The following is a 129,955-nucleotide window of genomic DNA, read 5'->3' on the forward strand; positions in this document are numbered from 1 at the left end:
ACGTCCTCCGCCCCATGCCCTCGATTAATTTTCAACACAACATCTATCTGCTCGACTTGTGGCGAACCTAACTTGGCATATGTCCGACTAACATCCTCAGCTGAATATTCTCAGGACGTTGCTTTCCAGTGGTGTTCATTTGGGAGCCTCATGCTTGTCCGAACGAAATTGAGCACATGTAACCTCGCAAACGAAATGGCACACCGCAATAAAACGAAAAAAAAAACATGTTAATTTGTAGACTATCTTGTTTTAAACTTATTATTATTATTATTATTATTATTATTATTATTATTATTATTATTATTATTATTATTATTATTATTATTATTATTATTATTATTATTATTATTATTATTATTATTATTATTATTATTATTATTATATTCAGCAACCTCCCACAGCAGTGGCTGATGCTTTCAACAGGCACTTTGTAAAAGCATCCCTAAGCGCTGTTTCTTATCCACAAACACTCGGTCGTTAACGCATTCCATATCTGAGTCAGCTTTCTTCCGAAATTTTCGAAGTGTGATCTGGAAGAAATTATTTTCAGTTTCCGTCCTAACAAGCCCACTGGATATGATGGAGTATCATTACACATCATCCGAAGGAATTTCAATGTTCTGGCAGATATTATTCTTCATATTCTGAATGGGTTTTTGGAAGGTGATGAAATTCCGGCGTGCCTAAAAACGGCAGTTGTTTTACCGCTACATAAGTCATGGAAGAAAGATAAGATTGAAAACTATCGGCCAATTTCTATCTTACCGGTTATTGCTCAGGTCTTAGAAAAATTTCTTTTCCACACTATGTCTTCTTTTCTTAACAAATTTTCTATCCTGACCGATCGCCAGTTTGGTTTTGTTTCTGGGCGCGGTACTGTTGCACTGCTTGAAGAATTTGCAGACGACCTGTTCTCGGCATTCGATCAGAATCTTTTCGCGTGTGCTCTCTTCTTAGACGTAGCGAAAGCGTTTGACACCCTGAACCACCAAATCTTGTTAAGTAAACTGTAATTTTTGGGATTTCGTGGACCCTTTTACAACATTCTCAAAAATTACTTGAGCAACCGATTTCAAGTGGTCGCTACTGATGATAAGGGCGTTTTCAGTGCTAAGTTGTCGCTGAATGCGGGTGTACCGCAGGGGTCAATTTTATCGCCATTGTTGTTTAACATCTTCGTTAATGACTTTCCTTTGGCGATTTCCAAATGTTCTGTGTTCCAGTATGCTGACGACACTGTGTTACTAGCAAAACATCTATCTTACAAAATGTCAACTGAAATGTTGCAAAATGACGTGTGCAATGCGATGCTTTGGTTCAGTAACAATGGAATGGCTGTCAATGGCCCAAAAACACAACTGGTATGTTTTTCGCTCTCCACTCAAGACTACTGTGATTAACTTGCCTCTCTACTTACATAAGTCTAACTGTGTTCCTTGTAAGTGTACTCCTATTCCATACGTAGATTGTGTTAAATATCTTGGAATATTTTTCGATAGCAACTTATCATGGCAACATCACTTATCACTCATTTGTTCAAAACTGAGGTCAGTCGCTTGGCTGATGTTTAATATGAAAAGTATTGCGCCTCTCTCTGTAAAAAAATTGATTGTGCATGCATTGGGTTATAGTGTATTGAGATATGGTATTACGGTCTTCGGATTCTGTTCGGATCGTTGGAGATGCAGGGTAGACAGGATTATAAAAAATATCCTTATAAATGTTGCCTACAATTCCCAAACAGTAACAGCTGCAAATATCTTCCGTGAACTTGGTATGCCTAATTTTCATTCTTTGCTCGTTGAAACAGTTGTCATAAAACACTTCTGGACTTCCGATTTCAAACAAAAAATACCTCCACAAGGGAACTTCGTAAACACGTCCGCTATATGGTTCCTCGTTCATCCACAAAGTATGGTGCGGCCAGACGCTGTGCATATGGGCCTGACATGTTTAACAAGTTACCGAATGAAATTTTTAACGCTACTTCAAAAAGCATGCTGAAAGAATTATTGAAGGAGTCATGGTGAAACTAACTTCCACAACACTTTGGCATCATAATTTTCACTGCTTCAACGTCTGTTTCACGTAGAATAACCAAATGTTATCTTATTTTTTTCTGGTCATTTTTTTTCTTTGTCTTTCTGTCTCATCAACATCTTTTTATTTACCGTTTGTATTATGTTCATGGCACGGTCCTACAAGCCAATTGAGGCTTAGACCGGCCTGTTTGTGTTGCTCTGTATTTTTTTTGGTGAAAAAAACATTATTATTATTATTATTATTATTATTATTATTATTATTATTATTATTATTATTATTATTATTATTATTATATTATTATTATTATTATTATTATTATTATATACATTTATATTTCAAAACTCTTTGACTACTTTCACTTTCCCTCACATGTGGAAAACTACTCATGTTTTTCCTGTGTCTAAGTCTGGCTGTAAATGCGATGTCTCTAATTATCGCTTAATTTCTCTTCTCTGTGCCACGTCTAAAAATTTTTAAAGTTGCTCTTCACAACATATCGTAATGTACTGTGAAGAACTCACTCATTCCCAATCAGCATGGATTTCTCAGCTACCGCTCCACTATCACAAATCTCGTTAGTTTCATGACACGGATCTCCACGCCGGTACTTCAAAGGGGGCAAGTTGACACCATTTGACCTCAGCCAGGCTTTTGATGTAGTCAGCCACTCACTGCTTTTGATAGAGCTTACACGCTTTCATGTTGACTCGTCAGTTGTCAATCTCTTGCACAGTTATCTTCTTGATAGATGTGGCCAAACGTCTCCTTTTTACATGGCAACTAGCGGCGTCCCTCATGGGTCAGTATTAGGACCACTCGTTCTTTTAATTTGTATTAATGACGTCCTTTGTGCTATTCGGAACTATTCTTTACTTCTATATGCCGATGACTGTCGCACCCTGCAGTCTGACATCGAACAAAGACACCCGCCATCGTTACCACGCTTTACAAAGTACAGTTCCTGGAAGCTCGTGCCCTATAACTGCCAATCTCGTCATCCGCCGAAATTCGCGACCGTATAGAGTTTGCGCAGTATTCATTTCGTTGAGGAAGAATAGTAATTACTGGGAGACCTGGTATACCTGTTCATTGTTGCAAAGGCCCAGCGCTAAACAGGCGCGTACGGGACGAACCCCGTCGTATATTGTCTCTTTCTTTAGTCTCGTGTCAGTTTAGCGCCATACCCCTACAACCGTGAATTCCTTTCGTGTTCATTGATGTACTGGCAGCATTGCCGCCAACTCGCTCAGACGTCACGCTCTGCAGACGCCTTCAGAGAGAAATATCGGTGGACTCACCACTAGTATTCTAGTTCACTATACTCACCACGCTCTGAGCTGGACTGTGGCAATCATTGTGCAGGTAACACAGAAATAAGTAAAAACACGTTGGCGGGCTAGTTGGTTAGAATTCCATGATAGAATGCGTAGGCGCGACTGAACGAGGACGTAGAAAGAAACAAACACGCAGAGATAGCGCTATAGATACTTTCAACATTAGATTTTATTCCCGCACACACTGAGAAATATATACCGAACGAGCGGAAAGAAACAACACAAAGAGGACATTCTCCTTTCCGGAGTTTTACGTGCCAAAACCAGTTCTGATTATGAGGCACACCGTAGTGGAGGGCTCCGGATTAATTTTGACCACCTGGGACTCTTTAACGTGCACTACAACGCAAGCACACGGGCGTTTTTGCATTTCGCCTCCATCGATATGCGGCCGCCGCGGCCGGGATTCGAACCCGCGATTTCGTGCTCGACAGCCTTAGCTGACTGAGCCACTGCGGCGTGTACAAAAAAAAAAGAAAGAAAGGAACATTCAATGGTGCATATCGATGAACCGTACACATGTCTAAGGCATGATCAAAACATACAATGCAATAGTTACACCGATAAACCGACGAATCGTATCGCTTTTCCGGATAGCGACACTGAAGGCTTCCTCACGCACGTTTCTCCTAATTTTGCAATTTCATAGACCTCCACAATCTCCCTTGTCATCCTGCTATGAGCCCTATACAAAATAGAAGCGTCTTCAAACATTGCCGTGGGTTTGCATCCACTGCAGTCTCGGCAATGAATGCCCAAAAGGTTCGAGGTTACTCTGGTGACGTTATATTGATGCCCTTTTAGTCTCTCATTGATCCACCTGCCAGTTTGACCAACATACGTTCTTTTGCGTGAAAGCGGAATGGCATAGACAACGTTATGAGTGCAGAATACAAATTATTGGCGATGTTGAGTAGTACATGCGTTCGTCTGGTTATTCTCTGAATTAACCTGCTTGCGTAGCTTATGTGGACGATCAGGGGCCGAAAAAACCACGTGCACCCCTGATTTTCCCACTATTCTTCTGAGATTATGCGAGGTACGATGAATGTAAGGTACCACAGCGACTTTCTTTACTCTAGCAGTGTTAGTGATTCCCTTTGATGCGTTTTTACACTTCCCGCTCGAGCCCTCCGATACCGAGGTGAGCATATACGCAACGGGTAACCAGAATCTGCCATTCGCTTAGCCTGATCCTCGAAGCTGGTTTCCACTTTGTGGTCACACGACTTCATGAGTCAATTATTGTATTGAAAAAAGATGTTACTATTGCGCGTTTTACGAGTTTTGAATGAGCGGAAGGAAATGGTAGGACTGGCTCCGCGCAACAGTCGCCTTTTCTTTGTGGGCGAGTTGAGGTAAAAAAAAAAAGGAAGAAAGAAAGAAGGAAAGAAGCTGCCGTGAACAGCCCCTTATCTACCTGTTCCAAAATTGCCAGTACCAGCCGTCCATTGCAGAGAACGGGCGTTTTCTGACAGAAAATGTGAAGGCCTGGAAATTTGAATTATTATGTTTTTTTTTTTATACCGTGACGAATATCGAAACACAGTTATAGAAGAATGAGTGAAAGAGAAAATAAAAAAGAAAAAAAAAACGTAAAAAAAAATTCCGCAGTCGGCAGGATTCGAACCTGCGCGGGGAGACCCCAATGGATTTCTAGTCCATCGCCTTAACCACTCGGCCACGACTGCGCAGCTGCGGGATGGTTCGTGAGGTGTCGAGTTATCGACGAAGTGCTTCGACAAACATTGTTGACATCTCGAGAAGGACGCTGCGGCAACGCTTGTGTTTTTCATTGCTTGCACATTTTTTTAAAAATCTAGCGGCCGTGGCACTACAATACATTTCTAGCTTCTTTTATTCTCGCCCCCCCCCCCCCCCCCCTGATATTAGCTGAGACGCGCTTAAATGCGCAGAACGAGTCACATGCGCACACGATGGGCGTGGCTTATAAATTACGCCGAACGAAGGCGATAAAATGTGGTATTTCATTACTGCAACTTATAAAATCTAGCGCTCGATAGAAATCAGCTATTCAAACCTCATTACAGACAGAAAGGACTTGTAATCTAATAGCTTTCTAATCTTGCATCATGTCGACACGACATTGTGCCGATAAACTCAAGCGGGAACAAAGACACAATAGGTTGATGTAAATAATAAGAGCAGCTTCACAACTGCTACCTCTAGGACCAGTTACGGATTACATTTATCGCCGGTACACAATTTTGGCTCTTTCGAGCTGTCGGCACCACAAATAGGTCGCTACCTTCTCTGTGCGCGGTAGCTGAAATGGAGCGTCCTTGAACGGTTCATTGCAATAATAGGGAATCGAATGCAGCGCCATTCACAAAATCTTCCACTGCACAAGAGCGACATTAACAAAGAAAAAACAAGGATTTTATTTCGAGGAAGTTCCATTAACGAGTGCATTCTACTGGCGAAGAAACCGAGTTTCTTTTTTTTTTTTTCGCGATTGAAGCATTTACTTGAAATCTTTACTGTGTAAACTGGTAAACTGGTGTGCACTGCAGGATGTGTGTGCATTCATTCATTCATTCATTCATTCATTCATTCATTCATTCATTCATTCACAGTAGTTAGTCTCGTTACCGCACGTGCACCAAACTGACGCTGCTGCCTCCAGCAGCGAACGAAGAGACACTCCGCACTCCACAGGGACGCCAGCTGGAAGCCGGGGGGCTCGTGGACGCAACCAGCCACGCGCAAGACAGGCCACTTGCAAACACACCTGCTCAGGGAGAGGTGCTGTGGCCGCGTCCTTGCCCCTGTTCACTAAGAAAAGAAAGAAAGCGCAAAACAGAGAGAGAGAGAGAGAGCATAGATGCCGGGATGGGGCGAGGGGGGCTACAGCGTCAAAGCAGCTGCCAGCTCTGATAACGCCCCGAAGAGTTGCGTGCTCTTCGAAACGCGACCCGACCTTCCCCGCCGCGCCACACCAGCTGGCAGACCAGTTTCTGTATTCGCTTTTTTGTACGCTGCGGCGCGTAGCATGCGGTCTTGCGGCCCTGGTACGCTCGACGGCGAGACAAATGAGAGAGGAGGAGGGCATCGCGTAACCTCTCCACTTCCAAGTGAGAGGAGAGACACGAGTTTCTCTCCAACTTCTCAATCCCGGCGACAAATCATCGCTCATTCTGAAGCCGAAACATCCTGTACGATACCCTTTCGTATGCTTTTGTATAGCGAAGCACTGCCGCTTATAGTGGTACCCATTTTGGTGGTCCCGTCCCTCCCTAGATTTGCCAAGTACTCTCGTAAGAACAAATCACGGCAAATAAAGTCACAGCTTCGTTGACACGCAGATAAAGGCGTGTGCGCCCGACACAACCTACAGATCAGCTCCGAACTTTTTTATCCACACGCTTTGGCATCACAGTGAAGAAGAAATACAATATGTTGGACATCTGTGAATGTAAACAGCTCATGACACTGGTTGCTTTATCTGTTCGTGCGCCGTCTTAGTCTCTGTGATTTCATTTCCGTATATAAGGGTCCCGTAAAAAAACGTCGAGATAGACATCTGCCATGCTAACTTTTCGCCGGCATTCTTCGGCCGCCATTTTGGTGGAAGACTCACACTGCTACACCGCACTCTCCCATACGGCGGTGTTGACAGCAGTGAAACCACGTCGTCAACAGCAGCAGCAGCCGTGCAGGAAAACGGGGCACTCTTGCTCGCCGGCTGCCGATTCAGGCAATTCCGTGCCCGCCGCATCGACCATCTGCCTCTCCTCCTCTCCATCGCGCCACTATCTTGATTGTGTTTATTTAACCGGCCGGGGTTGCCCTTTCACTCACATTCTGCAGGCCGAAGGCTCGCTTTCAATGGCGGGAGAGGGCTGCCGCCGAGCCCCGCCTATTTCCGGACGTGGAGAGAGGGACCCGACGCCGCCCGGAGATTGTCGCAGGGGTACTGTGAGGCTAACGGAGCGGCCGTACACCGGATTAAGCCTAAAACGAAAACAGACTACATAGCGCCCTCTCAAACATGCTGCAATCGCTTTCACGCCTGCTAATTCAATTCTCAACATGAAGTGCGCGCTGAAGATCACCTGTATAAATGATATTGAACGGAGAAAATATCTATTCTGGCGTTCTTTGTTGTGAGGACGGCAATGTTTACGTCTTGTTACGTCTTTTATGCTACACGTGTCTGTTTACGACAGCACAGACACGTGTAGCATGAGTCATTCGAATTCGTCGTTGCGTCCGTAAATGTAGACAGTTGCGATGAAACGGAAACGGGTACGTGTTCTCGGATAACTGCTAATCGTGCACAATAAAAATCGCCCGCAAGAAAGGCGAGTGTTGTGCGGAACAAAATTGTAAACATAGTGTTGCCTTAGGCGTAGCCGGGTGTAAAAAGCTTGGTGCAGCTCCGTTTGGTCACGTCACCGCAGTCGCTGAGGGGTGACGTCACCATCCGCGAAGCGTCCCCTTTCTCGAATCCTCGCCCACATACAGCGCCATACCGTGCGTTGAATGGTCCCTAAATTCTTTAAAAAAACGGGTTTTCAAAGTGCATTACAACGTCAAGAAATATGACGAAGTATACTTCTAAATTGAATTCATGATTGCCTAAATTACGAGTGCTTGCTGAAATGACCGTTTCAAATACGACCAAGGGTCGCGCCAACTTGGAGGTTTGTGGCAACCTGGCGACATCTATCGCGAGGACTCACAACCACTTTCACGTGACAGTGCGGCGGCACTTTGTCGTGTGTCTTGAACCCGTGTGGAATCGGGTGAAATTTCTTGGCACATTACTGCGTCCTCATCATCTATTCCTGCGCTTTCACGCCGGAAGCAGGTTCTCACAGAAATCTGTTATCAAGAGCGAGCGGTCCGAATCCCGTACTTATTGCCAGAGCCAGCGCGTTCGCCTCTGCTTCCGCGGTGCGCCATTCACATGTTGCCACGTCTCCTCCTACGTTCATTCACCTCCGCTGTGATAGGATGCTGTCCGATGTTATTTTGCCATATTGGCGGCATGTACATTATGAATCAGGTGCCGCAGAGATAGAAAACATGAACGGAGAATGCTGAATGTGTAATAACTCAATAAATTCATAATTACATCGTATTTTCCGTCCAATACTCCGCCCCAGGTGTATAGACCTTTTACAGAAACGATGCGTGGGCACTGCCATCCTTAAATACGTGACCGCGCTGCCATTGAATGCCTTCTGGCTTACCCTTCCCGATAGCGGAAGAGTTGCTGCGTTAAGTTAACTTTACATATATATACTTTTACATATATAACTTTTAAATACATACATCGTTTATCCCTCGCGCAGTGGTGGGGGGCTGACCGGGCTTCACCTCCCCCCCCCCCCCCCCCCCCCGCCCCCCGCTGAAAGTTTTCCGGCCGGCGCCCTGCTCCCTTTTGTGCACGCACAACACAAGGTACCGGTGCGTGTATCACGTGCGAGGATTTGCTATTCGCGGAATTGTGGTTTTTGTCTAGTTTACAACTACACCTGGCATTACAAACCATAGCAATCAACGCCAAAATCATAAGAGAGACCTGAACGGTTCTTGGAGACCATCGAGTGGGCGTATGCAACCATAGCTCCCCCCGAAAAAAATCCTGGCTACGCGCCTGCCCTCTCACGAAAAAACTCCCGCTGGGGCTTTGAGGCTTTCTGCAATAAATAAATAAATAAATAAATAAATAAATAAATAAATAAATAAATAAATAAATAAATAAATAAATCTTTGCCCCAGTCTCGAACTTTATTTCTCTCTCCCTCTCCCTGACCTATTGAGCATGCCGTACTGTATTGTTTCGCGGTGTCTTAAGGGCAGTACCCAATGATTCGATCAGACATGCAAACCACATGGCAGCAGCCATGTCTCTACCTATACCAGAAGAGGTTTTGCTAACCCTACTTTGTCTAAAGCTCTTTGCCGATTGAACTTACGCTTAGGTAACTGATGGAGGAACCGTGCCAAGATGACCTCTCTTACAATTGCGAAAATGAGATCGCGTAAGCTACGCAAGATGCTTTGGGTACATTTGACCCGTTGCCTTATTGGGACCGGCGACCGTGTGTGTTCGCGTCCTTCTAGTCCTGCGTCTTGGTTTTCGCTGGTTCAATTTTCTCGCTTAAAACATGAACCAACTAGCCCAGTAATTCACGCTTCTAACCTTATTGGGAGCTCGACGAGTTATTACAAAGATTTCGTCCCATCCGCCGGGGAGCAAACTCCCCTGTTTTGTAAGGTCGTCGAGAGGCGGATGTATAAGCTGAAGATTTCTCAGCAAGGGTTGTCAGGCCCAGCATAACACACTCTACCACACTTATCATATTTCTAGAACACATACAATTGTCACGAGATGACTCAATGAATTTTGTATTTTCTGTGCAAGAGCTGGACGCTTCGGTGGCAGCGTGACAGAGCTTTTGAACGCATGAACCTAATGAAGTCAAGTATATGCGCTTGGAAACCTTGGCACAAAGGTCCGAAATTATCTTCTCGGCATGAAAACATCAAGGATTAGTCAGTCGTGAAGGAAATATCAAGCCGCCTTGTTTGACTTCTCAAGCCTAGCGAGCCTCCATTAGACCCAACAGCGTAATGCCCAGTCGCATTGACCGGATGCGTTGTAAAGGAGATAAAGATGTGAAATGATACTCATGGACTAGCAGAGTACGATATCTAGAGAGCTACAACGGCGATCCAGAAGCTATGGCTAGCTTTTGACACCGTCGGATCCATTGACAATGTACTAACCGATCTTTCGACGTACGTGCAAAACCGAAAGTGTTGACAAAACACCTAAAGTGTTACCTGACACCAGGGCACTCTTTCCTCTCCTCAAGCGAGTAAACTTGGCATCGATGCTAAACAGGCCACATTGGACACACTGGGAGGTGCAGCCATTAGCGGCTGCACGTTTCTGATGATACACAGGTACTGGAAGTTAGAAACTTTATTTAGAATAAGCTAGTTGTACATGATTGCAAAGTAAACACTTTTGGGAGCCAATAAATCTGGTAAAGAGTTCCTACCGATTGGTATCGAGAAAAACAAAAACACTTTATGGCATCTAGCTGCTATTACTGAAGCGTAATTACCAAAAACAATATCAGGTAAACTAAGTAAAACGACAAGATACAGTAGCAGATAACATTTTACACACAAGGTAATACCTGTCTAATAATTTTCTTATAACACTGTCAACACAATCATCAGAGTAATAAAAAGTGAGGTTGTGCAAATGCATGTGGCAGTGTTATGCAGTCTGAATGAGTTATACTACTGTAATTTTTTTAGGAATGTGTGCAATTTGTGAAAGATTCGCTTTGTCATGAATGAAGATGAGCCAGCGTCGCCTCATCAAACTTCTCGTTGTGTTTCGCACGGTGGGGGGCTACAGGTCCATCCTTTAAACTTCGCGGTCATCGCTCTCTCCGTGTCGCTGGCACTCAACGTATACAGCTGCCAACATATACTGACGACATCTACATATGTACATCATCCACAACACGTCTACATGTATGGGCGAAGGTTAAAAAAGTTGGCTGTGGCTTAACTCGATCAGTTATGCCTGGGTGTGCGTAGCGAGATGTACGGTTAATGTTATGGCTTGGTGTTTCATTCCATCGTTGATCCGCGGCCCTGGCACGAGATGCCGAACTAGACGACGAACCATCCTCATCTGAATGCTCTCGCCTGGCCGCTTCGTACTTACGACGCTTGTCGAGGCGTGCGGCTCGTTCTTCCTCCGTCTCCTCGGCTCGCTGCCTCCTCTTGGATTCGTTCCGACGACGAAGCCTGGCTTCTTTCAGTCCCTCCGACTCACTTTCCATATCTGCAGACGAATCCCTACGAGCCCCACATACGATGCAACGCCGGCGCTTGCTAGGCAACGGCTTAGCTCGCGGTTTCACCGGCTCCTCCTCTGACGTCATGCCAGGTGGCGCGGCGAGCGGCGCTGCCAGCTGCGGCGGTTGCTAGGCAACGGCTCAGCTCGCGGTGAGGCCACCGACCACAGCGAAAGTGGATGTCCAGCGAAGCTGTTGAAAGCCACCACTATATACAGCTGCTGAGGGGGATATGTAATGCTTTATGGCATTTGAGTAATTGTAGTAATGGTAATTTAGAGTAATGGCAGTAATGGTAATTTTGACAGCAAGCCGCCGCTGGTCGTATTGCCGTTTCTTTTTCCTTTTGCCGCTCCTCGTATTCAAGCTGCTCCTCGCGAGTCCTAATTATGGATTGCCTACCCATAGCGGTGCTGCAACAATGAAATCAGTTCATATAGGCTGGCGCTTTTATATAAGAAAGGCTAGTGACGTCATTCCCCACGTCGCAAGTTGCCCTCGCCGCGGCAGCTTGCGCGACAGTAATTTTTACCGGGAGACGTAAGCGGGGAGCGCGTATACGCGCTTCGAATTGTTATCAGGAGTGCCTTATCGTCAATTATGTTGTTAGGATGCTTCTTTTGTGCTTGTTATTAATTGAAACGAATGCTTTTCTGTATGTTGTACCGTGTACGCGTGATTCCAAAGAATGCATGCACTTTTCGCTTCACTTCGCTGAGTGCTTCACGCCTGCTTCACCTCCACCGTGGGTCGGCCCGGTATCGCGCAAACTCCGGGATCGGCCATATTTTTCCCCCCGGAAGAGGACACGAAAAATGCCGACCAGTGAGAGGCTAACAGCTTCGCTGTAAAAGTAGCGGCGGCAGTATCGATATATCTACGCAAACGACGCCTGCAATTTTAATCGGAAAAGTGCTCTTTGGTAGCGTCACGTAAGGGATCCCTCACCAGGCCACATAGTAAACTTTGGTTATACGCTGGAAGTAGTTACGTGCCCTCTAAGGAGTGTTATACCGCAAGAATTTTTCAAATTAGTTCAATGATAGCAGAGATATAAATATTTGAAATGCCGCGCACACGTGATCCAGGAAACGAGCTTCGCCGCCAACATAGACACACTCTCTCCACTTGGCCCTGTCTTGCCGGCCAAAAGCGAAATCCCTTGCCTGCTTTCTCCCATGCCAGAGCTGGAGGATCGCATGACGCATACGTCATGGGCACGGTCTTCTTTCTTTTCTCTCTCTCTCTCTCTCTCTCTCGCGTTCTTGCAGAGAGGCGCACTTCCGGTGACGGTCTCGCGCGCGAGCTGAGCTGATGAACGAGTAAAGTCTCGTTTCGCGCAGCGGACGATATTGCGCGCTCTGCACAAGAACACCTGATTAGCGATATGAGTAAGTGCCACAATCCCGAGCACTGAGGCAGGCGCGAGATAATGAAAGAGCATAATCGCGGCGCTGGAACACGGTAGAAAATGACATAGTTTCGCTCTCAGCGCGCTCGACTGCACGACGTGGGAACAAGCAGACGGAACGGAAGTACATCTCTCTTGCTACGATATATACGAAGTGTCACAAAAACACGCAGATATTCCGTTTGTGAGTTTCATTATTTCTCAAAACATTAATTCGTCTATCGAAGCAACAGATTAAACAAATAACTGATGTTGTCTCGAATAATTATCGAGTTCACGTGTCACTGTGGGTGACGTCACAGCAGTGCGATATACGTAGGCGAACTTGCGCGCCTGACGTCGATTCTCCGGCTGGGGACGCGGCGCCCACGCACGAGGAGAAAGGCGCACGGCCGTTAGGTTTGATATTTAAGCTCTTTTTCGCGGCGCGTAGGGATGTAATACTTTGCAGGCGCGATCGTTGGCGTGCATTGTGCGCTTGTCAGCTCAAGACGCCCATACCTGGTGAAGGGCCCTTGAAAGGCCTGTTCCTGAGCACGCTTCCCTTGGCACTGCAGAATTTAGAGCACTGCACGGGCCGATTTTTTCAGCCCGGGCCCAGCCCGGGCCCATTTTTACCTTGGGCTGCCCGCCCGAGCCCGACCAAAAGTTTTATGGCGAGACCCGTGCCCGGCCCGGGCCCGGAAGTAATCTACGTTACCCGCCCGGCCCGCCAGCCCTCTATCTAAAAGGCCCGAGCCCCGCCCGAGCCCGGCTCGAAACCGGCCCGAACCCGGCCGGAGACCGAAAAAAAAAAAAAACATGTTTTTCAGAGTCGAGACGCGCGAGGATAACTCGCTGCACGTTGCATGCACACCACCAGAAAGTCCGAGCCCGGCTCGGGCCCACTTAAAAAAACCCGAGCCCGTCCCGGGCCCGGGTTGAAAAGCACATGCCGTGCCCGAGCCCGGCCCGAGCCCGTGAAAAAACTGCTCTACCCGGCCCGGCCCGGGCTTTCGGGTAAGCCCGAGCCCGTGCAGTGCTCTACTGCAGATTGTGTGCAGCAAGAAAGTTTCAAGTTTTATCTACCGGACCGCGTTGCCATGGATACTACCTATAACTGCTTAATTTTTATACACACACATCTGTTTTGGGTCCTTCCGCTCAATGTTATCACTGCAGTGAAAATGAAACTACGGACATTTTTCTTCTTTTTTTTAGAATGCAATCGGTTTAGAATTCAAAGAAAGCTATCTGAAGGCCCATTTCGCCACCTTGGGCTGAGCGTCTTTCCTTGCTACTCTCTCTGCCGGGGCGTCGGCACTAGGTGGCTGCGACAGGAACGTATGAGACGCCATATTTAATTTTATAAGTGAAACAAACAGACGGTCAAGCTAATTTTCTCAATTCATTTCGTCATAAGTGACTATATAGAAAATTATTATTACAATTCCCATGAACTAAAATAAGAGAATTAAGCTCGTTTACTATGATTGTTCAATAATGTATACTATCAATATTTCGATGTCAATATCACTCAATATCAATTTAACATCCAATTAATAGAATTTTAAAAATGTTTTTTTACTATTCTGGGATTTGTAGTTTATTGCCCGTAGTGGGCTGAGCCATATCACATATGATCCACCAAACCACGAATCGACCAACCAACCAGAAGAAGAAGTGAAAGAAAGCGACCATCTTCAGACGCAAGGTACGTACGGGGTTCTCACGTAGAAGCGTTTTATCCGGCGCGTCTGATTGCGTTTTACTGGTTTCTCCGCAGTTCGAACTACACCGGAACGCCGTCGCGACGAGACGATGAAGACTCTACTGTGTCAAGTCTGCATCTTGACGGCGCTCCTGGCTTTCCCGGGCGCAGGTAAAGCAGCGCAGTGTGGATCCCGTAACACAGCACGCTCAAAAACACAATAACGACAAATGAAAACCCCACCGAAAGGACTCAAACTCCCGTAACACATAAATGCGATCATCCCATATGATTTATTGGGAGAGATACAGGGTGTTTCACGTAACTTGAGCCAAACTTTAAAAAAAATATGCAAATGCCAAAGAGCTGGACAGAAGCAAGGTAATGTTGTTTGCTGTCGCTTGGAGGTACTCAGATTATCTTTTGCATTCCGCCTAATTTTATAATTAGTCTTACTTAATCTACTGCTCAAATATTATAATTACATGAAAGGTGCCGATGAAGGAATTGTAGAGAAACATGAAATACTCCCGATATAGATATCTGTTGCTCAATACGTGCTACACAAAAGTGTTTTTTTCCGAGTGTGAAAGAAGCCCGCGAATACACGCATAATTAAGTGCCGCGTGACTCGATGAACTTTGTTCCATATAGGAAGTTATATGTGACAGGAGTTACGCGAGACGAATTTTTTTTTTTTATAGGGAAGCTATCATCGGCTATGCGGACTATATTTCTCGATCTGAGGCGTTTAAACGCCACGGAGACACGATTGGGGGAAAATGTTTTTAATGTGTGAGCTCAACAAGTATGCTAACCAAATCAGTTAAGAAGATAACTTCATCTAATTAAGTGACGCAGCTCCTGGATATTAATTTTTGACTACCTCTGAAACAAGCTGAATATGCGACAACGACCGCAAATGGTGGCCGAGTACAACCTATATAGCTCTATCTAGCCGTTGACTACTGTGTTCGCAGCACTGTCACAACCTGTCGCCAACTGTCACCAACCGTTTAACTATTTCAGATCTGTTTGTGAGCATAGTATAGACCCCACGAAAGAGCTAGTCTTCTTTCAAGTTCGTGGCTTCTTTTAGTGCTCGGCTGCCTGCATGTCTGCCGTTGCAGTGTGGTGAATATGTATCTTTAGGATGATTAGGAGTTTCACGTAAGATCTCACCCCGTCCAGAGAGCGCATACATAGCTGCACTGCTGGCGCCGTGATGCCGGTTGTTCTCGTCGCATTTTCAATATACTTCATCCTTCTCATCATCATCATCATCATCATCATCATCATCATCATCATCATCATCATTACCACCGTAATTTCTATCATCATCATGATCATCATATTCCCGGGTGTTCAAGTTTTAATTTTTACGGAATTTTTAGAAATCGCCTGTGGCAGGTAGCATAATTCTTATCATCGAGCTGGGTTATTCGATGAGGCGGACAATAATAGCACGAGAAATCGAAACACACATTCAACTAATTAACAAAAATTCACTAATTAACTTCTTAGTTAATAGTTAATTAATGTGTAGCAAACTAATTAACTGAGAAGTTCATTAGTAAACGTTTGTTAATTAGCCGAATATGTGATTCGATTTCTCGTGCTACTCATGTCCGCCTCTTCGAATAAACCATCTCAACGATTAGAATTATGCAACCTGCCACCAGGCGATTTTTAAAAAAATTCCGTAAAACTTAAAGATGAACACTCTGTATATCGACATCCACTGCAGAACAAAGGCCTCTCTCAGCGATCTACAATTAACCCTGTCTTGCTTTAGCTGATTCCCAACTTGAGCCTGGAAATTTCATAATTTCATCACCCCACATAATTTTCTGCCGTCCTCGACTGCGCTTCCTTTCTTTTGGCACCCAGTCTGTAACGCTGATGGACCACCGGTCATCTTCCCTACGCATTACACAACCTGCCCAGTTCCATATTTTACTCTTAATGTCAACTAGAGTAACGGCGAACCCGTTTGCTCTTTCATGCACACCGATCTTTTTCTGCTTCTTAATGTTACACCCTGCGTCTTATCGCACTTGGTACTTCCTCACGGTTAAAAAAAATAAAACTTTATGTAACATGCACGGTTGCTACGACTCCTCTGAGGATTACGCTGCCGGCATCCTTGGCGGCAACGGTGACCTAGAGAGGTATTCTGTAAGAGTCCACCTAGTGGACATGTCTATTTCGTCTGCTGCTGAAGCGCTGATTGGCTGTGGCGCGTGGCTGATGTTGAAGCGCACCCAAGCCCAGCCAATCAGCACTGCAGGAGCAGAGGAAATGGACATGTCCACTAGGTGGACTCTTACAGAATACCTCCCCTAGTGAAACTTACCTTGAGATCGGTTAGGTTTATGCGAGCTGGGTTCATGCGGTCGGGTAAGTTCTTAGTAACGACTGTTCGTTTGTGAGTAAAACAGATGTAGTTCTGTGGTGTGGGCGGTGTGCTCTGTCACACAGTAATGATTGACACGTTCAATTCGTTCGCTGATTTCTGTCCTCGCAGGATTTCCTTGTAACGGCGAAAGTTATCCAGGGCTGAGGAGGCAGTGCTTGAAACGCCTGCAACAAAAGGTCAAAGCAGTGCTGGGCGACCTTACGGAAAACTGCAAGTAAGCGATAACTCAGTGAAACTAGAACTGCAAAAATATGTTCTGTATGTTTTACTCCCATCTGTAACCTTACGAGTTAAACGTAAACGACGTTGGCGACAAGTGAATTTCCAGCCTCTGACCAAAATGTCTTGACGACCTACGCGCTCGAACGTAACTCGAACACCGAGAAACAATACATTTAAATGGTAGTGCAGTGGCAATGCTTAGCTCGATCAGGTGTTTCAGACGGAGGGGGGGGGGGGGGGGGGGGGTAACAGACAGGTGTGGCTTGCGAATCGGGTGCCTGTATGGTAGGAGGGGGCAGCGTCTCGAGCCCGAAAGTGACAGAGAACTGACAGAGAGCCGCGGCGAGCGACCGGTCGCGGGGGAGGGAGCTGGCCCGCCGGAAACGATGTCATTGATCATCCTGCCCCTCATGCCCGGGAGAAGTCCCTTGCGTGGATAATCCTTTAAAGGAACGCCAAAGTATGCACCGCACCCGACGAGCCGACGGAGGTATCGAATACCGGCAACTATGTGCAGGCCTTCCTCGCCGATCGAATGCTCTATAGCTAGAGAATAGGTAGGAGGGGGCAGCGTCTCGAGCCCGAAAGTGACAGAGAACTAAAAAGACCAGGCACGAACGCTCCCAGCTGGTTTGAGGTCGACGGAGAAACACGCCCGCTCCCCTTTCGTTGCAAGGGTACAGTGTACTATATACTATAGTTATATTATATTCTATAACTATTATATTCTATAATAGTACACTCTACTATAGCTGTGTGCTCGCGAGACACGCGATCAGTTCGCCGCGACCCGTGACCTCTGGCAGGCAAGCGTGTTGAGCCCTTTTGTTGTTCAACCTCGTCCTTCCTCGCGCGCTTCCCAGAGTGCCTTCCGAGAGGGGGGCCTCTTCACTGCGTGCGTCGTGATCTACGCGGACGACGTTACGCTGTAGTACGTGCGACGCCCCACACGGCGAATCAGTGAGGTTCGGTGCCGCGTGCAAGCTGCCCTCGATGCCGTCTCCGATTTCCCACTTGGCATCGGATTGATGATATTACCTACGAAAACGAGGAGCTGGTGATCACCTCCCCTCCCCCCGACGACTTTCAAGTATGATTCGGACTTTCTTTCATGTCCTTAAACATTGGCGCATTGGACTGCATTGCTAATTCACCTTTGAACTCTGCTAATGCATGCCTAGTTTGTGGTTTGTACTTCTAATTTCCGTGTGTCCTTATTTCCATAAGCGGAGTATTAAAACTTGTTTTGTTTGTGCTACGGATGTGCGTCAGTCTGGCGCACATCCCCTTACGTTCACTGCGCGGACGTAAGGGGACCATTGCTACATTTAAATGACGGTAATTAGGGTCATGCCACCCCAGTTTGCTCTTGTTTATTAACATTTAATGCGCAATAAGCTGCGCAGTTTGCTCTTGCTTATGAACATCAGTTCCTGACGTCCCTACCGAGACCTATATGCGCCATGCTCAACCCTTTTCTCACAGAGACTTCGCCGATTTCGCGACCTGCCTGAGAGAGAGCTGGGAGACCTCGCGCTGCGGTAACGTGGTGGGGGCAGCTCGGCACAACGATACCCTGCTGAAAAGAATTGAGGAGACGTACTTCCCTGACTGCCTCAGTGAGTGGCGACTTTTTTTTTTAGCGATAGCTCTACTGCTCCAGTTAAAAACCCAGAAAACGCCTCGATCCGTAAATCTGACCTTCAAGCTCAGCCAAGGTCAAACTGGGACCTATAGCGTGCCTAATGCATTTTGGACACGCGCGCCTCTGGCCAACAGCAAACACTTAGAAAAAAAAGTCCTAGGGCCTTCATAATTTGGTGTAAGACGGCTTATATTGCCCCTGAAAAAATGTCTTCCTAGCAATGCATTTGTGTTCAGAAGTGAAGCCGACGTTAAGGGGATCGGTGTAAGCTTGGTCTTTGTAAGCTAGCTTTCCAAAATTGTGAGTTGCAGTGAAGCCTACTCATAAAGAAAAATGCGATGCGAACAGGGCCCGTTAACGCTATCGCGTTCCACTCTTAGAGGAGAAGCGTAAGCGTCCTCATTTTCCTTCTTTTTTAAGCGAACCGTTCTTTACCAGTCCTCCCGGATTTTTCCTGACCGTGGCTGCCGGATGCCTGCTGATTTCTTTCCGAATACTTTACACGCAGCAGAGTACTACCATATTTACTACCTTTCAAGGTGTCATGGCTGCTGGCCTTGTTTTCTACGGAATCCATCAGTGATAAAACAAATGATACCTTAATATCCTCATTGCAACAAATATACGTTATTAGGAGAAAATACTTTATTAAATCGAACATTTATATGCCTATCTTTCTAGGGTTTGGTGCACCTGCTTGGTCGGCCTTTCACCGAGTAAAGTGCAGTTTACCATAGCCTCCGAGACTTGCGCGCACCGGCTCAGCCGGCGCACGCGAAGCTCGGAGGCCATGAGTTTACAATTGCACTATTTCGAGGATCGGCCTTCTTAAGACGGCTCGCCGACCCTGAATACAGTGTCAGATTCAGCATTATCGGACGCCTTTCCTTCGCATTGTAGTTCTCTTTCTTTTTAAAATTTTCTCAGTTGCTACGTGGGAATTAAAATTATTTTTACAGTGAAGCTGTATTATATATGACTCGGATCCCGGGACTTCTACGTCTCCGTCGGCAGAAAAGTGGACAGAAAACCACTCTACGAACTGAAGCGAAAAGTGCCTATCTTCATTGGAATTACGCATGCAAGACACACTTCACTGTTCGTTTCAGTAAAGAAAAGCACGAAACGGGTGTCAAAACCAGCGTTGGTCAAAACCACATGATAGATTATAAGTCGCGTTCGCACAATGCAAATCACGTATATATATATATATATATATATATATATATATATATATATATATATATCGTTCGCCGCGTGCGTTTCCCGGTAAAGATTACGGTTGCATAAGCTGCAGTTGCCGGGAAGCGGTAACTGTAGCATACGAAGCAGGGAGTGACGTCGCTACAATTTCATGTGATAATGTATCACCTCGGATTCTATTCGAGTCCGCATTTTACGTAGGTTTTTACGGTATATATTGATGTCTTAATGTGTCATCTGATGTTGCCCGCACTGGTACAGTCGTCTCGTCAAGCTGTTTGCTAGAGCAGTTTACAACAGCTGTCTCATTATTCGTGCGTCAAAAAAAAAAAAAAAAAAGAAATATAAACCTTGGCGCCGAGTGGAAGATCATGGTGATTATGGCAGTCCGGCGGCATCTCACCGAATGACGGAATGAGTAGAACGTGAAATCTATCACCTCAGAACGTAGCTCAAGGCGATATAGTTACGATGGTACGACAAATGGGCGAAATGTAACAGTCTATTGATATACAAAAGCTATTCACATAGTATACGGAAGTCACCCACCGTGGTTGTTCAATGGCTATGGTGTTCAGGCAAGGAGACACAATCTCTCCAATGCTATTCACTGCATGCTTAGAAAAAATATTCAAGCTCTTACACTGGGAAGGCTTAGAAGTGAGGATCAACGGCGAATGTCTCAGCAACCTTCGGTGTGCAGATGAAATTGTCCTATTCATCAACAATGGGGACGGATTACAGCAAATGATTGAGGACCTTAACAGAGAAAGTGTAAGAGTGAGGTAGAAGATTAATATGCTAAAGACTTGGGATAATGTTCTGTAGCCTGGCAAGGGAACAAGAATTCAGGATCACCAGTCAGCCTCTAGAGTCTGTAAATGAGTACGTTTATCTTGGTGAATTACTGACAGAGGACTCTGATCATAAGAAGAAAATTTACAGAATAATAAAATTGGGTTGGAGTGCATACAGCAGGCATTGCCAAATTCTGACTGGGAGCTTACCAGTGTCGCTGAAAAGAAAAGTGTACAATCATTGCATTCAACCGGTGATAACATATGGGGCAGAAACTTGGAGGTTAACAGAGAAGCTCGAGAACAAGTTAAGGACCGCACAAAGAGCGATGGAACCAAAAATGTTAAGTTTAACGTTAAGAGACAGGAAGAGAGTGGGGTGGATCAGAGAACAAACGGGGTTAGCCGATATTCTAGTTCACATTAAGAGGGGAAAATGGAGCTGGGCAGGCCATGTAATGCGTAGGATGGATAACCGGTGGACTACTAGAGTTACCGAATGTGTACCAAGAAAAGGGAAGTGCAGTCGCGGACGGCAGAAAACTAGGTGGGGTGAAGTTAGGAAATTTGCAGGCGCAAGTTGGAATCGGCTAGCGCAAGCCAGGGGTAATTGGAGATCGCGGGAAGAGGCATTCGTCCTGCAGTGGACATAAATACAGGCTGCTGCTGATGATGATCATGATGATCGCTCCGATGCGCGGCTTTCTCTCTCCTTTCGTCTCCAATAACTCGCTGGAAGCTACACAGGGCAAGGGGGCAAGGCCCCGCCCAAGAGTTGAGCGTCTCACCGGTGAGATAAGGCCGCGGTATCCAGGCTGGTATACGGTATCCACATCGCTGGTATACACCACGCCTCCAAGATAGCAGGCCCGTGCAGTCTGATTTATGACGTCGTGATACTTGGACCAAAAGTTCTATTGCCAAGCCCGGCGTGACGAAAGCGGTGACGTCTTAATCGCTCTGGCTTTCTCGGGAGCGTCCCCATTAGATTCTGTGGAAGTTGGGCAAGGCTGGATGACGTCACGGATCGAAGGCGTTACGACCACGCGCAGCAGACGCACGCCGCTATGCGCAACTGTCGTGTGTAGAACGGCAGTTCAAAGTTGAGATGCTTTTCCTGTCTTTTTGAGATCGCTGACATACATATTTTTTTCATTTATTTAACTCAAAATTAGCAATAATAGCATTACTGGGAATGTTCTCGCGATCACGAAATCAGCCAATAACTCTAGGTGGGCTTGGCTGCTTGCGACGTAGCTGCAAGACTCCACTGCGACACAGGCTGTAAATTCCCGGCTGCATGCAGTGCAATAACATTGGGCTCACATGTTCACAGGAGCCTCGTTTACAGATCGGCAATGTTTTCTTATGAGAACGCAGTTCTTAGGCGCCCGTTCGTGCTCCGAGCGTCGGCGTAACCGAGCGAACAAGCGCAGCGGGGGATGAAAGACGCGAGGAGGAAAGCGGAGGCGGAGGGTATGGCGAAAGCGTGAGAAAAAAAGCGTAGTGCGGCGGCGATGGCTACGAGATGGCGTTAGAGTAGCGCGCGTAGTCTGGGAGGTCTGTCTGCGGCCGGGCTGCTGTGAATCGCACCCACACGTCACCCACGCGCTGACTCTCGCGATCTCCAGATTAGTGAGCCAGTCGCGCCACATATCGCTCCGTTTGCAACGCGCCGTACGAAACGGATTGTCCACGCCAGCCAATATGGCGTAATGAAAGTACGCCTAGAGCTGCGCTCAAATTTCGCATTAGGGAGTATCGTAATCGTCGGTGAATTTTTTTTGTTCGAAAAGTGCTTCAGGGACACTTTTAGTGAACTAGTACAACTAATAAAGTATACCCTGGTTATAACACATAATAATGATGGAATCCTAATTCAACACTGTCGTAACTTCAATGTTATATGGCACGTGCGTAGAAACAAATTCGACAACCAGAAGGCGCACGAGCATAATTTCCAATCTCGGAGGACATGTTGTGATCCGGAATCTAGGCCTTACGGGGGCCCTCATTTCGTGAACCTTCACTGCAGACGGTTCTGGCGGGGCGGAAAAAGACTGTCACCCAGGCAAAGCCCTCCAGAAATTCATGAGCTGCGGAAACCGGTTCTACGACAGCGCTGTGCGTGTCTTCCAGAACCACGCCACAGTGTCCCTCACCTCCATTTGCCCGTAAGTTGAAACACCACTGTGTCTCTGTACAATCGCTGTACTACCGTGTGTCAATTCTCACTTGCAAGGATTCTGTTAGAACAGCATTCAAGACCGCCTATAGAATTGTTAAGCATTGCGGTAAAATGGTTAGAGCCCGCTGCGAGATAATGATTTTGAAAAAATTACACAGGCCTGCGCGATGCACGCAGCACACTCACAGCGTAAGCTGGTGGAGTGGCTCAAGAGTAGCTCCAATTTCGGCACCACGCACAACAGGGTCATCGCGGCAAAGTCTCTTCGCCACGTGTTTACGAGAACGATCTGAACGGTCTGCCCGGCGTCGACGGTGAGCTGCGGCTTGTAATGCTCTCGGCACCACAGTGTGCTGAGCCCGATCAAGCCTTACAACTGCAACTTACATGTCGGGCACGCTGCGTTTGCAGGCGCCTTACCTAGATGGCGCCACCATACTGGCGGAGGCTCGGGTCATCTGCGCCAGCGCGCTTGCCTAGGGAGTGTTTATAGGGCATTTTTTCCGCTGCCCAAAAGCAAGCGCTTGCGTGGCTCAGTAGTAGAGTATCTGGCTCCCACGGAGCGGGCGCGGGTACGATCCCGGCGGGAACCGGGTACTTTTTCGCATTTCCGGCGATAGCTGTTACGCGGCGGCGGACACCACCGCGAGCCGAATTGGAATGAGCCCATAACAGCTTACGCTGCAAAAAAAAAATATGGGATATTTACAGTCACGATGAAACCTTAATGATGTTACAGCGCTACATTTTTTTAATCAGATCGGAAAACGTTGGAAACACAAAAAGGAAGGAGACAGGACCAGCAGCCGTACAAGTGAAGCCTTTCTTCGGTAGAACTAAGACAATCTTAAAGCACTGTGACAAGAAAGCTCGTAAACTTGCAGAAGCCTTTCACATACAAAAGATGCGCCGTGATTGCATATCAGAGCCGTCTATCTCTTTGTTAAATTGCGAGACATAAATGCTTGGTGATTTATTCCGCGTGAACTAATGACATGCGCACGGATATGGTGTGTTCCTTCTTTGCGTTTTCTTTCTTAATAAGCTTCAGTTGTTAGACAGCACTCGTTCCGTGTCCTTGCTTTCTTTTGCTGCCGCTGTTTTCCGCGCTGATCCAAAGAATGCATAAATTTCAACTCTCCCAGCTTTCCACGTTACTGCATGAATACCTAAGCTACTACAAAAGATTATGTGATGGTACCAAATTTCAATTGTGTATGATATCTGCTGGCGTCGATGGCAAATTAAGTACTTATATATTCAATAATGTTTACATAATCCGTTACTTTATGCAACAGAACGTACCAAAAAGAGCTCTCTGACGCCGTATTTTATCCTAACGTGTACGCGTTATAGAACAACAGGCGCACCACAACTACAACGTCTTCTTCATTCTTCCGCTCCAATGTTATAATCACTGTACGACGGCCTCACTCAGCGACCTTACAATTATCACTGCGTGGCGTCAGCCGTCCCTATCCACTGTCGGCAAATTGCTATTGTACGCATCGCTTAATCATTTGCGAGCGCTTACCACGTTTTCCATCTCTTCAGACGAGTAGGGGTTATCTGCTTATGCATGCGTGTCCTGGACAAAATTTCCTTATTTATAAACACGTTTAGAAAATCAGCTATACCTGTGTTTTCTTTCCAATCCACGTACTGTCGACTCCATACCGATTAACGGTGCCTATAGCGCCTATTATCACGGCTTGGTAACGCTGAATAGATATACTACCAGAATGATTGATGAGATGATCGAACATTTTTATTGAGCGAATTTTGCCCGAATAGCACAAGCAACGTGAAGGTAGATTAGTGTCCGCTGACCAATAAGTCCAGAGAGTATTTTCGTTTTTATTATAACATATCTATTTGGAGGTCATTTGGAGGTCATACAGAAGTTCAAGCTCGTTGCTAGGCTCAGCTGCGAGGAGCGGACCCTTCGGATAACGCAGTGTAATAAAGATCTTCTCGTTATACGCAAGTCATTGAACGAACTTGCGAGAGTTCAACGACCTGTCTCGCACTCTGTGTGACCTGCCGCGGTGGCGTAGTGGCCAAGGCGTCGGCGCCGCTAAGCCCGAGGTCGCGGGATCGAATCCCGGCCCCGGCGGCCGCATTTCGATCGCGGTGAAATGCAATAAAATAGAAAGAAAGAAAGAAAGAAAGAAAGAAAGAAAGAAAGAAAAAGAAAGAAAGAAAAAACAAAGAAGCCAGTGTGCCGTGCATTGGGTAAAGAACCCCAGGAGGTCGAAATTAATCCGGAGTGACCCACTAGGCCGCGCCCCTCATAATCATATCGTGGTATTGGCACGTAGTTTAAAGCCCCCATAAATTAATTTAAAACCTAATTTAAAATTTAATTTACTCTGCAACAGCGAGGTCGACGCGTACGACCAATGCGCCCACGACACCCAGCTGGAAGCGCGCTGTTCGTCGGGCTACGAGATGGCGCCCCACATCAAGTTCATCGCGGACGGAGTCACGCAGAGGTACCACCTCCTGTGCACCGCCCTGAAAAAAGCGGGTGAGCTCCACGGCATGCTGTATGTGGCAGCGTGCGTTTTCACGCGCGTGTAAACGCCTGCGGAACGTGGCAATTCGTTAACGAGCGCTGGCGCAGACCAGGCCTTCGATAGGTTTGATTAGAGAGCTTTCGTCCGCAAACTTATTACTTACACTACCTGTCACAGTTTGCGGAATGCTTGATTACAGGAGAGACGTGAGCGGGGCTTAAAGCGCAGGGACGAACCAGACAAACGCAGAACTATTATTGCAGTAACCATATTCTACTTCGCTGCTGGTGTAGGTTCTCGACAGTGGTATAATCACGAACACGTCGACATTTACATTATTTTTTAACACGAAAGTGTTTTATGCCGGGGTCCACCAAGACTTCACTGACGTATTTCCGTCACGGAAATACGTCATAGAACATAATACAAAGAAAGAAACCAGAAGAAAAAGTTCCACAAACATGCAAAATTTAGAAATCGAACCCACGACCTCTCGGTCCGCGACGATAGATCGCCGAGCGTTTAACCCATTGCGCCACAAACGCATTTGCAGAGAGCTACACAGACGCGCCTTATATATCTAACACTCCTCCGTGTACCCGCGCTCTTGCTCGGGGCAGTGCCGCCGCCTACGAGCAGAAAAGAGAAGTACTGCATTATGACACTAACGCGCACCGACAGTGAACGCTTCGGTGGTCTCAGCACTACGACGCCTCGATGCCAGCATTCGAAGGGACGCTGGCATCAAGAAGCACTACCAACGCCACCTAGGTGGCGTTCACCGTACTCAGCACAGCGGAGCGTGGCCTCCGCAATTAGCTCTGAAAATGTTTCTGAAGTTGATCGCGGAGGCTGCAATTACGACGCGCTGTACGCGCTGATTTGACTCGGTGACGATTCAGTTACGTGCTTTGTCTTGCGCGTTGTATTAGTGTGTCAGTTACGTGCTTCGTCTTTCGCGTTGTGCTAGCGTGTGCAGCGTAGTGCAGCTTCCATATGCACGACGGTTGCTCATGGTCATCGACGTTGGTAGTAGTGATGGAGGAGACGTGCCACCAGGCGTCAGCGTGGGTGCATCAACGCCTAAGGGCGCTTTAGCCACAAAACACCAATAGACATTATATATCAATGTGCAATAAACATTACACTACTTCTGTGAAGACACGTTTCACTTTCGTGTTCTATACCGATTCCTATATAAGAGGGATCAACCACATGTTTTTTTTTTTGTTGACAGCAACAATCATGTACCGCGGGAACGTGTATATAAGGTACTGTGGTCAGAAGAGGCGTCCCAAACTAAATCTCTCTGAATTAAACAGTTTTGACTTGATCACAAACGTCTGCATTCTGGGTCTGCTTCCTGTCAATAAGGAGAGCGAACTGAGCAAGTTTGTATTGATTCACACCGCAAGTTCAGCACTAATATATATATATATATATATATATATATATATATATATATATATATATATTAACATTATTAACATTATTAACAGCAAGCAGACCCAGAATGCAGACGTTTGCGGTCAAGCAAAAACTGTTTAATTCAGAGAGATTTAGTTTGAGACGCCTGTTCTAACCACAGTACCTTATATACATGTTCTCGTGGATATATATATATATATATATATATATCTCAGTTCGAGGAAGGCCGTAAATCTGCGATTAGAACCGTCAAACTAGGTCAAACACACACACGCGCACACTCACTCACTCACTCACTCACTCACTCACTCACTCACTCACTCACTCACTCACTCACTCACTCACTCACTCACTCACTCACTCACTCACTCACTCACTCTGGTATTCAGGAATATTTTCCTACGAAAATTTACTAGTGGTAACTCACACGCTGCGATTATTAATGGGTCCCGTGGCGCAGACAGTCCGGTGTCGGCAACCGGTGTGCGATGTCGGCGGTTGACGGAGTAAATAATTTTAGGTATATGCATATGCCACGCGTTCATATATGACGTGCGGTATATGCGGGTTATATTGCCACACCATTTTATCACTAATGTTGCTCATACCTTGTCACATTCTTGGCAAAGCTATTCCTAGGAATTTTGAGAATGACAATCCACAAACAAATGTCATGAAACAAAACACCCACAGCGCATGCCATTTATGTTAAATCTTCTCAGACTGAAATATTAAAAGTGCGAAACAAATACGGAAACCTGAAGATGATGTAATTTCTTTGCCGCGGCTGTTCACTATCTCCGGGATCGGCCCACGCAAGAGACCGCGTTTCCACTAGAAAGCTCGCCTATGTGCATAGCGTTCGCCGCCAGTATTTGCCAGCAACCATTACAGTTGCATAAGCTGCAGTCGTCGGGAACCGTGAGTTGCAGTCAGGGATCTTTGAATGTTATCGTGTTCCACTCTTAAAAGCCAAGCTTAAGCGCCCTCCAATTTTTCAGGTCACCATGGGAATGATAAGGAGTAAATGGACCGGTCTAATCTTCGCGCTTGTGGCTTCAGACGTTCTTGTCGCGTTGTTACGCTTCATCGTATTCAATTTCCGAGCGATTTTACATTTCTAAACTCGTGAAAGCTAACGTACTCGTAAGTTAACGTGCGTATAGTCCCTGGGAATTGTTGCATTTATAACGAAATATTTTGGCGAACATTATCAATTTGCATTTGCAAAGTCACGAAGCCGACGGAAGCGAGGCAAAGTCTAGGCAAATCCATATAATCCCCCGTCATTCCTATATGCTGGCTGAACAGCCATACCTTTAATTGCAGCTCCAGTGGGCAGTAGTGCCAGTAGTTCACTCTAGTAAATTTTATTGGAAACTCTAATGGCTTGAACATATTCGCCATGGCAGCGAAGGAAATTTTCGCACGAATATGGTACCGCGAGTGTTTCACATCTCTGCAGCGTGAAAAAAGAAAGCACTTGACAGTCACTCGAGGAGCCTTACGTGATTTGTATGCGATTGCATTGACTTCCCTAATTAATTGGTTACGTCCATGATACGTGACGTCAACATTGTCACGCGTCTTTCACAACTCTACTTTAATCCACCTTAATCACTTTTATTCACCTTCATTTACTTCACTTCACCTTAATTCAGTTTACTCCACCTTAAGTCACCTTACTCTAACTTGTTCTAACTTTAATTCGGTGTTACTAGTGATGTCATACAAAAGGCTGATGACGTCATTGATGATGATGATCTTTGGTACCACTCGTTGCCTTCAACGCCCGATTTTCTGCATCATGGGACATAGTATAATGCTTTCGCATTAAGAAAGAACACTCTGCTAGAGGCGCTTATTGGAACTTGAATGCTTGTTAAACACGCGAAGGAAGACTAAACATGATGTGCACAAGAGAGGCGCTCTTAGCATGTTTCAGAATGCCAGTAACCGATTCGATAAGTTTTCCGCAGACAGAAACCGGACAGCACTTTCCTTTCGCCAATTCGCTTCTTAGGCCGTACAATCGCTCGTTAATTTGTTAAGGCTTGGTCCTGTTCGTACCGTTTGCTATAATAGTTTGATGTGTATTATTGCCTTCGTGAGCTGTTTATCTTGTTTTCAGCTCGCCTGGAATGTCTGTTTAAATATGTATGTGCATTCCGCTAGCCAGAAAGAGATCATGAGCTGTCAGTGGAATAATATAGTGTTTTTGCATGTTTGTTGTCTGTGTACTCAAGGTATTGATTTGTCTTTGGACAGATGCATGCATAGTTCAGAGGTGAAGACCATGCCTTTAATATTCGTGAGCCGTATGTTTAAACGAATTATTCGGCCGCGGCTCGTTTTCGGCTTCAAGTATAGGTGCGCCGAACCACCATTAGGGGCTTGTACTGCAATGGCTATCAGCTCGGTCGCCCGACTTAATCTGGCTGCTCTGAAATGAGCTATAGTTTCCGCACGGGTTCTAAAGTGCCTGCGTAGTACCGCGCGTGTCCCAATATTGCCAAAACAGCGGCTTTGTGCTTCACACGAGACTAAAGACTGAATAAGAGAAATAACGCCTCTTCAGCTTTCCAGAAGGGCACGACTGCCTGCAACCGTCAGAGGTTCATCAACGACATGTTCCTGTGTGGATTCCACTTCGCCAACATCATGGACATCTACCGAAAGGACTCCAGCATCAACCCATGCGCGTAGGTTCCCCATGCTATAGATTGCTCACTACAAACAATTCAATTTCGAATTTAACAATTTAACTTCGAACCAAGTGCACTGTTGTCTTAGAGGCGTCGACATCTACTCCACATGCATGGCGCGAACAATTCCCCGATTAGTGATTATTACTGCGACGCTGTCAGACTCGGCACCCTAAACTTGCATCTATACGGACGATGCTAACTGGTTCACGGGCGCAACTGCAGTTGCATGCCGACTGGAGCGGTGTATTCATAGTTAGGTGCACGTTAATATAATCAACGCCTGGTGACCTAAGCTCATCCTGAACCTTTGACCACTGCGTTCGTCATCGTCTAGCGGAGTGTAAACGATTGGCGCGTTAAAATAAATAAATAAATAAATAAATAAATATATAAATAAATAAATAAATAAATAAATAAATAAATAAATAAATAAATAAATAAATAAATAAATAAATAAATAAATAAATAAATAAATAAATCGTAGGCAGTCACGAAGAAACCAGAGCAGTCCAACACGACACTTCTGTTACTATTGTAACAACTTATTTTCCTTGGTTATACTGTTTTCTTACTACCGGTTTCGCCGACTGGTTGATAACGTTAAGAGTTGATAACGGCGGCGTTGCAGGGTGCGAGCCAATGACGATGGGGCTAGAAGAATGGATTCAGAAAGTGAGCGTTACAAAATTGGGCTTCGGATAACCCTAAATATAGTTTACTCTGTGCTATGAAAAAGTACAAAACGCGGTACGCTAAGGCCGACCAATCATCTCGCATGTGGGCCACAACGTCGCACACTCCTCGGCGCTCACCTATCGCTAGCACCCTCGGCTTCCGGTATCGAATGAAACTTCCGGTAATGCTTATATAGGGCAGCCCATGGTACAACGCACGCACGTGAAGGGTGGGGTCCACATTGCAGAAGCCAAGCTCGCACGTGGTTTGAGCGAGTTCAGAGATTTTCGTGATAGTTCAATAATTGATGAGCGTTGAAGGTTCGCCCTTGTTGGTGAGACACATGCACTTTGACGATGTCTAAGGGCGCAGTGAAAGCCGGGGACAACGGGACGCACAGCAGCGTGTGTGTGTGTCCACTTGCTGGTGCCCGCCTTTCATTGCGCTGAAACATTCCTGCTCAGTACGGCCAAGAATTGTTGTTATATGCACAGTAACCATTTGGCGTGCGCTGAAAATTACCCGCGGTTCATACTGTTTGGGAATTTACGCAGCACGACTGCGACGAATGTGGGAGAGACCAAATACGCGGGACTCTAGCGTTGACTTAGAAGTTCTTGAACGTCAACCCCCCTCCCTCTCCCAATGGGAAAATAAAAAAGACGCTGAAAGTGTTTAACTAGTTGTAGTTGACAGAAATACCTGCTATAATCATAACCAGTGGATTGTACTCGCGGCTCAGCGCAGGGAAGGCTGGAGGTGCAATCTCTCCCTTTCCGAGACATGCCACGACTTTTTTTGGCACATGGCTTTGTTTTGGTATGCCGGGTGTTTCAGCGAACACTTTAAAAGATTTTAAAGGTTGCCTGTGGCAGATAGCACAATTCTAGCTCATGAGCTGGTCTACTCGAAGAGGCGGACATTACTTGCACAAAACATTGAAATGCGTCATCAACTGATTAAGGAAAATCATTAATCAAGTTTTTAACTAATCACCTGATGACCCTTATTCCAATTTACAAATTGTAACCGTGGAGTTCGCAAGGCGGATCAACATGGAACAACATCTCAGGATGACACCAGTTTCGAGATATTTAATCCCGAACTTTGCGGAGAAATGCATTGGCGTTCCAGTTTTGTGCTTCAATGCATACAACGACGTTTTGTTAAGAAAGTAAAAAAAAATCGATAGTGTTCGCTGAAACAACCGGTATATGTAGCGCAGAAAATTCATGCCCTCTCACAACTGAGCGTGCGTCAATCGCACTGTATGACACTTCCCTCTCCCTTTATACTACCCCAGATCCGACCTCGGTGGTGTGGTGCGCATTTTACGCGTATTTGTCATCCTTCTCTTCTCCGAAGAACATGATACGACGGCATTCGCAAAAGAAATAACGCTGTGCTGCGTGCGTGCGTGCGTGCGTGTGTGCGTGTGTGTGTGTGGATTGGGGGGATGGGGGGACATGCAGATTCAGAGCAATATTTCTTTGAGACCGGGAGGGAGAGAGCAACCATTCGCAAAGCGGTGAACCATGCTGTAGCCGCAGCCACCGTTTGGATCCAATCCAATCCACCAGACGTGCCATGCGAAGCCGGTCTCGTAGCGAGCGGATGACCGCTCGAACTTAACTTCGCTACTAGTCGCGTTCTGCTTCTAGCAGACGACGCGCTCGTAATCAAAACATTTGACAGATTTGCGTTTGTCCGGGAAGATCACCGCTTGCCAATTGGCTGCTAGCTCCCTCGCTGCCGTTGGTCACATATTTTGCATACTGCCACTTTGTGACGTTGCAGCAACTGAACAGAACACGGACAACGATCTCCGATGGCGCCCCAGTACACTGGTATCAGCACCGCAATGAGACGGGCTAAGTATAGAGCATGTCCTTTATAGCGTCACTTTTCGAGAGCCGGTCGTATACCGTTGGCTTGGCGCTACAGTGACGCAGCATTACAGATTGCGCCACGGCGCGTGCGATTGTAGCAACTGTCAACGGTTACAGCCGTTGCGGATTTCCGCAGAACTGATTTTTGCCGCGCCGACACAGGTACATCGAGCGGTACAAGAAGTGCCACAACACGTCCCTGGAGACGTACGGATGCGCTCCACCCGACCAGCTTTACAAGGACGCCGAGAGGTTCTTCGAGTTCCTCACGCAGAAGTTCACGGAAAAGTGCAGGGCAGAGTCCAAGACTGGTAACGTCGCCATGGTGTCACGCCTCACCGACAAGGACGGTGAACTTGCGCACACAAGTACGTATATACTCTCTATAAACGCCAACGAGTGAAACGTTCGCAAGACGTGAGTTTTGAGCTGGTCGAATAAGGAACGTCGCTGTAGTACATATAGCCGACAATTCGACGCCGCGGGGCGCTTGTCTTGGCTCTGACAATCTCCCCTTGTCAAGACGTTGGCTGTAGCGACATTCTTTGTTCGAACACTGTTAATCACTGCATAGTCTATAAACACGGTAACCTTTAGTAAAACTGCCCATTCGAACTATTCATCGCGATGGCAATTATACGGACATTCTACAGGCGAATTTTCGTCGACGACCGTATAAAGTCAAAGTGCAATAAGATAGCGCGCCGTGTGCTGCGGATGTGAGGGAAAGCGAGGGGGGTCCCGAGAAGAATGGCCGCTAGATTTACACTGTGGCCTGATGCGCGCCATTTTCCCGTGCGCCCAATGTGGGAAGTCACGTGATCAAGAGCGCTAGAGGGAAGCGCGCGTCTCTACCACGGTCGTGGCTGCGCACGGCAGTCTGCGCGGATGAGTGCATGGCGCGCCGTATTTTGGAGGTAATCTGCGGCGGATGCACATGCTAATAGGGCGAGCCGAGATGGCTGGTGACTTATAAGTTTTTGAAACGCAGGGAAGTAATAGTACTATGAAGTGAAGTTCAGACATTACCCGACCGTGTGACATGTGACAACGCGTAGTTACAAAGCGAGGTACACCAAGGAAGAAGAGGCATGTGCTTGCTGCGGTAAATCTAGGAACACGATGGGACATGCTTTATTAGAATGTGAACATATCTACCCAGCTGTCGGTTCAGGCTCCGCTGTCCTCCTTGAAGCCCTTGGGCTCAGGGAAAGCAGGGGAAAGTAAACGTGTCCGCAGTAGAGATTAGTAAAAGGCGATTACAGGCTTGGTGACAGAAAAGTAGGGAGACCACAAACAAGTGAAGCGTACAAAAAGAAAGTTCCCAATAGTGGTTCATAAAGTTTGATGCTGGGAATTGATTGTTTGTTAAAAAAAAACGAAAGACAGGTAAGCTATTAGGCTAAAAATAAAGGAAGAGCTTAGTGGCGCAACCCACCGCTCCGCTTCAAAGGGGACGCTCACAGAATCCATCCATCCATCTACGGGAAGTTGAGGTATGGCAGTTCAACCAGCACGGGGCTAGATGGGCCGTGCATTCATGCATTTGCCTAAACTTCGTCCTTCTGGCTTAAAACGGCTTTGTGACTTTGCGAGTCGATCACATGCGACAAAGTATACTGCGTTGTGAATGCGACAATTCGCATGAATTACACATACGTGCGCAGATATTATTTTCCTATCTGCGTTTCGAAAGCTATGATTGCTCGGAAATTTAGAAAGTAAAAGCGTAATAAATGACGTCACAAGGACGTTTGAGGTCACAAGCACCAAATCCATGCGCTAAACCGAGCGCCAGAGTACCGCTCTTGTAATTTTAGCAGGAAATATCTACGCTGCAACTTATAAAAGGGTCAGTGACCGCCGTTGCGTCGAGGCGCTCTCGTTTTCGGCTTATTGTGGTCGTGCTCGAAAGTGACAGGCATGGCTGCTTTCTTGTTAAGTATAGCACATGGTACTTTTGTGTATCTTGTTCCAGGTCTTTCGGATGCTGAGAACAGTTGCGACGGGTACAGGTTTATCGGACACTTCTTCCGTTGCTCCAAAGCTTTCATGAATGCGACGAGCGGCAGCCGCCAGGACACCGCGCACATTTGCAGGTACTGGTCAACATGGAAAAAAAAAATAAGTCGTGGTATGAACGCGGGTAAACCACGTTTGTCGAGCATTATAACGTGGTTTTGTTTGCTTTGGGAAAGGACACAGACGCTGTTTGGCGTCGTCAGTAACTACCGCATCTACAATTGCACCACAATATAACACACAGACGCTGCTCGGCGCGGCTGCAGCAGCGAGCGAAGTGACATTCATGCTGCGCCTCTCTTCAACGCGAACTAAGCGTCGAAAGCACAGCGCATGCGAAGCTACCAGCACTCGGCGCACTTTGCACACATCGCAGATCGCTTTCAAGATACGGGCGCCCGCGCGGCGTACGCAGCAGCAGCCGGTAGTGGCAGGCTAAGTCCCAGTTTGACCTTGGCTGAGCTTGAAGGTCGATAGGAATCCGCTTGAAAGGTCGATAGGAATCCGATTCCGCCGATAGGAATCCGCTGCTGTCACTGGGCCGATAGACGCACGCCATTGCAACTTTATCTGGTCGATCATGGCTCGTAAGCAAGCCCAGAAGTGTCCCCACCTAAAGAGTATGCAGGGTGTCCCATCTAAAAGTAGCCAATGTTATAAAAACGACAGAGTGTGCTAGGAGGCTCAAACCAACTCAGTCGGGTTGAGGATCGCGTGTTCTAGTCTGCGGTATCTTTTTTCGTTTTGCAAACTCAATTAATTAGCATAATCTAATTGCCTAACTTTTTAAATATTGGCTTCACCACCATCACATTTAGAAATGGCTGACTGAAGTGTTTGCAATTAGGTACCATTGATGGAACGTCTTGTAATTGCCTTTAAAGAAAGCCCGCGGAATACAAAAACAACCGCATGATGATGATGATGATGATGATTTATTGGCATCCCCTTTGAAACGGGGTGGCGACAAGTAGTCACCTAGCCTGCTTGATTTAATCAGGTATACTACACATGTTCTTTATCTAGCATTTTTGTATACCTTTTTCAAAAATTTAGCTTGTACCGCTGCCTACGATTTTAAGAGATCAGGTTGTATCCATCTTTTCCCTGCTTTTTTTCCGCCAGTACTCTAATCGTCTCTTGCTGATATCTACGGCTGATCTGTTTAGGTTTCCTTCCACTTTAAACCCAAGCGCTTCAGGGAGTTGCACGTTACCTATGGTTCTCGCTGGGTGGATCCCGTCGCATTCCATTAGGATGTGCTGAGTGGTCTCTGGATCTTTACTGCAGCATACACATGTCTCATCTAGTTCCGGATATTTGTTCCGATATGTTTTCGTCCTTAGGCAACCGGCTCGAGCCTCAAATAGCAAGGCACTGCCCTTTGTGTTATCGTACAGATTTTCCCTTCAGCACCACTACTTCAGCGCCCCCAAACGACCGATCAAGAAACAAAATGCGTATCTGTATAGCCGTTTCGGGACGGGCTTGGCGTTTCCGGTGGCCGCAAGGCACGCGCCAGCAACTGTCGCTAGTAAGATATGATAGCCAACGAATAGAAGAACATGACAACAGTATCTTCTTTCAAACAGTTCCGCGGTCAACATTTACTGCAGCCCGAGCTTCTTTTTTTTTTCTTCTTGCCTTGTGCGTTCGGGCTTCATTCCACAAGTGGAGCGAATTATATGTTTATGCCACGTCACGTCGAAGCGCGACACACCTTCATCACCGCCGCTCGCTCTGTGCGCCCGATTGCGACAAGGCACGCGAGTGAATCTCGGAAAAAAAAGGCATGCAAACAATGTCCTTTACTGATCGGTCGTTTGGGGGCGCTGAAATACTGGTGCTATTAAGATCCCTGTAATTTCCAAAGGTAGCGCAAACTCCTCTTCTCCGCGCCGTTTCCTCCTCGCCCCCTCCCTCTCGGCCGCCATTAATGAGCGAAGTGCGCGGCCGCTACCACCCGCTTCATTTCGTATCGCATGCGGCGCGTTGAAGCGCTTACTTGAAACGCGACTGTTCTGGGCGCATTTTCACAAGGCTGTTCGTACGTAACGCACGTCTACATAAGATATGTAGTACCTTCAATTATCAGTAGAATCTGCATCGCTCAGACGAGGAAAACGAAAGGTAGAAGAAGTTAAACGCAATCCTAAACAGTCTTTACTACTGCTGATTGTTTCTCGTAATCGAATGGTGTTCTGTTTACCTGACGCATTTACGAAAACAAAGAGCTACATCAAACTATGCACACACAACACGGCGCAGACATTTATGTGCTAAATACCCTCAACGTGATTTTTTTTTTATTTTCAAAATGCATCCGGCGCGCTTTTCTTTCCCCCTCAGCTATATGTATTCGTTCCCGTGTGTGCGCGCGCTTTCTGCGTTTTGCTCTTTAATGGGCGACTCTTCCATTATGCTCATTTTATGAGAAGTCATGCTAGTATTCATATTGCCGAAATGAGCCCTTTTGTTCGCCGCAGAGCATAAACCGGGATTATTTTTTTGTTTTTTGTTTTTTTTTACGCAGTCGTTGGCTGATGGGGAACTCGCGAACGCACCCACCTTCCCGCGTTCATCACTAACTGGGTGAGAACAGCGATCAGAACCTTACTCAGTAATGACCTCCCTCGGTGGCAGTCAAATTTCTTTCTTCCGATACGGTGGAGCCATATCGATCGCCGTTTGAGGTTTGGTTTGCCACGAGGAACCGCAAAAAGCTTGCCCCCCTTGGCAATGCTATTCGAACATCCAACAGCACAGCAAGTCGGCATCGTGCTGCAGCCGAGCGCTTCTTCAAAAATGTTAAAATCTTATGCTCACGCACGGCGCACATGTGTCCCGGTGTTCCTACGCTCCCTAACGACGCCGTTTTCTCGCGATAACGAAAGCCGCGCGGGTTATTCGTCACGTGTCAAGCCTCGTCCAATGAGAGAGCGGAAAACGACGAAGTAGTCAGGAAAGTGGTAGAGGGCGGCCCGGAAATTCTCCTTTCCTATTTGAACAATGGTTAGCGCTAACTTTGGAGCATACAGGGACGTTGTTTCAATTTCTGATCATTCTCTTTTTTCCCGTTCTTTATCTGCGCACCTACAATGTGATAGCACTGCTTAATCATCTCATGCATCTCTCCTCCCCACTTCTTTCTTTGTCTTTTTTTTTTACATGTGTCGTGATGCCTGCAATTTAGTTTGCTTCATGTTTTCTTTTCTCCCTTTCCCAAATTTCTCTTACGTTCAAATTTTGCTAATAGTATTGTATAACATGATGTGTTTATTTCTGTTCTGTTTCAGTTGAGTTATATTTGTTTTAGTTGTATTTCATTTCACGTTTACAATTTGTCGCTAATACTGTATAATGCTGCATGTTTCATTCTGTTCTTTTCTTTATTTGTTACCCACTCCCCTCTGCAAAGCTTCGGCGATTGAGGGTATCGAAAATAAATAAATAAATAAATAAATAAATCAGGCGGTTGTTTTTGTATTTCGCGGGCTTTCTTTAAAGGCAATTACAACACGCTCCATCAATGGTACTTAATTGCAAACACTTTGGTCAGCGATTTTTAAATGGGATCTACAACTTTCGTGTTGGCACTATCCTTGGTGAAGCCAATATTTAAAAAGTTAGGTAATAAGTTTATGCTAATTAATTGAATTTGCAAAACAAAAAGAATACCGCAGACTGGACACGCGATCGTCAACCCCACTGAGTTGGTTTGAGCCTCCAAGCACACTCCGTCGTTTTAACGCGATAGCGTTTAGGGCCCCGTGTCGCAGAAAATCCGGCGTCGGCATCGGCATTGGCGCACGCGGACGAGAAAATCGTGCCAAGCCACGTTTAGGTATGCCACGCCATTCTATCATTAGTGTTGCTCATACCTTGTATTGCATTCTTGGCAAAGATATTCCTCGGACTTTTGAGAATGACAATCCACAAACAAATGTCATGAAACAAAACACCCACAGCGCATGCCTTTTATGTTAAATCTTCTCAGACTGAAATATTACAAGTGTGAAACAAATACGGAAACCTGTAAATGATGCCATTTCTTTGGCGCGGTTGCGCCCAATCTCCGGGATCGGCCCACGCAAGAGGCCGCGTTTCCACCAGAAAGCTCGCCTACGTGCACATCGTTCGCCGCCAGTGTTTGCCAGTAACCATTACGGTTGCATAATCTGCAGTCGTCGGGAACCATGAGTAGCAGTCAGGGATCTTGAATGCTATCGCGTTCCACTCTTAAAAGCGAAGCTTAAGCGTCCTCCCAATTTTTAAAAACATTGGCTACTTTTAGCTGGGACAGCCTGTATATCTTACACCACGATAAATACCCGAAGCCTTATATTTATTTACGAGTAAATAAGAATTGTTTGTTTGATTGATTGATTAATCGATTGATTTTACCCCCCCCCTCCATCCCCGCGAGGGATTTATCAAGCCTTGAGCTTTCATTTTTTCACAACTACACAGTTTCTCGAAAAAAACTCACCAGCCCTTCCCCTGCCGATAAAAATGGGGTAAGCGAAGCTTGTCGTGTGTGTATCTGACCTTCGTCAGGGTAACTTAAAGTTCACGACATGTCACGGTAATGAAACATAAACCTTTATTAAATGTATGCATCGTGGGAAGGAAACGTACAACGTAACGGAAGGAAAAGTTGCACCAAAGGGAAACAAAAGTAGAAAGGGCACGAAAAGTACCACGAAATGGAACGAAAAGTAGCAGGAAAGGATACGAAAAGTAGTAGGAAAGGCAAGTAGTAGGTCAAGTACACACACGACAACCTTTGCTTAACCCCCTCCCCCCCTTCTTTTTTTTTCTCGACAGTTGAAGGGCTGGTGATTTTCTTTCTTTCTCTCTTCCTCTCTCTCTCCTTGCTTCTCTCTTTCTTTCTCTCTCGCTTTCTTTCCTCTTCTGCCTCTTTCTCTTTCTTTTTTGTCCGTGGTAGTGCCCTTTTGCTTGGACCCTTTCTTCACTATCGCCAGGATCGGCCCACTTTTCAGCGTGACACCACCACCACCGCTGAAACTTGTGAGCCTATAAAGCTTCGCTTAAAAAGTAATTTGCCTGCAATCGCTGGGATCGCGTCATCATCGAGTGTAGTTGTTGGAAGGACACGAAAATTCAGCGCTTCACTGGCCTGGCACGGCCTCCAATATAGGGTGGCGTGCGCGGGCTAGAAACGTGACAAGGTAGGCAGGCAGGAACGTATACCTGCGAAATTGAATATCGAGGCCCAAACAATGATTCATATTAAAAAATTCAGAGCTCTTCCACTACTGTGAAGATGAAGCCAGCGAAGCTGTGACTATGCTGGGTCTGCTGTAGCGAATATTGCCCCCACGATGAGAATGGGCGTATATTGCCGTTGGGCATTGCCCGACCGAACATGTCTATCATGAACGTTCCGGGTGAGAAACTCACCTTGAAACCTGGCCGTCGCACCGGGGATGTTAGCGCTAGCGCTACCGAGGTGTGCACCACCGTTTTCGGGATGGAGGGAAAGACGACGTTGACGTTTGGCCTCAACATCATGCTACCGCAACTCGGGGTCGGCGGCTCTTCGCTGACGTTTCACCTGCCCTTCGGAAACCCTCACGCTAGAATCGGCACGTCGGCGACGAGCCCTTTCCCGAGCGCATTCGCGGCGGCGTTGCTCAAATGCGTTAGGACACGTCGTCAGTTGCTCATGAATGGCTACCCCCTTAAGCAATGGCTCATGCCTCCGTAAACGCGGCTTCCCCATTACGACGACAGAAGAGAAGTGAAATTCTACGCTGGAATGATTAGCGGCAACGCAGCCAGCTGTGGAAGCAGACGACGACGAATGCGGGAGCCACTAGTGGCACGAATGCGTGCCGAGCACGAGCCAACGAGTCGACTCGGCTACGGAAGACGACGAAGACGCTCGAGCTAATGCTGATGATGGTAGTTTTTTCTACACGTGGACATGATCCTGTGGGAAATAGCCCTTAACAGCATCGCTGTAAGAGATTCTACAGAAGATGATGCAAGGAGTGCGCGAGTGCGGAGCGAAGCTGAACATTTTTTAACTGTCAATTCTTCATTCTGCGAAATTGTGCAGGCTGCGTAACGCTGATTTGCACGCGGCTCGTGCTAGCTAAAGTCCCTAGATTTCCTGGTCTTTTTTTAAGTAGCGACATGTACTCCGTCGGCCGCCATTATCTTCCTAGATAGCATGCGACCGTGAACGGCCGCTGCTATCTACGCTGCTCGCAGCAGCGTGCAAATGATTGCGGGGGAACAGCGTTAGGAAGAACATGGCTGCCGGAATGAGCGCCGCCCAATGAGATTGGTCGGCGGTGCTTCAAAGCGTGTCGCTACTTAAAGAAAGCAAAACATATTGTCCCGTAGTAGTGACGCTGAAGTAAACAGTCGTAAAACTGTGTATGGCGAAACTGGTTGTTTATTGGGCGAACATGTGCCCACAAAATCAAGCTACACTCAAAGCACAACGATAGCGGCGAACACAGTCGGCGATCGTCGAAAATCTGATCAGCAGCGAAACGCCTCGGCTTTTATACATGAGTCATCGAATGTTCCAGACTATTCCCTGGTGCCCGCGTGTCTTCCAGAAAGTTCTAGACAGTTCGCGTCGGTCATGCAATCAGATAACTTAAGCGTCGGTGAAAAAAAAGGCCACGGAAAGAAGCATCGATAACGTTCTAGAAACTTCCGATACAGGCGCGTCCTGCGCCGAGCGATAACGTTTAACATTTGTTATCCGATGGAAAGCGGCCACCGGTGAAAGATAAACACGTATACGTGTCAATATCTAGTAACTAAAATCCCTATATAAGAAAAGTACTGCCATCTACTTTTTCCTCCGCCGCCTCCTCTCCTAAAGCGCTTGCTTTTTCTTTACTTTTTGCTTGCGAAAGCCAAGTCGACGGTGGCGCACCTAGAAAGTCCACGTTGAAGCTTTCAGGCCGGGCGCGCGCCGCCGCCGCCGCCGCCAGCGACTGCGGCTGCGCAGAGGACTTTCAACACGGCTCTGAGGCGGAAAAAAAGAAAATATAAAGAAGTGAAAAGCGCGCGCTATCATCGCCCAATCGGAGATACAGGATAACACAGGAGAGAGCGAAGCGGCATTTGTCAAAGGATGGCAGTACTTTTCTTATATAGGGACTTTAGTGCTAGCTAGTGCGTAGCGATGACCAAAATACTGCGGCTGAAATTTGAGACGTCTGTCGTAAGTGGTGCCCACATTAGGGTGCCTCGATGGCAGCGCCGCCAGAAGCGCTGTACCATGTACCCCAGTCAGTGGCGCACCGACGGGGGGGGATTCGGGGGTTGTAACCCCCCCCCCCCCCTGAGGCCGACTTAACCCCCCCCCCCCCTTTGTTTAATGCTTTTCTTTCCTTACGCATTTGAGTACTGCAACTATAGATGTAAGACGCGCAATCGTCTGCACACTCGCAAAAAGCGCATTTTTTGACAATTTCCCGTGAAGAAATCGAAATTAGTGGTGTTTAGATGGTATTGGAAAACTGCCAACCCCCCCTGGCAGAAATCCTGGATGCGCTACTGACCCCAGTCCACAACGCACCCCTCCTTCCCCGGCGCCTGCTTCCTCAGAACAATGGAAATGCTTCCTCAAATAACAGTGCGCCGCGCTATGGCTGACTCGACGTCTAAAGCAGTTAAAATAATTCAAGTCATATTTTCAAACTTCAAGACACTGCTACGCAGCTCTGAGCGACAGTGGCGTAGCCAAGGGGGGGGTTGGGGGGGTTCAAACCCCCCCCCCCCCGAAATTTTTTGCACCCCCCCCCCCCCCCCCCACTAACCCACCCTTTTCTCTCGTCGCTTCGCGCTGACATATTTCAAGAAACCGGTGCTACTTTCACACTTTCATTCCTGGGCGCTTCCGTTTGGGTTGGTAATTTACAGCGAATCATGTCTGCATATGGAAAAAAACTGTCACGGTGTTTGTCAAGGCCTTGACACTCTGTGAGGTTTTGGGCGCGAATGTGGCGTCCGAATTCTGAAACAACAAATGCGCAACAAATGAAGCAACAAATGCGGCAGCCGCATTTTAGATGAAGGCGAAAATGCTCGAGGCCCGTTTGCTTAGATTTAGGTGCACGTTAAAGTCCCCAGGTGGTCGAAATTTCCGGTATACATTTCCGCCGCTTCCCTTCAGGTGCCGGTTAGGCCGCGTTCGCGTAGGAACTTGGTCTCGAAGCTGTCGGAAGCGGCAAAATCTTGCAAAAATCCGCCCGCCTAGGCGGCAAAACAGGCAGAAAAACAGGCGGCGAGCTAAATTGGTCTCGGACAGATTTTTTCGCCATGGCGAAGCGGAAACGCGGCGGAAAGTCGTTCTGCTCGACCGGAAGCTACACTAGCATGTAAACTTCCGGTCGTAACATTGAACATGGCACCAAAAGTGTAGGCTGTAATGCTGATCGACGCGATCAAGAACCACCCCTTGCTCTACGACAAGAGTGGCACTAAAACGTACTGTCAGCAATACTCGCGATAGTATTCAACGTCGCGCGACAGGAGGTGCGGCAACGAAGCCTTGGCGTGACCCAACTTCTTACACTTTTGCAAAGCCAGGCGAACCCACCACTGCCGTTTCCGAGGTTTTCTTGTCTTCCGTTTATTCATTGTCGATTTCTAGAAAACAAGTAGGTAGAAGTATAAAAGCCATTTCTTCTTCCACTTCCATGGAAGACAATAGTTAGGCAGATTCCTCGTTGGCGCTCCATAATTCTCCTCGCACGTGCACGGTATGTTGCAGAAGTCGCAGGGTGCTTTTCTCGTCGCGACGATAGATTGGGAGCGTAGGTCTCACGTAGGACGCGCAGGCTTCGGCGAGCCTCAACACAAGGGCCAGCCCGGGTTTTAGCTTTGGTGTTCCCGTTGCCGCTTTCGTGTCCTGGAGGCGCCGAAAATAATACGAAATGATGAAATGTTATTACAACTTGTAAATAAAAGCTATTAAAGAAATATAATCACGCCTATAGGCAGCAACCTGTGACACAGCGCTACCGCGCCCGTGTGAGGAGAATTACAGAACGCCAACGAGGAACTTACCGAAGGTCGCAGATGACACGCGAAATTGCGCAAGATGATCACTTTTGATGACGGGTGGGTCAGTGAATGAACATACCGCTCGAAATAATGCGATAATGAGCGCCACCACGCCGACAAACGTACGCAGACTAGATGGATGTGGGCGAAAGCGGCAGCGCGGCCGCGGTGGTAGCAAAACAAATGTGAACTTGGACATGGGCGGAAAAGATTTTCCGGCCGCTTTGGCCTCTCCACCCGCTTGCCGCTTCCCAAATGTGAACGTAGCCATAGTCTGCAGCGCAAAACGTCTCTCGTTTGCGATTGCGCCCCTACGGAAGGCTGGTAGTTACTGTTGTGTTGCTGAATCCCAAACCAGCAATTACGAAAGGCTGGTAGTTGCTGTTGTGTTGTGGAATCCCAAACCAGCAATGTACACACGAAAGGGTTGATGCCAGCAGTGAAATTCCACCGACTCGCAACAGAATGCACGAAACAGACAGCCGACAAGCATGCATTACTGCTGTGCGCAGTACAGCGTAAGTAAACTCTTGTTGCAGGCGCTGACAGTTCTCGACGGAGTTCACGCGTCCTGAGAAATTGATTATGTGCACTATGCACTGAACAAGACCGGAGTTCATTCCTGCATCACTAGTACACAAATCAGTCGAGATTCTGTGAGGTACAAGGCCACTTCCTGTTTGCACCGGCCTAATAGAAGCAGAAATGACTCGCACGCACTACTTAACATGCGTACACATGCCATAACTATGCAGTGCGGTGAAATATTCCGTACAATTCTGAATCTGTTGACGTAAAGGCAAATGACGGCTGCACGCTCGCACACAGCGGAAGACACAGCGGCCCATGCACTTGCCGCAGGAAATGCAAGGCGACGAAAGCTTCGTAAAAAAAGCATTACTCGTTTTTGCGCGTATTTAAGTTTTCTAGCGCAAAGATGCAGCGAACAAGCTATTGCTATGGGAGTAGGTATAGCCTGGTAACACGGGCATTTTCACATGTATAGCCGTCCTTGACCTGTGAAACGCACTTCGCCCCGACGAGGACGACGCCATCTACGCTTAACGGAGATTAACAATTAATGATGTCTTCTCCGATCGGGCGGGTCGTCTCAATGATGCGGTTTAGAAGACTGGTCCATTCAGTGGCGTAATGAGAAAGCGTTGCTCCAAACGCCCACTGTACCTGTCGTACTTACTGTACTTTACTGAGCTTACTTTACTTTTTACTTAATTTTTTCACAAGCACACGCACACGCAAGGGGGGGTCTATGTCTTTGATATACATGTATAGAGTCTGCTTAAACGACCGATACTTATTATCGATCACGTCACGTAGTGGAAAGCAGACGCTTGCCCCCCCCCCCCCCCCCCCCCCCGGTCGGGCCGATGAACCCCCCCCGAAAAAAATTTCTGGCTACGCCCCTGCTGAGCGAGCACGAGCGAGCACAATTTGAACCATGAGCCGCACACGATTGGTCAATTTGAACCGCGACGATCAAATTGACCAATCGTGTGCGGCTCGATGGAACGGACCGCCTCCGTTCCATTTTGGAACGAGTACAAGATCGCGCCCCAGAGCGTGCTAATGCATTCTAGACAGGAAAGTCGCGAGTGTAGCGTTTTCAAGAAAGGAAACCCAAGCAAGGCAGATGACCATTATCGCTGTGAAACAAGCTCCAAAGAATGCAAATATTTTTCATGAGTGCATCAAGTAACACGAAAAAAAAAAAAAATAGACAAATAAAACGACAGAACAGCGCAGATAAATTAATGAACCAACTAGCCCAAAACAGTTTTTTATTATTTACAGGCGTCTGGCAACAGCGCTAAAACAGCAAAGCGTCTCGTCATTATTGCCTCCTCTATTTTTTTCGATAGAGGAGGCGCTGGTCTCGTTAGCCGCCGTAGTCTCGTGCCTCTGTTGTTTTGTTTTGTATTGTTTCTTTTTTTTTTCGATGTTCGGGGTGGCGTCTCGCCGGTCAAGACAATCGCACAATTTGTAAGTTTGTTCCTATCTCTGTGACAGTGCTGCAAATTGCCAAAGTTCTCCCATCATATTCCTCGTGAAAGATCTCAAGGGGAACGATTTGCTTCATGGTTTCGCAAGTAGAAACGCTGCGCGTCGGCAAGGCCGACGCGTCAGCGCGCGATAACCTGGTGGGAACGCGCGTCGCGTACGACCAAAGTGCAGAGAAACTAGAACGTCGTTCCGGCGTTCTCGGCACGGGCTGCGAAGACATTCGAAGCGACGAACACGCCGACTGGAAAGAATGGGTCCGCAGTGTGACTTTTCGATACTGTACGGAACCTTTTTATAGAGGTACCCGGCGCCCTCTTAATGAACATCCGATCGACGTTAACATGCGGAGGAAGCACGACGAGAGCGGCCAGCGTCGCATCACCCGCTCGCTCAGCGGGTGTGCGCACCGGCGATCGACCCGGGCGACGACCCAGCAGCCGAACCCCGGGTGCGAGCTGCCTGCAGTGTCGCGTCGTAGTGCGGTTGGGTCCCAGCACTGGTTTGCCGCCCTGAAAGAGCTACTGAACGCGAACGTTTGCGTTCCCAAACGGCGAACCAGAGCGAGCCTCGCCCACGATGTCGTCGAGACGCCCAGCCTCACGCGGGCAATGCAGCTCGAGGTGGAGGCAGCCTTGGTGCCGACGCCGGCCGAAGAAGTGCTTGTATCGGCGTTCCGAATCGGCATCCGCAGAGCCGACATGCACACGCTCTCCGACGGCAAGTGGTTGAACGATGAGGTGATCAACTTCTACATGAATCTCCTCGTGGAGCGCTCCCAGAAAGAAGGCCTGCCCCGTGTCTACGCGTTCAACACGTTCTTTTTCCCCAAGCTGATCTCCAGCAGCTACGACGGCGTCAAGCGATGGACGCGCGCCGTCGATCTCTTCTCCTTCGACATCGCGCTGGTGCCCCTGCACTTCGGCAACACGCACTGGTGCCTCGCTGCCATAGACTTCCGCACGCGCCACATCGCCTTCTACAACAGCCTTCGCCCGTCGCTCGAGGATCAGTCGTGCTTGAAAGTGCTGCTGGACTACCTGGATTGCGAGAGTCGGCAGAGGCGCAACCACGCGCTCGACCGGGACAGCTGGAGCCTCAAAGTGTTGAAGGTGCCGCAGCAAGAGAACGGCAACGATTGCGGCGTGTTCGTCTGCCAGTACGCCGAGTGCGTGTCGAGGGACGCGCCCATCTCGTTCGGGCAGCGCCACATGCCGTATTTCCGAAGGCGCGTTGCCTACGAGATCCTGCACAAGACCATGCTCTCGGCGTGAGACAGGTGTGGAAGGCATAACATAACCTTTGCTTACTTCTTTTCTGTTTGCGATTCTCCAACTTTGCGTTCGAGTAACTTGCGCGCTCCCAAGATGACATAAACCATTTTTCATCGTGGATGTAGTCATTTTTACTGTGATCGTGTCACAACTTAGGACAGATTGGCCGGGCCATTGTGGACAATACTGAAAACGTTTTTGAGAAGTGTCAAAGATAGCACTAGAATCACAGTTCCTATATCACTGGTACATTAAATGTTGTTTAAAGGGTTACATTATTTTTTAGGCCTCATATAAAGAACAGTGCAAACAGCAGCTAGACAAACAGTGATGGAATTGCATAATTGCGACAGTTGTATGAATTCTTGAATTTGCAGTCTCTGCATAACATGGCGAAATTCGTTCTTATTCTTACAAAGATGTTTGCAAGCGTGCACTTTGTCCAAGTAACCGAGTTACTTTGAAAGCAGTGACATTTGTCAGTTGTACTAAGTTCTTAGTTAAGTAGTTTATTTTTTTTTTGTTGCTATTTCTTTCAAATGGCAAAGTTATAGTAATGGAAAGCACAAACACAATTCCTAAATGCGCATTAGTTTGTATATACATGCATGACGTGTTCAGGCTTTCTGCATTTACCCAACTAATTTATACAGGGTGGTTCACTTAATTTGGGCCAAACGTTAATATATGCAAATGCTAAGTGGCTAGACAGAACCAAGATAATGTTGTTGCCGTCGCTTTGAGATACTCAGATTAATTTTTGTATTCTGCCTAATTAGATAATTAGTCTTTATTAATGAATCAACTCAAATATTATAATTAGATGAAAAGTGTTAACGAGAAAATTGTAGAGCAATATGAAAAACTTCCGATACAGCTTTCTGTTGCTCAATATGTGCTACATAAAAGTGTTTTTCTGAGCGTGAAAGCTGTCCATGAATACACGTAAGGTGCCTCGAGCGGCTAGTCGTGTGGCAATTTTGCTTGTATTTTGAGATATATATATATATATGATCTTCTTGAAGGTCTTGTGCTATTTTTGAATTGAATACCATAAAACTGAGACCCGTGTTTGCAGTATCAAATATTCACACACTCCTAGTTTTAACCTTTGCTTCACGTAAGCTTCAAGTGCGATAACACGGTCTGCAAACGCCATGTCCCATTTTTTTGCTGTGGCTGCGTGTTAGGGAAACTAAAGGGGTTGAAATTAATCTGGAGTTTGCCACTAAGGTGTTCAAGAAATTAAAATTAAATTATGGAGATTTACGTGCCAAAACCACCATCTGATTATGAGGCACACCATAGTGGGGACTCCGGATTAATTTGGACCACCTGGGGTTCTTTAACGTGCACCTTAGTCTAAGTACACTGGTGTTTTCTGCATTTCGCCCCCATTGAAATGAGGCCATTGTGGCCGGGATTCGATCCCGCGACCTCATGCTCAGCAGCCCAACAACATAACCACTGAGCAACCACGGCGGGTCTCACTAAGGTGTTTCTCACACCCTGTGTGTTCCTTAAAGATTATGGTAAAACCCATAATTTGATTTTAATTTATTTCTTTATGTGCAAAGCAGCTAAACTGTTATGAGCGAAAAGGCTGATAACGAATGGGGCTGGGTCAGAAGAAATATTGCAAAAAAACTGGCCTGTTACAAAAATAGGTCACACAATAGGTTGCCAAAGCTCATTTCATGATGTCATGAATGCTGTGCCAAGTTTTACAGAAAATAACCTGTGTTCCAGAAAAAGTTATATAGAGCCACATGCCCTTGGTGCGGTGGCATACATACATTAATACATGTAACCTGGGAGTGTACTAAGCACCCTCATAGGCCATCTAATAATATCACAATGGAGCAGTGAGAGGCACAGCTCGCCCGTTCCGACTTGGCAGGACAAAAGTCCTTAATTAGCCAGGTCAGGCAGGCGGCAGAGGCCAGTGGGGCCCTGGACTGAGGGGCTCCTACCACCGCTCCTTAAAATATTTACCAGCCAAATAAAGTTTATATATATATATATATATATATATATATATATATAGAGGTATCGAAAGGTGCCAGGGCGACTCAAGATTGCAAAGAGTGCATGCAAAGCACTTTTGTTGGACGTATTGAATCAACCAAGATGCCACATACTGTGGCCACGAGTAGCAAAAACTCAAGGTGGGGATGGATTTTGAGGCTCCATGGTATCGCCGCAGGTTCACTGGCAATCTTGGTAATTCCTTACATTTTATTAATTAATTATGGGGTTTTATGTGCCAAAACCACCATCTGATTATGAGCATGTTGTAGTGGGGGACTCCGGATGGAAACCACCATGGACAGGAAAAGTGGTTATGAATTAGTTTGTACAAGAATAAGTAATTGCAATATTTTTGCCTAATTTTTGGCGTGTAATAATACAGTGCAATAATACAGCTCAAGTAACGTTTTAAAGGGTAGCATAAATTTGCCTATATGCTTGATATTTTCTCTGTGTCGTGTTTACACCGAGATGATAACTGTGATAACTGTAGTGTGCATTGCTTGTGCTACCTTTGCATATGCATTCTCCAGAAGCATTAATTCAAGTGACCTCTGTAGCTGGCATCCTTTTTTTCTGATGTGGTTTGTGTTTATTTTAGATGTAATGAAGCGGATGGGCATGTGTTCTTGGTGGCACGTTGAAGAACATGACGAGCCATTTCCTCTTATCGCCATTGCGAATAAACCTTCTTACAAAGTGTAAGCTTATCGTCACACTCACCTGTAGAGAGATGGTCTGAGCACTGTAATGAGCTTTGTGGCTCCAGAGGTAGCTTACGAAGCTCTTTGTGACTCTGGGGGTACCTGGAAAGGAAATTTTATGTTGATCATATTGTGTTCTATTATACTAACTTTACACACAAATAAAAATTGGCAGTGCATTCACCCTTTGGAGATTATTGGCAATGTTAAGGCAATTAGAAATCGTTCCTATGATGGGTGTGTAATTGGTGGGGGATTATTTTGAGACATGGTGGAATCTATATCTTTGAAGTTATTCACTGATTGCATAATTTTTACACCTGTCAGTGCTAACAGTGACCAAATTGCTCTGTATGCCACTTTCAGTAACCTGGCTGATTGGTGCGATAAATGGGAAATGGTAATTAACTACACAAAAAAATGTCACAGTTTCGCCCTAAGGGCGAAGCAATGAATGCGATAGCAACACAGCAATATCATACGAAGTAAGGTGAGCGGCTTTGGTAGCAATATGAATTGTAGTAAACATGAGCTGCTTAAGTAAGCAGGTGTGCTGCGGCGTAAGTAGACCGACATGAAGAGAGACTCGATGAGCACGAGAAGGCGCGTGTGAAACGGTGGTGTTGATGAGAAGCGCTTACCGTGGGCAGCGCGTGCGAAGGGACACACCTGTAGTGCTGCACTGCCGATCTGGGCAGCATTGCATGTGTAGCGTGCGTTGGAAAATGTGGCCCGACTATTACTAACTGAATGAACAAGCGTGGTGTGAGCGCGCACAAACAAACATGAATAGATCACACTGAATGACTGCAGCCAACGACTGTCAGAACGCTGGCAGCGGGCGAAGGTACGTGCGGTCTATCACTTCAACGGAAACTGAGCGGCGAAATAAAGGTCAGAGCCGTGTGGAGATAAGAGACGGTGCGGTAGAACGAACGACGAGCGCGGTTGTTGGCAGCGTAGAAGTGCGCCCCCCTCCCCCCCCCTCCCGCTCCCTCCGGCGCTGGCTTTCCGCTTGCTTGCTTACGCGTGGGAGATTGAGTGCGTTCGCTCTCCGTGATAGCGCGCGTCCCCACACGCTTCCGCTGGGGCATACGGCGCGCGGCAAAGATTTTATCTATACGGAACCTCACGGCGACGGCGACGGCGACGGCGACGACGACGCCGACGGCAGAAATCCGGTTGAAGTGTCCATATAATTGCTATCGCAATAAAACTGTGCAATATGCATTACCAATAAAATTAACAAACTTCGTTTTGCCTACCATATAAATAACAACCCTATTGAAGAGGTACCGATATGCAAATATCTAGGGCTGACATTAATATCCAATCTGAACTGGATGACCCATATAGACACCACATGCTCTACAGCCCGAAAGAAATTAGGCATGTTAAAGCTTAAGTTAGATGACACTCCCCTTCACTAAGGTTGATGACCTTTAAAACAGTATCGGACCATCTTTGGAATACGACAGTGCTGTTTGGGACCTTTTTACTCAGCGAAATGCAGAAAAACTTGAAATAGTACCAAGGTTAGCTGTCCGTTACGTCTACTAACGGTTGAAACGACTTGGCTCACCCTCAGCCATGTTACAGTTGGCTGATCTAGAACCACTTGCTCAAAGAAGGAAATCTGCATGTCTAACTTGTTAGCTTCTCTCTACTTTGGAAACCTAGGACTACAACCACGCGATTACTTAAAGAAACATACCGGTCAAGCCTCACGTGACCAACACGGTCACCACATCAAGCCTGTATTCATGATAACTAACCTATATAGGTAGTCATTCTTCCCGCGAACAATTGTCAAGGGGAACTCGTTACCACCCACTTCATCCTTGGTACATGCATGATTTGTTACTATGTCTTTCTTAATATACCCTAGTACACCACCCTCTCCTGCTTGGACCCTTTGTCCGCAGTATTGTATGAGATAAAACAAAAATAAAGTAAAAATAAATGATGATGGAGGTAACAAGATAGAGACAGAGTCGTGATGTGTGCAAGTGCAGAGCATTTATTAAAGACCTTGACACGCTACTGTAATTGTTCTATATATACATACGTACATACTTTGTGGCACATACCCAGCTACCCATGTTTGCTGCTTGGCAAGACAGCTGCCATCAAAACAGCAGCCACATACTTAGCGTCCCACGCTAGCGGACAACTTGGGTCACTGGATATGTGAAAGAGGTTAGATGTAGACAGACTAACGTATCCGCAAAATTGGTAATGTTTCCACAAGAATGCTAATCACATTGAAACGATGCAGATTTAATGCCACATGGGAAGCTAAGCTTTCATGAAGCAGGTAATTAAATCTTGTTAAACTTAACCTGTGTGCATTCAATTTCTTTTTGTCATTCATTGCAATATGCAGTCTGATTCACTGTATATGTCTGTGCTGTACATGTCACAACTTCAACATTATGCAGTGCTCTTGTTTATCGACTACACCGTTCACAACCTATGCCAAAATTCAATCATCTGTTCATGCGAATGCAAGCTGTAAGGTGTCGAAACAATGATATCGAGAGGGCAAAGGTGACTTGTAATGTTTGTTGAGGAAAACGGAGAAGAGAGGTGCATGCAGGGAGAAGTGCGACGTGAAATGCAGTGGTGAGGTTGACTATTATTTGCCGGCTTCATTCCCGTGTCCACAGCCCTTGTGCTGAGAGAACGAGGTTCAATGCTACCAATAGGCACGTAATTCTTTTTATGTGTGAACTGTTCAGGAAGATGGCAGCTGCAGCCATGGTGAGCAAATTCCGACAGGGTTCGCGAAGAAAGTTTGGCCTTTGAGATTTTTAGAACTATTTACAATCATTTTCCCGAGTTTGTGCTTTATCTCTAACAAAATCAATAAGCTTCGGAAAAATCAGTGCACAGCAAGAAATCTGCCTGAATTTATAATTTTGGTAAGAGTCAAATGCAGTGGAGGTCACTCACCATTACTTGACTGCCAGAGAAAGCGCTTCTCACTGAAAAGTGGCTTTTAGATATTTTGTTGCTACAGTAATTACTGCAATTATGACATTAATATGTAGCAGAAGATGTGCATTGTAATGGTTCTCAAGGATTTTCAACCACATAACTCGTTGGATTACATGCTCAACATGTACTACGACACTTGCAGTCGATTAGTTTCATAATGTTTGTGTTTGCTTAGCTGCTTTTTATTATTGAAAGGGTGAACTGATTATGCTAATGTCCTTTTCTTTGCACAGTTCCTGTATGAGGAACCCCTTACCATCCGTCATTACACGAACTTGTGAAATGCAGAAGTCAGGCAAGCCAGTATTCATGGTTATATAGGTGTCTGAAGCTTTTGCCCAATCTCCTGAACTGATGTAGCGTATCATTCTTCTATGTGTTCACTTACGAGCAATTGTTTTTTTGATGTAGCTGTAAGCTAGAAGCATAGACTTGAGGCTCTTTGACGTCTGACAGCAGATTTCTGTGCTATTAGGAACTGCTCTGTATTAATGTGGTCCTTGAAGTAACCTGTTATACAAGCAAAGGCTACTTTATTTGTCCAGAATGTTGTGTTTTAGAATGCTGACAAGAATTACAATGGACTTTTTGAAGACTGATGCAGTTTTCATGTGGATTCCAAAATAAATGTTGTTGTAGAGAGGCGTGCATCCATAAATAATTCAGCTCTGTTATAACAAAAACAAAGGAATACAGTCCTTTAAGTACAGTTAAAGTACTTCCAACCCCCATTTAAGCTGTGAGTACTATTTGATTTTTCACAAACACCATCTGGTTGTGTTGACATTGACACTTGCTTTGCTAGCTCAGTCATGACAGGTTGTGCAGCCAGAACCTGCCAGGTGAATATGAAAAATGTTAACATTGAAATGAAACATTGCCATGTTTTTCTTGAGGACCTTGTCGAGTCACCTGACTTCCTCTCTGGCTTGCTGCCTGCCATGCAGTGTTGGCTGAAGACATTCAGCCAGTAACTTCGTACTTCAGTACTGGAACTCGGCAAGAAAAAACAAATTTTCTGGTGTGCTGCCTGTAGGCAACACTTGTCCAAACAGGGTTAAATCTGCAACGCTGTTATGTGTGCTAATAAAAAAATAGCAGCACATGTTTACATTCTTTCGCTTCTCCCTGTAAGTAATGGGGCTGTTGAAGACGGAGCGGTACCAAGTTGCCCAATTTGCTATCCTAATAAATGAAAGGGGCACTAAGTGCACAAATTATTACTGGAAAAAGGGGTCTAGTCGAGTTAAAAATGGCACGTGGTTATCCTCAGCCAATAGTTGTTAGGGTTCAAACTACCACGTTGCGATATATGTCTGATAAAATGTCATTCAGTTGGTGATTGAGTGGCGATCTCTAGGCTTAAGTGTTTAGTGATCACAAATCCCTTTTCTGAGTTTGCAACCAGTGACATTTTGTTTCGTCATGTCATCATGGATTTCTATGAAAGTGTCTTTAAATTAGAGATGATGTAATCAGTATTGCTAATAACGTTAAGGCATTAGTAATCATTAGTGACTATGCTCAGTTCAATGTGCTTGTAAATTAGGGTCATGATATCAAATTACTGTGTCCAGCAATGAGTGATTCAATGAATAACACCATGAAATGAGAGACTGGAGTCATTAGTGATCACAAATCACTCTTTCACTGTGTCATTGATAGTCTTCATCCCACCAAGTAGCCATGGATATGAATGAGTCTCATGAAATGAATGAATAAATGAGCATATCATTACTCTATAGGGCTAAGTCACTAACGATTGTTACTGAATGACTCAGTTCACCAAGATTAGGGTGCCCTGTCTTCATGAATATAAAATGAATCACCATTCATTCTTATTCAGTGATTCTAGAAAATAAAGTGCATTAGTCACTGGGGATCATGAATCACTATCAAGGACATGCCACCTGCAGACTTCATTCGATTGTTCGCTTCATTCGCTGTCATGGGCCTTAGTAAATATTTGATTAAGGGAATGATTAGCTGACCACTGTTATTAAATGATAGAGCCACATCATTAATAGTAACCAGTGACTGTGCCATAGTGCTTGAAATTTAGCACACCATACCATCATGAATATCAAATTAAACTGTAATTGAATGGGCGATTCAATGGGTCGCACTAGGAAGCTATTGGCTTGGGTAAATAGTGATCGTGATTCGAGAGCCACTTTTATGCTATGTAATTTGTTGCCTGTACTTCAGCCGTGTCACAGTGTCGGTGAGTGTCTTTAATGTGGGATTAGCTGATAAGAATACCTGCGGCTGTTTCCGGTGACTGCTGTCTTATAATATAACTGCTTTTGATCTCCGTTTCCTTAGAGCTGTTGCTTGGGCTGCGCCTAACAGCATGCAAACTGGGAACCGTATTTTTTTGGCGATTGATTTCATTTTAAATTCTTTTTGCCCTTTGTCATTGACTCGGTGGTTTTAGCGCTGACATTATCACCAGGATCTGCCCCTTGGTGCGACACATACCGGGTGTTCAAAATGAAGCTTTATGGAATTTTTAAAAATAGCCTGTGGCAGGTAGCATAATTCTTATCGTTGAGCTGGGTTGTTTGAAGAGGCAGAGATTAGTAGCATGAGAAATCGAAACACATATTCAACTAATTAACAGAAATTGACTAATGAACTTAGTTAATTACCTTGCGACATATATTGCAATTTATGAATTGTAGCCGGTGAGCTTGTCAGGTGTATCCACTTGAAATTAATTTCCAGGATGACACCAGTTTCGAGATATTATTTCCCAAAGTTTGGGAGGAAATACATGGGCCTTCCAGTTACTTTTGTGCTTCATTGTATAAAACAGCATTTTGGTAAAAAACTAAGTGGAACAACAGTGCATTTTTACGGTGAGTTGGGTGGCGCATATCTCCGAGAGAGAGAGAGAAAAACAATGTCTTGCGTTATGTTTGGAGCGTGTTATCGAATATAACTCGAATTATTTTCTCAAACGTGACAGTTCCAAAAATGAAAACATCCTCGTCACACTCTTGCAAACACGACAAATGAAAGTTATGTGGTTTCAAATTTGCAGGGCGGTGAGCAAGTACCAGCGATGCATGGACAGAGCCCGACAGACCACCCACTGCCAGGATACGGTGGATCTGAACGGCCACTTGGACTCCATGGAGCAGCTGGTGCTGGCGAGCCACGAGTCCCTGTGCTCCACCAGGGGGAGCCAGGCGTCCAGGGGGAGCGAATTCGCAACGGTGAACCACTAGGCTGCCACCCTCTCGGCCACTGCTGCGATCTCTCCATGGTTTCCCCACCAAGGAAGCAGAAAGTACCCTGTTCATCCTGTTTACTGTTGGCCAGACACAAATTCCTTGCTGCATTAAAACAACGTCGCCAATGTTTTAAGGGACAAGCGGTTGTGCGATAGGTTGGGAAATTCCGGTGATAGTATGCCCTAATTTACATGCCTTGGGCGACGAAGACAATGAAAATAGAAATAGTTCATAACAAACAAGGTCTATCCTCCTACTACCTTGGGCTCGAACTTTACATGCCACTGACCGCGGTGAAAGTGACGCACGAGTATTTCTGGGCTTAGCTCGAGGCAGCAGCAACACATCATGCAAAGCGACGGGAAGATGCCTGAACTTGATGTAACGTTTGATAGGAAATGAGGTGCGGTAAAGGAGAATGGATATCGAGTTAGAGGGTGCTGCACTCGTAAAAAAAAAAGCAATGGAGGGTGGTTAGAGAAAGCTACCTTTAGAAGATGTACTACCGAGGTGTACTGATGTTGTACATGTAGCGTAAGATAGCTTGAACGCAGTTGAATGTTTATTTAAACTGAGCTGTACAAATGTTTGTGCGGCATAAGGAGCTCCATGCAGCAACCTATAGCTTTGTTCCTCACTTTCCGGATCTGGCACAGTTCTACATAAGGTGCAGTACGCTGGTCATGGCAGGCAGTTGACCTCCAAATGTCCCTCAGCGACAGAATGAGTGTTGCCCGTCGTTATATGATTTAATTGTTCTACCTGATGAATCAAGTTCGTGGCGCGTCTGTTTTGATCTGAGAACAAGAAATAGTTTGGCAGCATTAACAAAGAAAGACAGACGACTCGCTGTAGCATCTAAAGTTAGCACCAGGCAGAAAACGGACCCCCATAAATAGATTTCACAAGTGCTGATTCGTAGCCCGGCAACCGACTCTGCGGTTGAGCGTATCTTTCAGGTTTAGGAAACAGCTCGAAATGAGCGACTGAGGCACGTGCTTTGCCGTCAGAGCAAGTAGGTGAACTAGCGTATTGAGTTATTATTAAAAGCATGTTCTAGAGAGAGAGAAGAGAGAGGGGGAAGCCTTTATTAAATAATGTAGTTGTTTTTGTGTGGCACGAACTCTCAACGTGGTGGTGTCAGTGCTTGTATTTTATAGACCACGAGGCCATACTGTGACATACAAGGAAGAATAATAAAGCTTTATTGTTTAACAACTCAAGTCCCAGTTGTCTTTGTTGTTTGTGGAGGTGGCGTTCCATTGTAATGAGTTGAGCACGGATGCCATCGTCCCCTGGATGTGACGTGTGAGGTGCACCCGAGTGTGGTGCAGGTCTGCAGGTGCTGCAGCCCAGATGGACCAGGGGACATTGGAGTTCCTTGCGATGCCCATGATTTATCTCGTCCTCATCCTTCTATGCCAGGGCTTTGCACAACTCAGAACCAGCTGGGGCTGAAACCAGCTTCTCTGAAAGGCACACAGGTCACATTTTATTCAGAAAAGTTCCCTTTTTTTTTCTTGTGCAAAGGCACTGTTTTTGGCTTCCTTCGTTCCTTCTGAGAGCTCCCTGTAATATCACGCCGGTGTTTGAAGACCGAAGGCTGATCTTTTTCAGAATCGTCAAAGAAAAGTGTGCCCATGCATGTCTACGTAGGCGCTTCCGAAAAGAGACTTCCAGTTTCGAGGCCATTATTATATATACAGTAGACTCCCTTTAAGATGGAACTCGAAAGGACCATGAAAATTTGTTCGTCTTATCAGAAGTTAGTCTGAACAGACGAATTTCATCCTACTTGAAACGGTAAGTGAAGTAGACTTGCAATGCAGGGGAAATTACATAAAAAGAATTTATTTAGCTGAAATAAATAGAAAACTGTCAAGTGGTAGTCTTGCTTGGTTTCATCCAGTCCGTGATCGATGTCTGTCGCTGCTGTGCAAATCTGCAAGCAGCCACAAACGACATCGTCTCACCTAATGACCTTAAAAATCATCCTGTGCCTTCGTGCTACTGGAAAAAGTTATCTAGGGAGTTCAAACAGGCATCTGCTGCCTCACAGGTCATCGGTGCAGGCTCTGGCACCCTGCCCTCCAGGATTGGTAGCAGTGGCGGTCACTCATAATGTACGTTTTAACCAAAGTGTACGTCTGAGGCAGTTCGTCTTAAGAGGATTTTTTTTTGCATTGAGTCTATGGAAAACCGAACAAACGTTCCCATGCTGTTCCTTATATGTGAGAGTTCGGCTGAACTGAGTTAGTCTTAACGAGAGTTCACTATGTTTCCGTCGTCTTACCTATGTTCCTATGAAAACGCCCCAACCATTAGTGATGTCTCTCATCATCAGCAATTTCAATGACATAGTAAAAGCAGCAGAAGAATTCTATGCTGACCTGTGCAGTTCCCAGAGCAGCCAAGCTACTTTCATTCAAAGTAGTGGTGAACAGGATATAGAGGCTCCTTCTATGACTAGCAAAGAAGTTAGAAGGGCTTTGCAAGACATGACCAGGGGAAAATCTGCTGGAGAATATGGAATAACAGTCCATTTAATCAAAGATAGAGGAGATATGCTTGAAAAGCTTGCGGCCCTTTATACTCAATGCTTCACGACTTCAAGTGTACCAGAGAGCTGGAAGAACGCCAACATTATACTAATCCATAAGAAGGGAGACGTTAAAGAACTGAAGAATTATAGACCAATTAGCTTGCTTTCAGTATTGTATAAAATATTCACCAAGATAATTTCCAATAGAATCAGGGCAACACTTGACTTCAGCCAACCAAGAGAACAGGCTGGCTTCAGGAAGGGATATTCTACGATGGATCATATCCATGTCATAAATCAGGTAATCGAGAAATCTGCGGAGTATAATCAACCTCTCTGCATGGCTTTCATAGATTATGAAAAGGCATTTGATTCAGTAGAGATACCAGCAGTCATAGAGGCATTGCGTAATCAAGGAGTACAGGAGGCATACGTGAATATCTTAGCAAACATCTACAAGGATTCCACAGCTACCTTGGTTCTCCACAAGAAAAGTAGAAAGTTACCTATCAAGAAAGGGGTCAGGCAAGGAGACAATATCCCCAATGCTATTCACGGCATGGTTAGAAGAAGTATTCAGGCCTTTAGACTGGGAAGGGTTATGAGTGAGGATCAACGGCGAATATCTCGGCAACATTCGGTTTGCTGATGACATTGTCCTATTCAGCAACAATGAGGAGGAATTACAACAAATGGTTGAGGACCTTAACCGAGAAAGTTTAAGAGTGGGGTTGAAGATTAATATGCAGAAGAGAAAGGTAATGTTCAGTAACCTGCCAAGGGAACAAGAATTCAGGATCGCCAGTCAGCCTATAGAGTCGGTAAAGGAGTGCGTTTATCTAGTTTAATTACTCGCACGGGACCCTGATCACGAGAAAAAAATTTACAGAAGAATAAAATTGGGTTTGAGTGCATACGGCAGGCATTAACAAATCTTGACTGGGAGCTTACCGCTGTCGTTAAAAAGAAAAGCATACAATCATTGCGTTCTACCAGTGCTAACAAATGAGGCAGAAACTTGGAGGTTAACAAAGAAGCTCGAGAACAAGTTAAGGACTGCACAAAAAGCAATGGAATAAAAAATGTTAGCCCTAACATTGAGACAGGAAGAGAGCTGTGTGGATCAGAGAGCAAACACGGATAGTCAACATTCTAGTTCACATTAAGAGGAAATAATGGAGCTGGGCAGGCCATGTAATGCGTAGGATGGATAACCGGTGGACCATTAGAGTTACAGAATGGATACCAAGAGAAGGGAAGCGCAGTCGAGGACCGCAGGAAACTAGGTGAGGTGATGAAGTTGGAAATTTGCAAGCGCAAGTTGGAATCAGCTAGCGCAAGACAGGTGTAATTGGATATTGCAGGGAGAGGCTTTCGTCCTGCAGTGTTTGTGTGTGTGTGACCGAAAGAGTGGCTGATCCCTTTACACCCTGTTGAGCTAGGGGGTGGACACTGCAGGTCGATGCAGCCCTAGCTGCACTGTGTCATCGCACTCTTCCGGGGTCGCAGGGAAACGGTCGCAAAACAGGCGGTTACTCTGTGATTCCTATCTTTGAATGACGTGAAACACTATTAAGAAATATATTAAAAGGTTTTCGGCATGCTCTGAATAGTTCATCACGCTCATGATCATTTGACTTCTAATTTATGAACCGCTGATGCTAGAAATTATTGAAAAAGTTGTCATTGCCATTTCATTTGTTAATTATGATGAATGGCGGATCGAAAACTGTGGCTTTCAACGTTACCATGGAAGAGGAGTGGCTGTGTCTGCATCGTAATATTCGGTATGAGTCGGTATAGCATCGTGTCAGGAATTGGGCCTGCCAAGCCTTGGTCACTTTATTGCTAGGCCGATAAAAATGTGTCGACAAAGAGTAGCATGTCAGCTGTGTCGGCCAGTAGAAAATTTCGAACGACGTTGTATGCTTCAATGTTACTATAGATCCAAATAACCTCGACTGACGCTTACTCTCGATGAGCAGTTGTCGATGAGCAAATACGAGCAGTTGTCAAGGTTCCCTTTCAGATGATATGTGCACACTTGTGTATGTCAAGATAGTGCATCAACGGCAACAGTATTGGTGAAAGCAATGATACTTAACATGTGTGGCATACATCTTGAAACACTTGCGACTGTAAATGTGCTGCAAGTTTGAATAACGTGTGGAAACCATTTTAGTAAATGAGTGGGAAGGTACATGGTGTGTGTTTTTGCTCGGTGTGAGTATGTCGTGTACAGCGGGTTCACTTCTTTCATTGTTTTTCACTATATGTTGCACCATGCATAATTTTAAAGCAGCTGGATGGGTGCTTTTCAAATCTGCTAGACATGGAATAGGTGATGTTCTCATGCCGCTGTAGTTAGGTTTCGCATGGAGTTCACATTACAGTGATGGAAGTGCTGCTCCAATTGCTCCAAAGAGAAATGCTACTGTGTGCTGCTCCAAACTGTCATTTTTGTTAGTAACTGCTCCGAACCTGCTCTGAAACGGCACTGGGAAATTCATTCTCATACTGATTACCAACTGCTGCTGTGGCAACCGTGATATGTGACTGAATACTTTTACATTGTGGTGGTCAGCTTTATCAGCTTTGATATAATTCTCCCACAAGAACTGGCAATTTAAATGTATAGCTCATTTAGCTGTATTTTTTAACTTGACATGCAGACTATTTTGGTGAAATGTGAAAGTGATTGAGATTACTTTGATCTCATACTGATTATCAACTGCTGCTTTGGCAATGGTTATATGTGATTGTGGTTACTTTTACAATGTGGTGCTCAGCTTTGCCAGCTTGATCACATTTCTGCCATAAGTACTGGTATTTTAAATATGTATCTCATTTTACTGCGTGTTCGATAACCATCCATTTTCTTAATTGTTTGTTTCTTGCAATTTGCTTTGACAGTTGTATGTGCAATAATAAATATTTGTATTTATGAGACGCTTCTGTGATGCTTTTAACTTCAGGATTTGTATGGTATATTTTGCCACCTGCTCTGAAAACACCGATAGGTGCTCCAACCAAGCATTTTTTCTGCTCTAAGAACACTTGTAGCTGCTTCGAAGTTGCATTTCTTCTCCGAAATCTGCTCCAAAAGTAAAATGTTGCTTCCATCACTCACATTTCATAAATTTGACAAAACTCCATGAAGAATTTGCAATTTATCTACTCTGCAGCTGTACGTTTTTCGTGATTCTGAAGATGCAAAAAATGTAATGGAAGTAAGTTTTCATTCAATATAATAATTTGTGCCTGAAAGCGTTAGGACGAACGCCCTAAACAAAAGCACCTGGTCGGAGGTGCTACTGTCTACGAACGTTCAGTAGAAGCATATTGGTAAAACGCATGTTCAGAACGCTGCGCCATCAATGCGGTTTCTGCGTTGGTAACTTGACGAATATGTTCGGTGGTCCTGTACCTTTCTTATCTGCTCCCAACAAGCTAACCGATGCTACATTACATGCTGTTTATTACATGTTACATTATGGCTGTTCGATGATGAAATTGCCTTTCTTCTATCATACGGCCATACTCCGATTGCAGTGACAGCACACCGTAGACATCTAGATTCATGTTACCAGTGCGATAAAAAATAAAAAAACGGAACACAGGGACAAGACGCAGACGCCACAATTAACGCTGGACTACAACTGCTAGTTGGTTACGAGATTCTTGCTTTATGTTAACATATCTGGTGTTGCAGCAAACATGTTCAAAAAAATTTTAAAGGTTGCGTGTGGCAGATAGCACAATTCTAGTTCTTGAGCTGGTCTACTCAAAGAGCCAGACATTACTTGCACAAAAAATTAAATGCATAATCGATCAATTAACAAAAATTCACAAATTAATTTTTAACTAATTACCTTATGGCCCATATTGCAATTTACAAATTGTAGCCGTGGAGTTCGCAAGGCGGATCCACTTGGAACGAATTCTCAGGATGACACTAGTTTCGAGATATTAATTCCTGAACTTTGCGGAGAAATACACTACTGCCGACGCCCGTGAGTGCTCTATAGGTATTTTCTATAGACCCTTTTCACGGTGATCTCATGGACGCCGCCATGTTTGATCACGTGGTGACGCGTCCATTGCCTGTCTCAGCTGCCTCCGTATTTACAATGGATGTGTATGACGCCCGGTGCGGCTCAGCAAACTTATGTTTAGGCGGGTATCGTAGACGGTGACTGGGTGGACTGGCTTTTCTCGGTTTCCTCCCTTTAAAAGTCACATGCTACTACTGGGTGGACGGCACGAAGCTTTGGCCACAGCTTCAGAGGACATGTAAACGCTTTCGGACTTCATTACGCCTTCTCCTCATAGAGCGAGCAGCGTGTACGGTGCTTGTACTATCGACGAGGCAACCTAGAGTTTGCCCGCGCGGCACCAGCGCCGAATACTCCCCTGGCGGAAGGATGGAAGTGTTGAAGGTCGCCGCTGGGCCAGCGCGTGCCCGTGTTCTCTACGGCGCGAGCGATCGTGCGCGTCTTTTCGCAACGGCGAGCGCGACATCAACCAGGAAAGGTGGCACGCAATACTGCTGTGTTGTTGATGGCCACAAGAGCCTCGAAAGGTCGAAAACCGCCCGTGAAGTCCCGCAGAATTCCAGAGAGGGGGGTACGAGAAGGACAGACGACAAGCGTGGATAACTGCGGTGCACCGAGTCAAGTAAGTGACGTACTTTCGCATTTGCGTGCAATATCGCGGCCGCTCTATAAAAACGCAATAGTAATGTGCCTGTATTTAGCGCATGACCGTTTGTTTAGACGTGTCGCGTAGTTTAATCGTACAGTGAAATCCGCCGTGTTAGCTTGGCGGTAAATGCATACGTGTAGCGCCGCTAAGCTCGACGACGCGAGCTCAATTCCCGGCCACGGCGGCCGCATTTCGATGGAAGCGAAATGCGAGAATACACTTGTTACCGTGCACTTTGATTTTTGTGCACGTTAAAGAACCCCCGGTGGTCAAATTTATTCCCGAGACCCTCCATTACAGCGTGCCTCATAATGATATCGCGCTTTTGGCATGTAAAACCCACAAATTTAATTGATTGTACTGTTCGTTCACTCGCGATCGGCAAAGACGAGCTCAAGGTAATTATATCCTTTTTGCAAACGCTGCAACTTAAATTCCTAGTTGTGCAGGCAACAAAGGGGGCCGCACGTTACTTGTCTTTTGTGTGGTGGAATCTGTATTTAATGCAAGCTGCGGTCATCGCGTGCGTCGGTAAGCGGCAGATCGCAAAGCAGCTGCCCGAGACGCGCGCGTTATGTTTGTAACGTGCCGTAGGTGGGGTAATAAGACTGATTACGACCGATTGTGTCGGGAACACACAGGGGTTTATTTGTGCTACATCGCAGCCATCTTGGAAGCTCCCCTGCTCTCTACCAGGGTTGCCTTCCTACATTACAAAAGGTGCTATGCATGGACACTACATCATCCCCTCAGGGAAGGAAAATTCAGTTTTGTTCAAACACATAGTAGAAAAATAAAAATGCACTTTTGTTCACACATAGTCTTGCAGGCGCTCAGGTCGTTGCCTTGTTCGTTGGGGGTACCGCTGTGAGGCGGTCTTGGTAGTTACTGGTGGAGCTTCACCAGGAGTAGCTGTGCTGTGGCTTGGAAGGTCGCTGTTACTTGGCACAGCTGCATCGTCCAGATCTGGCATGTCGGGCTGGTCCTGTTGTCGTTCCATTTGAACTGTGCTCGCATCTTTGAAGAAGCTAGAGTTGCGACAAATCGACACTCCATCTCTGGACGCTGTGATTTTGGAGCCAGTGACTTTGGTGATTGTGTATGGGTGGGGGTCATAGTAAGACGAGAACTTGTTTGACCTGTCTTGTTTGCAGAGGACTTGTTGTCCAACATGCAGCTGGTTGTGACTGGTGTGTCTCCGAGAATCGACGTACTGCTTGTTGTATGCTTTTCTTTGGGTGTCATTCTGTCTCGCCTGAGAGTGAGCTGAGTTCTGAGTATCAGCAGCAAGTGTCGGTAGAAGATTCCTCATGGGTCTCCCAAATAGAAGTTCAAACGGAGACTTTCCTGTGGAACCATGGGGTGTGGACCTGTAAGCCAGGAGGAATGACTGAAGCTCATTGGTCCAATCCAAGTGGCTGACACGACTTGCGAGTATCGACTTCTTGAGGGTGCGCATGAATCGTTCGGCTTCCCCGTTAGCCTCTGGCCACCGTGGAGTGATGCGGTGATGCTTGAATCCAAGCTTGCTAGCAAACTCTGCAAAACCCTCACTCTGAAAGGGTGGGCCATTGTCTGACTTTACAATTTCCGGACAGCCGAACTGAGCGAATACAGTGCGCAGTTGCTTGATGACTGTAGGTGCTGCAAGAGTGTGTAAGATGCTAACGACTGGGTACTTGGAGAAATCATTCACAACTACCATGGCATACTTGCCATCAGGGAAAGGGCCAGCAAAATCTAACGACAGTTCTGTCCACGGGCCTTGAGGAAGCTCCTGAATTGGCAAAGGGTCTCGATGGTGTACCGGTGTGTTAGTTTGGCATGCCAGGCAGCTCTTAACTGTCTGGTCCACTAGAGAGTCTATCCCTAGGAACCACACCTTCTCACGCAACAGCTGTTTTGTCTTGACAATGCCTTGGTGGCCTCAATGTGCAAGGTGCACCGCCTTTGTGTGAAGTTGTGCTGGCAGTACTATCCGCGTGCCTCTTAACACAAGGCCTTCTTTGGAGACTGACAGTTCTGTCGCAACGCGAGAGAAAGGCTGTAGAGTTGTGTTCTTCCAATGTTTGCCTTTCTGGGGTTGCTTTAGGTCTTACTTGAGTGAGTTGATCACCGGGTCAGCTAACGTCGCTTCGGTTACCTCCTTTATGGTCATGGCACGAGGTAGGCTGTGAGACATGATGAAGTTCACATACTGCTCAGCGACAGACTCCATGCGCCGAAATGGTTCTGTGGAGTTTACTGGGTGGCGGGACAAGTAGTCAGATGGGTTGCTTGGACCACTAGTGTGCTGCACTTCAAAGGTGTATTGTTGAATTCGAAGTGCCAAACGCTCTAGCCGTGCTGAAGGCAGGGAGCGGGGGTTGCTGAGAATACTGACCAAAGGCTTGTGGTCCGTCAGTAGGTGGAATGCTGTCCCATACAGGTAGATGCGAAAGTGCTCAATTCCCCACACTACAGCCAGCATTTCCCTTTCAATTTGAGAGTAGCGTGCCTCCACAGGAGAAAGGGCACGACTCCCATATGCTACCACCCTGGTTTCGCTTCCGGATGTCTGCGTGACAATGGCACCTAGGCCATGAGGAGCAGCATCTACAATGAGTGTGATGTCCTTTCCTGGGTCAAAGTAGGCAAGAGCTGTGGCCTCGGAAAGCTTTCTCTTCAGTTCGTTCAGGGCATCTTGCTGTATGTCTGTCCAACACCAGTCCTCTCCTTTGGCTGTGAGTTTCCTGAGTGGTTGGGTGAGGTGGGCCAGATTCGGTATGAACCGACCACACTAGTTAACAAGACCAAGGAGAGATTTCACTTCACTGGCACTGGTGAGGCACCGATTACTGCAGACACCTTAGTGGGGTCTGGTTGTACACCTTTACTTGAGAACACATGCCCGAAAAAGGTAAGTTCCTGTTGGTAGAATTTGCATTTCTTGACGTTCAATGTGAGACCACTTGCAAGTAGACATTCCAGTGTCGCCTTCAAAGCTTCATCATGCTCTTTCTCAGTCTTTCCATACACCAATATGTCATCGCTTACGTTGAGCACATTGGGGATGTTGGTTAGAACCTGACGGATGGTGTCCTGGAACACTTCGGCTGCTGAGTTGATTCCGAAGTTGAGTCTCTTGTATCGGAAGAGTCCAGCATGTGTAGAGAATGTGGTGATCACACGAGATGATGCACCAAGTTCAAATTGGTGGTATCCATCTTTCAGATCAAGTTTAGAGAATAAGATGGATCCATTCAAAGCAACAAGGATGTCGTCCACTGTCGGTGTGACATGTCTCTCATGCTGGATGGCTTGGTTAGCACAGCGCATGTCGACACACATTCGAATATGCTCGGGGTCATGTGGTTTCGGTACTGCCACGATTGGAGATACCCAAGGGGTTGGGTCCTTCAGTCTTTTCAATTATGCCGAGGGACCTGTAGCCTTTCAAGCTCTTCTTCCAGTGGCTTTCGCATGGAGAAGGGGATGCGTCTGTGAGGTTGTGCTACTGGTTGAACAAGGGGGTCAACATGGAGGTGTACTTGGAAGTCCTTTAGACAGCCCACTCCCTTGAAAAGGTCTGGGTAGGCCACTCTCGGATCCAGTCTGTTTGGCACCTCTCCCACACTGTACATGATCTGGACTAGTCCTAGACGGGAAGCTGCAGAGAAACTTAGTAGTGGGGTACAGTCTCCGGACACCACATAGACAGTTTCATGGCTGCTGCTGTTCTTGTAGGTGATGAGAACATCTAACTTTCCGAGTAGCGGTAAAGGAGAATTTGCGCCATAAGCAAATACTTTCTTGGACGTCTTAATTGGACAGCGTTTCCGTGCTCAAACGCTTTTTCAAGCTGTTCGAAACAATGACAGACACGGTAGCACCAGTGTCAATGGTAAAACGGACGGTCTCACCATCGAGTTTGAGATCCACCTGGGGAGAGGTCGTGTTTGGGCGACAGTGAGAGGAAGTCATGAAGACGTGTTCATCACTGTCAGGGCTGCTTTCCCGCACGACTGCATGCACGGTTTTGCGTGTTGAACGACACACACTAGCAAAGTGTCCAGTTTTGCGACAAGCATTACACTGTTTGCCAAGAGCGGGGCAACTGGAGCGTCCCTCACTATGAGGCCATGATTTTCCACAGTTGTAGCATGTTGCGTCTGTCCTTTGATGGCGCGGAGGCTCGCGAGGCCGTGATGGCGCTTTCCCGTGGTACTTCGGTTGATGAGGTCGCGAGGTGCGCTTGGAGTTCACTGCAAGTGTAGACGCTGACGCCGAGTTTTCTTTGTACTGTTGACGTTCTTGCTCGATCACAGAGATGTTGTGCTCGACCTCTTCAAACAACCTGCCTTGTTTGAGAATTTCTTGCAAGTCGAGGTCATGCTGCATGGCATACCGGCGTAGACGTGTTGACACTGTAGACAGGAGGATTTGATTCTTGATTTCGGTGTCGGCATCGGCGAAAGCACAGTGCTTAACTAGCTGTCGTAGTCTGGCGTAGAACGCGTCGAGTGATTCGTTTTCCATTTGCTTGGCTTGACGGAAGCGGTAAATCTCGAAGGTAGGGTTCACTCGGGGTGCAAAATAGCCATCGAGCTTCTTGCGTGCTGCGGTGTAGAGAGGCGTTGCGTTGCTGGAGCCATCGGTGCTTGAAACGGTAGACGCAGTTGCGGCTGCGGGAGAATCAGGTAGCGAACAGTAAATGTCATAAACTTCTTCACCAACGTAGTGTAGTAGTAGGGCCGTCTTCCGGGCGTCGGCTGTGATGCCGCAGGCTACGATGAAGTTTTCGAAGCGTTTCACCCACTTCAACCATTCGGTGCCGACGTTATTGGCGTCAGTGGCACGCGCGTCGAAGAAAGGAAACGAGGGAAGCATGCTGTGCGCCATACCGCAATATAGAAGTTCGGTCGATGTGTGCTGATATCTTCGTTCCGTTTAAAATAGTTGCTTGGCAGCCTTCACGTAGTTCAGCCGCATCCTCGTCGCCATTGTAACGTGCCGTAGGTGGGGTAATAAGACTGATTACGACCGATTGTGTCGGGAGTAGTAGTAGAGGTTTAGGTTGGGAAAAGATGCGTATTTCTGCAGCCCTTATAGGGAGCACGGCTCAGCATCTGGGGGGAGGGGTATGGGGGGGAGAAAGAGGGAAATAGTGGGAGAAGGGGGAAGGGAGAGGGCACTCGTCCTCGTCTCGGGCAGGGTGCCCCTACAGCCGGTCAGCCAGCATTGTGTCCGCAAGGTAGCCGAGGACCACCTTGAACACTTGGCTGGGGTTGCACACGGGTTTATTTGTGCTACATCGCAGCCATCTTGGAAGCTCCCCTGCTCTCTACCAGGGTTGCCTTCCTACATTACAAAAGATGCTATGCATGGACACTACAATGTTTGTTGCTTGGCCATACTTTCTAGGTTCACAAACCCAAGCATGATTTAAAGTAATTGCCACCTTGCACATTCTTCCTGCTTAACTCTTCCAGCCAGGAATCTTGGTTTCGTGTAGTAGCCGGCCATCGGTGTGACCTTACTTTAGCTGCGGTGGGGCATTCGCCCGACAAAAAGTAGATTTGGTTTTATGAGGCATGTATCGCCAATTCGTGCGCTTGTGCTATGGTCCCAAGGTAATCGCTGGTTACCGTGATCTCGGTTCATTTCGCGGAGCAGTTTGTACGAGTGATTTCTCATGACCAGTGAAAAGATATCTTGCTCAATAATGCAATAAGTTGCCATGACTGTAACATCTGCATTGAATGAGGCATGATATACATTAAATATTTATACAGCATGATATAAGGCATTATGCACATATGTAGTACTTACATCGTTAATTAATTTTATTCGCTTAATGCTGCCTAATGCATGAGTTCTTTCTGTTCCGATAGTGCTGATGCCACTCCCTGGGAGCCAAAATGAGAGCAGCCGTGTGTGCGCGCCCAGCGACCAACGAAACCAACCAGCGACCAACCAACCAACCAACCAACCAACTAGCGACCAACGAGACCAGCCGCAATCGTCACCGCCTCTGCACATCTCTGCAAGCATGCATGACCGCTTTGTGACTGCATCATAGAGAAATAAAAGTGACTAAATTACTGAGCTCGGTGTCTACCTCTTACTCGATGTCGTATACAATCATGTTGAACACCTCCGACGCGCACTTGGCTTTCACTGTCACATCACCGCCCACAATTTGTTCAACACCACACACGTGTGGAAGCAGACGCTTCCCTTTCTTTAGGTTGCCGCCACGAAAAAAGCTGTTAGCGTCGGCGACCGTCTTGAAACCGCACTGAAGTCTTTGCATCGCTATTCAGCAAGCACGCGATCTGCCGCCGTCGAAAACGGAGCGCCGTCAGCTCGAGCAGCGAAGGAAAGCGCGGGCGAAACAATGTAAACAAAGTGAAGACTCCACCACGGCACAGAACACCCATACAGACCACAGAACACCCATACAAACTTGCCTGACCACGGCGCGACCGCGCTGCTTGAAATTTCCACATTGGAGGCGCTGTTGATGATGATGATGATGATGATTTATTGGCATCCCCTTTGAAACGGGGCGGCGACAAATAGTCACCTAGCCTGCTTGATTTAATCAGGTATACTATACATGTTCTTTATCTTGCATTTTTGTATACCTATCGTTATTTTTCTTTTCAAAAATTTACCTTGTACCGCTGCCTATGATTTTAAGAGATCAGGTCGCATCCATCTTTTCCCTACTTTTTTTCCACCAGTACTCTAATCGTCTCTTGCTGATCTCTACGGCTGATCTGTTTATGTTTCCTTCCACTTTAAACCCAAGCGCTTCTGGGAGTTGCACGTTACCTACGGTTCTCGCTGGGTGGATCCCGTCGCATTCCATTAGGATGTGCTGAGTGGTCTCTGGATCTTTACTGCAGCATACACATGTCTCATCTAATTCCGAATATTTGTTCCGATATGTTTTCGTCCTTAGGCAACCGGCTCGAGCCTCAAATAGCAAGGCACTGCCCTTTGTGTTATCGTACAGATTTTCCCTTCTAATTTCTTTCTTCTCATTCTTGTAAATCTCCATTGTCCTTTTCGTTTCCATTCTTTGCATCCAATTCACGGTCTCTATTTCTTTCACTTTCTTTCTGATGACCCCTGGTTGTCTATTTACAGTTTCGATTATCCTGTACTTGGTTGCCAACTTCCTTGACCTCTTCCTCCATTCTGTGTCCACGCTTTTCATGTAGAGATACTTGTGCACTTTATCCGCCCATTTATTTTCATCCATGTTCCTGAGCCTTTCTTCAAAACTAATTTTGCTTTGTGCTTCTCTGACTTCAAAAGAGGCCCAACCCATGTCTCCATGCACTGCCTCATTTGTCGTATTACCGTGTGCTCCCAAAGCCAACCGGCCTACTGATCTTTGGTTAACTTCCAAACCCGCCAATATATCCGATTTTAAGCATATAATGGCATTTGCGAATGTTAGCGCTGGCACCATTACTCCTTTCCAGATTCCACGCACCACCTCATACTTATTGTGGCCCCACAGTGCTCTGTGTTTCATTAATGCTGCGTTCCGCTTCCCCTTTATTTTCAGATTATCTTGGTGGTTGCTTGAGTGATTCTTTCCTTCGTTTATGTGTACGCCGAGGTACTTATATTGCTTCACTATGGGTATTACTTGTTGTTGAATTGACACCACGAAGTTACTCGTGTGCTCATTAAAGATCATAATCCCTGATTTCTCTGTGCTAAACTTAAGGCCTAGATTTGTCGCTGCGTTCCCACAGATATTCGCAAGTATCTGTAAATCTTTTTTATTGTCCGCTAGTAGCACAATGTCGTCTGCGTACATCAGTCCAGGGATCTTCTGTTGCACCATTTGTCCATTACGCATGTAGGATAAATCAAAACCTAATTCGCTGTTTTCCAGTCGTCTTTCTATGCCCTTGACGTAAAGCGTGAGGAGGCTGTCAGGAGGCGCAGGAGCGCCTTCTGGCGACCGTTTTCTCGTCTGTTGGAAGCGAGCTCCACCACTAGAAAAGCTGGCGCCACCGTCGGCGTGACGGGGTATGAGGGATCGCGTGGACACAGCGGCCGCGTCGTTTGCTTCAGAAGCGCCGAAGCGAGCTGAAAACGAAAGTTTAGTCCCACATGCGCTACGATTGTGATTAAGTGTGGATGTTTTCCCGCTTCTGGTGTCTGCTTGACAACACTTCACAGCACTGCACTAGGTAATGGCTGCCTTTGTAGGCGTCCGACATGGTAGGCTACTGCTCGGTACCGCAGTGCCGGACACGCACGCAACGGAGCCCGGTGTCAGCCTTCACACGTACCCGCAGGCCAAGAAGCTGTGTGTAGCTTGGATTGCGAAACTTAGAACCGGCAAGCAGCCATCGGCTACAACTCGGGTATATAGCAAGCACTTCCGCGAGGAAGATTTCTGCTACGCCGTTGGGGCTGCGATGTTCAGTGAGTAGCAGAAAGCGCGCACCGAGAAGCTCGCCCGCACGCGCTGCCCGGTTAATGTCATGAATATTTGGTCTATGAACTTGTTGATGCTAGATACTGGCAAGTTCACCAGAATGGAAAAGGAATAGTAAGAAGCGCATTCAAAAAAGGCATGGCATATGCTCATGTTTGTGTTAGCACCAAACAATGAATGTACTGGAGTAACAAAAAGAACCAGCGGGAAATTCCTCGCTGAGAAGACCGATAAACATACAGTGCGACGCAACTTGAGAAATAACGATATTGCAACGTCCAAGAATATAGGAAAAAAAAAAAACACCATTGAATCGTCGCGATGGCACACCGAGTCGCCGGATAGCGTCGAAGTCCCGACTTAGAACGAAATTATTTTTGAACAGCTCTGATAGCGTCCACGCAACAATGGTTGCCTGTGTGCTATCAAAGGTTCTTATGCTGCGGCCTAAAGCTCAGGGCACGGCGAGAAAACGCGCTCGCAGCGAAAACGAACCATTGTGCGCGGACATGCATGCCGACGCGCAATCGGTCGCTGCGAACCCGTGCGATCGCTGCATTGAGGCTTCATTCTGTTATGCTCAATTTGGTTATACGGACAGCAGACTATAAGGACATATTTCGCATAGTCTGCTCTCAGCGAGCGCCTACCTATCACGGAAGAAGCTGTTTCGGGGGACTCCATCGCGGCGACCGCGCGCAATGGGCGTTCACTGTACGTATTCGGTAAAGAGATAGCGCCTGTAAACTTTTCTGCGCTTTCCGTTTGCCCAAGATTATTATTTTGACAGTAAGAAACTTCCCTCGTTTGAAGAATACTTACATAAATGGCCAGGATGGCTCCCGCGCGGTGTTCTTATTGAACGCCGACAGCCAAACCTATGAGGAGCGCGCTGCGTTATCCCTCATACTATACGCAAGCGTGGCGCTTCCGACTGATGGCGACTCCGTAAGTCCTCGCCCCCAACACAAAAGTGTGGCTAGAAATGTATTCCAAGTACAAACTTTCAGCCTATACTATAAATCAGGATCAGCGTGTTGTGCACTTCATTCTTTATTTGGCAAACACTTTGAAGTATAGGGACTTGTCATGTTTCTGATTCAGTAAGGTTCCTCGGTGCGGTCACTATGTGATTCTTTATATTTTGCTTGATAGCTCGCGTGTGTTTAGATTTGTTCTCGCTGCGCACAAGACTTGGGACGTAGATGTTTTGCACTTTGTTATAGCTTTTAGCACAGACCTATTATCGCTAGTCACTCGCTCACTCTGTGGACCGTCCCGAAACGTTCAGCTTCGAACATTCGCGTGCACATGTAGTCGGTGTTGTCGCCGTCGCCCATGCTTCGGCGTATTGATTGAAGCGTGCGCCCTTTCATTTATTCTCGATACGGTGACGATATAGTGGGGGTAGGTTTGCGTGTGAGTTGGAGTGGATGGGCAAAAGTGCGACAAACTTACTGTGTCAGGAAGCTACCCGACCCCTTTGTCACTGTGTAACGACCCGTACTCACTCTTGCCGACGTTTCGGAGTTGAAGTACTTTCTTTGGCGGTTAGCGATACAACGCTGGCGGAAGAGGGATTTTTTTTTAATTTTGGAGGAAAGCCGTGCATCGCGAAGAGCCGGCAACACAGGCAGTCCTTTTGTAGAAGAGGTCCGTGAACCTGGTCACACAGATTTATTCCATTCCTTAATATGCCAGTCACTGTTTTTGCAGCCAACTACTGCACACGTCATCACTTCACCGTTCCATATTTTGCAGCATCAATGGAGCCACACTTCGTTGGCGAACATCCAGTTGTATTTCCTAAAGCTGATCGCGCAATAGCAGGGCCCGCAGAAGCGGCAATGGTTTCGTATTCGTGCGCTTTCGCTGAGGCAACATGAGGCGCGCCGCTGAAAGTTCCATCTCGTTTCTCTGGAGCAAGCTGCTCCCCTAAAAGGGTCTATATATGTTGAAGCGCTCGAAATGTCATGGCGTTAGTCATTCTGGTAACGTGCCTTCTCTCTCTCTTTCGCTCCCCCATCCTCCTCTCCACGGATAGGGCAGCAAACTAGACAAAGTCTGGTTAACTTCCCTGCTTTTCCTTCCTCCTTTCTCTCTCTCTATCTGCCGGAGAGTTTGCTTTGTGATATTGTTGTTCGGATGAGAAAAGAGAATCAAAAAGAGGACAACGCAGGCCTCTTTAGGACCAGCTATCCCGAACATTACCTAGGAAAAAAAAAAGCAACAAACATTACGCGAACTAACACTAGTCACACGCACGCAAGTTGTGTCACCTCAATCATCAGTGCCAGATGTACGGTTAGTTGTTTTTTTCTTTCTTTTTTGGGGGGTATGGTTATGGCATCACTCATGGGGAATTCCATAGAACTCTTAATAAATATAAGTGACATCAAAACTTGCACATGAACTTCATAAGCGGAATGCGTAGCCCTGGAGCGGCAATCAGAGGCAGTCAATGATGCTGATGTATTTTAACAAAGCCTGTTCATGTTGTTATGTGGTTGTGGTCGTTGATGATGATGATGACTCCCGTGCCTCCGCAGTAGTGAACTAGAATAAAAGAAATGTCACTTGTCGTCAATGGCAATGTCACTTTGGCTCCTCGCGGGGTATTGAATGTATTAAATTTTGCATCCGCGCACTTTCCTTCCGGCATCAAAGCTAAGCCTCTTGGCCGGTCGCTCACTAACGTTAAATCTGCACATAAAGGTGGCTGGTGGCGATGCAGCGGATCTCCGAGCAGAGATGGTGAAGCAGACGCCACTCGCAAGTGTATTTCCACCCGAACTGGCCTGCTCGACCTTCGCGGATCTAAGAACAGAGTCGCTTGCCATCTTGAAGTACCACAAACTCCGGAATCGCGAGTTGCGCGTGCCCGATCTCGGATGGTTTGCTGATGCACATTCACTTTCGGCGTGACAACGATGGGGCTAAATGCTGTCCGCTGACTGCAAGTGGGGGATGATGCTTGTGGATACTGCCTTGTACAGCCTTCTTCAACATATTTCAAGTCACTGTGCACAGGGCTGGTCCTCTCGGCAGCTCGCTCACTGGGGTCGCTGTGTAACTTCGGTTGCTCCAGAGGTCGAGACGAACGGTAGTACTCTTTTCTTTTCTGAGCTTGATAAAGCCAGGGCTGCCACAGGGACTCTTCAAGTGACCCCCCACCACCCCCTCCCAAACTGTAGCGCTATTCTTTGTTGATCACTTTCGGTGACATCACTTTCAGCGGACGCTAATTGGCTGAGCGAGCACAAATAACTCCCGTCCCTCCAGTGAGGCTTCGAGCCGGATGTTACGTCCTGCAAAAGTGAAAGTATCCCCCGAAAGTGATCGACCGAGAATACGGCGCCCCCACCATCGTTACCCGAAGAGTGGTTTCAGAACAATCGACGAAGGCGTATTGGCCCTGCTTACATGAGCGCATCGCGTCATGTCTTTAGCACCTCTCATTGATGTAAATGGCAATGATGCGAGATAAGGCGCACAGCCTTAAGCGTTTCGCATCAGGTGAGGGGGAGAGCGAAGTCTGGCCTTCTCTCTCCTCCACTCAGCACGAGACGCGTTCGCTAAACACAAGCGCAAGCTCATTTCGGGCGCCTTTGCACAAGGCTTTAGTTGGTACACGGAAACGCCGGTACGCCGGTACGTTTCCGTCTAGCGCATCGATCCCCACCGCAAATATCTTCTCGATGATGAGTGAAGATATTCGAAACGCTATCGTCGAGCTCGTGTAAACGCGCCTTATGAATACTGTCGCGCGTCTAACCGAGAGAATGAGCGAAGCTGGCTTCTTTGCACAAAGCCTCTTATAGTGGAGAAGCTGACTTTCAGAAACTGCTTTGCAATTTGTTTTCAAGGACGTACACGAAAGCTCAGGAAAAAATAATCAAAAAACAGACATTGAGCTGGAGGCCGATCCCCCGGAGTGGGTTGCGCCAGGTCGTTAACGAACAACAACAACAACAACAATCTGGACATTTTGCGTACGCTTTGTGGCTCCATTCCACATCATTTTGCCAAGCATCGTTCCACACGATCACTTTGTCTGACAGGATGTTCGACGTGCCGCTTTCCGTCAATATAATGGCGAAATAATAATAGTTCCTTTCTCGTAGTGCCTGCAGCCAATGATTAAAGACCAAATGAAACGAAATTTTGAATTACTAAATTGGTTATAGGAGAGTAGCATATTCCACTGAAGCAATCTTCAGTGGAATATATTACTCTAATCTTCAGTTGCGGCGGCTGTGGCGTAAGTCCCAGGACGTTGCTTCCGAGATTCTTTTCAGCGCTGTCTAATCTCGGAGGCCATGCCGAGAAGCCACGCGTTTTAGGTCATGAGCCACTTCCGGCTATAGGAAAGGGCAGACTTGTTTTTTTTTTTTTAGTTTCGGTATCAAAACGGTTCGAGCTTTTCGTGATGCTTCCACTCCTATTCCAGACGTAAAGTTTTGCACGGAGGCTTTTCTGTATCTACATTATCTTAAACTACGTTTTTTTCTAAGTCAAAAATTTCGCTGCAGTTGGCCTTTCTAACTCGAGCGTGCGCTTGGAGTCGGTGATTCAATTTTTTTGCATTACAACAAAGCGCGACATGTGTGACTGCACGAAAGGTCGACGTTCAATTTATTCTGTAGTTATTACGACTCATTACAACATGCACAAAGGATCACGTCACCACCTAGATGTCTTTTTTTATAAATTGAGTCTGCAGTGCCTTGGAATAAAATTATGCCTATTTGGTGCATTCATTGATAGTGAAGTGGTGACTATAGGGGATAGTGGTAATCATCGGTGAAGTTGGCTTATACACAAACGACGATAGAACACTACAGCGCGGGGAAAACTATACGGATGACGCTCACGTAGGGGCATCTAGCAAGAAAAAGTGCTTATTGTGTCACTCATTAAATATCTCATGCAGGATAACGGGCGCCATAGTGCGGCGGTTCTCGAGTATTCCGAAGATCATGTATATACGACAAACTTCTTACACTGCGTAAAAACATACCGCCAATTGATTTAACTTCGACACCGCCTTTTTTTCTGAAACTCTGAACTTGGAACGGGGAGTCCTTTCGTAACCAAAAAAAAAAAAAAAAAAGCCGCAAGATGGAAAGACAAATGAAAACCTGGGTGCGAAGTAAATCGCGGAACAAACACTGTGCCATCCAGATGTGGCGAGCTTGTACAATACCGCCGTCTCGTGGCAGATCGTGTGCAGACCAGAGTGGCTACGCATTGCCGCGAAAGCCGGTGCGCTCCCGTACTAATTGACGCAGCTATGAAATCAAATTACTGGATTACATCGATTTGAAGCAATTTGGCGCGCACATCCAGCATTGACCGTAACGGTGAGCGCATAGAGCATCCGCCTCGGATGTGGGAGGTACCGAATTCAAATCCCGGTGCCGCCGGGAACGCACCGGTTTTGCCAATGCGTAGAGGTGTGCCCTGGCCTGGTGCTCGGCTCTCGTGGGGGTTAACATTCCGAAAGGGTGCGCAACATAGATTTCATGAGTGCGTCTCTGGGCGCCTCTTGTCCAACCACAAACGGCCTTGTTGAAGAGCATCTGCCGCGGCAGTGGGCCGCAAGTGCTACCGGTAAAAATAGGTACAAGCGTGCTCCCGGCCTGGTGCTCAGCCATTAGGGGACCTTAACGCTTGGAAAGGGGTGTTTGTCTCCAACCCGAAGGCGTCCCCGCCTCAATAGGTGCATTTGGGGCGCCAAATGGGAAATGGCCGCCATGGGAGCGGCCCAAACATCACTTTTTTTTTTTTTTTGCTGTGCTCACGAGGGTTTCGGCGGGAATTTAGAGCGCAGGCTCCTTTCCCAAGCGTAGTAACCCCTGAAGGAAACCGAACGCCAGGCCATCGATATCGACGGTGTCGTATGAAAGCACTTAGTGGAGGTTGGGTGTTTGCGGCGCTGTCACGCCGCACTTTGAAGGGTGAAGCGTTGAGGGTTCAACGTGCCAGGCGGAAGAGAAAAAAAAAAGAGACATGTAGATTTTGGTGAATGTTGGATTTCGTTCGATTGGCGGGGAATGCCGATCTTTCCTTCGTCTTTTTTTTTCTTTGGCCGGAATCAGCGTCGTTCCATGTTCTCGACGAGAACTCCGAGGGCTTTCCGAGTCATGCGGCGCCATCTGTTGTGAGGGGAAAGAACGAGAAAGAAAAGTGAACGATGGGCAAATCGAAAAACAAAATAATAACGATGCGTTTGATGTCACAGCAAAGTAACGCACGCAGCTTCTACAGCGTGTGCAAAGGCGTTGAGACGAAGACGAAAGGTTCTCAGGGTAACAGTCAAACGCCTCTACAACAAAATAACCTCTGTTAACCAAGGATTGATTACCTCCAGGCATAATCCCCACCTGTACAACAAATGCTATAATACAACCAATTTGCCTGCACAACGAATGAACTTAGGCGCCCCGACGGCTGACGACTAACGCCACATTCTCTGCCTAAGATCTCTAGATAAAACAAGCTTTCTTTTTTTTTATCTAGGGAATTTATCTTTGCCCTCCGCAGACTCCACATAGCTGCGCTCTGCGCTAACGGCGGCGCTAGCGACGCACTTAACGAGCATGCCGATGTCAGCGAGTGTTACTTCGAGAATCGACCAACTTAAATACTGCTTGTTGTTAACTCAGCAGTGCATGGGCTTCGTGGTAGACGAATACGTCGCAGTTGATGACGACGTGATGATGTCATCCTTACTGACGACCGATGACTCGTCGTCTGCAACGCCTTCTAGGACGGCAAGGACACGAATGTCAACGAAGGCAAAGTGATAAAGAGCCTGTCAACGGACGAATAAAGTTTTGACGACAAGGAAGTCGGTATAGCTGCATTCGAAGATCTGCAGCATTACGTGGGGTCGGTACCTAGGTGGAATGAGGCCGCCTGAAGTGGCACACTGTCCCAGACGAAATGTGTACAAAAAGAGCTGCGTATTTCACTAAGACTTTCATATTAAACAGGGGTTTTCTCTTGTTGAACGTGTCTAGCCTTGTCTACTGCGAGAGGTACGGTGCGCGACCTTTACAACGGTATAACGAATGATTTCGTAGGTCTCAAGCACCTAGTTATAAATGGCGTTTGACTATAGAGTAGGGGAAACCAGCAATAAAAGGTCGCGTGCCAACATCAGCGCCGTAACAGCCTAGCGAGCGGAGAAAACAATTTTCGGTAGCACTTGATGCGGTTTCGCATCAGTAACTGAACTGCTTCGTTTGAAGAACATGTGACCAGCTCCCGACCTGACTCAGCACCGGCGTGCTAGGACCTTAGAGCGCATGTGCTTGTTTTAACGCGCATGGATATGGACAGAGCTTGGCTCGACGTAAGGAAACGTTGACACTGGCGCGCGTCTGTTACCCTTTAAAATGTGGTGCTATTTTCGTGGCCACTCTACCGGACAGCGGCAACACATTTGCACGCCCGAACTGCCGTAGAGTCCCCTGGAATGTGCTGGTTTCCCGTAGCGTGACAAAACTCTCAAAAGAGTTGCGGTAGAACGCGTCAACCTAACTCAGATTAAAAAATAAAATAAATAAACGCAGTTTTGTTCGAATCCACAGTGCATGCGCCGGCGATAACTTCGTGGAATTCCCAGTCATTGACACTGACATCGATTGCGTCAGAACCTTTCTGTGCACTTGGCGTCAATTATAGGCTGCACTGGGAGAAGCTGTGGCTCCAACAACAAGCTTCTTTTTTTCTTTTTGTAAAATAAACTGTTCTTCGAGAATGGCGCAGTTGTAGCTACAGCGGAAGATTTTGTAGGTTAATTACACGTCGCCTAAGAATTTGCCACACAAGACTAAACCCCAGTTACCTATGAAATAGTAAACCACAGCCAGCATGCTAACACTGGTATGAGTTTTTAACCTGTGGCACACATTTTCATAACGTGTCCGGGATTAGACAAATGGAAACTATTTTAATGTTCCTTACGAGCACGAAATTTCTTTTCGCCCATGCTTTTATTGAGCGACGAGTCCCCTTGTACCACATGAAAATACTTTCAAATACTTCAAGGCCACAGAAACTCTACAAGAACGGTAACACAGTTATTGCTTCTATACTTTATTAGGCCGTACACACCAATTTCTTTTACTCACTCTCAATTAACTAAGCTACTTCTGCAAACACATGCGTCTGGCGCATCATAATAGCGTGCACGCCTGCTGCCCCGCAAAATACCACATCATTCGCAGGCATGCACAACACAATACTTCAAACGGCGCAAGTACGAGACAAAAGATTAAGGGAACAGACGACACGTCTGCCTTCTGTTCCCTTAAAAATCACCGCCTCGCGGGGAAAAAGCGAACTGCTTAGAAAACTAAAATATAGTTCTCCTCCTTCACGTCCGATAGCGCAGTATCGCCGTGAGCGGGGCGGAAGGTCTCGAAAGCGGCGTTTCAAACCATCGATAGAGGGCTAACCATGCCCAATGGGCGCGGTACGGAAAGAACGTTTTGTCCCGTACTTACGCTGTTTGCCGTATTTCGTTTGCAGTCCGGTTTGTCAACCATACAGTTTCCTACAAAAGTTACCGCAGGAATCTCTAGCGCTAGTGTTTATGGGGAGCTGATAAGTATGAGCGTTCAACCAGCGGGGGCACCCAGTATCGAGTTTTTAATGTTAACTCGAATTTGAGCTATCGCTGCAATAATACGGTCCGTGTCGTTTCCGCTTCAACCCGCCGCGATTGTAGTGGCTATGGCCTTTCGCATCTGTAAGCTCGAGGTTGCAGGTTCGATCACTACCGCGGCGGCCGCATTTCGGTGGGGGCGAAACGCGAAAACGTTCGTGTACGTCGATTTATGTGCGCGGTAAAGAACCCAAGGGGGCCAAAATTAATCCGTAGTAGCCTACTACCGACGTGCCTTATAATTAAATCGTGTATTTGACACGTATAACTTGACAATTTGATTAGTTTTCCCGCTGTAACGCACTTCGTGGCTTTGCGAACGCAACACTTACGATAAAAAAGCGGCGACTTAGCGACAAATGCGTTAGCATTACGCCTCACCTCTTTGAGGTTGAGGTCCCGGATCTCCATGATTGAAACCACGTTCATCACATTGCAAAATGCTGTTCAGAAGCTCACTCGACAAACTTGTTGCCTCTTCAAAAAGCGAAGTACAACTGACTATGGTTCAGAGCAGCGCAAGGTCAGTTGTATATATATATATATATATATATATATATATATATATATATATATATATATATATATATATATACGTCTACCACGTGACCGGGTTCCCACACTTTAGATACTGCGTTTTTTTTCACTTTGACCCTGCTATTGCTTGGCTGAGGCGTTATGTCGCAAAAATGAAGCTGGGGCCGTCGAGACGAACAAACGACGGCATAGAAGATTGGTGGAATTCCGGAAGGGACAACATGCAACGAAGCGACCTTACAGTGAACCCTGTAGCTTAATGTTCATATGATTTTTGAAGACTTACATGCAACAGAAAGTTTTAAAGAACGAGCTTGATGACATGTGTCACCGCTCCATTATTTCAAAGCTTCTTCCTCATCCTCTACATCAGCCCAGAAGGGAGCGTAGAGTGGAGGAAAATACAAGAATACGCGCAGTTAGCGCGGCAACGGAAAGGCTCGCACATAACTGCTTGTCTTGGCTCTTGATGAGCCCTTTAACAATAAAGTCCTCCAACGCAAGAAATCAAACATGCTACCGGATGCGTGGTTCAGGAAGAAGCCTTCAGTCCGGTGCATTTCTGTGTTCACTGCGAGCAGCCGACTACTATATTTTGTATCGGTTCTTGTCGTTATTGTTCTCGTTACCTCGAAGTCGTCGGCCGCACGTCCCGTTGGGAAGCTATCCCTTCGTCCGGCTTTTGACGTGCCTGGCCATCTCCGGATCCTTGGGTCCGTGCTTAGCGCCGTGCTTGGCACCGGAAGAGTTGAGCTTGGACGCCGTCTGCTCGGCCTTGGAGCCTCCGCTCATCTGGGGTGCGTCCAAAGGCAACTCGGCATCGGCCACTGCGAACCCCGTGAGGGCAGTCAGTCAGAATACATGGCCTCATTTCGTTCAAATTGTCATGCCTAAAAACAACGGAGTTTCTCCCCGTCGAGAAAATATTCAAGGGGAACTTAGTTATTCCTACGTGGATGAATGCGAAAACATTGGGACAACCGCGCGATGCTTAGACATTATGCCACAACGCAAGGCCGTAGGTTTGACTGACACCAAAGGTCGGAGGGTTGACTCCCAACAAAGGTCGTGCGTTCGACTGCCTTAATTAACTCTACCTTAATTCACTGAGCATTAATTCGCTTTGATTAACACCAAAGGTCGTGGGTTCGAGTGCATCAACTCTGTCTTAATACACTGTGCCTTAATTAACTTCGCCTTACTTAACATCAAAGTTCATGGGTTTGACTCCCACCAAAGATCGAGGGTTCGTTGCCTTTTCGGACATCGTGGTCACGCCAACGCGGACAACCACGCCGGATTTTCTGCCTCATCGGCCATATAATGCTTCCGCATTAATAATTCCCAGACCTTTTATGCATTAATGCGATTAACATTCGTTGGGTACTTCATGTACATTCCGGGGGCTGACTGTTTTTTTGTCTCTAACCGTTTTCCCACTGACTTGGGTCACTGGGTAGTCCAATGGGTGGAACATCGGGCTGCTATGCGGAGAAAACCGGGCTCAAAACACTAACCGTCCGGCCAACTTGGGTCATGTGACATTGCGTACGTACTGCACGCTCTTCAATGCATTTCGTTAACCCCATATTGGGTCACTGGTCACGTGTCACTGGGTATATGGAGCTCTTCAATGGAGCTCTTTCACGCAATTAAGCTAGTGTTACTGTGTATGTCCAACTGAGTATATGCGCCGTTCTGCAATGAAACTCTTTCAAGCCAACCTTGGTCACGTGGACATGTGCCGGCCTCTTCAATGACAGCAAAAATGCTTGGAAATTTCTGCGGTGCTGGGCGGAATCGAACCCGCGTCATGTATATTGCGTAGCTTAAGTGTGAATATATATATAAGCATGCGCCACGCGCGTACTTCATGACAGCACCGCTTAGGTGGCACCACGTGTCCAGTGGGGGAATTGAGCCCAGTTGCATACGCACCTCACTACATGACGGATTTCGGTGGGGATACCATGGCGAGTTGCCACACAGCTTTAATGCTAATGCATTAACGTCGACATTGGCCGTCAGATGAGTTCTGCCGGTTTTTTTTTCATATCAATAAATACTTGAAACACTTGTAAATGAAAAAAAAGAAAAAAAAATGACAGTAATAATGCAGATCCGACGCACATCTTGGAATCCGTGTGAAGATAAGCTTTCGTAATGCGGGTAATTAAATGCTGCACAACTGTTGATCTTCTGCACTGTGTTTTATAGCGTAGTGACTGCGAGCCCTGGCGCGGACGTCAATGCGCTGTTCAGTGTGTGTGGTATTCGACTACAGCAGCACACAGCAGAAGCAACCACGTGGTCAGCAATGTCCGGTATGGTTCGCTAGAAATCTTCGCTTTAAAACGGCCAAGAGAGACGGTCAATGCTGCACGTGTTAACTTCTACAGAATTTCGAGCAGATCGCTCGTTTGGTATGCTGCGTTAATGGCTTCACGTGTTTTACGATACGGACATACCTTAATTGGTCTTTTTTTTTTGTTGGTCCAAAAGCCTGCTGCACGAAGTGTACCTACAAAAGCTGGCTCAGGAATTCCGTTTTGTTTGTACAAAATTTGTTGCCTCCGAGTGACATTTTGTTTAAAGGAACACTTCAGGGGGACAGCAAGCTGGTTTAGACTGATAAAGCATTCATTCAAAACTCAATCATTGTTATTTCTCGGTAAGATGTTGATTACTTCGAGAAAAAGAAATGAAGGTTGAGCTTTTTTTTTTTTTTTATTTCGTACCGGAACCTCAGCGGCGCCACGTCAAGTGACGCCGTGTATTTCGAAATATTTTCTTGTATCGGACACAGTTAAGTTTCTGGAACTGGCAAAGTGCATTATTTGGATGCTTCAAAATACAATGTATAGCCCATTTTACAGACACGTAGTATTATCTCGGCTCAATCAGACGCTGTCAAAATTTGTGACGTCATGGAGAACTGGCGCGGGAACCTCAAGGACGCGTTGCCACCCTATAGAAGACGCGCTTCTGCGTCTTCTTCCGTACTAAGCCTCCTTTCATGTTAAGAGTGGCTTTTTGGTATCGCAGACGCGTAATTTACCAGTGCGCTTATTTTTCTCTTTCGTGTCCGTTTAACAATGTGAGATATCGAGCTATAGATGGTATTCAATGACCAAATATCTTTAGCGCGCACGTTTGCGTGATAATACGTCTAAATGAAGGCCTGCATGAACATAACTACTGCGTCCGCGGCGTGTTGCAGGGACACCTGGTGGCGCATTATAACAATGTGTAGTTGTAAACCAGAATTCGACAAGTGCGGCGTTCTCTGCACAAAATGCTCGAGAACCAACCTGGGCTTTCTTGTTCGCGTCATTCTTTGCCCTTGTAAAAAAAAAAAAGTACGGGATCAACCTAGGAACCCCACAATATAACAGAACTGTTCGTCTTGTTAATTTCTGTCAATGTTGCACGCAATTTTTGTATGCCCAATTAGCAATTTTGGTTTGGGACCCTTATTCCCGTTTCCAGAAATGCATCTTGACTTGAAGATCATGCTTGACTTGATCTAAGTGACACCTGGCGTGAACGTGCCGAGCAAGACACACATTGGGTTTCCCTCGGAGCGTTCACGACAGGCGTCATTTAGCTCAAGCAAAACATCGGCTTCAAGTAAAAGAAGCATTTCTGAATGCACGGGTTAAACAGTGTTACTGGTTCCCGGAAGATGTCCATGTGAATGAATGTGCATTGAAATTGAAATATGCTTGAAACTTGAAAACTAAGTGCAACGGAAGGCGGGTAGGCCTACCATCATCATGGCGCCCGCAAGGCTGCTGCGCATGCGCTCTGAACGCAGCGAGGTACTCACCGTTCTCGTGTTCCAAGGCTAATTCGTGTATCTTCTTGTGACCCGATCTGCTCTTCCTTGTAACTGCGAACGAGAGATATACACGCTGCGTGTGATCAAACAAGAATCGTCTAGCAGCTGCCGATCTTAAAGAGGACACCACAGGGAAATATTAAGTCGAGCTAGATTGAACGATTAAGGCTTCTGCGATGGCGAATTCGTCGTTCGTAGCGAGAACAGAGCTTTTGCAAGCGAGGAAAATGGGCGAGAATGGAAAATCGGAGTGACGCCACCTGTTGGGGGCTATGGTACCTCTCGTGTGACGTAGGTACTGTTTGATTCGCAGAGAGCGGCGTAGACGGAGGTCACGTGGAGATTAAGTCAACTCTTCCGTCTTGCAGGAGGACTTGTTCGGCTATAGCTGGTGTTTACTTAACGACATATTGTAGCGCGAAGGCGCGATCACAAAGAAGGCACAAGGAAGACGTGTGTATCTGTGTCTTCATTGTGATTGTGCCTTGGAGCTACGGTATGTCATTAAGTCCTCTTTTGGCGCGGGAGGTTCAAAATCAGGAGCAGCGCAGCAGTACCTTCGGCAACATTTTTCTACGCAACAAAGTGATGTATTGGGACACAGAAAACGGTGACAGACTTTTCGAAGGATAATCTATCGAGCTATAGCTCGACTTAACATTTTCGGATAGTGTCTCTTAAGCCGTTAGTCATGGCCCGCGTTTGGTCGGGTGATTGTGTTTTATTGTTATTACTATTTAAGTATGCTTTTAAACCTCATCATCATCATCATTATTAGCCTATTTTTATGTCCGCTGCAAGACGAAGGCCTCTTCCAGCGATCTCCCATTACCCCTGTCTTGCGCTTGCTGATTGCCAAGTTGCGCCTGCACATTTCCCAATTTTATCACCCCACCTAATTTTCTACCGCCCTCGACAGCGCTTCCCTTCCTTGCATACGTATCTGTAACTCTAATGGTCCACCGGTTATCTGCCTTACATGGCCTGCCCAGCTCCATTTTTTTTTCTCTTATTGTCAACTAGAGTATCGGCTATCCCCGTTTGCTCTGTGATCCACACCGCTCTCTTCATGTCTTAACGTTACGCCTAACTTAACGCTTTTAAGACTATCTGAATTTAATTCGCGAAAGTTGACTGTACCTATATATTGAAGGACGCCAAAGCCCAATTTTATTTTCACAAACTTAGCGCTCCAACTGCAACGCTGTCACGTGAGCGAGTCATTGTCAAATTCAAAAGTATTTCATCACATTACGTCCCAATTTGTGCAGTAAAAGTTAACAAAATTTGCAGGGCTCAGCTATGAATCATTTGCTGTAATTCGTCTCCATTGTTGCTGAATAGGACAATGTCATCTGCAAACCGAAGGTTGCTGAGATATTCATGATTCTCATGAAATAATCAAGTTTAATAATACGGACCCCAAGCTCGGGAGACCCTGTTGAAATCTCTATTTTCGCTCTACCGCTGCGCCCTTGCAAATCGTGTACATGTCCGATAGCACGTCCAGCTGCACGGCGAGAATGATTCGGTGGCACAGCTTTAGAGGAGTACTGGCACACAGGGTGTGTTCAAACTCTGGCCAGCATTGGCAACAGTCTACGTTGATTTGAGAAGACAGCTTCGAGCCGAAGCAATGAAACTCGTCTGGAAGACGTCTGTACGACTTGACGCCACGTCGCGTAGACAAGGAAAAGCTAAGAAAAGCACATACTTTCGCTATTATTTTTTGTTACTCTTTTCATGTGCGCACCCAAGAAGAATAGAACACAGCTTACATTAAGCGCATAATATAGTCCGAGTACATTTTCTTACTCGCAAACGACCTTCCCCTCGAGTTTCCACATGGAGGAAGGAAGAAAACTAAGAGGGAACATGACGTCACTCAGCTAGCCTCAGCAAGCTAACTACCTCCGACGCCACCTTTCTCACTTTTTTTTCTATTGCTCACTTTTTTTGTCGCACTATATATATATATATATATATATATATATATATATATATATATATATATATATCCCCGCTTGTTCTCTTATCCACACCGCTCTCTTCCTGTCTCTTAACGTTAGTCCTAAGATTTTTCGTTCCATTGCTCTTTGTGCGGTCCTTAACTTGTTCTCGAGCTTCTTTGTTAACCTCCAAGTTTCTGCCCCATATGTTAGCACCGGTAGAATGCAATGATTGTACACTTTTCTTTTCAACGACAGTGGTAAGCTCCCAGTCGGGATTTGGCAATGACTGCCGTATCCACTCCAACCCAATTTTATTCTGTAAATTTCTTTCTCGTGATCAGGGTCCCCTGTGAGTAATTGACCTAGATAAACGCACTCCTTTACAGACTCTAGAGGCTGACTGTCGATCCTGAATTCTTGTTCCCTTGCCAGGCCATTGAACATTATATTTGTCTTCTGCATATTCATCTTCAACCAAATTCTTACACTTTCTCGATTAAGGTCCTGAATCATTAGCTGTAATTCGTATCCATTGTTGCTGAATAGGACAATGTCATCTGCAAACCGAAGGTTGCTGAGATATTCGCCGTTGATCCTCACTCCTAAGCCTTCCCAGTCTAAGAGCTTGAGTAGTTCTTCTAAGCATGCAGTGAATAGCATTGGAGAGATTGTGTCTCCTTGCCTGACCCCTTTCTTGATAGGTTATCTTTGAACTTTCTTGTAGAGAACCAAAGCTGTTCTGCAATCCTTGTAGATATTTGCCAAGATATTCACGTATGCCTCCTGTACTCCTTGATTACGCAATGCCTCTAAAACTGCTGGTATCTCTACTGAATCAAATGCCTTTTCATAATCTGTGAAAGCCATATGGAGAGGTCGATTGTACACCGCAGATTTCTCGATTACCTGATTGATGACATGGATATGATCCATCGTAGAATATCCCTTCCTGAAGCCAGCCCGTTGTCTTGGTTGGCTGAAGTCAACTGTTGCCCTGATTCTATTGGGAATTATCTTGGTGAATATTTTATACAATACTGAAAGCAATCTAATGGGTCCATAATTCTTCAATTCTTTAACGAGAATAAGAACCGACTGTAAAGTGTGTACTGCTGTGTCACCAGGCGTCTGAGGAAGTAAAGTGCGTGCGAGCTACACTCGCACATGGAGGACACAGCCACCGGTATGCAGTGACGTGATGTTGAAAGCACAAGAGGGCACTGCGCATGCGCGAATTAAGCGTCACTCACGCCTGGGCACGACGACGGTGACGATGAGCAGCATGGCCAGCAGTACGAGGAACAGCGTGCCGCATACGATGAGCACGGTGAGGATGCTGTCAGTGCTGAATACGCCCTTGCGCCCCGACGGGGATTGGATCACTCTGCGACAAAACGGAGGAGGAGGTTTCGAGAGTCTATAATAGACTGTGCTCTACCTCGCCCTTAAAGATTCTTCGTATACAGGGCTGTCCCAACTACCATGCACCAAGATTTTAAAATGTGCAAATGCCACGTAGCTGGACAGAACCGAGGTAAAGTTGTTTGCCGTCGCTTGGAGATACTCAGATTATTTTCTTGCATTCCGCTTAACTGCCTAATTAGTCTTAATTGATCGACTTCTTAAATATTATAATTAGATGAGAAGTGCCAATGAGAAAATTGTAGAGCAACATGAGAAGCTCCCGATACGGCTTTCTGTTGCTCAATACGTGGTACATAAAAGTTTTTTCGAGCGTGAAAGAAGCCCGCGGATACACGAAAAGTGCCCGAGCGGCCAGTCGAGCGGCAATTTTGCGTGTATTGGCAGGCTTGTTTCAAGCTCGGAAAAAAACACTTTTATGTAGCACGTATTGAGCAACAGAAAGCCGTATCGGGAGCTTTTCATGTCGCTCTACAATTTTCTCATTGACACTCGAGTTAGCAATTATTACAATTACCTAATTAAATCTCAGTAATGAAACAATTACTAGCGGCTACTCCACTGTACTGGAAACAATATGCACAAGGTTTTTTTCGAGTAACGCGCAATTGCTCTTTTTTTAAAAATCTTGGTGCATCATAGTTTGGACACCCTGTATAGGTGCCATTGCTACGAAATAAATAAGGAAGAACGCCCCAATGGCACATATCAATGCTTGATAATATTTTGTAGATAATATTAATGGCGTATATCAAGGCTTGTCTAATATGTCGTATTAAACGTGAGAGCATGTAATACTGTAGCTTTTTCTGACTCGCGTCTGCTTAACGTCCGTTTTTCCCAGTGTGCATTTAGCGCAAACGGAACACGAGGTGACTGAAGGACGGGGACACGGCGCTACTCACAACTTAGCGTTTCGCTGCATGTGATTTATATACGTATAGGTGGCCCATGCTAGCGTTAGCCAAGCTGTTCAAAAAAGAAAGAAAATATATTTAGATAACACGGTGTAAGACAATTTTAAAACCTACGGTGTTCGCTCGTCAGACCCCTGACAACCGAACCACGTAGGTGTTAAAATGTGTTATTAAAAATTGTTTTTTTTAGCAGCTTGCCTAACGTTAGCTGCGTCATACGGTATATACGTCGTCGCACAGCAAAACACAAAAGGAAAGGGAGCACAAACAGGACAACCCAGCAGTCCATCTTTCACATTTCACTATCGGGAAAGAAACAGGATTTCTTGTTTCTGACAAGGATATATAGACGGGCAACTGACGCAGCTGTCACTCCTAATTTCTACGGCTTCCGCGATTTCACCAGTCATCTGATCAACGTTCCTGGCCAGCACGTGTGGGTCACTGAACCAAGGCTTAATTGCAGCCGTAAGGCGCGCAATGTGCGTTGGCAAACTTGTCATGACTGGTCATATTGCCTGCACATGCCGTATCAACCAGCCCATCAGTTGGGCCCTTTTGCTTTTTGCTCAAGCCTGTGTACACTGAATGCGATATGGAGATGCATGAGGCGTATCAAATACTGCGCCCTTATTTAATAATCGTATACGCTGGTGCAATTGGCGGCTGTATGGTTTTCAGAAGCTGCATGGTTTCATAGCCTTTCATGACACGTTACATCGGGTGACAGACGAATAATTTTTTTTATGGCTGCGTTTGTCATTTCATCGTTGTACTTTAAAACCAAACACGCGGACATGGGCAATATTGACCTTCTTGACGCTAGGGCATGCATTCAGAGAAAATCCCATCCCTCGAAATCGCACGCTACTTGTTCTTTGAACTATATTGCCATCTGCAGTCCTGTCCCCCTCCTCGGTCACTTGGTACCCGACAGGGTATACCTTGCCATTGTCAATTGCCTTTGATCCTTTTCAAAAGTACATCAGAAGCGATTTCTTGACACATTCGTACCGGAAACAAGCTCGGATGCATGCAGAACTGAATCAAAGTGGCTAAATCGGAATGTTTTCATCAGTTTTCGTGAAAATTGACGCTAATTTCAACCAGACCGTTGTCTCAGCACAGGTGGCGAAAAACAGCCGTGTAGTGTGCGCTTCCAGTACCGCGAGATTACAGGAAATTAGAGAAACGCGCTAACCTATACTGCACGATGTTGCGCCTTCATCTCTGTAGTTGGGCACACAAACGCGGTTCTTGATTCATGAAACATGAACAGATGACAACTTTACCCACGTACTATAATAACAGAGTCAAACGAGCACGATTCCGAAACTATGCGCCACTGCGTTGTTCCGTTTCCAGGTTCACCTGCATCTTTAACGGCGGCTAAATTCAGACTGCAAAACTTACAGTTGGGACTACTCCATGCTTGGAAACCAGGTCCAGAATGATTACACGTCGCACTTCCGTGTAATTATGCGTAACGGTCGTGGGGGGCGTTTTACTATGGCGGCTGTTGCGTATGGCGTGGAGCGATCACTACTGATAGCTTCGTGTGCTCTGTGTTTTCGCCGCGTAGTTCGCGTTGAAGCGGGAGGTAGCACGAAGGTCGATTTGCTCGCTGCTGAAGCCGCGCTTCCTCACTCCAGCGTTTTGACAGCGAGTTTCCGCGGTCATCGAGCGAGATGTGTCCATGTTTGCTTGTGCGCGCGTGACACCATGCTTGTTAATTTAGTTACTATGCCTATGTTTACAAGCTTGCACGGCCGATAAGACTACCATCCTTACTTCGTATAGCTGTCTAGTAATTTGGTGTCGCTATTGTTGCTTCGTCCTTTGGGCGAAACTGCAACTTTGTTTGTCTACAAAAGTTCGTCTAGAAAGGGGTCACCCGTATTAATGCCGTTGTATTAAAGATGCAGATACAATAAATGGTAAATACTGCCTTCTTGCGTGATAGGAGCGCGGAATGAGGCCTCCCAGCAAGAGCTCACGCGCTTTTTCCTCCTCCTCACATTTTTCTCATATCCACATTTGCACTTGCTTACTTTGTCCGCGTGATAGTTAAACGTCCAAAACCCTATTCATTCTATGTGTGCGTGCGACAGAACAGAACAGTAGAGTAAAGTACAAAACAGTACAGTACAAAACAGTACAAAACAGTACAGTACAAAACAGTACAGTACAAAACAGTACAGTACAGTACAGTACAGCGCAGCACAGCACAGCACAGCACAGACAGACAGACAGACAGACAGACAGACAGACAGACAGACAGACTAGACTAGACTAGATAGATAGACTAGACTAGATAGATAGATAGACTAGATAGACTAGACGAATAGATAGATAGATAGATAGATAGATAGATAGATAGATAGATAGATAGATAGATAGATAGATAGATAGATAGATAGATAGATAGATAGAAGGCTTGCATGCATGTGTGTTGAAAAAAATCCATGAATCAACTCACTGTCGTCTGGTACTCCGAGGCGTCTGCATTCCGTACATGTAGTTAACGTACCCCGGATCGTACGACATGGCTGCAACAGACAGGAGACAGCATTGGTAAAGCGTTGACAAGGTCGCCGTCACCATTGCCATCCTAGCAACGTTACAGATCCAGGCCACTTGTGTTCCTGTATATAAGCATCACTAGCCGAGCCCGCTCCTGGCGGGAAAGACACGGATTAGATAGCAGACTCAGACCTGGAAGTTATCTGTGGCGGCAAACTTAAGCGGTAATGTTGCTGCAAAAGCTTTCCTATAAAGGTCTTTGCCACCAGTCGCTGTGAAATTATGACCACCAGGTGGTACCAGACCTTACTTTTTGTCGAGGGCGTTTCGAATAGTTCTATTTGTAATGACATAGCAGAGAAGAAAAAAAGCCATGTGGAAGCACGCAGCCGGAAAGTAGTGGGGCGTTTATGCGGTGCAATGACCGAGCCTGTATGGCACTGTTCCCTAAACCCATACGTACACTTTCCTAACCTGCGTTTTTAGAGTAGTGCGGCGACGTAGGCAATTTGGCGGAACATGTTTGAACGATGGATCATATCCATGTCATCAATCAGGTAATCAAGAAATCTGTGGAGTACAATCAACCTCTGTGTATGGCTTTCATAGATTATGAAAAGGAATTTGATTCAGTAGAGATACCAGCAGTCATAGAGGGATTGCGTAATCAAGAAGTACAGGAGGCATACGTGAATATCTTGGCAAATATCTACAGATATTCCATGGCTACATTGGTTCTCCACAAGATAAGTAGAAAGTTACCGATCAAGAAAGGGGCCAGGCAAAGGAGACAATCTCTACAATGCTATTCAGTGCAGGTTTAGAAGTATTCAAGCTCTTAGACTGGGAAGGCTTAGGAGTGAGGATCAACGGTGAATATCTCAGCAACGTTTGGTCTGCAGATGACATTGTCCTGTTCAGCAACAACAGGGACGAATTACAACAAATGATTGAGGACCTTACCCGAGAAAGTGTAAGAGTGGGGTTGAAGATTAATATGCAGAAGACAAAGATAAAGATCAACAGCCTGGCAAGGAAACTAAGAATTCAAGATAGCCAGTCAGCCTCTAGAGTCTGTACAGGAGTACGTTTATCTAGGTCAATTACCCACAGCGGACCCATATCACGAGAAGAACATTTACAGAATAAAAATGGGGTGGAGTGCATACGGCAGGCATTGCCAAATCTTGACAGGGAGCTTACCACTGTCGTTGAAAAGAAAAGTGTACAATCATTGCATTCTACCGGTACTAACATATCGGGCAGAAACTCGGTGGTTAGCAAAGAAGCTCGAGAACAAGTTAAGGACCGCACAAGGAATGATGGAACGAAAAATTTTAGGCCTAACGTTAAGAGACAGGAAGAGAGCGGTGTGGATCAGAGAACAAAGGGGGATAGCAGATATTCTAGTTGACATTAAGCGGAAGAAATGGAGCTGGGCAGGCCATGTAATGCTAGGGTGGTTAACCGGTGGACCATTACAGTTACAGAATGGGTGCGAAGAGAAGGGACGAGCACTGGAGGACGGCAGAGAATTAGGTGGGATGACGAAATTAGGAAATTTGCAGGCGCAAGTTGGAATCAGCTAGCGCAAGACGGGGGTAATTGGAGAACGCAGGGTGAGGCCTACGTCCTGCAGTGGACATAACTATCGGCTGATGATGATGATGATTGAAAGCGCTGCTTCGTATAGCGTAACAAAGACTATGTTAACGACAACGCGACAACAGGCAAGGCGACGTGCTTTGTTTGTGTCACTTTGCCGTTAAGCTTCCTATATGTTACGCTACGAAGCAGCACTTTGAACCATGACTCAGCTACATTTATGTTTTCCCCCTATAAAAGATCTTGTGCATACCGCAGCTTTGGTTTTAGCTCAAATTCCTCAACAAGATCGCATTTTATGGTACGGATCGTTCAATATAACACTTGAAACTTACTTCCCTGGTTTGGCAAGAAAGAAAATGCGAATTTGCATTTCGCTGCACCCTTCCTGCTGTCCGCATTACAGCCCCCAGCGATTGATGCATATTAATCTCGAAAGACATGCTTTGCCCCTCTGCAGACGCCGAAAGCGACCAGTAAAGGTCATAGTCGCCATGTTATGGACATCATGTACTCATTGCCACAAACACAAAAGCAAGTCGAATTTTTTTAACAGACCAGGCATGCAACAGTGTCAAGTTTTATATTGAACGATTCGAACCTTAAAATTCAGGCATTTCTTGTTTTCAAAGGAGGAGTTAAAGTAGAAATAAGCGGGAAATCGTTTCTTCTGTTAAGGGGGAAACGCATGTCGCGGTGCAAAAATTACTAGAGGAACCTCTTGCGCTGTAATCGTTAACATATATACATGGAAATGATGGTTAGTACATGGATTTGTGCAACGGTAAATTTGACTGGTCACTTTCGAGCGCTCTAGAGCGCTCTCGCGGTGCAGTTTACGTGCAGCAAGTCGAAATCGATCGCTCGGAACACATTCGCCTGGTTCATTCGGAGCGCCGTTCAGAGCTCTCGGAGGCGCTCTCACCTTCGAGCTGGGAGCGCGACCGAGATCCGATAGAAAGTCAATCACATGGCTGCCGCGAGCGATTGTTCTGGGAGCGCCAAGCACATTCGGCTGGGGCAGACCTTCCCTTGATCCAATATCGAGAGCGCTCCGCATCGTTGAAGACCGGCATGGAGCGATACAGCCGAATATACCATAAGCGTCGCGCTTGAGGCTTCATGCGTTCTTGCGACATTACTTGCAACATGAAAAACTCCCGATACAGCTTTCTGTTGCTCAATACGTGCTACATAAAAGTTTTTTTGCGAGCGTGAAAGAAGCCCGCGAGTACATGCAAAATTACCGCGCGACTGATTGATTCATTAATTAAGACTATAATTACGTAATTCAGCGGAATGCAAAAAAAAAAACAATCTGAGTATCTCCAAGCAGTACGGAAAACAACGTTACCTTGGCTGTGTGCAGCTATGGGACATTTGAATATTTTTTAAAAATCTTGGTGCATGTTAGTTGGGACACCCTGTATACCAGCAAGAACACGCACTGGTAAGACAAGCCGAGGGCATGGTCCCACTCTCGGGCATGCTCGTTCGGCCATTTCCACCGCAGTAGTCACGTAACTACTTTCACACTTCCCACTTTCTTGGGACGGTAATCGGCGCTAATTCCAAGCTAAGCCGATGGGGCGTGACAGTTCCGCGGGTCGCTTGTCCACGTGGTGAAATGCACAGTTTTCCATTGGTCCTTGGTCTCGCCGTTTCGCGGCATGTGGCAATCCGCAAAAGTTCAAGCTATACCAGAGGGATCCGTCGCACGGCAGAAGAACGATGCAGCTATGCAGATATCGCGGCGCGTTCATTCTGCTGCCGACCGTTAAGTCGCGGGCGTTTTGTCGCTAGTGTGAACGCAAGCTAAGCTAGGGAGAAAATCGTGCGGCATGCAGCCAGCGACAATCCGCTTGCAAGATTTGGAAAGTAGCAACGTTTTCCTGCTGCGCCACGAATGGACCTCGGTGCTATATATTTCTCGCGGAACGCAGCCCGCCGCGAGACCAATTAACGTCAGTGCAGCTCATTAGCCACGCCGGCAAATACTTCGAGTCACTGTCGCCTCTCGACTCGGCTCTAAGTCGCTGTCGATCACTCTCCAAAAGTATGATAACTGTAATAACAAAACTGTTGCCTGTGTCAATGCTGAGGCTTCGTAAGCAGCCATAATCACACGGTCACAAACGGACGCATCGCCGCCATCGAAAGCCCCAAATTAAATCCCACACATTCAATGGGGAAAATGTACGCTTTATGGGGGATTCGCTTGTCCTCAAACAACAAGCAGTCGAAACTCTCATGTCAAGCAGAAGAACAGAAAGCTGGGCGATTTAATAATTATTCATGGTAAAATTGTAGCGCTGTAGTTTTCTGTGATTACACCCCCGGTTCTGTTCGCACATAACAATAATCTAACACGCGGAATAACTGATGCCTTCCACATCGGGAAGCGCGCAGATATGTGCGTGAGAGAAAGGCGTTAGCATCATGTCGCTCCTCTTTGAGGTTCCGGATCCATGATTTAAACCGCGTTCACCAAATTGCAAAGTGTTGTTCAGACGCTCACTAGACATACGTCCTGTCTCTTCGAGGGGCAGCCTTCTTGAATAACGTGTGACCTGCTTTTGTTCCTGCTTCTGTGAATGTTCTGCACAAGCTCATTGCAGCTGGCCGGGCTATACATGTATAATCTTTTTTCTAGACATATAGTGAGTTGGCTAGTCAGCGCTTGTTCGTAACTACCCGTGTCCTTCGTTTTTTGTATCTGCTACAGTTTGACCATGTTTCATGTCAAGAACACTACGTCGCGCGGATGCGCAGATGCCGTTGGTGAACCGAACGCACTGGGCGCGCGACTTTAAAAATAAACAGTCTCAAGGAAAGTTTGCACCCCTTGGGACTCATCTTTGCCCAGACAGCACTCGGCATGTATTTTACCTGCCTTTCCTTTCTGTAACGCTGTGAGCCCGGTATACTCTTAGGCCACGAACGGCATGGGGATATTTGCGTGACACAGCGTGATTGGTGGGAAATCAGCGAGCGCCGAGTTCAGGAGACAGGGAAGGCAAGCAATGACAGGTGACGATTGCTTGTTTTCGGACAAGATACACCCCAAGGGTTGTAACTTTTTAAGCGAAGCTTTATAGGCTCACAAGTGTCGTCGGCGGCGGTGGTGGTGGTGTCAAACTGAAAAGTAGGCCGATCTTGGTGATACTGCAGAAAGGGTCCCAGCTCAATAGAGCACATACTCATGTGGGCTCGGGGACCTGTAACGCGCCCTTGAACTACCCTTGGCACACGTGGGACCCAATGAGAAAAATCAGCAGCCCAATTCCCCTGTCGCGAAAATGGGAGTAGAGTGAAGCTTGTCGTCCGATTCTCGCGTGAGGGCTTGCGAAGCCCAGGCCAAACATCAGCGAAAAGCAGCTGACCCTGAGTTTAGGGCAAACGAAGCAGAACGCCTGCGACAGTGTCGTCTTGCCACAAGCTTCGCTTGCCCCCATTTTCTCGACAGGAGAAGGGCTCCGATTTTTTTTTTAATGCGTTAGCATTAGGGGTGTCAGAATGAAAAAAAAAAATGTTTGGTGCTTAAGTGTGAGAAGTCGGTCACGTGGTAGAGGCATGCATGTTTATATACCGGGTGTTCATTTTTAAGCTTTATACGGAATGTTTAGAAATCGCCTGTGGCAGGTAGCATAATTCTTATCGTCGAGTTGGGTTATTCGAAGAGGCGGACATAAGTAGCACGAGAAATCAAAACACATATTCAACTAATTAACAGAAATTCAGTAATGAACTTCTTAGTTAATTACTTTACAACACATTGCGATTTACGAATTGTGGCCGGTGAGCTTGCAAGACGCATCCACTCTAAATGAATTTCCAGGATGACACCAGTTTCCAGATATTATTTCCCAGCGTGTGGGACGAAATACATGAGCGTTCCAGTTACTTTTGCGCTTCAATGTATAAAACAGCATTTTGGTAAAAAAAAAATAAAAAAAATAAATGGAACAACAGTGCATTTTTACAGCGAGTTTGAAGGTTGATATCTACAAACTGGTGTCATTCTGGAAATTCATTCCAAGTGGATACAAATCGCCTGACAAACGCACCAGGCACTACAATTCGTAAATTGCAATGTGTGCCGTAAAGCAATAAACTAAGAAGTTAATTAGTGAATTTTTGTTAATTACTTGAACGTGTGTTTCGATTTCTCGTGCTACTAATGTCCGCCCTCATCAAATAACCCAGCTCAACGATAACAATTATGCTACCTGCCACACGCGATATCTCTAAAACTGCCGTAAAGCTTTAAAATGAACACCCTGTATATTAGTGTCACTCAGTAGCGCACCCAGGATCTCTGCCGGGGGGGGGGGTTGGCAGTTGCCAATACTATCTAAGCAGCACTAATTTCAACATCTTCACGGGAAATTGTCAAAAAATGCGCGCTTTTTGCGTACTCGCAGACGATTACGCCTCTTACATCTTAGTTGCAGTATTCAAAGGCGCAAGGAACGAAAAGGGGTTATACAAAAGGGTGGGTTAATTCGGTCTCAGGGGGGGGGGGGGGGGGGGAGGTTACAACCCCCGAACCCCCCCGACAGTGCACCACTGGTGTCACTGATGGTGGTCTGCTTCGGACCACGTCATTTGCACTTCACTCACGAGGCAGGACTTCTGTCGAGTGAGCTCCTGGACAGCCAACCCTTTGCAGTTTAGTGAACATCCGCTGAGGTGGCTTAGCGGCTATGGTGATGCGCTGCTGAGCACGAGGTTGCGGGATCGAATTCCCGGCCGCATTTTGATGGAGGTGAAATTCACCCCCCCCCCCCCCCCGCCCCCTTGTCCCATGCATTTCAGGCACCTTAAAGATCCCTGCCGATGGTAAAAAACTATTACGGAGTGCCCCTCTACGGCGTGCCTCATAATCAGATCGTGCATGGTTTTTGGCACGTAAATCCCCAGAATTCAATTCAGTTTGGTGCATAGTTTTAAATCTTGGATCCGGGACCTCAAAGAGGCGTGACGCATTAATACTAAAGCATTTCTCCCGCATTTACCGCTAGATCGCCACTAAACTTTCTTTTTAGAGTGAAGGAAACCCGCGCATGACAGATGGTGATTATTGTCTTGTTGACACGCTAAAAACTCCTAGGGGGCGCAAACGTTTCTTTCTTTTTTGGGAGAGTCTACGCAAGCTGTCGTCTGCAGAGTATACAGTGGATCGATCTCATCCGCGCACTCACGTGACACGGCCGCGCTGGATGGAACGGCCATGACCGGCTGGCCGTACGGATCTGTGGCGTAGGCCTGCTGCTGTGGTGGTCCGTACTGCTGCTGAGGTCCGTACATGGCGGGCTGCGGCTGCTGAGGCGTCGCGTACGCCGGGTCCACGTACTGCGCCTGCTGGGGCGCGTAGGTGCCGCCGGGCGAGTACATGCCGCCACCGTAGAGGGGCGCTTGCTGCGCGTACGCATCCTGCTGGCCGTACTGCATGGCCACCGCCTGCGCAGCAACGGCCGGTACGAGGCTTATATAGCATAGACCGTGAGATCTATCCGCAACAGACGAAAGCACTGTAAAGTAAAGTACACCCTTAAGAGCGAAAAAGGGCGTAAATGTGTTTAACTCGCACCCTTACACCCGAACATCTTTAAGAGTAAAAAGAGTGTAAACGTGTCTAACTCACACTCTTACACCTTAAGAGTGAAAAAGGATGTAAACGTGTTTATAACTTACACCTTTACACCCGAAGGCTGCAAGGGTGTGAGTTACAGACACATTTGTGTTATAGACACGTAAGTGTGTGAGTTATAGACACATTTACACTTTCACTCTCAAGGGTGTAAAATATTTTACAATGAGCCTTAAGTTTTCTGCTATGAAAGGGAAACATTGCCGTCCGGGTAGAACGAAGCTATACAAAGGAAATGCATACGACCTTCTGGGAAAAGAAAGTTCACAGTTGAGGCTGAGGCTTGCGACCGATACCGATTTCACGTCGACTTGCGCTACGCCACCGCTGCCGAAAGGCGTCCGGGTATACTAGTTGCCCTTTGCGGACTGGAGGGCAGTTTGGTAAGAAGCGTGTTGTCTGTCACGACAAAGCCTATCAGATTTCGCGATCAAAAGGCAGGGAAGTACGTGAGAATGAAAAAAAAGTCCACAATAGGTGTGAGGTTGACGAGAAGGACCCCTAAACTTCTTGAGAATTTAAACCAGTCAAAAGACGAAGGACAGAGAAGAGACGTGGCCCACACAAGTGTGTGTGCCACGCCTCTGCCGTCCGTCTTTTGACTGCTTTAAATCCTCGAGAGTATGTTCCAACTGACCCAGATCGCAACTCTAGTATACCCTCAACTTCCTTCAGAAATTCCCTGAAAGAGTCCACCAATGGCATTCTCTTAGGTTTTCCTCTCAATGTTGCCTTGAGCCCAAGTATACAGCGGGAAAGCGGCGAGAAAACTGTCATCATTGCTCTCGGAGGGCCCGGCTGGAGTTTCTGCCTTGTCCGTACGACAGCCTTTCTAGCGCTTATCGTAGAAACGCGAGACAAGAGGGACAGAAGTGGAGACACACATAAGCGCCGTGCATCTCGACTTCTGTTCGTCCTGTACCAAGTTTCTGCGCTAAGCGCTAGAAAAAGGCCTCGCAGTGCAGTTGCGCGTGCGTTCCGAACGCGCTAAAATTGGACCATGTCAGCGATCGCCGACGAGGCAGTCCGAGAGGCCGTGCGTCACAATCGGGCAGCGGGCAGACCTGCGAGCCCTCGCTCGGCGTCGGAGGGGAACCAGCGACTTGCGGCGACCCTTCCGAAAGCGTTTTGAGCTTCGAGCAAAGGTAGGAATTTGCTAGTCGCGGCTGTCGAATGGAAGGTCACTCACCATCGGAACGCCGCGAGCTGCCGGCCAGCTCAGCCCCTGGACCACGCCTTGCACCGCGCGCTGGGCTTCGTCGTCATCGGCGGCGAGCCCGAGACGATGTGCTCCCGGTAGCGCGTGCGCTGCGCGCCGAACGTGCTTCGTCTTTGTCCTCTCTCTTCAGACCATAAAGATTCGTACAAGAAACTGTTGGAGGAGACGCTGGGGCTAGTGTCCACAGGATTAATTGCCTCTTTATTTGCGAGTGTTGCGCAACATACCAGAAAATTTTTTTTTTCAGTATTGAGTACGAAGTTTCTGGCTAAATGTCTTCGGCCAACACTGAATGACAGGCAGCAAGCGTCAATTTGTTGGCTTAGAGCCACACTGGACGAAGAAGAAGTTTGGCACGTGACTCACTGTCATTTGAAAGAAGGTCACATGAGACAGGCCGATGCAAGATATACAGCTGCGGTGGTGTCATGCATGTGATGTAAAGCAAATGAAATCTAAGCCCATGGTTCATATATGATGAGAGCTGCCTGTACAAAACGAAGCCTTAGGTGGCTTGGGGTGAAGCACACTTCCACTTTCCTGCCTGGGTTTTTCCCCCTATTGCAGAAAAAAAAATTCCGCAGAATATTTTTTTGCTTTTTATTGATTAAGCTTATTTTGATGTGTTTTGTACATTTAGGTAGAAAATAAATATTTTTTTTCTGGCTATTTATATGTCTCTTTCTTAAAGGGTTAAGAGAGGGCGAAAAACGACACGGGCAAGACAGGAAACAAAGAACAGCACGAGGGCATCACTAACAACTGATTAGAAAAATATAAATAACACGAAGTACATGATTATGAGGCACGACTTAGTAAGGCACTACGGATTAATATTAACCACCTGGGGTTCTTTAACGTGCGCCTTAATCCCAGTACAGGAGCGGTTTCTTTTCTTTCTTTATTTTTCATTTCGTCCCCCCATCGAAATGCGGCGGCCGCGGCCGAGATCGAACTCACGACGTCGAGCACAACGTAACAGCCGCTGGGCTTCCGCCACGGGTGAAACAACCGATGTACTTCAGGAGGTAAAAGGGGCGGAACGCCGCAGAAATTCTTTAGGAAGTAAAAATACAGTTCATAGTGTTCACATGCACTTGATCGCCCCTGGTGGCGTGTATTTTGGCTCATGTGCGCTGACCAAGAAGTGTCTTTCTAGTTGTTTCCGAAATGCGTCAGTTGTTTGTGAGCGCTTGTGCTGTTCCCTGTCTTGTCCGTGTGTTTATTTGTGCTATATTATTTTATATCGTATAATGAATGGACTCGCTTAGCAACGCGTCTTGTTAAGCTGCGTATGCGGGAATTGCGGTTATGGTGGTTCAGGAGACATGGTAATGATGAATAGCGCATGAACTTAAGAAAAACCAACTGGAAAACTTAAAACCTGCAATGGTATTGTGTAATTCAGAAGTGAGATCAGATGAACGGACGATTAAATTCAAAGAAAGAGGATGAAGATTCGTTCCGCAATTTCGAACAGACGGAATTTCGAAAAATTCAACAGGTACCATAAAGAAAGTAGCAGTTCACATGGTATACATTTCCATGCATGAATGAAATCACTCACTGCGTCAATCACGCCCTTGTTACTAAAAGCCAGTATACCAAGGCTCGGGGGAGAGAGCGAGAGTAACATTATTACGATAGCAATTATATAGACACTCTGCGCATTTCCACCGTCGGCGTCGCCGTGATGTTCAATATACAGCCCAAGCGCTGTATGCTGTGGGTGTGAGTGAAAGCGTGCGAGTGTAAGCCGAGACAGATGGTGGCTGGATCTCGGGAACGCGAGGGGGGGGGGGGGGGAGGCGTGGAGGAAGCGCACTGCCTTTTATCGCATGCAAGGCAGCAGGAGGTGAGAGGGAGGGAGGGTGGGGGTCTGCTCTATCGGTGGCTCGCTGTGACGCGGTTGAGCACGGCCGCGCGGCCCTACCTTGCAAGCCATTTGCGGTGGTTACATGTCCTGGGCACGCCGAAGGCTGGTGGTTTCGTGCGCGCTGTTTCTCGCCGCTTCGTTCGCGTTGAAGCGAGAGGCAGCCCGAAGGTCAATTCGCTCGCTGCTGCTGCCGCTCTTTCCTCACGCCAGCGTTTTGACAGCTAGTAGGGTCCGCGGTCATCGAGTGAGATGCGTTCATGTTCGCCTGTGCGCACGTGACACCATGCTTGTTAATTTAGTTAGTAAGCGAATGTTTATGAGTTTATACGGCTGATAAAACTACTATACTTACCTCGTATAGCTCTTTAATAATTCGCTATCGCAATCGATATGTTTGGCCTTTCGGGAGAAACTGCGGCATTTTTTCCCCTAAATTCGGACCAAGTTAAGAAAATGGCGCTTGAAGAAGTTGTTTCTTTTTATCAAAAACAGGCGAACAATTCAAAAATATTAATCACTGATGGACTCTATTATTTGCATGAATTTGCCTAAACTTGGTCTTTTTCGATTCAAACGACTTCGTAACTTTGCAGACTGATTAGTTAACAGATATAATTGCGTTATAAATGCAATAATTTACAATGATTACACACACGCGCAGAAGCATTGCTCGTTGTCCTTAGGAATCAAACTACGATTGCTTAGAAGTTTGGAAAAATAAAGCGTATAGAATAGCAGCACAAGAACGTCTTAAGCTAATATTAGATAAATTGACTTAGTGTCGATCCCTCCCATTGCTGCTTAACGATTCCCACGCTAGACTTTCCTTAAGCACATTTTGTAGGAAGCTCTATACGCTCTTCAGATCGTAGTACGACGTTGGGAGTAGAGGTCTGTAGACCCCACCCGCCTCAACAACAACACACACAAAAAGGACTACTTCTGGCAGCCTATACGAACACGCTCAAATCTCGGCTTCTAATGCGTCACGTGACCAGGCGAGTTAAACGAAATAAATGATTGTGGTGGCAAATGCGCTCGGTGTACAACTGGAACACTTGTATAGATGCGCCAGCCAGTTAGATTCGCTCACTTTCATGACGGCACGGTGTTGACGAACTACTTTATTATGTAGGTGATTCTGCGGTTGTTGTCGTCGCTGTTTTTCAAACATAATTATTTTCACACTTGCCTTCTTCTCTTGACATTTGTCATCAGGAATTAGCGGGGCAAGAGTGGTTCTAGGGAAAACTGCGGCTCTGCGACCTTTCAGTTATCACGTGAATGCTTGGATTAATTTGACTGTAATCTTCGTCTGTGTGGCTTCATTACGTCTTAGATTTACATATTTCCAAGCAGTCCTATTGCACCCCTTGCCATCCACAAGGGCAGCGGATATGCTGCGACCACGTATACGTGCGTCACAGAGCCTGCACCGTTTCAAATGAATAGCCAGGCGCTCAATAGAGCAGCGGTGAGAAGCTGAGCATATGCTGAACTAGTGAAGCAAGTGGAAGCGAGTTGAGTGGACGCAAATGTTTCACAGGCTCCCGCTGATACCAGCAGTGATGACAACGTAGTGGTCTTCCCGTTAGATCTAGCCGTCTTTCGCGGCGTTGAAGTGGGACGAAATGCTCGTCTTCATGTAGCGCTTTCGTGTGTGTGTGTGTGCGAGTGCGGATTCCGACAATGTTATCTTTTTGCAGACACTAGAAAGAGTCGTGATTCTTAAATACTTACCGCATTCTCTAGAAGACACAAACATAATGTTTACACGTGCTTTCTTTCAGTTAAGGAGTATAACCATCGTAGTCACCAAATGACTTATAGCATGACGGATTGGTCTAGTTCATGACTTTCCACGGTGCCTCGGTGAAACGTAAATGAAAAAGAAAAACGCAGCATGGAAAATGATGCCACGAGAACAGGCTTGTTCATGGTGTACGCCACAATGTACACAGGTACGCATGCGCATGCACCATGCACATGCGCGCGCACACACACACACGCACGCACACCATCTCTCGACGTTGAGCCACGAAGGCGATGCCTGAGCACGTGGACGTAAACTTAAAATTGACCATGATATTCTTTTAATCACCTTTAGATTTAGCATTTGTCCAGTAGACGGAGTGATTTCAAGGAATGAAGCTTTTTTTTATTAAACATTTCAACCATCACTCAGTGCACTAATCCGTATATCTTCGGGAATGGGCACGCTTTCCACGTGCCAACCACTAAGACTTCGGCACCCCTTCGGGCTTGTCCAACATGAGCGCCGCTTTGCATCGCAAAGCAGCGCCATGTTATGTGGCAGCGGCCGCACTGTGCAACTCTGGCCTAGAGTTCCGACATGACCGGCAGATCGTTCACCGTCCACCTAAACTTTGGCTCCTGGACGATGCCTTCACACTATCGCCAGCACTGAGAACGCAGCCAACAAGCCTGGTTAATTACATTCACATCGTTAAGTTCGGAAGCAGGTCGTGCCGAAGCGATTCCGTGTACACTAGGGGTGTACGCAAAGTAACTTTTTGAGACCGAATGGAATACGGATCGAATAGTGCGAGAAGCGAAGGCGAATAGTACATCCCATTCTTTCCGAATGAGAAAATTTAATCATTAATGTAAAACGGTGCTCATATCGTAGAGTATTCACGACGTTAGCAAGTTTCTACTATAGCATTGCACGTTATGAGGGATTGTCTATTGATTTTTTTTTGTCACGCTCGGTTTTTTGAAAAACTTTAAATAAAGGATTACTGATTGAAGTTCAATTGGGAGGGGGCGGGGCATTCGCATCAATTAAGCACTTTCACAGGAATCTTCGGCAGGTGAAAATGACGGCGCATTAGAAACGTCTGGTTCCCTGAGCAATCCATAGCGTACTTCACTCCGCGACGCAACTTCTCGCGCCCAATGTTCACCAAGGCAGCCGAGTTTAATTTGTCGCGCTTTTGCTTCAAGTGTTTTTACCGCGTATACGCTTGTGCATATGAACTATTCTAAAGCTATTCTTGTTTACAAATGCTGACTATTAGATTCGAAGACCAAATCAATTGAATTGCAGCGGCTTAATCAAAGTGCCGAAACAACACTGGGTCTATGGGAGACGCTGTATACTGTGGATGTATCCGGACCAATTGGTTTCTCTAACGTACACCGAACTCTAAGCATACGAGTGTTCTTTGTATTTCGCCCCCATAGAAATGGAGCCGCTGAGGTCGTGACTCGAACCCGCGACCTCGTTCGGCATTTCCCCCCTAAATTGGTCTGCGCAAATGCGCAAATGCGCCGCATTCGCATTTTGCGCATTTGCGTGAAATGCGCGATCAGCGAAACCCCCTATAACCACAAGCGAAAACGCTGTGGGTACCGAATCGCGAATACCACACTGTTCGATTCCTAATTCGATATTAAAGCGATAGCTTAAAGGGCCCCGTTACGCAGAACGCACGGCGTCGCCGGCGTTGACCACGCGTTGACCGCGAGCGAAAATTGTCTACCAAGCACAGCGCAGCGCGCGGCGCGTTTCTACCAATCAAAGAGCGGCGCACGTCGCGTGCGCCGCATGAGCCGCTCGGCTACTTGTAGCACCAGCAGATGGCGCTCGCATCCGCAGCAGCGGCGGCGCCGGCCGCGCGGGGAAAGAAAAAAAAAAGAACCAGAAAGCTCGCCTTGGTGCATAGCTTTCGCTGCAGGCGTTTCCCGGTAAAGATTACGATTGCATAAGCTACAGTTGCCGGGAAGCGTGAAAAGCAGTCGGGGACCCTTTAATGCTATCGCGTCCTTAAAGGCGAAGCTTAAGCGTCTCCCAAGTTGTTGTTTTTTTTTTTTCGAATATTCGCACACCCCTAATGTACACATTCGGCGGAACCCTCCGGAAGTCGGCATAGATGGCGGCCATATCAGGCCTGCGGTGGAACACTGCTGAGGATGCGCGCGGCGACGAAACTGGTGCGCCCTCGCGGGGCCGAGAAGGTCGGCTCGGTGTTGGTGACCCCGTTGGGGGGTATGGCGCCAGCGTCCCTGGCGATCTCGTGGAAGAGCGAGGCCGGATCTTCCAGCAGCTTCTTGGTGGGACCGAACTCGGCCACCTCGCCGCCCGCCATCACCAGGATTCTGGAACGGAAGCGAGGCGAGAAGGGAAGACACGTGATCGTTCACGTTTTGTTTCCGAAGAACGAACGGATCAGACCAGAACAATGCGTTTGAATGGTGAATCGAGGCTTATTTGGGTGAAGAGGGTAAAGGGAAATAGAGATAAGGCAAAGTACGGTTCAGTGTGAAAGCTTAAAATGCGGAGTATATTGATGTGCAAAATGCGATTAATTTTAGCCCATTGCTATAATCTGATTTACAATTATCAGGTTACGCTGTTCGGTCATTCCAGCGACCATAGGCGGCGCGACGGTAGGTCAAAATGGCTGCCGAGACGGTAATAAGGCGATCTCGCAAGAGTGAATTGAATTGAATTGACATGAAACAATTTACAAAAATGAAATTGCAATAATGCATCTGAATCCCTAGCCAGAGGCTAGGGATTCACATGCATTATTGCAGACGGTGCATCTCGAGCAGCAAAGCAACGTCATGCTCTCTAGTTTCGCTGCAGACCATGCTTTCTCTCGCTAAAGAGACGCAAAGGTGTGTGAATGAAGGCGAAGCTACTTTCAACGCCGGTCACAGCATATGCTGCGGCATCAAGTCCATTACAGACACCGAGGTCAGCGTCAAATCGCTCTGCCTGCAGACGATTGCAATCAAGGGCCCGCTACGGCACGGTTTGAGAACTGCGGCACGCTGCACGATTGGCTGCAAATGCGATTACTATTCGCTTTTTTCATCTTCGGCGCGTCCATAACTACCGCGAGACCAGTGGCGCACCCAGGATCTCTGCCAGGCGGGGGTTGACAGTTTGCCAATACCATCTAAACAGCACTAATTTCGATTTCTTCACGGGAAATTGTAAAAAAAAAATGCGCTTTTTATGAGCGTGCAGACGATTGCGCGTCTTACATCTTAGTTGCAGCACTCAAATGCGTAAGTAAAGAAAAGGAGTTAAACAAAAAAGGGGGTTAAGTCGGCCTCAGGGAGGGGGGGGTTACAACCCCCGAATCCCCCCCTCCCGTCGGTGCGCCACTGCGCGAGACCGAACTGCGTCGCAGATTTCTATCACCGGGTGACTGCTTCAGAGGAGGGCCGCATGGCGCCGCCTGCGTCGCTGGAATGACCGAATAGAAGTCATACGAGTTGTGCGATCATAGAAGTCTCACTTCCCACTTTTTGCGGTGCAATTGTTTTTGAAATGAGACGCTATCTACATATTGACTGCTTCATATACTACACTTATCAAGTACGAAACGTTAGAGAGCGAAGGGGCGGGGGGGGGGGGGGGGGGGGGGGCAGGACGCTCTCGATGAATGCGCCTTACAACGGGTTGGCGCTGAGCCGTGCTTCCTCAAGGGCTGCAGAAGATAGCGCCAACCTTTCCTTTTCCAAATGAACCGCTTAGTAGTTACAACGGGCACGGAAAGATACTGGGGGTCAAGGGATACTAAACACGGGTATTAAGTTCAGTTGTCGTATTAACTTACTCTTTCATAATAGTAAAACTGCTAGTATTGCCCTGAAAGGCAGCTTCGCGAGCCAGAAATGACGCGTACACGAAACACCGATTGTGCTACCACCTCAACCATGTCTCGAAGCAGCTCGCTCTTCTGTCACTTGCTTTGACAGCTTCAACTCAGGTTGTAGGTATTTGCTTATCTGCAAATACCGGTCGCATTGAATTATAAAGGGATCAACCTAAACCTAGGAACCTAGGCTCCTGTGCTGAAACTGCTTGTTTACGAGAAAACCTCATTGAAACATGTGACGTTACACTCAGACACGCGCCGGCGCTGAGGTTTTAACCAGATATCAAAAAAAGGAAGGGACATTTGGTCTTCGCTTTCTCTGCTAATAATGAACCCTTACTCATCAAACAGACGAAAATAGAGCTTTGAAAGAATACGACTTCTTGAAATAATTGACGTTTTAAAAGAAGCTGAACTGATTTAGTGTTGCTATGTAGTGTTAAATGAATGAATGAATCCTGGTGTCTTACGTGCCAAAACCACGATTTGTATATGAGGCATGCCGATAGTGGGGAGTCTCCGGATCAATTTTGATTACCAGGTGATCTTTAACATGCCCCCTGATGCACGGGACACGGGCGTTTTTTGCATTTCGGTCCCATCGTAATCCGGCGATCGGCCGGGATTCGATACCGCGACCTCGTGCTCAGCAGGGCAGCGCCTTAGCTAACTGAGCCACCGCGGCGGGTTGAGTGGACGCGTGACGTACTTGTCGTAGTCGAGCACCGTGTTCACCCGGTGCGCGATGGCCAGCAGCGTGCAGCCGGCGAAGCACTGTCGCAGCGTGCTCTGTATGAGCCGGTCCGTGTCGCCGTCCATCTGCGACGTGGCCTCGTCCAGCACCAGCATCTTGGGACGCCGCAGGAGGGCGCGCGCCAGGCACACCAGCTGACGCTGGCCCACGCTGCGACGCCGAGAATGGAATTACGACACGCGCACACTGAATATGCATTGCCAGATTGAATGCCAATTTGGCCGACTCAACTCGCGTTCCCAGATTATACCTTACAGCGAGGGCTGACTAGCCGCCAGAAGGGCGATCCGCACGTTATGGAGGAATTCTGAGAGAACATAAGTAGCAGTTTATTCTACGCATTCGCATTTCACGCATTTGCGTGAAATGTGGATTGATGCAATAAAAAAAATGTTCGACAGGTGTTACAGTCTTGCAACCCTATAGAAGGCGAAATCCTGCTGCACATTTGGTAATGCATGCAATTATAAAATCGGTGTTACACTTCTTTGTAAGACGTATTGGTAATGCAATAAGTTATACAACAGGGGCTAGACTTCTTGCGAGACATAGCGAGCCGCAATGGGTAGTGCACGTGTGGCATCGAGGCGACGTCCTGAACGCCAGATGTGAACACTTAACGTATGAACACTTAACGAAGTGCAGCGTGTTAGTGCACGCACTTGGCCACACCTTCAGTCAGCGAAATGGCTGCGACGTGATCTGTGCAATCACGCACGCACTAGGCACACCTTAAGTAAGCCGGAACCGTGGATTTACGTTTTATATTCGTAATAAAAACCATGAAAAAAAAAAGCAGCCGTGGCTTTAAGGAAGCGTGCTCGTCTCGCGCCCCGGAGGCCCGAGTTAGATTCCCACCCACACCGAAATGTACCAAATTTTCTTTTCAAGTCCACCAATTTAGTTTGTGTACGGGAACCTCCTTGATAAATGTGACGTCAATCTGCGGCGTCGGCCACTTTTCGTGGACGGCGCAGTTTTGACAAGGTCACCGCCAAAAGCACCGCCTACATAGACACCCAAGGCTTTCGCCTTAATATCGTTGTCTGTGCACGCTGGGCAAGTTGATGTTACGATGGTTATTTTTGGTGTTCATTTCCTCGCATTACCTTGAGCAAATAAGGACGCACGTCTACATGCAGTGCGTCGGTTTCGTGTATATAGCCGTGTCAACCTTGTAATGCCCGACGTATCATATGTGCTATGCGCTTAGTCTCATACCTCAATTTCTGATTTGAGCACGCTAAACTCAACGCAGAGCCTATAGCAGCCTTTTAATATGGTGGTGAGAGTTTCCCAGTCGTGGATAGTTGGACAAATAAATTACTAAATAAATAATCACTGTAGTATAATTAGGTTACACCTCAACAACAATATTGTTTTTTACAAATGCGCTCTCCGTAGTCAGAAATGAAGCTACAGAAATTAACCTTTTCCTCGATGTTGAACTGGGTTCCGGCATTACAGGATTCACGTTGTTTTCAACAGAGTGCGGTCTTTCGAGTTTGCGAGGCTTTTTTAGTGTTTCTGGCATCACTTGCGGAGCACCTTCATACTTCGCGCCTACATGTATCCCAAAGGCAGATTTGCGATTTATGCCTGGAACCGTAAGTAGAATAATATATCGTTGAACTGCGTGGATACGACATAAAACAGTTCAAGGGTCACACGAACCTTGCTGCATTTCCCCTTCGCCCTTTGCCCGTTGGTCCTCTGACATTTTCCCCATACATGTACTTTGTCTCTGAAAATATTCAAGTCATTTCCATCATTGCTGAACACGACGATAACAGCTGTAAAGCGCAAGTTGCTGAAACTGACACGCAAAGTAGTCTACTAAGCACTACGAGGAGTACTCACTGTTCGCAAATCGATTTTCGTTCGGATATAGCCTACAGGTTCGGCTGGTAGCAACGTGTTCGACCAGAGCTCACCTGAGGTTTGCGCCGCCCTCTCCGGCGGCGAGGTCGAGGCCGTGCGGGTTCTTGGATACGAACTCGCTCAGGTGAGACTTCTTCAGCGCGTCCCAGATATCGGCGTCAGTGTGGCTGCGCGTCGGGTCCAGATTGTCCCGTAGGCTGCCCGTGACCAGCGTAGGGTCCTGACAGCAGGCACGTCGAGGGATGCGTTATGACGTCGTGTAGTGAACGCGCAAATATAGTAAAAAAAAAAAAAAAAAAACCATCACGGCAGATTCAACGCACTTGTTGAAATATGGCGAAATTAGTTCTGTCGAAATCCGCTAGGCGGAGGAAGTTCCACTAAAGGAAAACATTTTCATCAACTAGAAAGATAGCTGTACGTAGGAAAAAAAAATTTTCGTCCTGGGCCGGAAATTAAACTCCCTCCGCGTTCAATTCCCGAGCGACCCTTTTTCTTCTTTTTTTTTTTTTTTTTTCAGCTGCGGGGCTGTATTCCTGAGAAGCCGGTTCAGAGAGAGAGAGAGAGAGAGAGAGAAACGGAGTGGGAGAGGCAGGGAGGTTAACCGGAAGAGATTCTGGTTTGCTACCCTGCACTGGGGGAAGGGTAAGGGGAAATTAAAGACGAAAGCATGAAGAAGAGAAAAAAAGCATAGGCACGAAAAAAAATTAGAGGAGGTTGCGAACGTCCATGAGAGCTATAGTCCTTCTAATAGGCCACTCGAACGCAAACATTTCTAGAGTGCCTTAACCGAGTTGTGGTGTGACGACTGTATATAGGCCGGCGTTCCAGGACTAAGCCCGTTCGGGTATCCCTTTGTATACCCTAGTGCTGCTGTCAACTTGGCGATAATGTCTTCCTTTCCTGTCGAAAGGTACGTTAAGCGAAGCTTTCTTCGAATTGTTTCAATGCGGTGTCTTAATGTCACCGCCACCACGGCCCAGTTTATTTGGCCACAAACAGAACACCGACCAATCACGCGACCAAACCTCGGGAATGCTGACGAAAGAAGCTTTAAAATATGCCCGCGTCTACCGTATAATCATAACGCGCTCCTGCCAAGCGAAGATAAGCGAATAAACTAATTGAAATATTCATAGAGAGGGCACTTTGAGAAAAGAACCAACATGTTATTCCAGCAAGACTTTCACTTCTCAATTTAAAATATAACCTCTCCGTGGACCGTTCTTCCTTTGGCTGTGTGTGCATGCACCTGGATGTTTTCGCCTTAATCTTTCTAATTAGTTGCTTTTGTTATCTTATTAAAGAATATCACAGAGAATTTATTACATACTCGAGATTTCAAAGCCGATACAGGTCCTTCTTGATGGTAGACGACAACGCAGGCAGCGCCGCTTTTGAAAAGGACACGGAGTTTCTCATCTTACCTTGTGCCCTGTCTTCCACTGTACAGAACGTCGTGTTCAGTCAGTACGAATTAGCCCACGTCTCCTGTTCTGCTAAGAAATATTGGAGTGAATTCACACATATTGTGCATCTAGAATAGCAGTCAAGTTATTCTCGCTGTGCGCGGAGGCGAAGTGTGCACGTGCGCACAGTCGATATAAAACGACACGGCAGTTGAGCAGAAGAAGAAACGTGGGCTAGTTCATATTGAATGAACACGATGTTCTGTACCGCGGTCTATACACGTCTTGTTGCTCATCTGTTTGTGCTGAAGTTTAACTACATTTATTTCCGCGCAATTGCACGAAACGTATGCGATAAATAGGACACACCAAAATAAAGAAAAACAGAGATACAACTCAAAACGTGCAAGTGGCCGCAGCCCAATCACAACTGCTTTTTTCCTCTAATTAAAGTAGTTGAAAGTTAGTGCCCATGTGTGCCGCCTTGTTGTCTTGTTTTTCGTCTGCTCGCGCTGTTAAACGTTCACCACGTGCATAACCAGCTAGCTTACCGGCACGCTATGACTGACAGGAAGGGGACTCTTAACATCTGACGCGCAGCAAACCTGGCAGGTCATTGCGTGAAACTGCAGTAGACGGGAATTTCGGGATATAGTGTCGGTTATTCACGATCTTCTATAACAAAAATACGGAGACGTGCCCTCAGATGCTACGTAACTCTCTTCTATATGCATGTCATTCCTTTGCCCCGCTCCTCGTTTTTCGAGCGGTTATTAACAGGTGACCATGAAACTACATTATTTTCGTGTTGGTTATGCATCGCACTGACCAGGACGAGGCGGAGAGCTTAAGAATACACGACACTCTCCATGTTTTCTTGTTTTTCTCCGCTCTGTCCTGGTCAGTGCGCGCTGCTTCACCAACACGGCATTTCCACATTACCGGCCTACGTTATTTCGTTCTCAACTCATGCGGGGCTATTTAAATTGCACGACCCTTTCCCATCGCGAAGAATGCGCCGCAGCGGCCGGTGACGAGGGAGAGAGAAGGGTAAACTTTATTTCTTAAAGTCCGAGTCGTCTTTGTTGGAGAGCATCTGAGTCCCATGGTATCGGTGGTTAGTGCGTTTGATCCCTACCTATTGATGTGCTTGGTGTGGGCTACCGGCAATGGTCATAGTGTGGGGGCGAAGCTCCTGCGGTGGAGCGGTCCAGTTCTCCCCGGTTTAGGGAAGGGAGAGAGGGATGTTCGAGCGAATTACAGGCTTATTAATAAAGCGAAGCTTTCCTCGGCTGTTCCCCGGTGGGCCGTTACTCGGCTGTTACTCGGCGAGCCGATTCCGATGCCAGTGTACAATACATTTCAATGCGTTTTAATGTGGTTTGTAACGACGGCCGACCCCGGAGACATCTCAACCTCACAGCGCTTCTCATAGCATTAACCGGTCCTTAACGGTAGCTGTTATGTCTCCCTTGACAGCGTATCTCGGCAAAGCTCCAGCGAAGTTATCGCTTCACTTTGACGATCGTTCCCCGATGCTTCATGTCCAGTTTTTACCAATTAGTATATATCGATTAATAGACATGATTTAATGAAGTGGTAGTCATTAAAGTGGATGCTTTAGAGCTATGTAATACATGTGCCATTTAGTCAGCAGACATGATTTGCGACGCTTGCGCAGAGGCGGACATTACTTGCGCAAAACATTGAAATGCATAATCGACTAATTAACGAAAATTCACTAATTCAGTTTTTATCTAATTACCTTATGGCCTATACTGCAATTTACAAATTCTAGCCGTAAAGTTCGCAAGGTGGATCCACTTGGATCGATAATTCTCAGGATGACACCAGGTTCGAGATATTAATTCCCGAACTTTGCGGAGATAAGCATTGGCATTCCAGTTGCTTTTTGTTTAACAAAACGTCGTTTTATACACTTAAGCACCAAAGTAATTGGAACATGTTCAAGACGTCCAGCTCCTTCCTCTGGCGACCACGTGTACGAAACGAGAAACTTTGTTAACCCTTGTTATTGGACCCACTTACTCCCCTACAAAGTGACAATAAATCAGTTTAGGTTGGGAAATTTGATTTTCCCCTGCTCCATTTTAGTTCACTTGGTAGGAAAGAGTTATCACTTACTAATTAATATAAATTATGTTATTTTACTTGCCACAATGTGACTATTATTACTGGAGCTAAGTATACGGTGAAGCTTCCTTTTCTTGAATCTCGCGCCGAAACTTCAGCGCCAGTACGCCAGCGAAACGTCACGGACAACTTTACGTACAAGTACACATCAGGCTTAATCGTCCGCGTCAACCGTATAATGTCGTAAGTTAGCTACAATAATTCACGGGCACTGCGCATTCCATTCAATGTGGGATACGACGATCGAGTTTCATCGGTCTCACACAAATGAGCCATCGATGTGCAGCACATTGGCGTTTGCGTGTTACCAACTTGCGGTATGACGGTGACGGCTGAGCGCAATTTCTTGAGCCTCAGCGTGGAGATGTCGACGCCGTCTATGAGGATGCGCCCTTCGGTCGGCACCAGCAGCCGAAGCAGCGCCTGCACCAGCGACGACTTCCCGGCTCCCGTGCGACCCACCACGCCCACCTGCGGAAATGGATGTGCGTTTGCAACGGGGATTATCACGGGGATAGCCGCTAAGGGTTATTATCTCTACACCATACTCAAAGCCACATTACGTCAATGCAACGGTTGCTTGACCCTCGTTTTTTTTACGTATTCTTTTCTTATGATTATTATTTTTTCCCTTTTATTCCTCAACTCTTCGACAACCCACGTGTAAGCAATTTCTTCTCCCTTTATTTTACGTGCTCAAACATGACTGACGACGCGTTCTGACTCCGCGCACAGGTGAAACTGTATAAGTACAATCTTCACGTAACCTGATGTACGCACTCTTGATAAAGGCCGGTCCTCCGGCCGAAAGGTCGATTCCAGAAGAGATCGATAGAGAGAAGGGAGGGAGGAAAGACCGGGAGGTAAACCAGACTTAGTCCAGTTTTCTACCCTAAACGTGGGGAGAGCGTTGGGGGATTGAAAGAAAGAGAGAGAGAGAAGACACGAGCCTTGATCGTACGTTCAGGTGCGCTAAGCTAGGTACAGCATGTCTACAGTCGGGCGCTGAAGTGTGTTGACTTAAGGTAGTGATGAAGAGCTCGAACGGCGAGGCCAGGCTCCCAAGGTCGTTGCTTCTGTAAATGGTCTATGGTCCAGTCTATTCAAGGCACACTAGAAAGTCTGGCGTTCATTACCGAAGCATGAACAGTGGCACGGAAGAAGATCGATGGTCTCTTCACATTTGCACTTAGCGCACATAGGTGAGTCCGCCATTGCGATACGATAGTTCAAGGCGCGTTAGTGAATGCTACTTCTACCCACAGACGAGACGACACAGCGGTGTTGTGTCACGTCGTGAAAGGTTTGCTGGTAATTTCAGTTTCAGTGAAGGGTCGAGGCTTTTTAATCGGCGGTTAAAGTTCGGCAGTCGAGTCCAGAAACGTCTCGATGGACTATGCTCTCTAAAAATATACAGGGTGTCCCAACTATCATGCACCAAGATTGAAACATATGCAAATGCCACGTAACTGGACAGAAGCAAGGTAATGTTGTTTGCCATCGCTTGAGATACTCGGATTATTTCTTGCATTCCGCCTAATTACATAATTAGTGTTAATTAATTAATCGACTTCTCCAAGATAGATAAGAATATCGAGAAGAAAATTGTAGAGCAACATGAAAAACTGCCGATACAGCTTTCTGTTGCTCAATACGTGCTCATAAAAGTGTTTTTCCGAGAGTGAAAGATGCCCGCGAATACGCGCAAAATTGCCACGCGACTGGTCGCTCGAGGCACTGTGCGTGTATTCGTGTATTACACACGCACACACACACACCTCTGTAAACAAAGACCTTAAAAATTTGCGTAGCTTCCACTGGAGGCGCAATGCTAGAGACAGCAGAGCTGATGATCACCTAGCTAGTCCTGGCTTTTGGGCTAGGCTAAGCACTACCAAGCCAACCCCAGCATTTTACAGAATTTATTGATTATTAATTTGGGCTAGGCTAAGCACTACGAAGTCATCCCCAGCATTTCCCGGAATGTATTGATTATTTGTCGATTATCGATTAGCTATTGAGTGGCTATTGATTCGCTATCGCAAGGTATTGGCCACATATTTGGTCTAGGCTAAGCACTACCAAGTCATCCCCAGCATTTTCCAGAATTTTCCGGATTAACTATTGATTGGTTATCGATGACTGACTAAGCTTAAGTAGTCCCAACCATGCTTAGCTAGACTTAGCCAGGCTCAGCTTCGCTAGTTCACAGGGGTATGTGGCACTATGCGCCATTGCGCTTGGACCCTTTCTGCACTACCGCCAGGTTCGGCTTACATTTTTGGATTCAGCAGACACATTCCGCCCGGCTTAAACTGCTCCGCTGTTAAAATGTCACATATCCCAGACCGGCGCCAAGCAGCCGCGCCTTTGAAAACAAGTAATCGCTGTTTTTAGTGCTGTAATCCATGACGAGGCTTTTCGGTGTTCCATGATGTCGAGACACCAGACGAAAGAGAGACAAGGGCAGCGCGTTCTGCTCGCTTGCTCGGACATTCGCGCTCACCTTTTCGCTACCTTCGACGACGAAGTTGACCCTGATAAGCACATTGGGCAGCACGCCTGGCCGATATGATGCCGTGTAGCGCTGAAATTCTATTCTTCCTTTGGTCGGCCAGAGTTCTTCGAGGATAATCATGCTACTGTAGCGGCGCCTGAATTGTAACGAGGGCCTCTTTTCGGGTTCTGGATCATTTTCCTGTAAAATAACACAAAAACAAAATAAACAAAAACAGCAACAACAAAAAGAAAACTGATTGGATAGTAGGCAACCCATTCTAATGATCATTCAAGATTCTCAGCGCGAATGTTGAATGATCGCACATTTGGGTGCTGAAGGTGAAAAGTTCGAAAGCGAATTTGAAAATGAATGACCGGTTTTACGCGATCGTTCACCCCAACAAGTCGGAAATGGCGTTGAAGCGCCATTTAACGTTTTTTGAGTCGGTCCGCCGAGCGCTCGAAAAATTCGGCGACGCCAAGGACGTGACGAGAAAACAATGTAACGTGTTTTGGAGCATTTGCGGAAATCATGTCAACTGCTTGGCTTGCTGTTGATCAGCGCTGCGCTCACAGAAGAAGATTTGCCGCACATCCAACTTGTTGGCATGCTCATTCTGATGGTCGTGACCAGGCGTCCGCCAAACTGCACCTCTGCTCCACAAGAATGCCAGACACACTCGCCAAGATTGCCTTACACAGCTCTGCTTCGTGTTCTGGGTCTTCAGGCATGATCGGGATGAATGCGACCGGACTCATTCTCGCTGGCCAATGGAGAGGTCGCGCGACCGAGTTAGTCGCAAAGCGACTCGTCGCGTATATGGGCGCAAATAATCGCTTTACTCGAAAAGCGACGGCTATAGGTCAATCGCTCGGCTGCCCGATCACCAGTGTGAACGGGCCCGTAGGCCCGCATCACAACCGGATCTGTATCACATGATGATGGCAGTGACCCACTCATCTATGGACCAAGAAGAAAAAGAATCTAGAACTAGTGTTTACGGGCAAGTCTTTAACAACCGTGTATTTGCTTGCTAAGAACCTCTAGGTTAACCTCATTGCCCTCCCCTCTTTTTTGTAACGAGTGGAGAGTTCATTACATTCCACGTACTGCTCAAGTGCTAACCGAGGGCACAAGAGACAGCGGGCGCGGTTGGACAGAATGCGTCATTGTAACCTCGGGCCGGTGACTATGCAACCAAATGAACGGTATCGCAGAGGACAGGCACTCACCTCTTGCGGCAGTTCCGTGTATTCCAGAGTCCTCTGGAACTGCACCAGCAGCTGCAGGACTGCGAACAACGACAGCGTGATGGACATCATCAGGATCGGTATCTGCGATTGAAGAATGGTCGTTATCGTCAGTAACAACGAATCGTGTCCATCACAGACGACTCTGAAAGGGACTCATGTCCGTGATACCCTAACATCACTTCCTGTGAGTAGTCACGGTACACGAGCAGAAAGACACACACACACACACACACACACACACACACACACACACACACACACACACACACACACACACAACACACAACACACACACACACACACACACTATATATATATATATATATATATATATATATATATATATATATATATATATCAGTGAAGTAAAGAGTAACAGGAGCCGGCACAGAAGTAGTTGGAAAAATAGAAGCACGTAGGAAAAACACAACAAGAGTTTACTGACGTTTCGGCCGGACCCCGGCCGAAACGTCAGTAAAATCTTGTTATATTTTTCCTACGTGCTTCTATGTTTTGAACTATATATATATATATATATATATATATATATATCGTGTGCCTTCATATTGAGTGGCTGTGACAATAGCATATAAACAGCTACGGTGGCGTGGTAGCTGTTACTGACTGGCTCCCTCGCTCTTCCAATAATAGTGCAAGAATTACCATCTCTGCTACTTTGTGTCCAAAACGAAACTGTGTAGTGAGAAAATAAACAAAAATGCAATGACAATTGTGAATGACATAACAGTTTCGCGTGCGATATGATGGCGCAAGACCTGCGGTTCGGTCGATAACGTCTCGGGGTTGCGCTCAATGGATGGCTGCATGAGAACTATCCTCTCACACTGCAGTAGCTATAGACAGCCACAGCCCAGCACAATAAATCCTGCGACCGTCCACCGAGCGCTTAACGATGTGCAGCGTGTCGTGTGCAGGCATGTCTTCAAGACGGCGGTGTATACATTTTTCAGCACCTTCTGCACTGAGCGCTGCACTGCCGTGAGCAAAGCTTCAACATTTAAGAGCGCAAATTTCCACTGCACAGTTAGTTTTGGGGCACCCAGTGTATTAAAGCCGATTTACGCTCGATCCGCCCATCGATCCGCCCAATCACGCCAGGACGGCACGCGTGCGGTCCTGGCGAAAAATTGCACATATCGGACAAGTGGTAATGAAATTTCGGTTTACACTTTCTACACAGTGTAAACCGAAATTTATGCACCAGTTGTTCGATATGTGCAATTTTTTCTCACGACCGCACACGTGCGGTGCTGCTTGCAGCGATGAGCGGCTCGACCGTAAAAGAGACCCTTACCGGCCTTCAACTGCTAGGCGAGCGTTCATACCGACAGCGCCGAGCTGAGCGCCAATCCGACGTTGCTGCTTCCGGCGCCGTCGCCGTCACTGGCGGCCAGCGTGAATCCCAGGGTGGCCAGCACCACCCCGAGTCCCGCCAGTGCGGCCAGGCAGCGGGTGACCCGGTACGAGGCGAGGTACGCGCCGAACGCCCTGGCCTCGGTGTCCAGCAGGCGGCAGTAGAGGCGGCAGAAGCGACCCACGGCACCGAAGCTGCGCACGGTGCTCAGGGTGTCCCGGGTCTCCACCACGTGCTGCATGGCTCGTGCCAGCAGCGCCGATTCCGTGTAAAGCACCAGCGACGCGGCTCGGACGCTGTACACCTGCCGGAGGACGAAGGCGCAGCACAGTCCACTGGGCAGCACACACTTGCGCATCTATTCACGCACTATAGTTTTTTTTCTTTTGCAGAGTACGGGAGAACGCCACAATGGCGTTACTACGGAAGAGCATACAAGAAAAAATATATATACATTGTGTAGTTTGTTATTGCATATTAGGCAGAAAGACAAGAGATAGTGAGAGAGAGAAATAGAGGAGAGGAAAGGCAGGGAGGTTAGTCAGACGCACGTCCGGTTTGCTGCCCTGCACTGGGGGAAGGATATATAGGAATGAAAAGGGAGAGAGGAACATATATAAAACAGTCAAAACCTAACGCACATACGGTGGTACACAGTTACACACTGAACATTGAAAAATGTATCTCTGAAATTGAAGCCCAGCAGTTAGTGTAGTCTCGTCTACGTTATTTATTTATTTAGTTATTTGTTTACTTATTTATTATTCGATACTGGGAACCACAATACACCCAAATAGGAGAGGGCACACAAGTACATTGAACAGCCACTGTTACAAAAATAATAATAAAATTCGCAAATAGAACAACAGTATGATGCATGAAAATTATGACAAGATTAATAGAAAACTCATAAAGTTCTCCACTTAGCCAAGCCGCATTTAATTATGAGGCATGCAAGGAATTCCAGTCATCTATTGACTTTGGAAAGAAGGAATGTCTATAAAAATTTATGCGGGCAAGAACAGGTTTCGCACTCTTGTGCTTGTGACCACAGGCTTCAGCCGTATCCTTCTTTACATGCTCTTTTGGCTTTATACTTCATTGTGTAAAAAAAGAGTTAAAGAAATTAACCCTTGCCAATTTACACCTATCCTTCGACGGCTCTAATTTAGCTGCGGAGAGCACCTAGGACCGATAATCTCGGCGCCTGAAGCGGTTGTAGAGAAAGTGGGTGGCGAGGCGAGGGATTTTTTCTAGCTCGTTTTCCTCGGTTGCTATGTGGGGGTCCCAGATGATGCTGGCGTATTCAAGGGAGGGTCTCAGTAAACATTTGTATGTTAACTCTGAGATGGAGCTGCCTAATTTGTAGTTGTCACCTTGTGTTAGAACGCATATTAGCGTATGTTTTTGCAATTCTGAGCGAGAGGTTATCGTGGAACCTAAACACTTATTGTGCTCTACCTGTGTCAGGACCTTGCCACAGATATCATATGTAAATTCAGACTTATTAATTTAGCAGGAATCGTAAGACAATCACTTTCGAGATATCTGTCCTTGAAATGTGCAGCGATCTACATTGGCGTTTTTAGTCCACAGTTTCCTTAAAGTATTTTCCCGGCAGTGCGGGATGGTCTTAGCTGGAACGCCAGTTAATTTTGTAGCAGATTTGGGGATGGAGTTTGGGGGACGGAATGTGGTGCGTTTGCTGTCCCTTATAAAGAAAGCACGCCTGAAAGTTAGCTTTGTCGCAATAAATGTCTTTATGGAGGAAAGCCACCTTAACAGAGTCCTTGCGTTAAGCAGTAACAGTAAAAACGTCTTATTGATGGGGATGACCTCAACGCCTACGAGGGGTTGGGTAAAATATCGCCACGCTTGTCTTCCAGATGTAAGAGAGGAGCCTAAGATGCGAGCTGCCGTTCAGCTTGTCTGTGGGCCGTTTTCGCGTTGCAGGCTGACTTAGGCTTGGGTGGCATGCAGAAATCTGATATTGGTTGTAGCTGTGTAAGTCCACAGTAAGTGAGATGTGCCCACGGGCTTATCATCTCGATCGCAGAGGGGCAGCTGTTGGTCGATTTGTTGGGTTCCCCTGTCCTGTTCTTGAGTTATCAATGCGCCAGTTTTTCACTATAAACGTTCGTATCCGCGCATGAGTGTGCGTAACCGAGTGCACTATCGTATCGTGACAGTGCGGTGTCGTTATAAACGAATTTGTAAATCATGAATAGGTAACGAAAAGCGCGCACCTTGCTATCAAACACAGGGCTTCGCGATACCAGCGCCGGCGCTGAACCATTAACGCCGCCGGGACACCATGTGTCTCCGCGCGTTGGGAGGAACTACGGCTTCGCGACGCAGTTTGCTGTGCGCGCGTCGCATGCTGCAAGGCCTAGTAACAATAGCGGCGAAATGAACGGTACGCGACAGCACTGGCCAAACAAAAGAAAGAAAGAAAGAAAGAAAGAAAGAAAGAAAGAAAGAAAGAAAGAAAGAAAGAAAGAAAGAAAGAAAGAGAAAAACGCATATGCGAGAACACGAACTCACGCCGCCTTTTAGGGTTTTATTTCGTTTTTATACTTGGGTCACTGACCTACTGAAGCTGCAGATCTGCGGAAGTACGGACTCTGCATCATGTGGTACCATGAGCACTTTTCGCGGCACGCCGACGTCGCAGATTGTTAAGAAAACTTTAAAGCGGTCTGACCACTCATAGGCATCGAAAAGTGGTACAGCTTACACAACTGGACTGGGTGCTTTATGGTCCTTATATAGGGAGAGAGAGAGAGAGAGAGAGAGAGAGACAAGGAAAATAAGAAACAAAGAAAATAAGGGAGGCGAACCAGAAACCGTCCCGTTGGCGGTCACGCACCGAGTGAGAAATTTCTTATCGTGTACATAGGCGAGTCATTCGGCATCGAGAAAAAGTCCCCCCCCCCCCCCCCCCTTCACCTTTGCATTGTTTCGTTTCCTCTACAGCGGTGAACGGCGTATGCTCCGATTTTTTTTTTTTTTTTTTGCAGAAATTACTTCACACTGGATAAGGTGATCACACCAACAACCCAATCACGCATTCGGAAGCAAACAAGCTCGCCGTGTGCGCCTGAGCTCACTTAGGGATAAGCCAGGTGCTTGGTTAGGCTTTTACGCTATCAGTGCAACGGCTTTCTGTGGTTAAGGGGCCACATTCACAAAGCTTTTCTTTCGTTAGTGCTCTTTGCCATTGGCCGGCCGCCTTAGATAATAACACGTCTTGCATCCGGATTGGCTAAAAATTCTTTCTTACGAACAATTCTAGCGTAAGAAGTTTTCGTGAATTCGGGCCCAGTTTCTTGGCATCGTGGTTGCCGACGTGCACCGCTGTGTACTTTTGGTGCTTCGCCTACGCTCTTCCAGAAACCACAATGGACTCTACGTATTCTCAGCGGTTTCCATTCTTTCTCTCGCTTCCCTTACTATCATTTTGAACTCCACAGTTTTCTTTTCCTATGAACTTTGCCATTTTATATTCGGCTTTAAGATGACGTGCATTGGAGACTACTGCGAGTCGCGCACGAATCAAGATTAAAAGAAAAAAAAAAGAAAAGAGAACACGAAGAATTTTCATCACCAAACTTTCTGAGCCCCTATTTGGGATGAGAGACTCGCTCACCAGCGCCACGAGCGTGGCGAGCGCGCCGACGGCCCCGACGAGTACGACGACCGACGCCTGGCTGGCGACCACGCAGAGCTTGCCCATGGCCACGAGCACGTTCTGGACGCACTGCTTGCCGCTCAGGAATAGACGCAGGTCGACGGCGTACAGGTCGAGCGAGAAGCGGGTCACGATGCGGCCCCGGGGGGTGGCGTCGAAGAAGGACGTCGGGCTCGACAACAGCCGGCTCAGCATGTTCGCGTGGAGGCGGTGCGAGAGCCGCTGGTTGCCCCACGCCATCGCCACCACGCCCAGGCAGCGGAACATGACTGCAATTGGCGGGCAAGGAGGATCGATCGGGCACGGGGACGCGGTGTTACGTCTTGGCTTGGGGCGGCGGCCAGGTATCGTCATCATTATCGCTACCACCACAAGTTCACAGCAAGAATATTATTAATATTATTATTTGATATTTAACTCATTCTTCACGCCTGCCCTTTAATTTAGGTATTTTGAATAGTATGTTCATGTTACTCTACCTGCCTATTCAAGGCTGACAACCTTATAATGCAATATTTTATTTCATTTATTATCGGTGTCTTTCTCATATTCGATTATTCGTTTTTTTTCCTTTTGTATGTCATATTATCCCCAGGTTTGCGGCCTATCACGCACAGTGGGTTTGTACCATTAAATAAGGTATCAACACCACCATCATCACCACCAACACCATCTTTACCATCATCTTCTTCATCATAATCATCGCGATCATCGTCATAATCATAAGCTTATTTTATGCCCACTGCACGACGAAGGCCTCTCCCGACGATATCCGCTTACCGCTTTCTTGCGCCATCCGACCCCACCTTATGCCTGCAAATTTCGTAATTTCAACACACCTCCTAATTCTCCGCCGTACTCGGCTGCGCTTCTTTTCGGTAGCCATTCCGCAACTCTAATAAATCACACGTCACTGCTCTGTGACTGACATGCCCCGCCAAATTACATTTATATCTCTTAATCTCAACTACAATGTCGGCTACCCCCGTCTGCTCCCTAATAGCACGCTGCCGTCTTCCTGCGGTGTGGCTTGGGAAGACAGCGGAGGGGTTTACAGAGCAAACGGGTCGAGATGGGGCGTATAGGCCACATAACGTCCAGCACGCAGCAATGTGTCCAGCTTCTGACTTCTCTGTCTATGTCATGGGTAGGAGACTAGGAGTTAATAACAATGTATTGCTCACCGTTATAAAAAAAGGGGGCTGTACGAACTCTATAGTGCCGCGTTATCGACGCTGACCTTCATCGTAAAGTGCTCTTAAGAAAAGTAGCAAACTTAGGACACATTGGCTTCCAGTAGTGAAATAAGTGCTTCCTATAGCGTGAATTAGGCGCAGGATAGTACCTGTCCTTGGCTCGGAGATTCCTACCTGCGCTGATACAGCTACCAAGGTTTGCAGTCAATTTGCGCTGCAGTGTTACCAAATATAATACTGAAACTTGCGCATTTATTATTGTTTTTTTTTTGCTCGTCAGCGATATGAATGTACAATAGAAAATATCTCACTTTTGCATAGTCCACGATAGGCTACCACATGAATCATAATAACCTGCGCATAGAGCACATTCCGATACCGTGCTGTGTGATGTCGCTACGTGTGCAATTGCATATGCTGTCGTCTTCCCTGTCGTTTTTCTGTCTGGTTTTGCTCATAGAGTCTGGCTACTTGTCTCTTGGGATTTCCACTCATGTGACTTTTGTCTGCTTAGAGCGCATGAATTTCTAACGATACAGCCACGGAGGCTTGATGGGGAAGAACAAACAACGCTACATGTATACTTCGCCTCGCCGCTTCTAATTGCAGTACACTTGGTACGGCGTTCCTGTTATGGTCTGCCTTTATCTATAGTGAGAAATTTCTTCGTTCACTGGCAAGAGGGCGTACGCGTACAAGAGCGTGCACATAAGTTAAAGTCCACCCTACAATTTGGATGCCGGGTTAGTGTTTCTTTAAATGCTACGGCGTGGCATCCGAAACCCGTCTGTGACAGGGTTTGTTGAAAGTCAGCGCATTGTCTTTCGTCTTTTTTTCACTCAAAAAACAAGAGGCTTTTTTTTGTCGTAATGATTAAAATGTTCATCGTAATTTGATTCGTAAAGCTGTCGCAGCAAAAGAAAATTTGTAGAGATATAGTTTTTGATGGGATGGCTACTTAGCGATACAGCTTCAGTCAGGCCTGGCTGGCCATTCCAGGCATGACGGCAGCAAAAAAGAAATGTCATTTCTACAAGACGACAGGCTTACGTACGACAAAAGAAAAGCCTCTTGAGACATTCTGTGGTTACTTTTTACTAATTTTTTTAAACTGGGCTATCCCATCGTCAGCTGTGCCCCGTTTTCACTGAGTCAGCAGTTAAAAGCTAGAAACTGCGTTTGCTGCGTGTGTGCCTTATGCCGTCACGAGGCCACCTCACCAATACTAAGCCTCAAGCTCACCCTATATAGGTGAGGTGAACATACCTTTACGATTGTGGCAGGCGTCGTTTTCGGAACATTCACTGCGATGTTGGCGCTTTTATTAGAGAGTTTTAGAATAGGAACCCCTAAAGTGTGGGGCCGCAAAGAGCTTTGCGGGTGTTAGCGTTGGCACATGCAGGGGTGAACAATTTTGGAATAGAGCTTTGCGTTTGCGATAGCGTCTTGCGCTTGCAGCACCACTATGGCGTCAAAGAAACGCTGTTATAAATATTCAAATGAAATACGCCATTTTATGATAAGAAGAGTAATTTACACTTTCGCGTTTAACTACAATTTATAAGTTATTGTATTAGCAGCAAGCAACTTGTTGCGCCCAGTTTTGAGCAACCAATTTTACGTGCCTTCACCAGCCAAGTTAATCCGTGTTAGGCCTACGAGCCATGAAATCGAGAATCGAATTTGGAATCAGCGGCGTCTAATGAATAGTCTTCATTACACACTTTAGTTGAGAGGAGGCAATAACCGCAGTCACTCCTCCTAGCTTACGAACTTCACCCGTTACCACGAATCGAGCCCAGATTGGTGCTAGGTTAGAGCTGTCCATGGAGGACGGAAACAAAAAAGGAGAGGCCCTGACGTCACTTTTTTGAAGCCGGAAGTGCAGCCATGTTGGTGTGCCACCTCTCTTTGCGCCTCCAATCAGGGGTTCTGCAGCTCGCCGGAGCAGATGGGCGCGAACTTTGAACTTGCATTGTTACGACCCGCCTGAAGTGTGTGCTCCTGATGCGCGTCTAAACAAAGCCTACAAATCTTCTAGTAGCAGTTTTAGTGAAGCAGACGCGCTCCTGTGTTTTTCCGTGGCACGACTTGAAGAAGACGACGAAGACCCGAGCCGTGATTGCTGGCCCGAGCCGTATCTGTTGCTGGCCGACACTCACACTCACATACCCAAAACCCAACTTTCAAGCTTACACACCACACTCCTAAGTCAGATTTTCTCGCGAACAAAAGGTGCTGCGGGAAAGACACTGGCGGAAAAATCTTATCTCATTTTCAGAGACCGAGAGCAGTAGCGAAAGCTTCGGGAGCGCGGTTGCCATAGCAACGTTGACATTTGGGGTACCCGTCCCAGTGATCCTTCGCGAAAAACAGCACGTGACTTCCGCCACACCTTCTCCAATACGTTCGTGCTGGCCAGGGCCTCTCCTGGGGTTTCCTTCCTCCATGGAGCTGTCACTTCGATGGGTGCCACCATGTTTGTTGACGCAAAGCTTTTGGGCCAGCTTTTGGGGCTCCCCCTAAATCATCGAAATAGCGTGCCCGACGCGAAGCGCAAACGAAGTCTGCATCTCGCGCATGCGCAGTGGCTTCGGCGCTATTTCTCTGGGGCCCCAAAACGTTTGGGGCCCCTATTCTAAAGCTCTCTATTGTTTTTCCTCTGTTTTCTTCATTTCAAAAGCTTATAAGCCACCTTTCACGAAATGCACCTTTCAGTTGGTACTCAGTGCACTGTATTTTGTCGGTTCTTAGCGTTGTTTGCTTCTAAATAATGTACCGACTAACTCACTGATTCGCGTCATTGCAAATAGAACTGAAGGTTTGCCCAGCCCTGGTATTCGAAGGCATGCCTCTGAAGCTATAGGACGTTGAAAGAACGCGTTGCTGGGATACTTAGGTCATTTTGCATGTTTTACAAGCGCACACATTAGACAGTACGTTAGCGAGCTAGCGGAGTTAGCGCGTATCTCGTGTCTACTTCTCTGCCTTGCCTCTAAAGTATGTGCTTGTAAAGCTTGCTTATACGATGTCGGCATGTGGACGTGCTACCACTACACTATCCTTCATTTCCGGCACGCGGTAGTCCGCGCGGAGTTTTACGCGCCAAGTCGACTCTTGAGAGCGGTTGCGCATGTGGACGTATTTCGGTCGAGTGCGTCGTTATGTTTATCGCAAAGAACTCATTGAGGTGACGGCGGTGTCCGCCATGAGAGCCTGCTGTAGTCGCAGTGAATGAGTTAAGAGCCGTAGAAGTCACTCAAGTCTGCAGATTTTCTTTTTCAAGCAGCACGATGATCGCGATCGCTCACTTACCGTCGCACAGGGAGACGAGGACGAGACCGGACACCCAGGCTGCGTCCCAGCGGCTGCCGTCCTCGTTCGGATCTCTCCGTGCCACGGCGTCGGTCCAGCCACTGATGATGAACTGCTGGCCGGCGACTGCGCCGGCGCACGCCACGAACAGCAGTATGGCCACCCAGCTCCACATTCCCGAGAAGCCCAGCAGGCGGCGCACCACCTCCAGCGAGCTCTGTTGCACGCGAGCGTTGAGCAGCACATGCGGATATGTTAATTGCCAGCAGGAATAGTTCACGCTTTCCGCGAGCGCTCTCGAAGCACATGGGTAGATAGCACGTCGTGAATACTCATGATCACGACGGGGACGAACCAAGTTGTACTGTGTGTGGTTCGGCGACGCATTTACCAACTGCTACGACTTTCTCATTAAAATTGCCGTGAGACACACGTACGGTGCATGCAACTGTGATGGGACAATCATGCACCTTCTATGTGTATGTCCACACTATATTGCCGAGAGGTAAGTGATCTACGCAATGCTCGATAGGCTGGACGTCTGAAAAAAAAGTCGATCTACTACTTGCCACGGCAATTTCTGAACTAGGCCTGATCGTTTCTGCTAAGACGACTGAGAAATGAGTGTCAACACTATAAAAAAATGTCACAGTTTCGCCCTAAGGGCGAAGGAATGAATGCGATAGCAACACAGCAATGTCATACGAAGTAAGGTGAGCGGCTTTGGTAGCAATATGAATTGTAGTAAACATGAGCTGATTAAGTAAGCAGGTGTGCTGCGGCGTAAGTAGACCGACATGAAGAGAGACTCGATGACCACGACAAGGCGCGTGTGAAACGGTGGTGTTGATGAGAAGCGCTTCCCGTGGGCAGCGCGTGCGAAGGGACACACCTGTAGCGCTGCACTGCCGACCCGGGCAGCATTGCATGTGTAGCGTGCGTTGGAAAATGTCGCCCGACTAGTACTAACTGAATGAACAAGCGTGGTGTGAGCGCGCACAAACAAACACGAATAGATCACACTGAATGACTGCAGACAACGACTGTCAAAACGCTGGCAGCAAGCATACGCCGCAGCGGGCGAAGGTACGTGCGGTCTATCGCTTCAACGGACACTGAGCGGCGAATGCACGGCGCATAAAGTTCAGAGCCGTGTGGAGATAAGAGACGGTGCGGACGAGCGACGAGCGCGGTTGTTGGCAGAGTAGTAGCTGTAATAAAGCGGGAATAGCCATGTTAATCCATACCCGTAATGATGGCGTAGAGGTTTTGGCGATGCGCGGATAAGCCCGAGGTCGCGGGATCGAATCCTGGCCACAGGGCCAGATTTCAATGGGGGGTGAAATAAGAAAACGCCCTTGTACCATGCATTGCATGCCCGTTAAAGGACTTCAGGTGGTCAAAATTAACCCTGGGTCCCCCACTACGCCGTGCCTCATAATCATAAGTTGGTTTTCGCACGTAAAACCACAGAATTGATTATTATTATTATTGTTGCGATAGCAATTATATAGACACTTCAACGGGATTTTTGCCGTCGGCGTCGTCGTCGCCGTCGCCGTCAGGTTCCGTATAGATTCCAAGGGCGATAAAATCGTCGCCGCGCGCCGTACGAGTAAAAGCGCGCGGGGGACGCACGTACGCCATCACGGAGAGCCAACGCACGGCGGAAAGCAAACGCGATTGTCGCCCAAAAGGCCGTGGGGGTATGGGGGGGAGGGAGGCGGGGCGACGCTGTGCTACGGCACCAAATTCTTGACTCTCCGAACTGGACTTGGGAAGCCAATTGGCGACCCTCGACCAGGCCCGGCGCGCCGCAATAGCCAGTGGGGCCCTGGAAGAGGGGCTCCACCCACAGTGACCAAGCACGGTCTTAATTTAAATAAAGTTGTTTCTCTCTCTATCTTGCAACCCAGCGCAAGGAGAACTGGCAACGCAATCTCCCACGCGAAAGCAAAAAAAAAAAAAAAAAAAAAAAAAAGCAGGGAGGCAGCGCGGGAGGGACGGGGGGTGCACCCCCCGGCCGGGCTCCACCACGGCCGGGCTCGACTGGCGCGCGCACTCGCTTCTTAAGAAGCGAGCGAGCGCGCGCGCCAGTCGAGCCCGGCCGTGTCTCCACACGGCTCTGACCTTTATCCGCTGTCCATTCGCCGCTCAGTTTCCGTTGAAGCGATAGACCGCACGATTCTTCGCCCGCTGCAGCGGCCGCGCCAGCGTTTTGACAGTCGTTGTCTGCGGTCATTCAGTGTGATCTATTCATGTTTGCTTGTGCGCGATGACACCACGCTTGTCAATTCAGTTAGAAAGCGAATGTGTCCAAGTTTATGCGGCCGATAAAACTACTCTACTATCCCTACTCCGAATAGCTCTCTACCGATTTGCTATCGCAATTGATGCTTCGCCTTTCGGGCGAAACTGCGACATTATTATTATTATTATTATTATTATTATTATTATTATTATTATTATTATTATTATTATTATTATTATTATTATTATTATTATTATTATTATTATTATTATTATTATTATTATTATTATTATAGTCCATGCACAGCAGCCGGCGTTACAATATGCCCGTAAGGTTGTTTTTATAATGCTGCTCCCAACATTGACATGAGAAATTCTCACCTTTTGCGGTTGTAAGTGTTCATCAGTGGTAATCTTTCCTCGGTGTATTTCTTGACCGGAATCGGTAAGGTTCTTTCTATGTGAGAAAGAAAAAAAATATCAAGGCTACACGTTAAATCACTAATCAAGTGATTTAAGGTGACTAATCAAGAAGTGATTAATCGAGTGATGAATCGGCCTACACAAATCATACACTGAACGACGCGGACTCCAAAATGCGATCCTTCTGCAAAATTTCAGCAATAACAGTTTAGCGGTAAGCGTGAAATATTTTTCCACCGCGTTAAGAGAAATATGCAGGACCCTGTAATAAATTGCTAACGGCGCTCTGAGGCTTGTCACTATTTTTTCTGACGTTTAGAAGCTGGTAGAATTCTTCATTTTTTTTTTGTAAAGGAACTACTGCACTCAATATTTAATGTAATACATAAAGAGAACGCACAGTGAACGCACTTTTTACGCATAAAAGTTTTATTAACGAGATTTACGTCACAAAAAAAGAAAAATTGTTAAAATAAAGATTGTGCAATAAAACTGATCAATGTTTGTAAAGACACGCTTGTATCTACTAAGAAAAAAATGTTACGAAAATTATGAGATATACAAAATGTATTGCCGTCAATTAGGCACTGTCTCCAAAAAAAATCAAAGTTTTTCATTGAACAGGTATTTCGCTACAATAATTTAACTGCAAGCACTACAGTTGGGCGTGCCGGGCTGCGGCCACCAATGTCCCGCGCTGGTTTGCGTCGTCTACGGTTTCAGACTCAAAGTCCACGAAACGTCAGCGTCCTCTGACTCGCTTCTATTCGATGTATCGATAGATCAGCCGCAGAGGCAGCGAGGCAAATCGCGATA

The 129,955-nt window shown here is 46.8% G+C and overlaps 5 protein-coding genes and 1 non-coding gene across 9 annotated transcripts in view; 1 reads left to right on the forward strand and 5 right to left on the reverse strand.

Annotated features, from left to right (window-relative positions):
* Positions 1–4,989: 4,989 nt before the first annotated feature.
* Positions 4,990–5,071, reverse strand: Trnas-aga (transfer RNA serine (anticodon AGA)). The gene has a single exon. It is a non-coding gene; the product is annotated as a tRNA-Ser (tRNA).
* Positions 5,072–14,416: 9,345 nt separating this feature from the next.
* LOC119431095 (sentrin-specific protease 1-like) lies at positions 14,417–56,595 on the forward strand. 4 transcript variants are annotated; one of them, XM_037698573.2, is made up of 9 exons: positions 14,417–14,508; positions 16,865–16,970; positions 18,464–18,597; positions 22,659–22,797; positions 25,193–25,341; positions 29,337–29,460; positions 32,193–32,398; positions 34,009–34,129; positions 55,187–56,595. In XM_037698573.2, exons 1-9 carry the CDS (start codon positions 14,448–14,450, stop codon positions 55,371–55,373), a joined length of 1,227 nt encoding a protein of 408 aa, XP_037554501.2. In that variant the 5' UTR covers positions 14,417–14,447; the 3' UTR covers positions 55,374–56,595. The 4 variants fall into 4 exon arrangements, with proteins under 4 accessions (XP_037554501.2, XP_037554502.2, XP_049512809.1 ...); XM_037698574.2 differs by having other exon boundaries at positions 32,193–32,380; XM_049656852.1 differs by lacking the exon at positions 34,009–34,129 and having other exon boundaries at positions 55,187–55,329.
* A 6,841-nt stretch (positions 56,596–63,436) lies between these two features.
* Positions 63,437–64,330, reverse strand: LOC125941155 (uncharacterized protein K02A2.6-like). Its single transcript, XM_049658117.1, has one exon. It carries the CDS (start codon positions 64,328–64,330, stop codon positions 63,437–63,439), a length of 894 nt encoding a protein of 297 aa, XP_049514074.1.
* Positions 64,331–66,426: 2,096 nt separating this feature from the next.
* Positions 66,427–67,541, reverse strand: LOC125941156 (uncharacterized). The gene has a single exon (XM_049658118.1). It carries the CDS (start codon positions 67,504–67,506, stop codon positions 66,427–66,429), a length of 1,080 nt encoding a protein of 359 aa, XP_049514075.1. The 5' UTR covers positions 67,507–67,541.
* Positions 67,542–77,097: 9,556 nt separating this feature from the next.
* Positions 77,098–99,530, reverse strand: LOC119431097 (uncharacterized). Its single transcript, XM_037698575.2, has 7 exons — positions 99,394–99,530; positions 97,756–98,014; positions 90,903–90,972; positions 87,335–87,468; positions 84,121–84,183; positions 80,921–81,118; positions 77,098–77,235 (listed from the first exon to the last, which is right to left on the reverse strand). Exons 1-6 carry the CDS (start codon positions 99,394–99,396, stop codon positions 80,955–80,957), a joined length of 693 nt encoding a protein of 230 aa, XP_037554503.2. The 5' UTR covers positions 99,397–99,530; the 3' UTR covers positions 77,098–77,235; positions 80,921–80,954.
* A 3,914-nt stretch (positions 99,531–103,444) lies between these two features.
* The window catches only part of LOC119431939 (ATP-binding cassette sub-family C member 3), a 42,148-nt gene continuing 15,637 nt past the window's right edge, over positions 103,445–129,955 (reverse strand). Inside the window, exons 8-17 of the mRNA XM_049658119.1 lie at positions 129,098–129,169; positions 126,467–126,683; positions 121,914–122,224; positions 118,236–118,568; positions 116,869–116,970; positions 115,643–115,834; positions 113,449–113,607; positions 109,627–109,793; positions 107,648–107,842; positions 103,445–105,421 (exon numbers count right to left, since the gene is read on the reverse strand). Of these exons, the coding sequence (XP_049514076.1) occupies positions 105,208–105,421; positions 107,648–107,842; positions 109,627–109,793; positions 113,449–113,607; positions 115,643–115,834; positions 116,869–116,970; positions 118,236–118,568; positions 121,914–122,224; positions 126,467–126,683; positions 129,098–129,169 (1,962 nt within the window). The 3' untranslated portion in view covers positions 103,445–105,207. The remainder of the gene's footprint in view (positions 105,422–107,647; positions 107,843–109,626; positions 109,794–113,448; positions 113,608–115,642; positions 115,835–116,868; positions 116,971–118,235; positions 118,569–121,913; positions 122,225–126,466; positions 126,684–129,097; positions 129,170–129,955) is intronic.

The sequence above is a fragment of the Dermacentor silvarum genome, chromosome 10 (assembly GCF_013339745.2).
Source record: "Dermacentor silvarum isolate Dsil-2018 chromosome 10, BIME_Dsil_1.4, whole genome shotgun sequence".
NCBI classification, from domain to species: Eukaryota; Metazoa; Arthropoda; class Arachnida; order Ixodida; family Ixodidae; genus Dermacentor; species Dermacentor silvarum.

Bases quoted from the DNA above. Each gene is read 5' to 3' on its own strand.
- LOC119431095 (XM_037698573.2), top strand. From the start codon at position 14,448: ATGAAGACTCTACTGTGTCAAGTCTGCATCTTGACGGCGCTCCTGGCT. The intron at 25,342-29,336 runs GTGAGCTCCACG...ACGCCTCTTCAG, and splicing joins CACCGCCCTGAAAAAAGCGG to CTTTCCAGAAGGGCACGACT. The intron at 34,130-55,186 runs GTACTGGTCAAC...TCAAATTTGCAG, and splicing joins GACACCGCGCACATTTGCAG to GGCGGTGAGCAAGTACCAGC.
- LOC125941155 (XM_049658117.1), bottom strand. From the start codon at position 64,330: ATGGTAGTTGTGAATGATTTCTCCAAGTACCCAGTCGTTAGCATCTTA.
- LOC125941156 (XM_049658118.1), bottom strand. From the start codon at position 67,506: ATGGCGCACAGCATGCTTCCCTCGTTTCCTTTCTTCGACGCGCGTGCC.
- LOC119431097 (XM_037698575.2), bottom strand. The intron at 84,184-87,334 runs GTGAGTGACGCT...TCTCGTTCGCAG, and splicing joins CACCGTCGTCGTGCCCAGGC to TTACAAGGAAGAGCAGATCG. The intron at 81,119-84,120 runs GTGAGTACCTCG...CGGGGTTCGCAG, and splicing joins AGCCTTGGAACACGAGAACG to TGGCCGATGCCGAGTTGCCT.